Source organism: Telopea speciosissima, chromosome 8, assembly GCF_018873765.1.
Source record: "Telopea speciosissima isolate NSW1024214 ecotype Mountain lineage chromosome 8, Tspe_v1, whole genome shotgun sequence".
Classification (NCBI taxonomy): Eukaryota; Viridiplantae; Streptophyta; class Magnoliopsida; order Proteales; family Proteaceae; genus Telopea; species Telopea speciosissima.
Genome location: NC_057923.1, coordinates 3,136,488 through 3,259,828, shown reverse-complemented (window position 1 = coordinate 3,259,828; position 123,341 = coordinate 3,136,488). Strand labels below are relative to the sequence as shown.

At 38.7% G+C, this 123,341-nt stretch overlaps 7 protein-coding genes across 9 annotated transcripts; 4 read left to right on the top strand and 3 right to left on the bottom strand.

Annotated features, from left to right (window-relative positions):
- The first annotated feature begins 7,087 nt into the window (after window positions 1–7,087).
- On the top strand, window positions 7,088–7,717 carry LOC122671135. Its single transcript, XM_043868233.1, has one exon. The coding sequence runs from the start codon at window positions 7,088–7,090 to the stop codon at window positions 7,715–7,717; it is 630 nt and encodes a 209-aa protein (XP_043724168.1).
- Window positions 7,718–17,371: 9,654 nt separating this feature from the next.
- LOC122638238 (RNA pseudouridine synthase 7-like) lies at window positions 17,372–45,415 on the top strand. 2 transcript variants are annotated; one of them, XM_043831105.1, is made up of 14 exons: window positions 17,372–17,454; window positions 17,564–17,607; window positions 17,732–17,809; window positions 17,946–18,046; window positions 18,227–18,314; window positions 18,860–18,938; window positions 19,122–19,204; window positions 25,597–25,662; window positions 27,849–27,905; window positions 29,946–30,071; window positions 30,378–30,622; window positions 32,782–32,897; window positions 42,517–42,519; window positions 45,406–45,415. In XM_043831105.1, exons 1-12 carry the CDS (start codon window positions 17,391–17,393, stop codon window positions 32,882–32,884), a joined length of 1,134 nt encoding a protein of 377 aa, XP_043687040.1. In that variant the 5' UTR covers window positions 17,372–17,390; the 3' UTR covers window positions 32,885–32,897; window positions 42,517–42,519; window positions 45,406–45,415. The 2 variants fall into 2 exon arrangements, with proteins under 2 accessions (XP_043687040.1, XP_043687041.1); XM_043831106.1 differs by lacking the exons at window positions 27,849–27,905; window positions 42,517–42,519; window positions 45,406–45,415 and having other exon boundaries at window positions 32,782–33,080.
- On the bottom strand, window positions 38,019–38,463 carry LOC122638240 (glutaredoxin-C5-like). The gene has a single exon (XM_043831107.1). The coding sequence runs from the start codon at window positions 38,390–38,392 to the stop codon at window positions 38,021–38,023; it is 372 nt and encodes a 123-aa protein (XP_043687042.1). The 5' UTR covers window positions 38,393–38,463; the 3' UTR covers window positions 38,019–38,020.
- Window positions 45,416–48,002: 2,587 nt separating the features above from the next.
- On the bottom strand, window positions 48,003–74,365 carry LOC122671767 (actin cytoskeleton-regulatory complex protein PAN1). 2 transcript variants are annotated; one of them, XM_043869193.1, is made up of 9 exons: window positions 74,150–74,365; window positions 72,811–72,856; window positions 72,441–72,528; window positions 68,114–68,361; window positions 63,801–63,920; window positions 63,532–63,688; window positions 60,340–60,479; window positions 60,191–60,226; window positions 48,003–49,024 (listed from the first exon to the last, which is right to left on the bottom strand). In XM_043869193.1, coding segments are annotated over exons 1-9 (1,683 nt in total). In that variant the 5' UTR covers window positions 74,152–74,365; the 3' UTR covers window positions 48,003–48,178. The 2 variants fall into 2 exon arrangements, with proteins under 2 accessions (XP_043725128.1, XP_043725129.1); XM_043869194.1 differs by having other exon boundaries at window positions 63,532–63,682.
- A 6,105-nt stretch (window positions 74,366–80,470) lies between these two features.
- On the top strand, window positions 80,471–90,435 carry LOC122672936. The gene is made up of 7 exons (XM_043870445.1): window positions 80,471–80,849; window positions 88,102–88,264; window positions 88,650–88,850; window positions 88,932–89,177; window positions 89,397–89,547; window positions 89,701–89,938; window positions 90,020–90,435. The coding sequence occupies exons 1-7, from the start codon at window positions 80,531–80,533 to the stop codon at window positions 90,379–90,381; spliced, it is 1,680 nt and encodes a 559-aa protein (XP_043726380.1). The 5' UTR covers window positions 80,471–80,530; the 3' UTR covers window positions 90,382–90,435.
- A 10,152-nt stretch (window positions 90,436–100,587) lies between these two features.
- On the top strand, window positions 100,588–110,553 carry LOC122672762 (serine/threonine-protein kinase PBS1-like). Its single transcript, XM_043870246.1, has 5 exons — window positions 100,588–101,040; window positions 101,725–101,930; window positions 102,203–102,392; window positions 108,061–108,452; window positions 109,770–110,553. Exons 1-5 carry the CDS (start codon window positions 100,920–100,922, stop codon window positions 110,226–110,228), a joined length of 1,368 nt encoding a protein of 455 aa, XP_043726181.1. The 5' UTR covers window positions 100,588–100,919; the 3' UTR covers window positions 110,229–110,553.
- Window positions 110,554–113,092: 2,539 nt separating this feature from the next.
- Window positions 113,093–115,058, bottom strand: LOC122671131 (bidirectional sugar transporter SWEET14-like). The gene is made up of 7 exons (XM_043868229.1): window positions 114,943–115,058; window positions 114,640–114,676; window positions 114,339–114,549; window positions 114,045–114,206; window positions 113,685–113,804; window positions 113,380–113,574; window positions 113,093–113,107 (listed from the first exon to the last, which is right to left on the bottom strand). Exons 1-7 carry the CDS (start codon window positions 114,986–114,988, stop codon window positions 113,093–113,095), a joined length of 786 nt encoding a protein of 261 aa, XP_043724164.1. The 5' UTR covers window positions 114,989–115,058.
- Window positions 115,059–123,341: the final 8,283 nt, after the last annotated feature.

Here is a 123,341-nt window from a genome sequence, read left to right as displayed (position 1 = left end):
AGTGTAGTCATCCACAAGTGTCACGTAAATGGAATCATCAACAGTCTGTAGGTAACCTATCCTAGGATATAAACTAGGGTTACCAATCGATCCAGTCCGTGAAGAAGATGATCCACTGTGATATGATGTTGGCGCCGCAGCAAGAGGCGATGGCATTGGCGCATGTATGGTGGTGAGGTTGGTAGCTAGGTCCGCTAGGGTATGCAAAGATGTTATCTACAAAAGATGATCCAGATGTCCCTGGGGACTGGCGTAGTCATAGTCCCCTACCCCACTAAACGCCCATATGATGATGATCCATATCCATATCCACCGTAAGGTTGTGATGCACCATAATCCGATGCCAATGGAGTGGCATGTGCGTCAAAAGATGGGGCACGCCAATGTCCAGTCGGTCCTCCCTCCCTATCACCCATACTCAAACCACCAACAGAGCTAGATAGGTTATCAATGTCCATGTGATCGAGGTTGCAAGCGTGTTTGTCGACCCCTACGCTTCTGTTGTATGTATGTAGGGGGCCTCTCGAGGGTGGGGGTGCGGGGGCACGTGCTCCGTGGTCCGTATCTTGTGTGGCATGATCAAACTGTGTCTCTCCAGTGAATCGGAGTGGGTCTACAGGTGCCGAATCCTGGGCCTCCTGGCCTACCACATAACGCTCTCGCATGCCGTCATATTCTTCACCAGCATCACCACCACCAGCATCACCACCACCAGCATCACCATCACCACCACCAGCATCACCATCATCACCATCATCATCATTTGAGGACTTAGACCAGTCTTCATCATCGCAACATTGCCACCGTGATGAATGGTATGGGTGAGGCTTCCTTGCATGTATCTGACCCTCGTCAGCCATATACTCGTCCACATCAGCACCAATCTCAGAAGCTATCATGGGGTCGGGCCTACCTCCCTCCTCATCCAACACTGGCTCACCTCTATCCCTCACCCAATCCACAATAGGGTCCTCATCGTCTGAGTCAACTTGAAAGATGTCAGCTAGATCAATGGTGCCCCTCTGTCCCTCATGTCCCATGCGTATGTGTTGCAATTTCAGCCTCAAGTTGTAGTGCACATACACCATGTCAGATAAACGTTGAGACCCCAATCTGTTGCGCCTCTTGGAGTGGATGAGTGCAAAGGTACTCCAGTTCCTCTCACAACCAGATGCAGAACATGTTTGGGCAAGGACTTTAATTGCTATTCTTCTTAAGTTTTCAGCCGATTCCCCATACAACACCCACCATTCAGCTGCATTACAAGTTTACAACAAAAAAGACATGTGTCAAATGTTGTTTCAACTTTCAACTTTCAAATTTCAATACATATGTAATTTAAAACTTAAAAGAATTACCAAGATCACCACGTGCTCTGCCTTATATCGCACCTCGGTTCCAAAACTTCCCAATGCATCCCTAAATACCTTGATCTATACCCATGTGGAAAATTAGTAAGTACTTCTTCACTACTTATTTGAAAGCATCAATAAGTTGAGTTTCCAAATGAACTCACTTCATTGTTGCAAATTGCTTGTAGTGCACCATCGGCTCCAACTTCTTCACTACTTGTTTCACAAGCATCAATAAGTTGAGTTTCCAACCCAAGCCTATTGTTATATTGATACTTAGGGTTGAAGTAGTATCTTGAAATATGACATATAGAATAGAGGTATTGTCAAATGCATAGGTAATTAGTAAATAATAATACTATGAATTAGTAAACATAAAACAAATTTACTCACCAGCCTTATGCAGTGGATGCATAAGTTGATTCTCCCAGCGAGCATTTATGATATCTAAGAAGTGTTTGCTACTGCGAGGACCCACACTATAGACACTATCTTTCATCAAGTCTATTGCGCATATAGGATGGCATGGTTGGGCCCTTCGAGCGGAGTCGCAAACATGTAGAACTTGAATTACGGCTCTAAAACTTTCACCACTTTGCTTAGTTTGGTCCAGAAGTCCTCGGATGACATCGTTGTTTGTGCTTCCCTCCCATTTGCGATCTTGGAACCCTTCCATTGAAACCACTCCTCGAAGCAAACATGCTTCTCGGCTCGCCTTCTTTGTCTCAATGCTTTTGAGGGCAATGTAGTTGGTGGCAAATCTTGTGATGCCAGGCCTAACCAAGTCACCCCCACATTTTTCCCTCAATAGATTGAGTGCATAGGAGTGGTTGTATACAAAGTTGGTGACTTGTCTTGCACTTTCAACCACAGTCTTCACCAACTTTAACTTTCCCATATCTTTTAGCATTAAGTCAATGCAATGGGCTGCACAAGGAGTCCAGAAGAGCCGGTACTTATTATTGTTCATCATCTTCTCACCGGCCAGCTTGAAGTTACTTCCATTGTCCGTTACAATCTGGACAACATTCTCAATACCCACATCTTTTTCCACTACTTCCTTTAACAATCTGTAAATATATTTTGCATCCTTTATCTCTTTGGATGCATCCACAGATTTGAGGAACACTGTCCTCCCATCACAATAAATCATGAAATTGATGATGGACTTTCTTGTAGGCCCAGTCCATCCATCTGCCATTATAGTCACCCCATATGTCTCCCACATATTCTTCATCTCACTAATGTACTCATCAATCTCACTCTTTTGTTGAGGTAGATAAACATTCATTACCTCATATGGGGTGGGGCCCTTGAATCCTGGGCCACCTCTGCAATGGTATCTATCATGGTATCATAATGGGGGCCTTGTGCGATGTTCTTTGGATGGTATGGTATAGCATCCACTTAGCTATTGATTCTTTAACCAATCCCTTCATCCCCTTCCATGCTCCTTTGATTCGGTTGATTGCTTCCTTTCTTCTTATGCAATTTAGGATCGGATGTTGATGGTGGTACTGATCTTGGTAGAGGTGTTGGGGTTGCCCTCACACTTTGTGATCTTTTAAAAGGATTCAAAGTTTTAGGACCTCCGAATGCTGCACTCCTCCACTACCCCTACTCTTTGTCTCTGCGATCATCTTGAAAACTTCCTCTACTCCTTGAAACAGTCCGCCTAAAATCCCTAGCCTCCTCTGCTTTGTTTGTATGTCATCGAGTCTGCAATGTCATCATCGAGAGGAGGAGGAGGAGTCATCATCATCATTGTATCGTCTTCCTCCTCCTATCGAACTCCTCACCGTATCCTCAAGTTGTTCTCTTATCCTTTGCTTGTCAGCCTTCCTCTTCTTTCTTCCCCTCAAACTATCACCAATCTCCCTGGCTACTTCAGTAGGGACCATATGACAACCTACAACATCTTTAGATCCTCCAGTCAGATGTTGTTTAAGTCTACTGGACCCACCTCCCATAAATTGCATGTGACAATAATTACATATAGATTTTCTCTTATCCCCATCAATGGGAGTACCATGTAACCATGCAATGTCACCCCTATCTTTGGTGGTTGGTCTCTCTTGTTCCCTCTGTTCTCTTTGTTCCGTCCGCCCCTTTGTTGACTACTTTCCCCACCTTTTGCTTGCCCCTCGCACGTTGTCTATCACGATCCGCCATAATGATACTTGTTTACTGCAATGTAAGTAACACAAATAATTAAAAAACTTAATGTAGATGCACTTCAATTGACACTTTTAGATTACTAATACACTTGTATAGTTATTTAATATTTTTCCCCTAACCCTTATATTTTTCACAAAATTAAAACCAATTTTTTATATATAATGTTAATATAAGTATTGACCTAACACAACAAAACTATGAATTAGTAAACATAATATACATGTAATGCATCTCAAAACATATAGAAATAACTTTCATATTTTTTCATTATTTTTTAAACTTAAAACTCATTTTTTCCTTATTTATTTCTGTTTTTTTAATTTTTTATATATTTTTCTTAATTTTCGAAAATTAAAAGAATTATTTAAGAGCAGAAAAATAAATCCGACACTGTGAAGCCGTAGATCGGCCATTGGTGTCTAACATATATTTAATTCATTACCATCTAAGTCATATTACCCCTAATTATTTCCTATTTTAGTTGTAGGAAAATGAATTTTTAAAACCAGAAAAAAATAAAAAAATACATATGGGAAAAAATTTCGACACCGTGAGGTCAGATCGGCCTCTGTCTAACATATATTAATATCATCAACATCCAACAACATTTGTACAAAGTTTTTTAAAAAAATAGTTTTAGAGAAATATAATTTACCTTAAATAATGAAAATAGGCTTGGATGATGAGCTTAGATGACCCTCCGACGTCTTCCCGGCGACAAGGAGCTTCAATGAGGCTTGGAAGGGAGGAAGAAGAGAGAAAATTTCATTTTCAGCAGCTCTCGGTCGAAATATCGACCAAGAGCTGCGAAATATGAAATTTATAAGGATTTTGAATGTGACACTATTGTCACTTTACAATATCTCGCGATATATCGTGATATCTCGCGATATATCGTGAGTTCCACGATATATCGTCGAAATATCTCGATATATCGACGAGTTATTGTACTTTTTTATTTCGACATTGTTTCGTATCTCGGTCATGTCGAGATTCACGAAATATCGCGATATATCGCCGATATTTCGCGAGATTTTATACCATGGTTACACTAGCCTCAAACCAGCTACACTAGCAATTGTCCTCTTTTATTTTTCTTTTGTTATTCGTCTTTAAATGCATTTAAGAATAAAATGTTTACGAAAGCTAAAAAATTGATGTTTCATAGTTTTAAAATGAAAAATACACATGAATTAACCAATGGGCAATGGCTACTTTGGTTTCTACAGAAATAGCTAGAAGAAGACTCACTGGTCATAACTTCACAATTGCCACCATCTCATATAAAAAGTCATAATGCAAATTTAATAGGTTTTTTGATTGGGTAACTTGATGGTTCTTTGACCGGCATACCAGAATTTGATTGGAAGTTGGATGACACAACAATCATTAGTACAACTTCGAAGATTTCATGCGCATGAGAGAATAATTATGTTATTTATTCAGTGTAATATGTCTGGACCACCACATTCTCTTTAGAGACATAACTTTTCTCCATGAAATGAACTCTTTTCCCTTTATTTATGAAATAATTTCGTCATCCATTATTGGTGTGTTGTTCCCTATGTCACTAGTTAACCTTCTCCTATATATAATTAAGGGATAGGATTATCTAAGGAAACAGGTATAGGGGAGTGCACCAATGAGGTGCAACAAAACAATATCATGCATTGGAGGCAACGGGGTCATTTCATGTGAAGATGAGAGAGATACAAATATTAATGCTTTTGCCCTGAAATCCATTGGGTTTTTTAGCCTCACTGACCATATGAGTTGTTCATGTCATGCTGTGTATTATTATGGTTATAACATGTCCAATAATTTAGGAGCACGGTAGTAATTCTCACGTGCCAATAAGTTATGCTCAATTATTAAATATATAATTATTCATGATTCCATTGTGATCAATTGTTTAACAAGTGCTTTTCTTTTGGGCCTAACAAAATTGATATACTTTTGCAAGTGTCGTATTAGTGGGGGACGTTAAAATTTGTGCTCCTACAGATATTGATGTTAGAGTGCGTATGGTGCTAGCATCTTGAGTAAGTAATTATTGTTAACTAGTACAGTAAAGGCACGTGTACACACGCACACACACACACATACATATAAATAGAGAGAGAGACGGTTGAAATGTATTATCAATTGATCATATATTTATTTTTTAGGACCGAGTTTTACTTAAATCATGGTGAATGGGATTCATTCAATGCAAAGCTTCAGATGCGCATGGCAAGGTATTATGGGGAACATATTTAAACCCTATAAAGGTTTATGAACCCTAGGATGGTGTGTTGAACCTTCACTGAGCAGTAAGGAAAAACTTTCTCATATTATTTATTTGTTTATTTTGACAAATTTTGTATGCCATTTGGTGAATGGGAGTGAAGTATGCCTTCCATAACACAATTAAAAAGGGGTGATGCAAGTGTATGCGAAATAGAGAAAATGATAAATATATACATTAAATGTGGGCTCTTACAATTACTACTACATAAGTGGCAGTTTGCATGTGGCTGGGTTTAAGTGGGCCGAAATTTATGTGATGGTATCTTTTGATCAACCTAACCATGTGTTATGTTAAAGTCCAAATAAATTATATATCTTAATTAAAAAAAAGAAGTAAATATATAATTAAAAAACACCATATTTTTAATATTGTTAGATTAATAAAAAAGATAATGTAAAAACAAGTGCAACATCTAGTATGATGTTTTTTTAGTTGGCAATATGAAAAGCAAGCTTGTAGTTAGCTTTTTATTATTCACAGTGAACAATTCACAAGTGCAAACTTTTTTTAAATATATACTCCAAATTACTTACCTTTGATCTCAAACATACAATGAAAAAAAGAAAAGAAACATTGCAGTCGATAAAAGCCATATTATTTCTTAATGAATGACTTACAAGAGGATAGATGAAGGAAATGGATGGAGTTCAAAAACATTACACATCAAAGCAATATTATTCGCCAAATTTAGTAGAAATTCTGTTGGAATTTTTAAAATATTGATGTGGATTTTTAGTCCCACATCGGCTATGAAAGGAAAGCACATTGGGTTTATATGTGTTAGTAGTTATTATTATCACATGTTATGCTATAAGAGATTGTATAGTGCACTTGCGAGCGAGGACGGTAACCGTTCGAGGGCGTACGCATATGCATGCGAGCGCGTGCGCGTGCGTGAGGCCCACTTTGCACTTCGCACATGCGCATCGTCGCAGTATGTCGCCTTAATCTTTTCGGGAGGTCAAGCCATATGAGCCAATGGGTGTGACTCATCCGAACAGGCCTTGTGGGCCTATAAATGGGCCATGAATTCTCTCAGTCCACATATCAAAAAATCTCTGATAGCTTCACAGTGTTACTGTCTCTGCAACCAGTAACAGTCCGCCTGATTTATCTTGGGAGGCAGGTTTGCTGCAACCCTTTGCAGGATTAGGAGGGTGCAAATACTATCTTAAGGACAGAACGATTTCGTTCGACTCAGGCCATCTTTCTGTCCTCTCCTTTTTTTTGTTCAGATTTCTAACAATCTTAAGACAGTATTTGTTCAATGGAGGAGACTGCAATCATGAAGATACCTGGGAACGAGATAAGCAAACTTGAGAAGTTTGATGGGTCATTTTTCAAACGTTGGAAAGGGAAGATGTATTTCTTCCTCACTGCTTTGAAACTTGCTCATGTCCTGAACGAAGAGAAGTCAGTAGCACTGACACCGACAGATACCACTACAGAAGCTTCAAGTGGAGAGACACCGGTGCAGAAACAACAGCGCCAGAAGTGGGAGCAAGATGACTTCATGTGCAAGGGCTACATCCTCAATGGGTTATCAAACACACTTTATGATGTGTATGAGCCCAAATTTGCAGACAGCACGTCGAGAGAACTATGGGATGAGCTCGACAAAAAGTACAAAATTGAGGATGCTGGCAACAAGAAGTTTATTATAAGTAAGTTGTTTGGTTACAGGATGGTAGGAGATAAGTGTATTATCTCACAAACCTATGAGTTGCAAGGTCTCATGAATCAAATCATCTATGAGGGCCATTATCTTGACGAATCTTTTCAAGTGTCATCTATTATTTCAAAATTACCTTTTGCTTGGAAAGATTGTCGGAAAGAGTTGAAACAGAAGAAGGATGCAATGACTATGCAAGAGTTGATTAAGTATATCCAAGTTTAAGAGAATTCTCGCAAACTGGATAAACTTGGATTGGAGGAAAAATCTCCAAAGACTCATGTCATAGAAAATGCATCTTATAAGGGCAAGAAGAGAAAGTATGATGGGAAAAGGCACTGTTTTTTAGAAGAATAAGGGTACATTTATTAACCCCAAAGCGGCTTACTAGAAATGCGAAAAAGCCGGTCATTTTAAGAAACAGTGTAGAGTTTATATCAAGGAGAAGCAACAAAAGGACCAAGCCAACATGGTTGACAATGATGACTGGCCTGCTATGATATCTGAGGTATATGCAGTGGGCGATGATGAGGAATGGTGGATCGATTCCGGTGCAACCAAACATGTTGCCAAGAATTAAAATTTGTTCAAAGTTTATGAACATATAGCAAATGGACAAGATCTCTTTATGGGAAATTCTTCAACTGCTAAGGTCATAGGTAAAGGCACAGTGGTTCTGAATCTCACATCCGAGAAAAAGCTTACTTTGAATGATGTACTTCATGTTCCTGATATTAGGAAGAACTTAATGTCTGTAAGCTTGCTTGACAAACATGGATTTAAAATCCTGTTTGAGTCAGGGAACATCATAGTGTCCAAAGGGGGAGTTTATGTTGGAAAATGATATGCATCGAACGGGATGTATAAATTTAATATGATTAATGAAAATTCATCTTCTGCTCACATTGTTTTTACTTTTAATACATGATATTCCAGACTTGGGCATGTTAATTATAAGTGCATGAGAAATATGGTTAAATTAGGTTTATTACCAGAATGCACATCTTCTAGTCATGACAAATGTTCTGTATGCATCAAGTCTAAAATTGCTAGAAAATCTTTTAAGAAAGTAAAAAGGAATACACAATTCTTAGAATTAGTACATTCTGATTTGTGTGAGTTAGAAGGTATTATAACTAGAGGTTGTAAAAGATATTTCATCACTTTATAGATGACTGTTCAAAATACACATATGTATATCTATTAAGCACTAAAGATGAGGCTTTGGAGAAATTCAAAATCTACAAAGCCGAAGTGGAAAATCAATTGGATCGTAAGATTTTACTCCACTGATGATTTTTGTGAAGTTTATGGAATTATCCATCAAACAACGGCACCCTATAGTCCTCAACAGAATGGAGTAGCAGAAAGGAAAAATAGAACTCTAACAGAAATGGTGAATACACTTTTACTTACTTCTGACTTACCAAAGAATTTATGGGGGAAAGCATTAATGACTGCTTGTCATATACTTAACCGTATACCTCATAAAAAGATTAATATCACTCCCTATGAATATTGGATGAAGAGAAAACCTTCTCTTGGATATTTCAAAATATGGGGATGTAGAGCATTGGTAAGATTAACTGATCCTAAAAGACCTAAATTATGTGAAAAGACAATTGAATGTATTTTCATTGGCTATGCCCAACATAGCAAGGTCTATAGATTTCTAACGATAGAATCTACAGAGACCGTTAGCCAAAATACAATTTTGGAATCTAGAGATGTTGAGTTCTTTGAGGATTCATTCTCTAGGAAACGGAAGAATGAAAATACAAACAAGGAGGGTCAAGATATTGTTCAATCAAATTCTGAGAATAATGAGAGTGTTGAACTTAGAAGAAGTAAAAGAGTTAGAGTGGAAAAATCCTTTAGTCCAGATTTCTATCAATTCTTGGTAGAAGGAAACAGAAATGAAGTTACATATTATTGTGTGTATAATGTTGAACATGATCCATTGACTTTTCGAGAAGCCATTAATTCTCAAGATTCTATTTTTTTGGCAAGAAGCTATAAATGATGAAATGGATTCTCTCATGGGTAATAAAACATGGGTTTTAACAGATTTACCTCATGGATTTAAACCTATTGGTTGTAAGTGGATTTTTAAGCGAAAGCTTAAAGCTGATGGAACCATTGATAAGTTTAAAGCTAGGCTTGTAGCCAAGGGTTTTAAGCAAAAATAAGGTAGTGATTATTTCGATACATACGCTCCTATTGCTAGAATTAGTACAATTACATTGTTAATTGCTTTAGCATCGCTTAATAAACTTGTTATACACTAAATTGATGTTAAAACTGCTTTTCTAAATGGAGATTTAGAAGAAGAAGTTAACATGGAACAACCTGAAGGGTTTGTTTTGAAAGGCCAGGAAAGTAAGGTTTGTAAACTAGTCAAATTTTATATGGTCTAAAACAAGCTCCTAAGCAATGACATGATAAATTTGACCAAAAGATTGTAGCAAATGGATTTAGAATAAATGAATCTGATAAATGTGTTTATTCTAAATTCAATAATGGACATGGTGTTATAATATGTTTATATGTTGATGATATGTTAATCTTTGATACTAATACAAGCACTGTTTTGGAGACAAATGCTTTCCTATCTCCGTGTTTTGATATAAAAGATATGGATGAAGCAAATGTAATTTTGGGAATCAAAATTGTTAGGTCCTCTGGTTGTATTTCTTTAATACAGTCTCATTACATAAAGAAAATATTAAAGAAATTCAATCATGAGGACTGTAAACCAGTTGTTACCCCGTATGATCATTCTATTAGATTAACTTCTAATGAAGGGAATTGTATATCTCAATTGGAATACGCTAGTATCATTGGCAGCTTAATGTATGCCATGCAGTGCACTCGTCCTGATATAGCTTTTGTAGTTGGTGTTTTGAGTAGGTTTACTCATAACCCTAGACAAATCCATTGGAATGCAGTTTCTAGAGTACTTAAGTACTTAAAGGGCACAATGAATTATGCATTAAGTTATAAGGATGTTCTCGCAATACTAGAAGGATACACAGATGCTAATTGGATCACAGGATCCGATGAATCAAAATCCACAAGTGGTTGGATATTTACCTTGGGTGGAGGATCAATTTCTTGGGGATCCAAGAAACAGACTGTAGTTTCACACTCCACTATGGAGTCTGAATTTATCGTTTTAGCAATGGCAGTAAAGGAAGCAGAATGACTTAGGGACCTCTTAACAGATATTCCTCTATGACCTAAGCCAATGCTTGCTATATCAATATCTTGTGATAATGAAGCAACATTATCAAGGGCATATAATAAAGTATACAATGGAAAGTCAAAGCATATCAGTTTAAGACATAACTATGTAAGAGAACAACTCATCAAAGGAGTTGTGACTATTAGTTATGTAAAGTCAAAGGGAAATTTGGCTGATCCCTTTACAAAAGGCCTGGGTAGGGATGTGGTATGGAAGACTTCCAGGGATATGGGTTTAAAGCTTTTAAATGAGAGGTAACCTGTAAGTGGAAACCAACTAGACACTAGACCAACATCTAGTCAACTAGTTCAATGAAAAAACACTTGTAGTAATAACCGGTTATGCACTCAACTAGTAGAGATAAGATCTCTTGACATCTCAAGGTAGTGCATGTTTGTATGGAGAAACCAACAGAGGGTAGGATCAATCATTCAATGAGTCTATGCCTTATAGGAAATGCAAGTCATACTGTTATACCCGCACCCCGGGAGTATAATTAATTATTAATTCTTCCCCGTGACGTGTAGTTATCACTACCACGTATGCCGGTGAGTTGTTCTCACTGGTGGTCAAACCCAGCTATATTGACCATAGTACGAGGTTGCCTGTGGAAACTAGTCGGGACCATGGAGGTTGCACCTTGACGTGTCAGGGGTAAGTAGTTGACCAAATTTTGTTGTGTGCTTACTGCCCTCTCAAAGCCCTCGAAGTGTGGTCCAAAGGCCCTGACCTCTTATGGTGGGAACCACCTTCCTACTCGCATCGGAGGCAAGGTTACTGGCTGCCTCCGACCCTGCATCCAATGCTGCTAACAAGGACCCTTGTGGGTGAGACCCTGTGGCTAAGGTGCTATTGGTGCCCTGCCATGTTTGACCCTACCCAAATAGACCCTAGGTTACACTTATGAGGCCTTATCCAAATAGGCCAATAAATGTGAATTCTATATGAGAGAGAGGGGTAAGACTATTCCTTAGTCTTTCTTTTTTCTTTCTCTTTCCTAACCTAATCGTGAAAGGAGAGGAGAGCTTTGAAGAGAGGAGGCGGCAAGGAGGAGAAGGAGGAGAAGGAAGGGAAGAAGAAGAAGGAAACGGCTGCTGGGTTTGGAGCTTTAAAGAGGGCACCTCGTGTGTACCTCAAACCAGGTAAGCCAAGTGCCCTTTTCCCCCATTTTTCTCTCTTCCCCCTTGCTCGTTTGAGCTTGGGTGGTTCGTTGGTTGCAGCCCCAAGATGGGGATTTCTTTTTTGGAAACCCAAAGGGTTAGCTCGAGCCATGTGTAGTTTCCCCTTGTAGGATGCTATCCCATTTTCATTACAATCCTATAAAGACCTCTATTTTGACCTCTTGCTGAATCTATTTGATTCTAAAGCTTCAACCACCAAAGAAAACCCCAAATCTGGATTTTTGAGCTTTTGATCCTTTAAACCCCCTTAAATCTTTGAATGTTGGGTGTTTCTAAGACCCAAATAGACTCTAAGACACCCCTCCCTAGTCCCTTGAGGCTTAGAGAACCAAATGGGACAACCCTGGGCTTTTAAAGACCTTGAAATCACACTTGGGTTGCATCGGAGGCAAGATGCGTGAGTCCGATGTTTGCCTCCGATGTGTCCCGAGCCTCAGGGAAGGTTGGAGGCAAGGTCGAGGCAGCTCGCTGAGTCCGACGTTGCCTCCGATGCGCTTTTAAGGCTTATAACTTATGTAAACGGTGGGGTTTCTCTATGAGGCCTCCCCTACACTCTCTCACACTCTTATTCACTTCCATAGGCGCCAACATATGTGCAATGGGGTGATTTTGAGCGGGAATCGTTGCGCTTATACAAACTCCATTTGAAGTAATTGGTGAGTGGGTTTGGGTGACTGTTTGAGCTTGTTTACTATTGCTTATTCATGCATTTATGAATTATATTGTGACATTATCATTCAAGCATGATTGCATATTTGCATTTATTCTTATTCGATGATGATGATTTGGATGATATGGATTTGTGTTGGGTTACGGTGCGGAAGATCGCACCGAACCCCGAATACGTGGAATTGTATATTGCATCTCATTCTTGTCGTATGCGCCGTGTTGTCTTGTACCGGTGTTAGATGGAATGGGACGTTGACACACCGGATGTACCTCTCAACACGATAGGATTCATGTAGTATATCTGTGGTTAGGCTCAGTTCCCTATGCTACGACCCTTACCAACAGGGGTTTAGGTGTTGGGTAGCCAGAGCACCTGCTGCCTGTGGAGAGTTAGAGAGGCCAGGCCAGGGGTAGTAATGGTTATCGGGGTCTGCCTCTGGGTGGTGATGACTACGACCGGCGCGGGCTCCATAGTAATAATTGAGGTTGCATTGTGGTGAGAATGGAAGGATCCACAATGTCTTCCCGAGTTATTGCAGTAGCATATACCCATTGACTTAGCATTGTGTGTTAGGTGGTAAATGGCTCAGTTCCCTATGCTACGACCCTTACCAACAGGGGTTTAGGTGTTGGGTAGCCAGAGCACCTGCTGCCTGTGGAGAGTTAGAGAGGCCAGGCCAGGGGTAGTAATGGTTATCGGGGTCTGCCTCTGGGTGGTGATGACTACGACCGGCGCGGGCTCCATAGTAATAATTGAGGTTGCATTGTGGTGAGAATGGAAGGATCCACAATGTCTTCCCGAGTTATTGCAGTAGCATATACCCATTGACTTAGCATTGTGTGTTAGGTGGTAAATAAATTAATAATAGCATGCACCATGGACTATTTGTGATTGTGTAATTGTGCATCCCCTTTTCTCTCTCACTAGCTCGGTGGAGCTAACCCCCGTGTACACATTCTTTTTAGATTTTGATGCAGATGATTACTGTGGAGCCAGAGACCGTGACTGAGGATCATGGCGATGGTTGCCCATGATGATTGTGCCTACGGGTTGTACTGTTACTTGGGATCGTTCCCGTTTTATTATTATTTTAGAGCATTGTGCTTTGTATAAACTTTTATGTTTTACCTTTTTGGTAGCTACTTGATGGTCATAGGAATTTTGTAACTATGTTACTTATTATCATTAGCCAATGAACATCTTATAATCATTTCATTTACGCTTTCGCAAACTCTGACCTGTCTTGGAATGTAATATTCCTTTGTCTTTCGTACTCTGATATTATTGTATTTTAATATTGGTTTATGACTGTGAGTTGGCCACTGCATCGAGATCCTGGCGGTGAGGTGGGATGACGCGTGTCACCCCAATCATACCCTGATTTTGTATTCTATCCCTTGTTGGGATAGGGGTGTGACACATACAATTGTATTTTATTAGATTCACCTATATAAGTGTAGGAAGTGGGGCCGCTTCTGCGAGATTCAAAGCTTGTCTCTAAGGCACTTATGAAAACCTAAGATGAAAGCACAAGGCCATAAATGTGCAGGTGTTATTTAAACTATGTTCAAGTAAGTCATATGTCTAGTATATTAGATTTGTCGCTATAAAATTCTAAGTTCAAGGCTACGGCTACTTCGTTTTTTACAAGTACTAATGTATTTTGACAACATAAAGGTTCAAGTCGAAAGACACCTTTATGTAAGTATAATTTAGAAGTACAGAGAGTTTATTGACTGAGGCTCAATTATTTCAAAAATTAGGGGAAATTGTTGGAATTTTTAAAATATTGATGTGGATTTTTAGTCCCAAATCGGTTATGAAAGGAAAGCACATTGGGTTTATATGTGTTAGTAGTTATTATTATCACATCTTATGCTATAAGAGATTGTACGGTGCACTTGCGAGCGAGGACGGTAACCTTTCGAGCACGTACGCATGTGCGTGCACGTGTGTGCGCCTGCGTGAGGCGCAATGTGGCGCTTTGATGGCACACTTTACACTTCGCACGTGCGCATCATCGCAGTATGTCACCTTAATCTTTTCGGGATTGATGGTGTTTGATCAAAGGGTGCTTAGGATCGATCCGACCGTTGGATCGGTGGCTGATCAAAGAGGGAGTGCAACCCTTGGTTTAACATTGACCCCAAGAGTTGCAGCCCACACGAACAGTCAAGGGAGCCCAACCCAATAGTCATGACCTGTCAGGTCATGCCATATGAGCTAATGGGTGTGACTCATCCGAACAGGCCTTGTGGGCCTATAAATGGGCCATGAATTCTCTCAGTCCACATATAAAAAAATCTCTGATAGCTTCACAGTGTTACTGTCTCTGCAACCAGTAACAGTCCGCCTGATTTATCTTGGGAGGCAGGTTTGCTGCAACACTTTGCAGGATTAGGAGGATGCAAATACTGTCTTAAGGACAAAACGATTTCGTTCGACTCAGGCCATCTTTCTGTCCTCTCCTTTTTTTGTTCAGATTTCTAACAAATTCTTTGGGTGCTTGTCGTTTTTCATTTTTATAATTTTTTTTTAAAGATATATCTCCTAATGATCTTAGTAGAATACACATTAATGTATAGACTATTGTTCTTCCCTATACTTAAACTTACTAGCCAAGGAAAACCTTGCTTTTGTTATCTGCGTAGTTAAACTATGACGATGATTTATTAGTGGTGTGGAGGTATCAAATTTCAGCCTAAAATCTTAATCATAATCTTATTTGAAACCAATAAAACAAATGGATTGATCGAAATTGGAAATTAGACCAAACCCGATACAAAAAAGCAATAAACAGTCGCACCTAACCAGATCGAGTCCAATAGAAAACCAATAAAAGAGAACCAAAAGTGGAACCAAACTCGAATGAAATCGAACCAACTGCAATTGAGTATCCTCTTATCAGACCGACTTCAGTTTGGACCAGTCTAGCACAAGACCGGTTCAGCCCAACGGACCAATTGACACCCTTAAAATTTAGGGTTAATTCCAAATGCCCCCCTGTAAATGGCCAAATGTACGGTTGCCCCCCTGAACTTTCACTAATGTAATGTGCCCCCTTGCTTTCCAAACTAAATACCAATATAGTCCCTCCCGTTAGTCAGAGATGTTATATTATAACGGATCCTAGTTTTTGAAAATTTATGGACCATTCTGCCCCTTGATAGGGTAAAATGACCAAAATAACCTTACTTGAAAAAAAAAACAAAAAAACCTGCAACTCATCTTCCCCAAATCGTTTAGGGTTTGGGGAAGATGAGTTCTTGAATCAGAAATCAAGAATGGAAGTCTGCAAAGTTAAACCACTTCCCCAAATCGTTTATTTACATTGAAGTAAGGTTATTCTCCCCATTCGTTCTTGATTCGAGCGCTTGAGCGATTTCTGCAAACGCTTTCTCCTTCCTATCCATATCAACGAACGACAATCCTATCCATCGAATCTTCTGTAAGTAGTTAGTTTCTCTATCAAGTTCCTTGAAACTAAATCGACCGTTTTCTTCTGCTCTGTTGTTCTAGTGAATGGTATGTCGATTTGAATGGGTTAGAAGATTCTTTTCCTTTTCTAATTTTCAATATTTGATGGTTGCTGTTAGGGATATTAGGATTTTTTTTGGGGCGGGGTGGTGGTGGTGCAAGGCATTTAGATGTTGGATCAGTTGTGTGGTTTTCAAGATTTGGTTTGTGATGATGGCAGAAAGTTTTGGAGATCTTATTGGACTGTGGTTAGAGTTTTCTATAATTCGTATTTTGAAGGTTTTGTGTTTAAGTTATAGATTTATCATTTCTGTTTTATGTCCGGACGGAAAATTAGCATGGAATTTTCAGGGTTAAATTTTTTGGGTTATTATGCTAATCTACATAGAAGTCTATATCTTGCTTCAATACCTGTATCAAATCATCATCCAACATTGTGGGTTGACCATCCAGTGGAGCCTGCTGCAGGAATTAGGATTTCCAGCTCATAAAATCACTTTGTCTTTTGTTGTTAGCACTTGGCCTCTCTTTTTGGTATATTTATTTACCCTTCTGCAGAGTTCAATAACTGCAAAAGATGGTGAATGGATGTCAGTTACAGAACTGAAATCTTTTAAGAGGAGAGTTCTTTATCAGGAAGAAGTTCATGTGTGTTATGGTTGGAGGGATAGAGTTCAGCAGGTGCTTTTACGTGTTCTGGTTGAAGCTTTTATCCTTCGATGTAACAGAATTAGGGAATTTTGTTACGAGTTATGGGATTTTTTTCTTTGGCCTGCTTTAAAACAGGGTGTCTTTGAGTGTTGAAGACATGAGGCCAGCTTTAGTTGCATTTTATAGTTACAGGATTCATGATTTTGATTCGAATACAGGATGCCTTAGAATGATTTCAGCATTGAAGTAAGGTTATTCTCCCCGCGAAATTAAACCACTTCCCCAAAAATTGACTGGGGAATTTGGCTCGCTCTCGTTATCGTGGACTTCCATTGTTGATTTCTGATTCAAGAACTCATCTTCCCCAAAGATTATCTTTGGGGAAGATGAGTTGCAGTTTTTTTTTTTTTTTTTCCAAGTAAGGTTATTTTGATCATTTTACCCTATCAAGGGGCAGAATGGTCCATAAATTTTCAAAAACTAGGATGCGTTATAACATAACGTATCTGACTAACGGGAGGGACTATATTGATACTTAGTTTGGAAAATAGGGGGGCATGTTACATTAGTGAAAGTTTAGGGGTGCAACCGTACGTTTGGCCTTTTTCAGGGGGGCATTTGGAATTAACCCTAAAATTTATACTGTCCTCGAGACAGAGAGAGAGAGAGAGAGAGATGGAGATCGTATGGCAAACTCCCGCAAACCCTCCGGAGCGCCAAGATTACATATTCAGCAACGGTGAGCATTCAAACGAACAAAAATAATTAAAATGCTTTTATCTTCTCGCCCTATGTTTGCATCCCCTTTCCCGATTTAAAGAATTTAAATGTTGGCGGGAGTCCTGCAGGGAGGCGCCATGTCAGGCCCTACTACTTCGAGTTTATCTCTCATGTAAGTTTACAATTCCATAGTTTTGATGTTCAGATCGACATCAAGAAATGAAACAAAAGAAGAAGAAGATCTAGTTAATCACAGTTAAGCATTAAAGGTTGTATCTGTGATTGTTTCTGTGTAGGTTAAGAAACGATGGGCCGGGAAAACCATTGTGGACCTGTTCGCTGAAGAGTTCAAAGGAAGGCCCTACGATTATTACGTATGTATATATTTCCTGAAAATCTGTTCATTTCTTTATATTTCCTGAAAAATCTTTTTGTCTGCATCAGTAATTTACTTCTTTTTATAAGGGTGTCTGATATCTGAATAGATATTTTTTGTGTTGAATACTGTAGGTTAGTGCTGTAAAGTCTGGGAGGATCCAAGTTGATGGACAAATTGTGTCAGTTTCATATATAGTTCAATCATCACAAAAGATAAGCCACTTCTTACACAGGTTTGTTGGGCCTCATAGAATTTCCATTTTGACATCCTTAATATTGATTTTAATATTTCGACTAAGTGGTCTTGTCATTTTTTCCCTTTTTTTTTTTCTTCCTTCAATAACTTTGGAACTACTACCACCAAATTATTCAAACTGAAAATGGAAATGGTTAATACTGAGCCAGTGGTGTAGGCATGAACCACCAGTGTTGGCCCGGGATGTGTCAATTCTACAGAAAGAACCTGATGTTCTGACAGTCTATAAGCCTGCATCTGTTCCGGTTAGTCACCAATACTTGATGACTGTTATGATTCTTAAGCTGTTATCCCGTTTACATGGTAGCTTGGGTGTTCCGGTTTTACTTTTACACATGATGCTCTTGCATTTCCATGTGGCAAAGGTTTTGTTTAATTCAAATTAGGAAGCTTACAATTGTTTTCATAGAATTCATATGTACTTTACTCATCGAGATATAAACATTTGTATTGCTGCACATTGTTGTCTAATTTATTCACTTGCAAGCGAACCTTCCAAGTTCCAAGAAAAGGAAAAAGAAAAGGGCCTGCTGTGGATATTATCTACATTGCTTATATTTGGACGCCGTATTCATGCATAGAAGGATAACCAAGGAAATAGATGGGAAGGTGATCAAGATGATGCCTTAGGGTTCATATATTTTCACTTCTACCATAGGGCTTACTGTGATTCTGCCATAGGGCGACCCATGCAAGGGAGATGACTTATTCTTGTTTTGACATTCTAACTAAAGTATTATCCTTTCAAATACACATAACCATGAGTAACTCTATTTTTATTTTTATGCAGGTGCATCCATGTGGTCAGTATCGTAAAAACACAGTTGTTGGCATCCTTCAGGCAGAACATGGCTTGTTTCCTCTGTTTCGTATCCAAATAGTTTGACTTGGAATTGTTGTAAATCTACACATATAGTTATGGAAATGATTTCCATCTTTGATTAGGTCAACTTATGATTAATTGTTTCATTTTAATATATTATTTCAGTCTTTTTCTTTGGAAATGTGGCTATTTGGCTTCCCGGCTTTTCCTTTAGCTATTCTTTTATCAGCTGTACATCGACTAGATCGCCTGGTCTCTGGACTTCTTATCTTAGCCAGAACTGCAGCTAAAGCAGACGTATTTAGGCAACAGGTCAGTTTGCTTCCTGCTACACAGGTCCTTCTAGAATTTTTTGCTGTACAGAAAAAATCTTTTCAATTGGATTTATACTATAGAAAAATAAAGATGAGTAGCGCATAAATATGCGACTGCTATGTCTATACAATATGTGCAAGTAGATATGATCTACATGTATTACATGATTCGCTTGTCTGTGTACTCGATAATTGGTTGTCCGGGTGGGACTTCTTGTATGGTCAAGAATCTGTTTTGGTTTATGTTTTACGAATGCATCATCCTGTTAGCCTTCTAGGATGTGGTAAAGAGCATCACACCATGGAGACTTTGATTTGATTGATCATCAGTCAGTAGCAAAATAAGATTTCTTTTGTTTATTCTGAAAGAATCAAAACTTTATTTAAGATTCTCCATACTACGGAGCTCTGTCTCTGTTGCCAACTGAAAAGGTTAAATACCAAAATAACCTTGGTTTCTCAGACCTTTAGAATGAATAATTTAAGATGTATGAACCCCTTAGCTAGAAGCCTCATTGGCCCATCTTTTCTATCCACACTCTTTACAGTTTGCTTTGTTTGATGTCATGTGGTCCATGATCTCATGCTTTTTATAAAATTTAAATACTGGGCCCGTCACTTTTGAGTTTTATTTGGGTTTCACTTCTTTGGACATCTGCATTGCTTTTACTGGTCCCTATTGGCAGGCCTACCAAATATTCAAAGTGTCCTTACGCCCTCAACTGTGAAGCAAGAAAATGTACTGCCCCTAAACATGTTTTTTTTTTTTTTATTGCTTTTCTCCTCCCCACCCCAAAATAATAGTTCCAGCCTAGGAATACATCTAAAATAAAGGAATTGGTGACTGCAATATCCGAAAAGGTAAAGCAGTTGACCAGTTTATATTAGAATATAATTTATGACATCTATATTAATTGACAAAAAAAAAAGGGCTTCAAATGATACCCATTCAACATATCTTTGGCATCCCAAACGTCAGCAATAGCTACTTTAAAATGGAACCAAAATATTATGTTTTGCAATGAATATGTATCGAATATATATACTTACTGTTTATTACTAGACTATAGAAACTTTCCAGAAAATAGTTAATAAAGGAAGTAACTAGTGAATTTCACATCACGAGACTCGGATCAAATGTCTTCCGGCAGGGGATAAAATGAACCATCTTTGAAAATCTGTCCACTACTACAAGTATAGAATCATGGTGCTCCAGTGTAGATGGTAAACCCAGAACAAAGTCCATACTGATATGCAGCCAGGGTGCATGTGGAACTGGTAAAGGTGTATAGAGGCCTGTATTATGTTTATCGCCCTTAGCAAGCTGGCAAGCACGACAACATTGGATAACCTGTTGTACATCGCGTTGTAGATGTGGCCAATAATATAAATCAGCAACCGCAACATATGTATTGCGAACTCCAAAATGTCCTCCCATACCACCACCATGTAGTTCTCTAATGAGGTGCTGCCGAAGGGAACTGTTAGGGATACATAATCGTGTCCCTAAGAAGATGGGTACTCATCTGTACTGTGTTCAATGCTGGCACAGTGAGTAGTGGAGGTGGACATGGTGAGTACTTTGCAGCTTAGTGCATCAGTGATCCACTGACCTGTTTCTCTTTGCCTGCTTTGTACTTTAGAGCAAAGTGGAACCCTTGTAGGTAAGCAATCCATTTAGCATGCCAGTTGCTTATGGATCGCTGTGAATGTAAATACTTGAGGGCTTCATGATCAGAGTATAGAATAAATTCCTTGCTCACAAGGTAGTGTCTCCAATGATTCAGGATCTGGATCACTGCATATAATTCCAGATCATAGGTAGAGTAACGACGCTTGGCTTTGTTTAGCTTTTCACTATAGAAGGCAATGGGGTGACTTGATTGCGTAAGAACTCCACCAATTCCGACGTGGGATGCATCTGTCACCACCTCAAATATGATATCAAAGTTGAGTAGCCGTAAAACTGGTGCCTCAGTCATCTTTTGCTTGATCAATGCAAAAGCTTTGGTGGCAATCAGTGTCCAAGAGAATTTATCTTTGCCTTCCTTCATGCATTCAGTAATGGGTGTCATGATGCTACTGAAATTTCAAATGAAACGCCGATAGAACGATGCTAGGTCATGGAAACTCCTCACCTCTGTTAAGGATTGTGGTGCCGGCCAATCAACTATGCTTTGTACCGTTGCCGGATCAGCTTCAACCTCTTTGGAGATATAATAAATCCAAGGAAGACAACCTTAGGTAACATAAATGAACACTTCTTGAGGTTGATGAAGAGTTTCTCTGTATGTAACACTCTCATCACATGCTTCAGGTGGTCAAGGTGCTCTTAAGTGGTGTGACTGTAGATAAGAATGTCATCAAAGTAGACTACTAGAAACTTGCCGATGAATGGACGAAATACCTGTATCATCACACGTATGAAAGTGCTTGGTGCATTTGTAAGGCCGAAGGGCATCACTTTCCACTCATATAGTCCATTTTTTTTTTCTTGAATGCAGTCTTCCATTCATCTCCTGGACGGATCCTTAGTTGATGGTATCCACTCTTCAAGTCAATCTTCGAGAAGATAGAAGCACTAGTAAGCATGTCTAACATATCGTCAAGGCGTGGGATAGGAAACTTGTACTTGACGGTGATCTTGTTGATTGCCGTACTATCAATACACTTAAGCCATTTGCCATATTTCTTTGGAGTAAGTACTGTTGGGATAACACATAGGCTCATGCTCTCAACAATAAATCCTTTGAGTTCGGCATGCTCAGAGGGGCTGAGGCGATAAGTGGGCGGATTAGGTAATACTGATCCTGGCACTAGATCAATGGCATGCTAAATATCTCTCATCAGTGGCAGCTCGTTAGGAAGATCGTCTGGTACTAGGTCTGAGAAGTTTTAAGTAGCTCTTTTATAGCTTTGGGATGAGTAACAGTAGGGGCTGCCAACACTTCTTTCATGACCAAAGCTAATATCAACCCTGTTTCTTCACTGGTGGTAAGGAATTCCCGCTGGGGTAATGCAAGAAGTCGCGACTCCATGAGTTTTTTTGCCTTACTAGTACCTGTATTAGCATGTTGTACTTTGCTGTTTGCTCCTTTTACTGGCTGCTTTTTATCAATAGTCTTCAAAATCTGTTGTTGCTTCAGCTGGGGCAGCTCTAAGCCTTGGTTTCATCATTGGTATGTTGAGTGGATTGAGGACCAGTGGGTTCTCATTGAAATCGAAGAAACACTGATTTTTTGTACCTTCCACCAAGACATTGTTATCATGCAACCATGGACTCCCAAGTAACCCATCAGTCAAAATCATGGGAATTACATCACTTTAGACATTTTCTTCATAACCAGAAATCTTAAGGGGTACTGAGCATCGCTAATTAACCTCTAAAGTATCGCTATTGAGTAAAGATACCTTGTATGATTGCGGATGAGGTTCAACTTTAAGCTTTCATTCAATGACAAAGGCCTAAGAAACCACATTGACACGACTTCCACTATCCACGATCACTTGTGCTGTTGATGAGCCACTATCCATCAATGTATAAAAGATACAATGTCGTTGCCAATCCTCCCCCTTAGATTCAGAAACCAGAATGCATGTCACCACATTCACCTCATAAGTATCATCTTCAAAGGTATCAGCATAATCTTCTCCCTCAAGGGTGGTATTAACAGCCCAATTGTCATTAACCTGTGGCTCACATACTTGGACATCTGGACTAGCTTCCATGGCTGCGATCACTGAGTTGGACTTTCTCCTTTGCGGGCAGAATTTTGCATAATGACCCTCTTGTTGGCAATGGAAACATTTGTTGGTTGATTGATTAATCATGGGTGCCTTACCTCTATCCTCTGTAGTTGGTGGAACTCGGTTAGGAAACCCACTTGGTCTATTAGAAGTAAAAGTCCTCCTAACATTACTGGATTGTGGATTGATCCTTCGTGGGGCCGCCTTGATTAAATCTTCAGCATCCATGGCTTTCTCAAAACAGTGATTCAAATTGTGTATCTCAACCACTCTCATCTTATCCCTGACATCAGCTCTCATTCCCAACTTGAAACGAGATGTAAGCTGATCATCATTCTCATCTATGCCTGTGCGTGAAAGTAAATCATTAAATTAATCAATATATTCCTCAACAGTTAAAGTACCTTGCCGTATAGTATTGAGCTGATCATGCAGGCGCCTCTGAGGAGGCAGGCACTTCTCTTTGAGAATTTCCTTCATAGCTGCCCAAGTAACTGGTTCCATGTGACGACGGATCAATCTGTCTTCATGTGTATGCCACCAATCTCTAGCTCCTCCAGTTAGCTTGGTACTGGCTAGTTTCATCTTTCGGTCCTCAAACAACCGAAACCACTTGAAGTGGTCATCTAAAGCACTCAACCAATCATGGAATGCAATAGGGTCATGTTTTCTATTATACTCTTTAAGATCCAGCTTCACCTTATGCTTTTCATCACGGTAGTACTGATGTCCATCATAGTTTTCATCTTCTTCAAAAGCATTGTGAATGGTCCTATGAGTCTGCTGTGTTGGAACTCTCTGAGGTAACCTTTGTGGATACCGATTGTCAGTGTGAGAAGCAACAACTTCAATTTGTGACATCTGAAGTGGAGGTGCAGTAGGGCCTTGTTGTAATAGATGTTTTATGTTCTTCACTTCTTCAGTCAACCCTTTTACTGCCTTCATATTTTCAGACAATCCTCTTACTATTTCAGCTAGTTGTTGAAGGGTGATTCGATCACTTGTATTTGGAGAACCCATAGCTCTGATACCAAATAATGTAATTCTAGATGGCAAGGATACCAACTAGAACCAATAACCAGGATCTGCTAAGGGTTGGAGGAATCGGCTAGGTTAAAATGGATGAAATTCTGAAATCAGGGTTAGGGTTATATGGGATCCAGGGTTTGATGGTAGGGTTAGGTTAAGTTGGTGAAGGGAAGTCTTCTAGTGAAGGTCCTGAGATGTTTTATGGAGGTTGAGTATGTAAACAAAGATGAATATTAAATTAGGGTTTGGGTTTCTGGGTTTTGGGAAAGTGGAATGAAGGAGAATCTAGGGTTTAAAGTGGTCACCTAGGTCTGGGACCAGAATCAAGTTTCCCTTATGGTGAGAGGGAAAGATCGAATCTAGAAAGGTGGGATTTTGAAGAGTGGATTGGTCTGGACAGGATTTAGGGTATGGGGAATGAAGTTCGGGTGTGGGGGAATGTTAGGGTTAGGTTTAGAGGATTAGAAGAAGGGTTTGGGGTTGGAGTGTTGTACTTACTTGTTGATTGAACTGATCTTGAGTCCAGTAGCCGAAATCCCAGAAGTTGAATTGAATCTTTGAGCTATCGGCTAGGGCAGAATTGAAGTAACTTAAACACTTGAATGCAGATCGATGGAGAGAGAGACAGTGAAGGCTATCGCAGCCTGGGTATCTCACCCTCACAGCCTATCTCAGGACAGTGACAATTTGCAAAGCGAAATTCTTATTCACTAAATCGTGGGAGGCTCTCAAGAGCTCTTACACATATATAGCCTTATGGCTGGACAAAAATCAAACTCTAACTATGACTCAAAACTGAACTAGGAATACTAACTAGGATTTCTAACTAGGATTCAAACTTGCATTAGGAATCCCAATTAGAATTACAATTCAATAAAGGACTGTCTAAAAAAATAAAAAATTAAAATACTAACTTCAACCCACGATTTTAGCTTCTTGTGTAGGTATTCCCCTACACTACCCGATGGCTACTCATGCTGGTGTAGGGAAGAATCCCTACACCAGTGGCTGGTTTTAGACAGCCAATTTACATCAGGAAGAAGAACTAAACTGTGATACCAAGTATCTAGAGAAATTAAAAAAAAAAGGGGAAGAATAAAACAATGTTTGGCAGAGGATTTCCAGGGCAGAGATACTTATGAAAAAAAAAAAAGAAGAAAAAGTAGGAGAAAAACATATGAGACAAATCCTTTATGATGTTGGGCAGCTTGAGGCAAGTGCCATATGTATGTATAGATTCTCTCTCAAATCCTGGTACTGGCCAACAGGGCACATAGTGACATGAAGTCTCCAAAAATGGGATTCAGGACATGTTATGTTTTCAGCGGTCCGTAAATTTGACGGTGATTCTAACCTCTCCGCGAACTCCTCTAAGATAATGCTGTTCTGTTGGTGATTTTCCAAGTTTATACAACTTCTGTACAGGCACAGTAAAAATCTTGAATTAAAACGTGTCTAGGTAAAACTATCAAGGTAAATCTTGGTTTTCTGTCATGGAATCCAATTTGTTTTGCTTGTTGGAGTTGATTTCGTGCTAAAAATGATTTGTAACAGTTATATCAAGGAGAAGTTGCCTCTTTCTCATTGTCTTAAGGTCAGTTGCATGTATTGCAGATTGAGGCTGGGAGGGTGCATAAACAGTATATTGCAAAGGTTATTGGGGTATTCCCAGAGGAAGAGGTATTCTTTTACTGTTTAATGTGTGACTCTTTTATGGAAAAAGTTGATTACCTTTTATTTCATATTTTTACTCAGCAGCTATATCGTCATGTAACCGGATATTGCTCCTTGGGAATAGTTACACTTTTACACTATATATGGGGTAACATTTGAAGGATGTACATCAGTTTATGCAATGCCCGCCTTGTAGTTTCTGCTAATGCTGTGTTTTGAGCACAATCAAGATGGGGAGAGGGAATTTGTAATTACATTCCAAACTTTTATTCTTAATACACTATGTGGAGGCTTTACATGTAATGGAGATAACTGAAGAGACACTATATCGTTTTTCTAAAGAGTACTAGTTATGATTAATTGATATATAACATTTTGTTACACTTTTACACTATTTTGGGGTAACATTTTTCTAAAGAGTACTAGTTATTCTTAATACACTATGTGGAGGCTATGGTTATGTACTCATATGTGTAATTTGATTAACCAATTGAATACTCATTTGATAATTTGATCTATCGAAACGTAAGGGGTAGCCTACAAAAAAGGCTGTGTCAACTTACGACGTGAAAATCTTCCAACGTCTTTGTCAGCCAATGATGCTAGATCTTGGTGGGACTCCTTAAGCACCATTTGTATTTGTAGGTTCCTTGCCTGAGCAAGAATATTTCAATTTGGAACTGCATTGTCTACCAATTCATGTGATCGTTTTGTTTTTCAGACATGAAAAATCTCCTGGTTTCTTTATGAGTCAATGATGCTTGATCTTGTTGGGGTTTCTCAAGCTGCATTTGTCTTTGTAGATTCCTTGACTGCTCAAAGATATTTCAATTTGCAACTTCATTCTCCTCCAGTTCATCTGTCAGTGGCAAGCTTAGTGGCTAGCTCCTCTCAATCCACCCTTTGTACCACCGACATCCCTTTAAAATAGTCCCATCTGTATTCATTTTTCAATCGATTAGGGACCCTATCAGGAAATTGACTTTATATAGACATTCTTATCCGATCTATCATCTCCTTATTACTCTGGTCCAAATTGATCAACCATTCAGTAGCTCTTGGAATGCATCAAATGCCTTATTACACCATAAGTGTTGTGCCAGTGTATACTCATTGTATCCACACCCTTGTGGTTTCTCCTGCTTTGCTGGGCCTTCTGAAGCATAGTTGTCATGGTGTCTAGGCGACCCAAGGTGTTGGAGAGGGTCCAAAATCAAGGCAACACCAACTAGGCGACCAAGGAGCCTGGACGCCTAGGCGACGCCTGGACAACTATTTATCTGACGAATGGGTTCCATCAATCAATCTTGAGCTGGGCTAAGGCTTCCTTTTATGAAGTAGAAGGCATATGGACCACCTTCATGCTGGCTGAGTAACACCTTATCCTCTAATCTCCACATTTCTTCTTACCTATTCTCCTTTTTCTGATTCCTCAGGCTCACCTTCTGTGGCCGAGGTTCTTAGCAAGTTCATTCAGTTTTATATTATCTTTCACCTAGGTTCTAACTATTGGCTCACCATCTATGCAAATCACCACTTTTGGCCAGAAATCCTCCCTCTGAATTAATTTTTTTACCAATTAGATATTTCATTGATTCTGCTTGTATCTTTTACTCATTCGCTGTTAAGTTGTTGTCCTCACTGATCCGTCCCATTGTTTGTGATGAAGGGTGGAGGCTAATCACAGATTTGCCCTGATGGTTTGCCAAAGTTTGATTGGTCTACATGATTGTGTAAACCTTTACCTCTAATTCTGTGAGCAACATCTTTCTTCACCTTCTGTCATAGAAATTGTACTTGAGATTACAGACTGGTCGTCTGGTCCTTAGGGGTGCATCTTGATTGATGCCTTATCTCTTCTCATTATTTTACTGAAGCTTCACTCCATATATTTTAATTGATACTAGAAAGGTTTCTGCACCACTGATGCACATATTCAGTATCTATTAAGATCTGGTTAAGGGATTGGTTCCTTTCATATGTTCCTCATATTTACTGTGCCTGTTTATCTTACGACACCCACAATTCTATACCTTTAAAGGTTTAATAAAGAAAATTGTTGTCAGTTGTCACTTTGATCACTTTGAAGTTTTATTTCTAAGATTACGGTCTTTTAGTTTTATAATGTTCTCTTTTCCTAGTAAACAACAAAGAATTCCCTGTTTGACGTTTGGACAGAATTTTGTTTCCAGCAAGTTGTCAACGTCAATGTCAATTATAATGCAAGAGAAGGGAGGAGTTCAGTTGAGGTAAAGGTTCCTATTCATCCTGTTTCCATTTATTGGCTATGCTTAGTAACTGGGAGAAAAAAATGGAAATCTGAAACATACAAATATGGTTGGAAATCAGCTAATTCAAGTCTAGTGTTTGTTCATTGTCCATAGCACGTCAAAAAGGTGACATGAATGGTGAGATTGATGGTGGTTTTCGATTAATGCATATGGGTGCTTTATCCCACAATTTTACCAATACACTTATCTTTGCTTTCTTAACCAATGGTAGATTATGGATGAAAGATGAATGCAAGCCACATGGACTGGCTGATCCAAACTCCTTGCAACAGTATGTAGCATGTCATGGTGTTTTTTCCATGATATGAGCTCACATACTAGAACATTGCTTCCCCCCCTCTTTCTGTTTTTAATAAAATGAAGAACTTGCAATACTGAAGACAAATCATGTTCTTTAGTCATAGGATCCTGGGTTTCTATGAATTTTAAGTCATCCTCAAGTCTATAATGTTTAAATGTTTTAAGAATTTAAGGACCTTTTATATTGGATAAATTTTCCAGGAGCAGTATGGTGCATGATTCATTATGCGGAGGGAGGCACAATGGGGGTCATGGATCCGTTCATTTTAGGCTCCTGAAATCTTGGCCTTTCATTATGAAGTCTCATGCTTATCCATGGCAGCTTGCTTCCCAATCTATGCACCATCTCATGCCAGAAAACTCAGAGGATGGGAAGTCACCAGTAATGATTGAAGAAAGTTGCTGGAAACCACCATTGCACAAACCTTTGAATGGAAAAGTTGCTGGAAACCACCATTAATCAAAGCTTAATTGAGGAAACCATAAACTGTAAAACCTTAATCTGTGGTCCGTAAACTATGAAATTGCTAAAAACCAATCTGAATCCCCCCCCGGGGGATGAAGATGAACTCGTGCCATAAAAACACCATTATCCTGAGAACCATGAACTGTGAAACCTTAAATCTAGGAATTTTGTACATAAGATTGAAACCATGAATAAGATCACCAAAGAAGTCTCTGTGGAGAGTTGGTTATGGTGTAGAGAGATCAGTTGCTTGAATCAGGGGGTAACATAGTGAAGGAGAGCAAATGTCCATATCTTGATCGGATTACAAATGTCATCGGGGTTGGTGATCCAATTCATCGAGAGAGATATATGGGGGGGGGGGGGGATGGAAGTTGGAGGTGGAGAGATTTCAGGAAATAGGGGGAAATGCAGTTTTGCTGCCTGTTGAATCTGTAACAATAACAGAATCTGAATCAGTACCTGGTCATAAAAAAGAGAGGACAAAAATCGAAGAGAAGATGAGAGAAGGGACGAGAACACAGTCATGGTCCCAGATAATCGATGTGGGATTATATCTCTATCACTCCCCCCTCAACAGTTCTACATCATGATTGGGATGGGATTGGAATTTGGAAAATCAAGGTTTGGTGGGGTTAAAGGTTGGGTTATGGGTTGATGAGTTAATCCCGGTGTAAACAAAAAGAAGGAAAAGGATAGTTTCTAATTGCACGATAACATCATCAGCTGTAGAAAGCGCCACACTTCCAGGGAGTATTTGATGAAGCACCAAATTTATTAATTAATTATTGATGTTAATTTTTAAATTTAGGATTCCTATACCAAAGAATACCCTAGGACAAGTTAATTTTTTGCTTGAATACATTGATGGGTAGGAACTTGTGCCATAAACAAAATTAAAACTGATGATACTTGAATCTGAAGCAAAATCTAAAAAAGAGAAAAGGTTAAGCCAAAAGTTCCAAAAGGATCCACCTTATGTTTTGAAATTCATCGATGGTAGAAGTGGTCAGATGTTGTGGAATCTTTTTTCTTATCAAATGTATAACTCATGAAATAATCACTATATTTTAGGCATTTATTCTCTTAAAAAAGCCTATTTATAGAAGTGGCTTTTATGTTTGCAATTTCCATTTGTCATTTGTTGATTGTTCATTACTCAAGTGTTTATGGAGGGAATTATTGTCCAAAACCTTGAGTCTTCAGTCTAAAAAGAAGTTTCTCCTTTCCAGGAGGGAGACAGTTTTGGTGGGACAGCCTTGAAGGGAAAGGTTGCAAGTACAAAGTTTACAAGGATTGGTACCAATGGAACTCATAGTATTGTCTTATGTGAACCAATCACTGGCCGGACTCATCAGGTAAGAGAATATATAATTTAGAAACGACTTAGGTGATTTGAATTAGTTCTGCCAACACTATTTACCCATGACAGCTTCTTTCACTTATCAAAAGATCTGCTGTAAGTTTTGCATTTCATTTACTAATAATTCTGCAAACTCTCCATCTTTATGAAGGACTCGATGTGCTTGCAATAATATTCTGCTACTTCTGTGATTGAATTCTTATTACATGTCAATAAGCAAAAAATGAATTCTTATAACATTTTGATTAATTTATGCTTAAAGTACAGCCTGAGTAATCTTGATGATCCTGGTTGCACATAGATCCGTGTTCACTTGCAATATACGGGCCACCCCGTAGCGAATGATGTACTGTACCTCTCCAAAACTGTTGTGGATCGTTCTACTGAAGGAACAACAGCTGACAGAGCGGCAGCAGTTAACTCGGACCATTCCCTGACATCTGTTTTTTCTTGTACTGCTGATTTTGATGAATATGAAGAGAATTCCTGTGAGGGTTTCAGCATTGATCCTATGTGTACTAATTGTCCAAATTTGACTCCTAAAGGGTAAGAAGTTTTACTGTGATTTGATTTTAGAGCATTGTTAACATGAACTGTCCGAGTTGGACTATGATGTGGACTGTGTCTACTTTATTGTGGTTACTTCTAAAGTTTTAGTTTTCCATGACTTAGGAAATAATGCAGATAGTTTTGGTCACTATCTTGTATGAAATTTACATACTCTGCAATCTTTCTAGGAAGGTGTGATGCATTTGTACTCAGTTTGGAAGCCAATCTGTGACGAGCCACAATAAAGTGAAATCCCAACACTGACATGTATAGACTTCCAAACGGCCTTGTTTGTATACTGGAACAGCTACAACTTCCTTAACAGCAGTAACTTACTTTCTCTATTCTCTACAACAACTCAGCCTTATCCCAACTAAATGGGGTCGGCTACATGGATCCTTGCCCTTCAATGGGCTGTGGCATCGATACACAATATAAAACTTAAGCAACATTATGAATTACACCTTCAACACAACAACCTCCTTACCCAACTACATGGGGGTTCGGCTACATGGATCCTAGCCCTCCAATCGTCCCTATTCGAGGTCATGCTGGAAACAAGGCCTAAACTATGCATGTCTTTCTTGCTTTTGTCTATTCTCTACCATAGGAAATCTCATGAAAGAGAATAGCTCTGTGATAGAAAAGTGCTAAGAATAATGTCTGAAAGCAGAAAACCAAGTGAGGCATACCAAGATAAAAGGCAGAGCAGACTAGGAAGGCTAGCTACTAAAGCAGTTAAATCAGGCTAACTAGTCTAGTAAGGTCAAATATGGCAGTATTAGCTGAGAAAAGAGAAGATGATAGAAAGGAATATAACCAGCTAGTGTAGTATAAAGAAGAGAGGTATTCCTCTATCACTTGAGAATTGATTATAATTTATAGGGAGAGGGTTTCATACGATGCTAGAGTGCAGTTTTGCACCAATAGGGGGAAGGGTGACGAATCGTCCAATAGGTGGTGCATTTATTGAGGAGAGAGTGTGTGCAGTCCATGGGTGGTTTGTGAGAGGGCGTGCACAAGAATCTACACATTGGCTTCATGTGCTTTTCCCTAATTTATAAGTCATGTTGCTGGGTTTTTTCTGGTCGAAGTCTATCTTGTCTTTACCATACGAGCATTCACTTTCTAGCTCTTCCTTTTGCACATAGTTGTCACGGCGTCTAGGCGACCCAAGGCGTTGGAGTGGGGGCCTGGACACAAGGTGCCACCAACAAGGCGCCTGGAGGCCAAGGTGATGCATGAACTCAGTACAACTTACCATTCTTCTTTGCTTAAATGTTGACTAATTTTCCAGCTCAGCCTTTCTTAATCTATTGTCCCTAGTGAAATATCACAGTATCCACTTCCAAGAGCACACTGAATGATGTTAGACTAACAATTGGATGGGGAAATCATATAAACCTTTATATTCTGTATTAAAGGAGCATGGATCCTCTGTGATGTGTCTTTTAGTGGTAGCCTTGCATGGCACATTTGAGTCGAAGGGAAAAACATTTGAGGTTATTGTGGAGAAAAAACCCACCTGATTATGGTCACCCATATCTTTAGTTGATGAGTTGGTTAAGTCAGGAGTTATTAGGGATGTTTTGTATGTGGGATCATTTGTCTATCATGTGGCCCTCTTTGACGTCTCCCGACCTTTTTTGGGTTGGCATGTGTTGTTGTACTTTAGCCATGTATTTTTCTTTCTTTTTCAATAGAATTGAGTCACTTAACCGGGGGAAAAAAATTGTAAGGCATTTTCATGGGAAAATTGTTCAAATGCTTTTTCCTGACTTCTCATATCAAGATATCCGTGCCACTAACACAAGGTCGGGTCCATTCTAATTTGGTTCTGCAGAAAGTTAGCAAACCCAGAATAAGATTTTCAATTCAATGCTGATGATTGTCTGATATTTTTTATTGCTCTGTATAACCATCAAATGCTGATGATTGTCTGATATTTTTTTAATGCTGTGTAACCATCAAATGTTCACGTAGTACCGAACCCATCTATGCAAATTTATTTGGTGATCTGACTGGAATAATAATACTAGATTGGAAAGTGGTGCTTAAAGTCTTCCATCTCATGGTCATATGCATTTTGATAATTGTCAATGTTATCTGTGCCACAGCCCATTATGTTTTGGTAAATCTTTTCTTATTTGTTGCAGATATGGTGGACATGAAGAGGGTTTGTGGCTTCATTGTTTGAAGTACTTGGGGCCTGGGTGGATTTATGAATGCCCACATCCAAGTTGGGCATCTCTTAGTTAATCTCTCTCTCTCTGTGCCTCCCAGTTTTATGAAGGTTGGTCGCAAGGGTGAAGATATGTCAAGTGAAAAATCACTTACAGAAAAGATGCCAAGAATCATGTATCAGTATTTTAAGCATAAATCTATCCTAAATGTCAGTTGCAGAGAAATCTTGAGCACAGAGGCACTAATGAGAGGTGAAAGCATATGTTTTGGACTATATCTGGCGCCATATACCTGAACCTGTGTGTGTGACAAAAAAGGATGAGATGAACAATTGGTACTTCTCACTTAAGCTTTTCGTATCAAGTTGCATTAGATTAGAGATTCCGAAGACAGATATTTATTTGGTAATACTAGTGCGATTAAATTAAACTGGTATTGCCCTTCAATGGACCGTTTACTCTGCTGGCTGCGCAGGCTGAAGTGGCAAATTTGGTCTCCAAGGTCAGATCAATGGTTGTTACTTTCAGGTTAAGTCTCGACTGACTGTTAAGCTTTGTGTCTACTGCATTATTATATTCATGTTGGCAATTTTTGCCTTTATGCGGTCCATTGTAGAGATGCTTCTCTCCATGGGACCCTTATTCTGCCATGTCATAGGACGACGTGGCAATTTTCAGTACAAATAGGACCAGATTTCGATAATATCCTAGCGACAAAAACATGTAATAATTTAATTGGGTGGGTTTCAGGCTGGTTTGGGCTAGGAGTCTGGGACTAAGGGGTGAGCTAGCTCTTGTGGTGGCCTGCCTGAGCCCGGACTATTTGGTATTCATTAACGGTGTCATCGGATGTTCGTGTCTCCCCCCCCCCCCCTTCCCACCACAAAGCCCCCCCCAAAAATGTTATTACTTATATTTAGTAATCATGGGTGGGTTCATATTATAGAGGATCATAAGCTCATTTTGTTGGTGAATTTTCTGCCCCAAACAAATGGAGAAGTGCTTGAAAATAGAGTTTACGTAAGTGACAGTTTATTCTATTATAGTGAAGAGGTATTCTCATAATTTTACAAATCAGTAAACACATTTTAACTACTACTTGTGCTTGTTTTTTAGTTAAATTTAGTAAAAAGGTGTTCTAAGCAAGCAGGATAGGGGAGCGTACTAATGAGATGCAATAAAATGGTGTAGCACATAGGAGGCCAGTTCATGTGAGGATGAAAGAGATAAGACATAGGTGCTAGCATACCCTGCCCCAATTACGGGTCAGAGAACCTTTTTCCATGACATCATTCTTGTATGCCACATGGCAAGTGGTGACAAAAATGTTGATTTGCCCTTTTATTAAATTGCCCACAAGGGCAAAACCCACAATAACAACCAGGTTATAAATGGGCCCAGGTTCAGTAGTATCTTCTCTTAGTAGAGAATGAGAACCAGAGGGTAAATTGTTTGCGTTAAGTATCCCTGTTAGTGAGAATCTGTAAATGCCCTAATCACATTTCCTTGGCTGTTTTAAACTAACTCATTATACTCCTAGAATACAGGATCACAGTGGTGAAGCAATGGACTGGGAAGGGCTGGGGTCTAATGCCATAACCTCTTGTTTCTATTCACATACTCAACTATAGTCACATGCATGATCATGTACTCTGGAGTACCTGTTTTGCCGCATAGAAAGCGATGAGGCTGAGGCTTGAAAACTTGAATAGGGGACCTTGGGATTGTCTACAAATTTCCAATTCCATCATGTGTACGGTCAATTAGCATAATCAGAGTCAGCGAGAAGAGAAAGACATAGAAGTGCTGGCATACCCTATTCTAATGGCTTAGAGAACCTTTTCCCAATAAAATGTGATACTTGGAATAATCTATCTTTTTTTTTTTTTTTGGAGAGTATGGAGTAATTATATTAATAAGAATAGAAGAATTTACAATCTAAAGAGGAATTTCCCTCTGGCATCATCTTGCACAAGGGGAATCAGACCTGCTGGAAGGTCATCAGCACAAAAATGGAGCTCATTGTAGGAGTCAAGAAGGCTGGCGAGGAAATCAGCACAAGCGTTTACTTCTTGCACATGGTGGATGAAAGAGCAGCACTGAAGACTATCGCTAAGGTCATGAATCTCCTCAACAATTCCTATAGCATACCAAGGGATCTTATAGGTGCCCAGAATCACTTGAATTGCAACGAGAGAGTCAGATCGGACTTGGATTCGAGTGTAGGCGATGGATTTGGCCTTAAGCCCACTTTTGATCGCATAGAGGTCCATCCTTAGGATATTGTTGTCTTCGGTTGCACCAACCAAGGCAAATAGAACGTTCCCTCCATCACGCCCGATAGAGCCATACCCACCTCGATTCTCTTTAATCGACCCATCACAGTTCACAGCGACCCAACCCTGGGGGGCCGAGGCCAGGTTAACGGCCAGGGGCCAAAGAGCGTGTAGTAGGTAGAAATCTGCCATCTAGCGCAGAAATCCCTGTTGGAGCTGGAATCAGGGATAGGGGTAGCTGAGTTCGAGAACTTGGCTCTGGTATCCTGGACAATATGAGCCAACACGGAGTTTGGATTACAAGTGAGCTGTTTGAAGGCGACCTCATTCCTCGTCAGCCAGATTCTATAGATTGTGGCCACCATACTGAACTTGCAAACTTGACTGCAAACCGAATTATCGGCAAAATGGTGGAGGGCCCAGGTGATTTCTTCTGTCCAAGATCCAAGCGGGTCTCTGTTATACCCATTCAACTTCAAGATACCTTTCCAAACAGTAGCAGAGAAACGGCATTGAAAGAAGAGGTGGTCGAAGGATTCGGGGTTCTCTTTGCAAAGGCAGCAAGTAGTGTCCTGAATGTCTGTCCAAGTAGCCAGCCGAGTGAGGGTGGGGAGCCGTTGACGGAGAGCGAGCCGAGCAATAAAAGAGAATCGAGGCTGGGCATTCGGGAACCAGATGAGATTGTGCCAAGCAACCTTAATCCCCGGTTGTCTGAAAGCCTCGCAAGCAGTTCTAAGAGAGAAGCGACCATCAGTGGTGGCTTTCCAAATGGCAGTGTCTTCGTGGAGTCTGGGAATAAGTTTGGTTTGAAGAATATCTGTAGTCTTGTGAGCAATATCTGTGTCTTGGAAAGGACTAGCCCAATCAGCACCCCCACCTTCCCTGTGGAGAGTGCTCATAGTATCGAAGGGGTTGCGGCCCAGAGCTTCCGCAATGAGAACTCTTGGCCTGACGAGGGGACCATCTGGGAGCCAAGGGTCGAACCATAGTAGAATATTCGTGCCATCCTTCAGGAGGTAGTGAATACAGGAGGAGGCAATAGGCCGAGTCTTTAGAATGGATTTGAGAGTAGCAGAGCACTTAGAGGGGATAGGAAGAGACCATGTGACAATCTTTGCAAGCTGTCTAGGACTGCAAAAATATTCCAGATCAGTGGTTTATGATTGGTGTATATGATTTTAGGGTTTTTTTTTTTTTTTTTTGGTAAGTATGATTTTAGGTTCTAAGCTTATAGTGTATAGAGCCTTAGAGCCTGGATTTCAAAAAAAAAACCGCGATTGGATTGGTCGATTTGGATGGAATCGGCCGAGGCGGTTGATCCTGATTTTGCCGTATTACGCAGAGTCATTCCTATACGAAACTAGGGTTAAGGCATTTTTAGGCTGATGCTGACTGATTTCTCACCAATCTGGAACGATTCCAAATCATGAGATTGATTTGGATCCTGATTTCAGGTTTGTAAACCCTAAATAGAGGGGTTCCACTAAAAATCAGATCGGGTAGACTGATTCGGTCTGTTCTAGATTTCAATAGGTAGAGGCCGATCCCAATTCCGGCTGATGTGGGTCAAACCAACCCCGTATGGAAATTAGGTTTTAGGTTTTTTTGGGGGCCAATTTCTTACACCGATTCTGGTCGAATTAGCCGAAACGATTCGGATCCCAAATCCTGTAAAGATCGTTGATCACGCTACACGCATCGCCTGATCGTTTAATACATGCTCTTCGTCAAACTTTTAAATCGAATCTGGATTCTAGGTCCTAGAAGAGAAAGACGAGAGAGAGAGAGAGAGAGAGAGAGAGAGATTCTCCCATAATGCACAAGCTTCTCTTCTCATCTTTCTCATGCTTAAAAGCCGCTTGATCTGTGTTGCATTTAACGGACATTTAACACTACTAAGGTCGTCACAGTCGCAGGAGCAGTGGAGGAAGACGGATTTGGATCTTGTGCAGCTGTGGCGGGAGCTGCACTGTGCAGCTCGAAAACAACCCCAAACACGGGTGGTCATTTCACATGTGGGGTTCAGGTGAGATCCACCGATAAAATAACCACCTTACTCCTGTTTTTATTGTCGGTTTAACGGTGCTGCACAGGTGCAGCTCCCGCCACGGCTGCATAAGCTCCTTTTCCGGAGGAAAACCGCCTTTCTTTTAAAACCACCCCCCACCCACCAAAAAAAATAACCGCCTTTCTTGAACCTCGTGATCCGCGTGCACCGATTGAATGGCAGAGCGTGCTTGTGCAGCTGAGTGCCGAGGGATCAGAGATAAGAGTCTAAGACGCGTGGCGGCGTTCACGCTTGTGATCGAGTGATAGGCGAGAGATGAAGGGCAAAAGTGAAGGACCTCACTCGTCAGAGACTCTGTCCACTGACCAGTGCCAACTCAGCCGAGTCACCGACCTATGGTTTCTCCTTATCCTCCGTGGCAGTTTTCCTATCTACCATCCGTCACTTCATGCCATGTCGTCATACCTTATGCCACGTGGTTCAACCAAGAAGAAGAAGAAGAATTATTGCAGTGTTGTTGCAGCAAACCCAGAAAAAAAAACAAAGAGAGAGCAGTTTAAGTTAACGATGAATCAATTACAGTTCTCTCCAACTTTTCTTTTTTTCTTTCTATACAGAGGAGGGATCAATTACAGTTCTATCTGCAATCTGCAACATCCATTACAAGAAGATACTCAAGAAAAAAAGATCCCATTACCCATAGGAAGAGAATTAGGAAAAATGCCTAAGAATAGCAAAGAAAAGAAAAGAGAAAAGCATTAGTCATTACTCATCACTAATTTATCCAAATGTCAAAATGGAGGAGAACCAAACGAACCCACTTCATCCTCTCCTTTTTTCAGGTCCTCTCATCATCAACTCTTCTTCTATGTTGCCTTCGGGGGGGGGGGGGGAGGAAATGAAACCTTCAGAGTTCAGAGTTCAGAGTTCAGAGCCAGAGAGCTCCAGCCTCCTTGAGGAGCGGGACCAAAGTTCCATTAATGTGAGAAGCCATAACTCTGTCCATGGACCCAACGAGCTTCCCACCGATGAAGACGACGGGTACAGCAGAAGAAGTACCGAGCAGCCTCATGAGAGCTTTCTCCATCTCTTTCCCTCTGGGGTCCTCGTCAAGCTCGTGCACAGCAGGGTTAACACCCATCCCACAGAAGAGCCTCTTGATGGCATGACACATACAACAACTGCTGATGCTGAAGATCACAACCGCGTTCTCTGAGGCAAGTCTCTCCACTCGCTCCAATGGGTCACTCACGCTTCTTGACGACATATATGATCCCCACGACCCCATCTGACAGTGCATTGCCTCTGCAGATAAGTTAAGAAGAAGAAGAAGAAACAGTGAGGAATGACGAATGGGTTAAGTGGGTATTTATAAAGTGAGGTAAGGCCTAAGGGCTAAGGGAGGGAGTGTGGCTGGCTGGGGCTTTCTTTTTTTCTCTAAATTCTTCTTTTCGTCAGCGCATGCAGGAGAAGAAGAAAGAGATTGGATTATTACGTTATGTTAAGGGCTTAAGGCCTTATTTAACAAGTGGGATTAAGAAGAACTGAAGTACTGAGCAGACCAACGTAATGGTTTTGTCACCTTCTTAGGATTAAAGCTCAGAGAAGGCAAAAAAGTAGAAATTAAAGAAGAGGGAAAGGACGAAAGAGGACTAGAGGAGAAGAGACAAAATGAAATAAATGGATAATTTATCCATTTTTTGACTCAATTTTACATTTTTCCATCCAATGGAAGAATGGAGAGGAGGAGTAGTGTGCGTTGTTGTTGGGGTTGGGACATGAGACAGACTTTTGCAGTAGGGTTTGTTGGTTATTAGACGGCTGTGCCCGTCTTTGTTGTCGGCTACACTTGAAAAGGTGGAGGTGGAGTGGCCTGTGGCCATCACGATCTATTAAGCCTTGGCCTCTGTGTGTGTGTGTTTTTTGTTTTTTTTTTTTTATTTTAAAAACTTCTTAAAGTGATCCTCTCTCAACCTTTGAGCCTCACCCTACCCCACGCGCATGTTTAGTTTTAATCAGGGTTTCAAGTAAGGTTATGAAAATCGAACCCGGAGATCAATTGGTCTGTGCCGATTCGAGTGATCCAATTTCCAATTTTTGAAACAGTGGTTTCAAGAACCGCAGATGAATCAGCTGATATGGATCAAAATCGGTTGAGATCGATCTTGCTCGGCTGATCCTTGTATGGATTCTAGGGTTAGGGCATGTTTGGATATGAGTTGATTCCAATTCGATTACATAGCAGAATTGGCCGGGACCAAACCGGATCCGGATTCCATGTCCCGGGATTTTAAACCATATTCAGGAATATTGAAGCTCATAGTCCCATTTCCTTCCTTCCTCTCTCCCTTTTCTGTAGTTCGAACTAGACTTACTCATAGGCAGTAGTAGCGATCTAGTGTGGTCTTCTTATCTTTTATATATGATAGGTTACTATTTCCATACAAAACGTTTGATCCCATGACATTTGAATTACTACTTATTATATGTTTGCTAGCTAGCTAGGGACCTCCCTAACATAGATGGATGGATGTAGTCCTATGGAGTTTTATTATTTTGATATATTTCCCATAATCCCATTCCTTATTGGGATTTGAACTTCTTTATCTTTGTATATGTGATCATGGTTAAACAAGTTTGCAAGATTTATCTAAACTATAAAGGAAATATAATCTGGGTTAGTCATCAATAGATCAGAAACATGATTATCAAGTTGGGGAAGAAAGAAAGGATGCGAATTTTAGTTTACGTGATGGCTTTAATTTTTTCTTTCTAGTTTCTATTAAGTTTGTGATTTTTATGTTTGTAATTGCTCTTTCTAGTTTCTACTGAGTTTGTGATTTTATATTTTATCCAGTTTGAATCCCCTAAACTAAGAGAGAAGAGGTATATGATTCTGATTTTATAGGATGTTGGGGTCGTTAAAGTTTGATATGCTTTTATGTAATATACGCAAGGCACTGAGGTGAGGTATGTACTAAGTACTGAGAGAAAAGCAGAGAGGGTAGAGAGAAATCTAAAGAGCACAGGGAAGAAGATTGGAGAAAGGAGACTGGAGAGGGCAGGTGTTGTCGTGGTGTGGGAAACTGGGGAATCAATAATAAAAGATAAACAACTGAACCCATACTCGTAAATAATGAATGAAGGATATGGTAATAGTACCAAAAAAATTAAAAGAAACTCGTAAACCACAGAAGTGAACAGTAAATGAGGAGATGCCCATCAGCTTTTTCTCAGTATGAGATGAAAGTGGATATAATTCTAGAGATATCTATCTAGTATATAGGTCTTGATTTGGGAACCCAGGGGTTGGTTATATATTTTCCCATGCTCCTTTCTATATTCTCAGGTTTTTGAACTTTACAGAGAAATAGCAGAACAGAGCAGGCTATAAAGGCTAAAGCAAGAAATAAATAAACCTTCCGGCAAAGCTTATACACCAAATGACAATTGACCATTCTAACTTGAGAGTCTCATGACCTCTTGTCATTTAAGAATTATGTGATGCTTAGAATCCTTAATCCCCCACCAAAAAGCTCTGCAAATGTTACCAATGGATGCATATATATATATATATATCTCCATCCCTGCAATTTATTTCTAACCTTGTCCAAATCAAAGAAGAAGAAGAAGAGCATTGACACTAAAAAGTGAATATTTAAGACCGAGGTCTCATAAATAAAAAAAAAAAAAATGTGAATAGAGAAGAGTGAGTTTGGATCACCTACCTGTACCTGTAGTTGTACGCTTCACATGTGATTAAGTGATGATATGTATTCTTTTGTTACCATAAATACCCTTCCATATTACTATTTCAAGTGTATAAGAGAGCATATCGTATTGCTTGCTCCCGACCCCAATTAACCCTCACCCCAACTACCTCTCATGAATTGATAGAACCTCCTTAAATTTTGAAGAAACTCAATCTCCATTGCCTCAGTAAATTTTTTTAAAAGGTCATATCAGTAAACATGAAATGTGAAATCCTTGACTATTGTAAAAAGATGGGCATGCGATTGCGGTTTACGCAGTCCTTCACAAGATTTTTTCTTTTCCTCCTTTAATGAGGTAGATCCCTTATGTACGAATCCATATCTGTTGAAATTCCACTTCCTTTTTTAGACATGTATGTACCAATGTAATGAGACTGTATCACAATCCCTCTCCCTACGAACAATTAGTTAGAGATATAACAGGATTTGAAAAAAAAAACGTGAGTCATAAATCACACAGCTCATGATAACATCCATAGTAACAATAGGAAATCTAAAATAGCACATAAATTAATGAATGTAGAAATCAACATGATCATAGATACGACTTTGCCATCTATACCAATTAAGAGTCTAAGACTAGTTGTAAATTTGTGATTGATTTGTTAAAATCTTGTAGGACTAGGAAGCACTTCAACTACCAAGGGGGAGCATGGAGTGGGGGAGAAATGGTACATGCCTTAATATGACACAAATGTGTTCAGGGGAATCAAACCCATGACCTCCTAAGGGGGGTGGGGAAGCAATTCAACGGGCAAACCTCCAACCAATCGAGCTAGTGGTTATTCACGAAAATGCTGCTCGATGCTGGATGCCCTATGTAATCAGTGACATGGAGTTTAACCCTCCAATTATTCCCATTTCATTTCATCACGTAATAAAAGCTCTTCCTCTAGGATTAGCTGACAGCAATATGAAGCATCCGTATCAGGTTGAATTGGATGGTTTTGCTTTTAGTTTCAATTAAAAATTAATTTTAATTAGATTTACCCCCAATTAAAATGAGAACAACTACCTAGCACAATTGATAGAGTGTGGAGTCCTGGAGTGCAAAAGCCCACCCTACTACAAGGTGTCAGGTTTAAGCTTCATGAATCTCATCTTGATCGTAACCTTCAATTAGTGGTTTGAAAATATCAACCGGCATATACATAAAATCGATTTACGCCTATCTAAGCCAGAATGAACCGGTCATGTAAATTTTTGGGGGCTTATCATTTTGTTTCTTCTGTCTTTATCTAATAATGGGGAAAGTTTTCATACATAGGCTGTATAAGTCGTGTATGGGAGAGGGTGGGAGTTTCTTCAAGACATTAATTAATGGGTGGGGGCATGTACTTTTTCAACTCTTTGGGAGAGAAGACATGATCATGCATGCTTACATTGCCGGATATGAAAATTTTCCCCAAATTTAAAAAAAGAAAAATTATCCCTATAAAAAAGTTAGATGATATTCACAAGACAAAATTCAGCAGGGAAAGTTTTGATGTACCTTCTACCGTGTCCGTCAGCTAAGTGTGTCAACCTAAACCAATATGAATAGGCCGATACGATTGAGTGATGATCGATACAAAACCGACACCTAAAACCTTGAGGAGAGAATAGAGAGAAATAGAGGAGGAAGACACTTTCTAGGTCGGCTTGTTAGCAGGGGGTGTGCTGTCTCTCTGTCGGTCAGTTTCTCTCTCTCTCTGAGGACCAAAGTGAGCATGTCACAATGCATACATATCCAATGTTTGCTGGAGCATGAAGATTAGTTGCAGGTAGGGCCACCACCAGGCCCCAATCTTCTCTTGATCTCTTCCCCTACCCTTTTCTCAGTTTTGTCTTATTCTATCATCTTTCTTACAACAGAACCTGACGCTCCAATACTATCTTTCTTCAACCCCAAACAGACAAATTCCTAATCACAATATAACACCTCATCTCCTCTCAAAGGACTCAAAACCCTCAAACTACTCATATGGCCTTTAAATTTTTCCGGGTAAGCCGTTGAAGTGAACGACAAAGGCGGCTTTTTGTTTTTTTATTGTAAGTCCCGGTGTTCGCTCTCACAGGCGGCGAACGGCTGACGTTGCCGTCCGTTGACTGCCTTCTTGTTTTTTTGTTTCCTTTCAATTTGTTTTTCATTTTTTTCTGTTTAATAGTTTAGTATCGCTTTGTCGCTTTCGAATCCCTAAAAGTGCTAGGTGGGGATGTAGATATTCGGCACCTGGACATCCAACTATGGACCTCAATGAACTCAAACCATTGGATGTCCGAGCCATTAGGTGTCAACATCTCCATAGAATGTTAGGGTTTTGAGTTTAAGCATTAAGTTGCTTAAAGCAATACATCATGCATATCAAGTTTGGATAAATAGATTGCAGTCTCCTGCTAGTATTTATAGAAAAAATTAGGGTTTTAAGTTAGACGGACTCTTATCTAGTGGGATCTACCACAACCTGATTCCTTATTCAAGTAAACTTATATTAGAATATATTTTAAGATAAAAAAACATAACCAACATAGAGCACTGCTACACTGCACACTTTTAGGAATTGAAAAGGATTAGTTTTTCGTCTGTCTTAGTTTGATCTGGGCAAGGCTTCTCTCCAGTCACTTGACTGGTCTAACAAAATATGAGCCACCATTAGTTTCAATTGACTAGAGAGGATCTGCGAGCAGCATTTGGTGCTTCTGGCCTTTTATGCAAGAAGATTTCCCGTCTATCCCATGCATCAGTTCTGGTAGCTAACGGTGCTTTTGTCAAGTACCAGAAGGTAAAGCTGCCAGGTGGCCCCTAATGCGATGAGATTTTTTTTCTTCCGATAATTAAAATGGGGGAGGGTTCAATCCTTAATGCATTAATTGGAGATAGCTTAGCTTCTCGACCATATGTAAATGGGTTAAAATTTTATTGCAAATTGAGAAGCAGTAATTTTGTTATGGGAAATTTACACATACCCCCCTGAGGTTTAACGAAAGAATATTTTCAACCTCCAAGTTTGGAAAATTCTGCATACCCCCCTGAGGTTTGCAAACGGTAATAGATAGGTCCATTCCGTCAGTTCATGACTAACATTGTTAAAAAATAGACTTGAACTGACGGAATTGCCCTTACACAAAAATTAAAAAGAAAAAAAAAAAACACCTGCAACTCATCTTCCCCAATCGATTTTGGGGAAGATGAGCTACAGAAATGGGAACACCATGGAAACCGATACAGTGGCACGGCGAGCGAAGGTTATATGTAATCCAATCTCGACCTCCTCTATTCCAGAACGAACACATAAGGGTTCTGCATTTCCCAAAGTTCAAAATCGAATCAAGGATCAAATTTCAATTATCACGATAAACCCTAAAACAAGGGAAGTCTCCACAGGGAAGCTCTTTTGGCTAACAAAAAAAAGTTAGGGGAATTTTTGCGGAATTCCTATTTTGGTGGTTCTGGTGGTTCCTCTGCAACTAGTCATGAAAACTATTCTCTTCTTTCTATGTGGTGAAGGAGAAAAAGAAGGTGGGTGGAGTTTGTAGCAGAAAGGACTAAGGAGTGTGGCGAAGTATTGCGATAAACACAATGTTGTCGAGGGTTGGGTGCTCATAGTACAGGAAAAAATCTCCAGTACATCTCGCCCAATGAACTTATGACCTGTAATTTTATCCCTATTGCTCTGAATCCATTTTTGGTAAATGACGGCGCATCTTCATCTTCTCAATCGCTCTGTTACTAATCACAATTCACTGCTTTTCTCTCCTCAACCTCCTAACTTTCTCACTTCATAATCTACTACCCCGAATTCAAAATCTTCTGTTGTTTTAAAAAATTCTCTTGTTTTCTTAATCTTCTGAGAGCTCTAAGAAAGGCAAATTCAGAGAAATTAATTGTCCAGCAAAGAAGAAAAAGAAGAAACAATGAGGAAGAGAGGACAACCCTCAATTTTAGGTAAAAGAAAAAGAGGACAGAAATGGCAAGGCAGTGTAGATCAATGATGAAAACTAGAAAGATAATCTAGGGAGATTTCCACAGGTTTCTTGAATTCTTTTCCTGTGAGTCACAAGGACCAAAAGTCAAGGGAGCTCTGGAATCTGGGAAAAGCAAAACCTGAAAGGCTGAAATCATAACTGAAACTGATAAAACTGAATTAAAAGTTTGATAAAGGAAAAGGATCTTCTGGGTACTACCCAGAAAGATGGTGATCGTTTCCAAGGTTTATGTATTTGTAAGTTGTTCTCTTTTCCAATTTTAATTGACCGAAAAATATTCAAAATGTTCACCTCATTTCTCCTCTTCTGAAACGGATTCAAAGAAAAATAAAAAGAAATTGGACACAGGATGAGGATTTAGTACTAAAAACTGAGGAAGAACAAGAAGAAGAACCCTTAGGGTACTTCTGAAACTGATTTGAGTTTGTTGGAATTCTCTTATGCCAATCAGTTTGACCTGGTACTTCATGAAACAGATCGCCTCCGTAGGGCAACTCAAACTCCAAGTTCTTGCCCCCATTAGCTTCTCCTATCATCATAATCGAGCCCTAAAATGTGCTCGAGTTACCGCCAGTCCCGGATTTCAGAACTAACCATTCGATTGCTTGCTGGTTTCTAGGATCCTTTCTTGCTGGATTCAAAAAGGGAAAAAAAGAACCCATTAAAACTTGACAAGAGAGAGAAAGAAAGGTATACCTGCAACTCATCTTCCCCAATCATTTTGGGGAAGATGAGTTGCAGGTGTTTTTTATTTTATTTTCATTTTTGTGTAAGGGCAATTCTGTCAGTTCAAATCTACTTTTTAATAGTGTTAGTCATGAATTGACGGAATGGACCTATCTGTTACCGTTTGCAAACCTCAGGGGGTACACAGAATTTTCCAAACCTGGGGGTTGAAAATATCCTTTCGTTAAACCTCAGGGGGGAATGTGTAAATTTCCCTTTTGTATTATCAGTACATGATTCAATCATAGTTACTTTCCTCCAATACACGTGGCCTCACGCCAATCTACACATCATATCACGTGGTTCTTTCGTTAGCTAAGATCCACACCCCTTCTTAATCTTTTCCCTCACTGTTTAATTGATAATTGATGTTTTTTTTGAAAGAGGGATAGATACATTGCCCCCTATCACGCTTAGGGAGAGAAGAGTTTTGATAGGTATCGATTTGTATATAAATGACTCATATCATTAAACAATGGGAGAGGAAAAAGAGTCTGTGAGAGAAGCATGCATTTCATGGTCAATTTGCTTGATCATAGTTTTGTTTTTGGATTGTGGATCTGAGGAATTAGTTTTTGGAGTTCGCTGTTATTCTGTCACCGTTAAGCTATTCTTTTGATCCTTTCCAGGGTTTTTTGCTAAATGCAAAATAACCCAATTAAACACGACAAAGATTCATAGTGAGTGTCCAAAACACGAAGCGAGTGCGGGAGCGAAAGCTTATAGTAACAGCCTCAAAAGTAAGTGTGATCTTTGGTCAAGAGCTGCTTTAGAGCATGTTATGTCCACATAAATGTATATATACATGGGCCTTGAAGCTTCATTGAATTGAAAAAAATATATATGGTGAACAACAGAAGTACCTTCAATGTTTGATTCGATAAGAATTTAAAATTCAGAATTAGTCAATTAAGTCAAAATTTCATTTTGTTTTTTCGGTAATTGGAAATCTATTGATGAAAGGAATGCCTTAGAAACTAAGGCTTCATTTACACACAAATCATGAAGTCAAAGAGTGGAACTAGACTAAACCGTCATACGCACTAATGATAAGGTCTTCTTGACAAGGGAATGAACTATACCATTTGCTTCCATTGAAAGAAAAGAAAAATTACAATCATTAAAGACGAAAGAAAGATATTAAAGTCAAATTTTCATTTTACTCCAAGCATACTCTTAACTCTTAAGCAATGGAGTGTTTTACACAAAGCTGTGCAAGGATTGAGCATATGTTCTCACTTGGTAAACATGAATTGGAGGATTGAGAACGAAAGCACACAATGCCTTCCCACAGAATTTATCTAAAGTAACAGAAGTTAAAAAAAAATTACTGCTTAGAAATGTTATCAAACAGATTTGATCCCACAACTTCTCTCACGTAGAAGAATATGCAAGTCAACGATTGGGAGGCCTATGAAGAGTTAGATTCACTAAGAGCTGGTGCTGAAACTCAAAGCCTTAGCTGTGTGTGTACTGCAGCTCGATTCCCCAAGAAGTTTATCCCAATGGTCCAGCTGCCCAGCCTCAGCCGGATCAGGATCGTCTCTAGGGAGCCCAGCGCCCAGGGTGCTGCCAGGGGCATCCAGCGGCTGAGCTGTGCCACACATATCTCGGTGCATGCCTAGGGATCTGTGTAGTACAGCCCTACGGCTGGCAGCACCCTGGGCGTACTGGACTCCCTGGAGACGAGCTAAATTCACCTCAGCCTCCGCCTCAGCCTCAGCCTTGGGAGAGGCTACTGCCCACATCATGGATATATAGCATAGTGCGGTACCCATATCTGTATCAGTTGATACCAATACAGGTTGAGTGTATCGGGCCAATGGGATCTCAAAAAGTCACTTTTTTGGGTGTTCCACTGACTGTCTCCTATCAGTAATGGCCGATATGCCTAATACAATACCATGTTTTAGAACCACGGTTGCAGCATGGCTGGCTGATTGCTCTTGGTGCCATATCGACCAGAACCAACGTATGGAGTTCAATCAGTCTCAGGCCACTGATCTATCCCTCGCTTCCTCTACGGGCTTACCTCAATTTATTCACCCATATATAGAAACTGCAACTTCTGGTGTTCCCACTCTTCCTCTTAACAACAATTGCAACAGCTTCAATACTTTCAATGTGCTCGTGGACAGTTTCCCCAACACTCAGGATGAAATGAAGAGAACTCTATACTACACATACACACCCCTTCAAAGCAGGGCCACAATATTCTCCTTCCATTCCCTGTACTCACTTCTGCAACTTTTCGATGCCGAGTTATTCTGACAATTTCTCATAATTTCACCAAATTCACCTTGAAGGTCTATGGCAGTACAAGCACCTGATTTTCAAAACAGTCATTGACATTTCAAGCACTGCGAGGAACCGCAAGATTTAAATGGAACTCCTCTAACTACCTCTGTGAACATCATAATACCCATTATGAAAAGGATCCTCAAGTTAGAAGAGGTTGATATATCATAATTCAATTAATATACAACTATGTACTAATGTTATAAGGTCAAGCGAAATCCCAGTCCCCCATATTGGGATAGGATTCATGTACCTTTGGGGGGAGGGGGTGAGTAGTTTCAATACATAATTTTTTATCATACAACCACAAAGACCTAGGACAACTACTGCCGAGAAATTGGTGGTGTTGCTGGCAAGGGTGGCTGGCCATAGAACCCTCCTTCAGACCCCTGAAAATTCTGATGAGGACTTGGACTAGGATAGGAAGGCACACCTGTAACCGAGGACCCAACCATTGGATAACCAGGTAATGGTGGTGGCCGCTGCAGAGCTGTACCATAGTTGTAGGGTACACTTGTCATAGAACCAGCTATCTGCATGAATTGGGCTGCTGCTGGTGGTGGGGGCAGTGGAGGGAGTGGTGGTAGTGGTGGTGGTGGCATGGCAGGAGGACCTGGATGAGACATAGGAGATGACGCTGGAGATGCCGGTTGATGTGCCAACTGTTGGGACGTTGCTGTGACATTGTGCTGGAGCGATTCAGGATGTGGAAGAAGAGGTGGTGATGGCTGAGGATGCTGAGGTGCTATGTAGGAAGATGGTCCATTCTCAAGTTTGGGCCTCTTTTCAGAAGGATAATCACAGGAAGACTCACTCAACGGGTTGCCAATGACGCCCTCGGATGCCAACGATGACAGCACATAGGTGAGCATCTGAGCAGAGGAAGTCGAAGCAGCAAGTTTAGCAGCCATAGCAGCAGCTGCCGATTTGCGGGGATCTTCTTCAATGTGGCCAGCATTCTCAGTGAAAGGTCCCTGCCGTGTATACATGACTGGAGCTGATTGCTCTTTGCCAGTGCTGATGGCTGGAGTTTCCTGAAGGAAACTGGAAGGTGCATCAGTTGAGGTGTTTGTTTCCTTCAACCTTGGCTCAACAAGCGACTGTCCATTGCTGCAGTTTAGCACTTGTTGGCAGATGTGGCCCGCCTGTTCATATCGAGACTGCGCAAGCTGAAAAATAGTACATACATGAGAAACCACATTTATATACTTTGTAAAAACCAGATACTAACCATTCTGACATGAGTTTGCAGCCTATTTTGATCAAAATACAAAGTCTACTATCTAGATGGTATAACTATCAATTTTTTGGCTTCAGGCAAATGGACAGTCCAGATTGTTCAATGTGTGCATGTCTGAACCAGGGGCCATCATGACTTAAGGAGTACACAGTTATCCAAATACCTCTAATAAATAAGAATATCAATAACATACACTGCAAAAAAAATAATTAATTATTATTATTAGTATTATTAATTTGGGTGGGGGGGGGGGGGGGAGGAGGGGTTGATTAATGGGATACCCTCAATTCTTAAAATCAGTGCAATCTGGTCAAATCCATATTATATACTCCAATAAAATTGTTACTCATCCCCCCTCCCACGCCCACCCCCACCCCCACCCCACAAAAAGAAGAAGCATTTCTCCTCTGAAGGGAAATCATGGATCTCGAATTCAAGTGTTATATAAATTATAAAATAGTCATTGAGGCACCATTAACAGCTTACATGCCAATGCTAAGCCAGCCAAATAAAAGCAAAAGTGAAGATGTAAAGTAACTGAGATTAAGCAGCTTGTCAGTGCCACCGGAGGTCCCTTATTTCAGTCTAGTAATTTAGTGTTGTTATCTCAGTCAAGTTACAAGTAAATGAGAAGGCAAACAAAATAATGGGTTTTTTGTTGTTGTGCAATACAAACTCTTCTAAGCACTGCAAGGGTATTTGGGATTTTTTAAATTTGGATTGAGACAGTCCTTTTAGTAATGTGGGTATTTTGCACAATTTAGGCTGTATACATGCAAGATGAACATTCCTTTGAAATCTTTTTTGAATACACATCTTAATAGGAGTAAATCAATGGGAAAACTACAGCCGTCAATACAATTTTTTACAATTAATAAAACATGGAAATCAAAATTTTTGGCAGACGTTTGTTATGTGAAGCAAAGTATAGTTCCACTTAGTCCCTTTCTTAAAATATAATTGATTCTCTTCTCGTTCCATCTCCATTACTCTCTGTTGCACTTGCTGTCTGTATGAAATAATTTGAAACAATAACCATCTTTCACCTCAACCTATTTCAAAAACCTTGCAAGAACTTGTCAAAAAACTGTGAGAATCCCACAACCTCCCTGTAAAAAACCAACTGCGATCCTATTCTCAATTAACAAAGATGCTATGGCAACAAAAATAGCTTATGTTGATAAAAAATCTAACCCTAGCGCTAATCAACATAGATAGCACTATTGCCAAGAGGGTGACTATCATTATAGGAACACACTAACACAGATAATCCTACTCAGTCCGTCTATGAAACATCATTCATGACATTGTTGGTATTAAGAGTTAGTAAACATTGTTTATGCAGAGGCACTCGAATGGTTGGACCAGCATGAACAGGTTTCAAATCCCAAGCCCAGATGGAACCGACCAAAACTTGGGCTTTTGGTCTAATAAGGGCTGGTAGTAGTTATTTACTATTTGGGTTATTTCCTTTTGTTTATGTTTCGTAGGAGACAGGCTAGTTAGTTTTGAAATCTATGTAAGTTTTAGAGTTGGAATAGGAGTTTTTGTTTGCTTTGTTTCCTTATCTTTATATATCTACTTGTAATCGTCAAAAAAGATCGGAAAGAAAATAGAGATTGAGTTATACATTACTGGGTGTGGTGTGACCTGCTGGTCATCGTGTTCTCCCTCTTCTTCCTTCTCTTTCCCCCATTAATCCTGTCCCCTTCCTTCCATGTGAACTACCCTAGTTGTTCTCTTCCCTTGTTCTTTCTTTTTCCATCTTCCCTATCTTGTTCTTTTCCCCATCAATCCCGTCTCCTTCCTTACATGTGAGCTACCTTTCCCTCTCAGATTTTGGGGGTTAAGGCCTTACCTTAGGGCGATCCATCTTGCCAAACCTGAGCTCCAAAGCTTGTTGGAATAGTGGATTTCAGAGTCACATTCAGATCTGCTTCTAAGCCTACCGCTAGAACCAGTTTTGAGTCATATCTCTTTTGAATAAAACTATATTTCTGGTCTATGTGTTGCACATCCAGTCTGCTTCAAAGCCCGATTTTCAATCTTCAAAGTCTGATTTTTAGTCTTCAAAGTCCTCTTTTTTTATGTTAAAAAAAATCTTCAAAGGTAAAGGTTGTTTTCTGGTCCAGGAAAAGCAGATAGGGTAGTTCAGCATCAAGGCAAGATTTTTCCCAAAATCTTAGATTGAACAAAAACCTAGAAAGTGAGTTTTATCAACTGCATCAAAAGAGGGTTGCCGCTGGCCTATGTTTCGGGAGGTAGAAGACAACCTCTTGTGGTTGCTTTTAATCCCCTTTATTCCCTGATTTCCCAGATTGCCTCTCCCTATTTCTTCATTCTTCAAACCCCTTTCGTCCTTATTTTATCCCCTATTCCTTGTTTGCCCCTTGTCATTAATTAAAATCTTTTACTTATCCTTCCTTTTTTGTCTACCTAAATACCCTTTTAAGATTCCATCTATTTACCAAGTTGCCATTCTCTTATAAACTTCAGAATAGTTACTGTTTTGCAACTAAGCTCTTGATTTGAGTCTTATATTACTTGGATGGGCCCATAGCGAACCCAAATAGGGTTTTGAAACCCCGGTACTGCATCAATTTGGGATCAAAGTCAAAATTCTTCCATATCTTAACCATGGTGCCCAATAGTGAGGTTCTCCAACAGCTCAACTCCTACAAAGAGGAAACACGAGCCAATATTGCTACCCTCACAGATAATGTTGATACCCTCAACACAGCTATCAGTTCCATCCAGACTATGATGGCATCCACGCAAGCTTAGTTGGATGGCCTCAATTTTTATGGGGATAACAGCTCAAAGTAGTATCTTGACTGGGTTCACAATTTGAATATATTTTCTCAGATGGTACGGGTTGATTGAGGCCAGAAAGATTTTATTTGCAAAGGCTAAGCTAAAGGGCAAGGTTGGAGTCTAGTGGATTAAACACCAACAAGAGAATCGGACTCAAAGCACCAGGTTAGTCACTACTTGGTCTGAGATGAGTGAAGCCATGAACCGGATATTTCTGCCTACCAACTACAAGCAGTGCATGCACGTCAAGTTTGCACAGCTGAGACGGGAAATCATGATAGCTGAGGAATATGTCGCCAGATTTTATTATTTAGCCACTCGATTTTATTCTGAGTGGGATGAGGATGGTGACACAGTTCCGCAATAGATTGCACCCTTAGATACTTTCCCTAAGGGTGACAGTTCCAATCAGTAGTATTCTTCTCCCCAGGTAAAGTCATTCAGCATGCCAAAGACTTATGGTTCATCTATGACATCTTCTAGGCCAAACCTGCATTACTCTCCACCTTGAGGTCGTGGTTCTGAGTTCTGACAAATCTCTTGTGATGCCAAAGACTGCCATTTAGTGCTTCACATGCAAGGGGTACGGGCATGTCTTTACAGGTGTCCCAACCGCTTGGTAGCTTATATTGACAAGGAATCTTCCATACCTCTTTCTCGGAGCAGCAACGGACTGTCGAGATGGTTTATTGGAGGTAAAACGTGAGCCTGGTGAAGTTAATTATGATGACAATGATGGGGAGCAGCATCCTTGTTATGTTCTTCGTCCTTGACAACTCATAAGGTCTCTAATAATGGAGATTGACACTACAGCAGTAGCTTCCAGACCCAAGTGAAGTGCAACGTCCAATTATGTAGCATGGTGATTGAGGGAAGCTATTACGTGCCTAAATAGCTAACATACATGGACATTGGAGAGTAGTTACGTAAGGATAATATGGGGTTAGTTACGTAAAAATGTATGAATTATGGTTTCAGTTAAGTCGAGTCATAGTAGAGGAGGTGGGTGTTGAGCTTAGTAGTTATCACCAGTTATTGTCAATTATTATTAGTTACTTCGGGAGAAGAATACTGCTTCAGACTTTCTTCTACCTGATATGCCGGGGAAAAGAATACTGCTTCAGACTTTCTTCTACCTAATATGCCACCTATACAACATCCTCCATCATGCCACCAATTACTTTTCATCCCACTCAAAATCAGATCGAGTGGCTAAGTAATAAAATCTGACCACATACTCCTCAACAGTCACATTGTTCTATCTCAGATTTGTGAACTTGAGGTGCAAGCGCTACTTGTAGTCGGTCAACAGGAATTTTGATTCATGTCTTCGCTCATCTCAGCCCAAGTAGTAACTATCAAAATGCCTCAAGTTTGATTCTACTACTGGTACCTGATCGACTAGACTCGTCAATTTAGCCTATGCAAAAAAAATCTTTCTGGCCTCAATCAACCTATACCATTGTAAGAATGTCTCTAGGCTATGGACACAGTCAAGGTACTGCTCTTGGTTTTTATCCCCATAGAAATTGAGGACACCCAGCTTCACTGTCCTTTCGGCTCCACAAAGATGATCATCATTCCAAACAGCTTCATATGGTGGTGGTGGTGGTGGTGTAAAATGTGGTCATGGGGGTGGTGGCGAAATGTGAGATGAGCCCCCTTGAAGAGAACCCACGTTGGCAGAGGGTTGGGGAATGAAGTTGGAAGAATCTCTAACCAGAAGTTAACACTTTCCCTTATCAGAAGCTGCTAACATGTCAATAGAAGTGTGCAAGGATGCCATCATAGTCTTATGGGGAACTGATAGTGGTGTTGAGGGTGGCAACACAATCTGAAATTGTAGCAATATCTGCTCTGGTCTCCTCCTTATAGGAGTCAAGCTGTTGAATAACCTCATTGTCAGCCATCATGATTCAGGGTATGGAGAAGGATATTTGGCTCTGATACCACATATGCAATCCCAAGTACGAAAAACCCTGTTTGCGATTGCTATGGGCCCACCCAAGTGTCTAAGCAAGCCAATGTGTAATGGTAGTGGCAATTTAGTAATTAACCATAATTTTCTATGGGAATGTTGGGTAGATAAATATGCTATGAAACTTAAAACATATGCAAATAAAAAGACAAATGACTGAATTTCAAAAGACTTGACTAGTCACTCTCCCTCATATTCTAAGACCATCAGACTTCCAGTAGTCTCTGACTTGGTCTTCGAATCGTAATACTGTCTCAGCCCGTAAGAAGGGATAAGATAGCAACTACAAATTAAAGAGGAGGGACAAACTTGGAATGAAATTAAATTGGGGATAAGTGGAGATAAAGGCAAAGGAGAGGGGTATTAATGAAAATTGAAAGAATAAAATAAAGAAACAAACATATAGTAGGAAGGAGGGAGGGGTTGTCTTCAACCTCCTGAACCAGGTATTCCAGCAGCAACTTCTTTTGATTCCGATGGATGGAGCACACTTGATAGGAGCCCAACCTAGCTGAAATTTTGAGAGTAAGTTGGTATTTCAATATCCTACTGAAAGGAAGCAATACCAAACAAAGTCGATTGATGAGCCGAATCTCTAGCAGTTGGGGAAACCAAACAGAGTCGATTGATGAGCAGGTGGTACTCTCCAGATGCTTTGAATATGGCCCCAATAGGTTCAATAGCTGAAGTGATCTGAAGCCTTGAAGTTGTAGCAAAATCAGCAGAAAAACAGAGCCGCAGGGTGCAACAGTCTTTCACTTGATTGTGTAAACAGCAGCAGCAATACTTGGGGTTGATGGAGGAATAGCTTCAGGTCTTCAAGGACTTTCCAGCAGCAATAGTTGCAGACACAAGAGACAGCAGCAAGCACACTCGATTGGGAGCAAAGGAATAATAATAGAAGAGAAAATAGAATAAGAGGGAAGGATAAGGAGATTCGGCTCTCACCAGCCAGGCTCTCTCAGCCCTAGGGTTTTGGCTCTCTCAGCCAGGCCTCCCAGCCCTTCATGTCACAGCCATTGGACAAGAGAATCTTTTGCTTCAAAGCAATTTTTTTTTCATTCAATTATTCAAATAGTTGGGGAATGTCTACAACAGCCTTACAATCAATAGAGGGCTATGCTTGCATAGAAACTACTAAAAATAGAAACCTAATGAAAATAGAAACTAGGCTTTATAGTTCAGCCAACATGCAAGGAACAAAATTAGAAACTAAAAAATAGCAACTAAATCTAAATCTAAAATTAGAAACTAAACTAAACTTCTAAATCCCCACTCAAACAAAATTGACCCTTCTAAAAAGTCTTCACATGATCTGGTCTTGGGCCCCAGAGGATCTAATAATAATATTCGACCAAGGCAAAATAAGGGGCTGTAGCACTGTGCATGTGAACAGTAACGTGAACAGTGTTTTGGCCTCTTTTTCTTCATGTTTTGTGCTACATCAAAAGCTTCTAGAGAAACCTTGTAAATAGTTAAGGAGGAGATTTCTAGAGTTCTCCTAGTAGCTAGAATCCTCCACAAAGGAGGTGTGAAGGTTCTAGTCCCTTAGGCTAGAAATCTCCTAACCATTGGATAGATGACACATGCAAAGATCTTAGGCATTCTTTGGGCTCTTAGCTGCCTATAAATAAAGGTGGCCTCATTTGGCCAAGGCACCAAGCAAGTGAGCATTCAAGAATTGTACTCAAAGCTCTCTAGTGCAATTCAAGTTCCATTCATTCAAACTCTCAAGTGCTCTTTAAGTTCTCTTCCCAGGTCCCTTGCTAGAGTTGTGAAAGGCTGATTTAGTGCTAGTGTAAGTGCTAAGTGTCGGCGCGGTTGCTTAGAAAGGTTTAAGGCTGTGACACGCAAGTGTCCTTGAGCCTCTTTCGATTGTTTTGCAACAGCAGCAGTGTTACGCCCGTGCCCGAACCCTGACCCGAACTCTGAATGTAGGTCCGGAACCCGATGGAGCTTGGGTCTTAACCACTAGTAACCTGTGGTGCACCGACTTGGTGCTCATTTTTTTTAGGGAAATCTCCAGTAATATCATACCTATCGATCCGGAGGCAACTACTAGACCTATGTTGCTATTCCATACACCAGTTGATGAGTAACCTTGGTACATACCTGCTTCACCGAAACAGGAATAAACTCAAATTTAAATGTTTAAATAGGGTTTAATGACCACAAATTATACAAGGACAATGACCTAGGCATGGCACAGGCCTCAGTGGGACCCAAATGCAAAAACAGTAGGATTTTACCTACTAGTCCATCCATACTGGTCGATCTGGATCAACTAGTCCAATGGACCAGTGCTGCTGTACCGCACAAAATTCACCTCAGATGCGTGGGACCCACTATCTCGCACCCCGGGTCACCTCTCCGTACTCAGAATGACCCATGGAAATATTGCCCTAACAATGTGACCCTATGGGGCCCACTTGGGAGCCATTTTCATTTAAGAATGAGTTCTTAAAATGCATTCTCACTAAAAATCAGATTCAGCCAAACAGGCCTTAGTGGCTGGGCTTATATAAAGCAGCCTTCAGCCCAAAAACCCTCCTATTTCTTTCGTTGGAGAGAAGGAACAGAGAAAGAGAAAGAAGAAGAGGAAGAGGAAGGAGAAGGCTTGGAAATCCCCCTTGTGCTTGGATTCAACAAGGTAACCTTGAACTCAGTAGTTCTATGCTGATTTCTAGCCATTATCATGGTTGTATCCATGATCAATCTCTGGTTCATACTAATTAACCATGCGTTCTCATGTTTCCTACTACAAAAACTATGTATTGCAAGCTTAGGGGCTAGGAACCTTACATGCATGTGTAGATCTGCCATGTTGGGCTTAGTATCTACCCTTTTTCTTGATGAATATATGTTGTACCTGCAAATCTCAGATTTAGTTGATCATTTGTCATGCCATATGACATGCCTAGATCATGAAATTAAGTGTAGGGCATGCTTATTTTAAATGCATGCTAGATGCTAGGCACTATTCTCTGAAACATAACCATTTTAGCATAGTTACAATCTGCTCATTTAGGATTTCTGCAGTTGTTCTTGCATACAAGGCATGCATGTTGTCCATATCAGCCCAACAACCCAAATCCTTATGCATGTAGAAATTTTCTTTGAAATCATGTTAAATACCCTTACTGCAACCTACTGGTACCTCCTAATCATCCATGCATGCTTCCAATCTGTAGATCTAAGCCAAAACAGATTTATCTTTTAAATTTTCGGGCTGCTCATGTACTGGTCAATTGCAGTGGTCGATTGGATCAACCACTGTGAATCAACCAGTGCACGAAATTGGAACCTGTGTTACCCCTAGCCTGTCTATGGGTCTGTGATGCCCTGTATAGGGCCCTGCATGAAACCCAGCTAAAAATAATGCCCTGCAACCCTGCTTAGAGCCAATCTGACACCCCGGGATGGGTTTCGGGCAACCAAACTTGTATTTGACATGGAACCATGACCCCAATCAATGATGGAAGTACCGTTGTGCCATCTAAAGCCATTGGTGGGAAACCTCTCCAAATCTGTGACTGTAACCCCTACTGGCCCATTGCTATTGGTCCATTGGATGGACCAGTACCAATCAACCACTGCAGGAAATCATAGCCTGTGCTGACCCTGACCTAACCCAAGGTCTGAAACACCCTTTCCTAGGCCTTTGGTGTAAATCCTAGCCTAAACCGCATTAACTCAACCCTGTGCCTACACTTGGAGCAATGGGTTGATTGCCACTGGTCCATTGGATAGACCAGTTCAATCAACCAGTATTAACCATTGATGAATAACATGACCCTAGCCTTTGTATTTACTTAGAATAGTACTTGGGCACCCTTTTGGGTCTAAAACCATAAACCCCTTTTGATTTTGGACCACAGCAGCCTACTGGTCCATTGCCACTGGTCCATTGGATAGACCAGTGCCAATCGACCACTGCTGCTGCCATGGCAGTTTTGAGTCCTGCTTTGGTCTGGATGATTGACCAAGGTCATCCCTAGTTTCGTAGGGCAATTTAGTATGCATTGATGTAATTTTCTAATTTAATTATTTAGGCTTTGATTGTCCGTCTGGCGACGCGTGTCCGAGCACCTTTGTGGACCGGCAGTCTTTGGAACCAACAGAGTATAGACAAGGTGAGTAGATATTGGATCATCCTTGTAGGTGTAACCTTGTGAACATTCCAAAGATAACAAAATTACTTTTCATTATTTATATCTGTGTTACATTATTATTTATTTGCTTTTAGACTTTAAAATTTCAGATGTAACTGTGGATTGTGATTATGAGCATGTTGATAAAATAATTAATGACTAAAATGCATACTATGTGAACTGTTAGATGCCGTAATAGACGGCTTGGAAATGAAAGGCATGGTGAGCCATAGTATGGACTGCGGGAGCACCGTGCATTTCATACTGGATATGAGGTTTGTGGTAGCCTGTAGAATGGGATACGGTTGGCACCATTCAACTCATACTTATCATGTAGATCATTGGGCTAGGTGAACATACCCTTATGCTACAGCCCTTCCCAACAGGGGTGTAGGTGTTGGGTGATCATGGCATCCTGAATGCCGAGTATAGCAGAATCCGGGTCAGTTTGCTATGGTTAACTAGGGGTCCGCCAAGGGAGGAGTTGGTGCTCACTACCCAATGCGGGTTCTACCCGCAGTGATTGCGGTGGCAACCGAAGACGGAGGAGAAGCGATGGAGGTTGTTGCCCGAGTCATTGCAAGTAGCATATACCTAGCGACTTAGTTGTGATGTTAGGTGGACTAGAGTAATAAAATTGAACCCAGCATGTAGATTGATGATGATGATGGTTGTACCTGCTTGTATGATTTATTATTCATTCGTTGGGCTCGGTGGAGCTCATCCCTCGTGGATTGTTTCTTTTAGATGATTTTACAGGTACCAATTCATTTACCAAAGTGTGACGAAGCTGTTGATGAAGTTGTAGAACGTCCGTACTTTGCTGTCCCGTGAAGATCTTATAGTTTTGTTGCTTCCATCCTTTCGAAAGCGTAATTTTCTTGTGTACTGTACTTACAAACATAAAGGATACATATATGATATAACATAGGTACTTGAGATTTTACTGTAATAAATATAACCTACCTTTTGGGTAGTTTTTCTTTTATCTTCCGTGGTACTCTGATATTTATTTATTATCTTTTACCCTCATTGTGTGGTTTGTGAAATGTAAATACTGTTTCTGGATCCTTGGGGTTTGGCGGATGTGGTTCGACATCCGGGTCACCTGCCCAATCCTCCCAGGGGGTGGTTTGGGGTGTGACAAGCAGCCTTTGCAAAATTGGAGATTGATTAAAGCCTTCAAGAGTCTTCACAGCACTTACAGTAGTCTCAGGGAAGCAGCAGGCTAAGGGAATCGAGTGGGGTAAGAAGAGAAGATAGGAGAAGAAGGGGAAAGGGATAAGGAGATCGGCTCTCACCAGCCAGGCTCTCTCAGCCCTTCATGGGTTTCGGCTTTCACCAGCCAGGCTCCCTGCCCTTCATCCTCACAATGGGACAAGAAACTTGCTCAAAGCAATACTCAATCATTCACTAAATCGTGGGGAGCCTCTATGCCTATGGGCAGTTACATATAAATAGATTCAAGGCGATTAGTCAAAAATAGAACCAAATCAAATAGCAGTCTCTTATATGACTGAGACTTGCTTTACAAGTATTAAACTGAATTAGAAAATACTGAAATAGAAAGCCTACTTGACTAAGTTACAAAAACAGAAAATAGAAACTAAACTAACTCCTAAATCCCCACGCATAGACAAAATTGCCCCTTTTAAAAAAATCCACACGATCTGGTCTTGGGGCCCACAGGATCTTCTAGTAGCATTCACACCAAGGCAATATAGGGGCTGTGACACTGTTCACGTGAACAGTAACGTGAACAGTGTTTTGGCCTCTTTTTCTTCATGTTTTGTCCTACATCATAAGTATCAGGAAACTCCAATAGACAGAACCTCTACAGAAACAGACTGTTATCCTATTCATGCAAAAGTGATCTTGACATAGTTTTAAAACAGAAAAGTGCCACAATCCAGACCTATCAAATAACTGAGTCGGGTAACTTTCTCAAGCATACCAACAAAACCAGAACTTCAAAAAAATGCAGCCATTAAACCCACTCCACACAAGGGCACAAACTAATACCCTCAAATTTCCAGGGTCAGAGTTCAATTATGGACTTCATCTTGAGATTTCAACATCACAAACAGAAAGTTCTTGAAAGGTACAATCATTTTCCTAGCAAGTTAGGCCACTCTAAGCAATACGGAATTACCTTAAGTTGATTACGAACTTGGTCCAGCTTAAATTCCTGAAAACAAATCAGTTCTCTTTCAGAAAAATGTAAATATTAATAAAATGGAACAAGATTTCATCAACTCAAACTAAAATTTCACAAAGTTCCAATCTGCTAGCCAAAATCACCTGCTCCTGAAGAGCTTCTCTTAAGTGAGATACGAGACTTGATCTTGATGATTCAACCAATCTCAGCTGCTCAATACATTCTCTGAGTCTACTATGCTGGCTCCGCAACTCATCCACAAATCCAGACCCATTGAGCTGCCCTGTTCATTAAAGAATCCAGATCCAGTGAGGAGTTAAAATTATTTGCATTACAACTTTTTTTCTATCTCAACATGAAGATCACCATTAAAGCAGCATTGGCTTCTTACCTAAAATAAACAAGGTAAGTGAATAACAGTAACCTTGAGAACTGGATGTCAACACTTCTAAATGTATTACTGCCACTTAAATACTAAAACAACCAGGTTTAACCAGTTTTCCAAATGCTCTAGACAGGGGACAGTAACCAGGAGGAAAACACAGAAGTTGATACAACTAGCACCCTTCCAATGGAGTTAGCCTCAACAACAATAGTCAGTATTCACATGATGCAATTAAAGATTGTGCAATTGGCTCTAGAAAGAATTTTTTTTTTTTAACCAGAACTCTAGAAAGACTTTATTTTGGCCCATAGATGGGTTTTATGGGTCTTGGACTTCTATTTTTTGGATTTATTGATGTAATGGGATCTTTTACAAGCCCATATTTGGGGTCTAAATTCTGGACACGGAATTAAGTATATGGATAAGAATATGTGGGGTGCATTAGTTATTAGCAAGTAGATATTTTATTTTAAATTTTTTTAGATAGTTATCATTAGAAGTGGGACCCAGTTATCACTTCAGACTGTGGGTAATATATAATCTATTACTAATTTTATTGTAAGTGGAGCTGGGTTAGGATACTATAAATGGGTTAGTATTTGCTTTATTAATTAAGTTGTTAAGATAGATTAGGATGCTCCAAGTCAGCCAATGAGCAGAGGAGTTTTCATTTTGGCTTATTTCTTTTGTTACAAGTCAAGTAGGGACTCTCCAACAACAGCCGAATATTGGAGAGTTTGAGGCAGTTTAGAATTCTGTTTTATTTCCTTTTTTCCGTTCAGTTTTATAAATACATGTAATGGCGAACAGCCTCATACGATTTGATGAATAAAAATGAGTAGTTTAATTTGATAGTGGGGTTGTTGATTCTTTCTCTCTCCCCTCTCGCAGGATTTGAGATTTTCCTATTCTCTCTCTTCTCCTCCTCATTATCTCTCTCTCTTTCCATCATAAGCAGATCCATATTTTCGATCTGCATTAAGTGGAAATAGAGCTAAATCTGCTTGTAGATATCATGGATCCATACAAGGAATGTCTTTTCTTTCAAGAACCTCAAGTCAATCAAGAACGAATATTTAGTGAGCATTTTGAGAACCGACGACGGAAATCGCTGCCCATGCTCAAATGACAGGATGCTTCCTTCAACAAGCTGATCTCAGTCGTTGAATAGTTGGAATAAGGGCAAGAAGATGATCCAGTGGTTGAAAATCAACTTGAAGAAATAAACAACGCTCCGATCGAGATTGATGAGATTAAAGAAAAGATTGCAATAGAGACACTCGATTTGGCATTGTTTCTAAGGATATTGCAACTGTTGAATTTTTTCTTCCTCCACAAATCGCCATCAAGTCAAAGCAAGTGTTAGATGAAGCCGATCAAGTAGGGACGATCCTCCTGTTCTACAAAACTCGAGGGCGAGTTTTTTCAAACAAGGGGGCAGTTTATGCAGTTAAGATAGTGCCAATGGGCCTAGAAAGACTTTATTTTGGCCCATGGATGGGTTTATGGGCCTTGGGCTACTTATTTTTGGTTTATTAATGTAATGGACATCTTTTATCATCCCATATTTGGGTTCTTAATCCTGTACACGGGATTAAGTATATGGATAAGATTGTGGGATCCATTAGTTATTTGTTAGTAGATTATTTTATTTTAAAATTGTTTTAAATATCTATCATTAGAAGTGGAACCCAGTTTGAAGACTTCTAAAAGGGCTTGAGGATTCTAGAATTCCAAAACTTCTGGAATCTTATCATTTCAGGTCATGGGGTAGTTTATAACAACCTATTTTTATTGTAATAGTGGGGATGGGTTAGGACACAATAAGTGGGTTAGTTTTTGCTTTATTAATGAAGTTGTCAAGATAGATTAGGACACTCCAAGTCAGCAAAGGACTAGAGAAGTTTTCCTTTTGGTTTATTTCTTTTGTTATTTGAGTCAACAACCAGAGGGTAAGGCTGCATACATTATAACCCTCCCCAGACTCCGCAGTAGCGGGAGCCTCATGCACTGGGTATGCCCTTTTAAGGTACTCTCCAACAGCAGCCCACGATTGAAGAGTTCAAGGCAGTTTAAAATTCTGCTTTTATTTCCTTTTTCTGTTCAGCTTTATAAATACATGTAATGGCTAACACCCTCATACAAATTGATGATTGAAATTAATTAGTTTTATTTGATAGTGAGGTTGTTGCTTCTTTGTCATTTGCGTTACAATTTTTTTTCTACAAATAATCTTAACATCGATAACACTATTAAAGTAGTCATTACTCATTAGCTTCTTTCTTATCTAAAACAAACAAGGTAAGTGAATGACAGTAACCTTGAGAACTGCATGAGGACCTCAACACTTTTAAATGTATTCTTGCCACTTAAATACTTAAACAACCAGGTTTAACCAATTTTTCAAATGCTCCAGATAGGGGTCAGTAACCAGGAGGAAAACGCAAAAGTTATTGATGCAACTAGCCTCAACAGCAATAGTCAGTATGCACAAGAAGCATGTAGCATTCTCATGGGAGTGTCATTAGTATTTAGGCAAACCATAGCTCATTGCAATGTTAAAACGATACATAAGAGATGTGTACTTGGATAATAAAAAATTGGAATACAGAGCAAATCTTAAATGTAATGCAACGAGGAGCATACACGAGCAGCTTCTGTAACACCTTTAACGATACAGCTCAAAAGGACTTAAAATGGACAAGTTTTCAAGCTCTTATGTTTTGATAATTCCAAGTTTAATGTGCAACAATTTTTCAAAACACCTATAATTCCAAGTTTAATGTTGGGTTCTCATTCATTACATGAGGTAGCTACTCATCATATTACATCCAGCATAAGTAAGTTTGCAAGAGCAGAATTGAATTTTTGAAAGGTAATAATGACAACAGAAAATGCAAAGGTCCAAGCTCAAAAATGTGACTAAAATACAACGCAATTTAAGCAATACCTGAGTTATTACTGCCACCAATTTCCTTTTCTGCTTTTTCAACACCACTAGCAGCAGTCCTGCATCTGCTCAGTAAAGCTTCTTCATCCATAGAACCATCATAAATAACTTCGTAACTTGAAATGATCTTTTCCAGTGTATCTCCGACAGACTGTTTCTGCTTAAGAAGAACAATGATGAGCACAAAACAAGACCCCTTTTTAATAAAATCCTTTAAAAAGAGCAGCAAATGAGCACATAAAATACAAAATCTGCGTACAGGGATTTACCAGTTTGAAATCTGAACTTTTTCCATTTCTGTTACTGTTCTCCAGGTTCCTCCCAACAAGCTCTTCCTTAAGAATTTGCCCCCGAGAACCAAAAACTTTTCTCTCTTCCCATATATCAATCTGGGCAAGAAAAGAAGAAAATGTGACCAAAAAGAGTTTAAGTACTTACTATTTGCTTTATACCCACACCTGCATAGTTGCCAGGGAGCCAAGGTGAACCACAGCAGCGGTCAGCCACCTTGATGCCTAGGTAATGCCTTGGCAATCTTTTTTTTTTGATGTCTATGCCTTGGCAATCTTGCCAAGGCGCCCAAAGTGAATACTATATGTTATATCCCAGGTCCATATTTTCTGAGTATTTTATATCTTAATAGATGTAACTATAGTTACTATATATATAATTTTGGGTTATAAAGGTCAAATTATAAAAATAAGTCGCGTAAGAGAAACATTATACTATTATAGAAAAATATTAGGCAAGAAATTGAGAAATGATTAAAAATCTATAAAATGTGCAGGGAAAGATCTGGGTTCCTTGGCACATAAGGTGACCAATCACTTTGACTTAAATAGGTTCCTTGTCACCTAGGCATCAACCTGGCGTTATCTTGACAACTATGTATAATAATACAATATCGATTCTTATAATTACATTACCTCATCTAAGATAGTCCTTATGCAGTTAAATTTTTTATTTTGTCACATGAATCAATTCAAATAAAAATGTGAAATAATCATCGAAGTCAATAGAGCATGCTTAAAAAGAGCTGAAAACCTTTTCTCTTAATTTTCTCTAAAAGATTATTAATACTAATGTATTTATGTAAGTAAAAAAACCCAAAGATGAAAATATTATACAAAACCTATCCACGATGCACGCACTAAACAGAAGCATCACAATTATACATCCAGAAAGGGGAAGGGGGTGAACCCATGAGGTAGCATATCACATACCATGTACAAATGAACACCCTTGGAACTTTTCCGGGTTGGAACTGTTCCACTAACCGTCTAAACCCCACCCCCCAAAAAAAAAAAGACAAACTAAAGGCCCTATACAAACTTTAAATTTTGCCTTTGTTTTGCAATAGACAAGAAATCCATTCCTTCTAAAAGAGGAAACAATGTTCCAATTGAAGGCCAAGGGAAACCCAACCCCCACCCCCAAAAAAAGAGCCTACAACTGAAAATATCCAACAGAACTCTCTTCAAGACTGAGCAGACACCAAAAGGCAAATATAACCACCAATAAAATCGTCCATATTATAAATGAGGGTGGTTCACTAACTGACCATCTGCAAAGCATAACAATAGGGACGCAGTAGCAATATCATGGTCGGACCAGCATGACCCGATCTGGAAATCCAGACCGAGACGAACCAGTCCCAGAACGGGTTTTTTTTTTTTTGGGCCCAGCGGGGGTTGGTAGGGTTTATTTAGTTATTTGGAATATTTGTGTAATTGCATTTTATTTTATATTGTTGAGATAGCTATATAGGTGTAGAGGGCAGGCCTCGGCACAACAGAAAGGTTGCTCCATTGCGACCTAGGGGTCATGGGTTCAAGTCAGGAAACAGCCCCTCCGCGAAGGAGTCCGGATCTGCTCCCCACTTGGGGACGGTGGGGACAGATCTGAACCCTCCATGGGGCGTGGGTCCCACACCCCAAAGGTGGGCCCCACAGCCCATGGAGGGTTGGGATCTGTCCCCACTGCTCCCCATGTGGGTAGCTGATCCCAACTATCCGTGAAGAGGGGTTAAGGCTGTGTGCATAAGACCCTCTCCAGCACGCCCTTTTAGATAGCTATATAGTTTTGCTTAAGTTAGTAGTCTCCTATTTTGTTTTAATTTCCTAGTTAAGTAGGTTTCTATTTTGAGTTGGATTCCTTCTTATTTATGCTATGTAACCCAACAATGGAATATAATTGAATGAATGCATGAATTAGATGTTGAGTTGCGTAGAGTTACCATAGCGTGCTACGGCATGTGCCTGTTGGCTGTCGGTTCTCTTCCTTCTTTTCTCGATACGATTCCTCTCTCTATTGTCTATTCCTCTTCAGTTATTCTTAGTCTTCCTTGTTTTATTCCTTTCATGTTCTTCCTTTTGTTTTTTACTTCTTGTTCCGGTTCATGCGGTTAACGATGTTGACAGACACCCACGTGGTTCATTCAAACTCCTTTAAACCTTTCCCTTTCCCTCTTAGATTTCGGGAGATCATCCTTTACCCTAGGGCAACCAGGTCTGAACCCTTGTGTGAAATCATACCGGAATCAAGAGTTTCAAACTGAAACTCAGGTTCTGTTCTGAGTTCTTCCACGAGTTCCGTCTCAGTCTATTTCATAAATCATTACTTGAAATCTGGGACTGCCATTGGTTGATTCTAAGAGGGTTGGAGAATTAAAACTCAACCTTAAAACCTCATTCGATTTTGGGGGCCTAAGGGTAGAAATTGAATGAGTTTTCTCATTCTGGTTTCTGCATACAGGGGGGTATCATGAGGTTGAAGACGACCTTTGTGTCGTTATCATATTTATCACCATATTCCCTTCTTTCCCAAAATACCCCACTCCCTTCTTTCCCGAATACCCCTCCCCTGCATCCACCTTCCTACTTCTGTTTTTATTTTATGTTAACGCCAAGATTACCTGATGTAGACCACAAGTCCATATGAACCTGCAAGAAACAAGCCCCAAAACCAGCCCAGCAAGGTTGTGGATCCGACTTCTGTGAGAGGCAGCCTGGTCTGATGATGTGGCAAGTTTCTGTTGGTTCGATGGAGCATCACCTAAGGCAGTCTCAGCCCAGAGATAGCATGAAGAAAAAATGAGACCAAGACAGATTATTTTTTTTTTAAAAGGAAATTACTGTTCACGTGAACAGTACCCGGGTTACTGTTTAAGTGAACAGTAATTTGAGGGCGGATATGGACAGCTGGTGTGAAGATTAACTGTTGGATGTTGGTGGAATATTCTATTAGAAGCTGCTATTAACTTAGTTTCTTAGTTATCAAGTCTAGGTATCGACTAGTTTCTAATTTTGTTTCTTTCTTTTTAGTAGTTACTATACTTACTAGTTTCTAATTTTGTACCTCGCATGTTGGCTGAACTATAAAGCCTAGTTTCCATTTTCATTAGATATTGGGTTTCTATTTTTAGAAGTTGTTATTTCTTAAGTTTCTAATTTTGTAAACTGACCTATTCCATTAAATAGCCAGCCCCTCTTGTAATAGAAACAGAATTGGAGAATAGACTTTGTGGCCAAGCTTGCCATCGGTTATGGGAGAAATTCCATGTTTCAACAGCTGGGATAGCAGTGGGTGAGAGACCCAGGCTGAGAGAACCATTCCCCTCCCCCCCCCCCCTGTCTTCTCTTCTATCTTCTCTTCTTTAACTTCGTCTCCTTTCTTCTTATCCTTTATGTTCTCCATTCATATGTAATAGAAAACAGCAATAAAGAGAGAGAGAGAGAGACAGTTTTAGTTATTTAATTTGTTTCTTATCGTGTTGATCCTGGCTGCAATCGATCTCCCGCTGGTTTCCCTGGATCGAGGTCGACTTTTGCATTACTACCCTTAACCTTTAATTCCCAAGTCCTACCTTATCCCTTCCTTATTCATATACCTAAGTACACCTCTAATGTTCTGTTTATTTACAAATCAGACTCTCCCCTCTAATACTTGGATTTTGTTGATTGGGTGGACCCATAAGCAATCTCCCAGATTGCATCAAACAAATGTTGCCAATCACCTCCTCCAGATAATAATTCAAATTACTGTGCAAGGCCATCCAGAAATGCAAGCCACTTTGATCAAATGAACGAACCCCAAACTAACTCTGCTGGCAAAGAAGAAGAACCTATCCAAAAGGCTCCTTCTTCATCAGGCTTCCAGAAGCATTTATCATCTAATGATTTCAGAACAGCTCCTATTCCACCCAACAGATTAGCCACAGAACCCAACCCCATTATAGACTACAAGTGTAAGTGTACATAATGAATCTAAGATTTCAATAACACCCTTCCCAAATGATGAACCATCATAATTTAATACTGTTCCAAATAATAGCCTTGACAATTATACGAATAAAGCTTTTTGGATTCAAATTTAAACAAATTAAGTGTACATAACACCATTCCCAATGATAAACCATCATAATTTAATAATGTTCCAAATAATAGCCTTGACAATTAGATGAATAAAGCTTTTTGGATTCAAATCTAAATCTAAACAAATTAAGTGTACATAATGAATCTAAGGTTTCAATAACACAATTCCCAAACGATAAACCATCATAATCTAAGTTGAATTCACATACCAGTCGGAGTGCAGCATTTCTTCCAAATTCATCCCCATTCTCAATCACATCATTAAGAGCATGTGCAAGAACCTTCCAAAATTCACCAACAAACTCCGAACCCTTTCGCCGACTATTCTGCAAAATATCATTTGCAAGATATAGAAAAGACACTCTCTGCTCCCGTGGAGAGCAATGGAACTGTCTATCCCATGTTTCAACAACTTGTTTTGCTTTCCTCCGATGGAAGATACACCAGTGTGATAAAGCTTGTTTTGGTTAAGTATTGCACTCTCATCAACATTAAGGCGTAATATAAATACAGAACACTGAAACAGGGAAAGATATGTAGATAAAAACATTGAAAAGCCAGAACTCAAGTAGCAGAGAAAATTTATTAGAAGCATGGTACTAAATCTCGTTTCGTTTCGGTATTTCGGTCTGACCGAAATTTCGTCGAAATCTCGGTTGAAATATGGTATTTTTCTGTGGGTGTAAAATGCCAAAAATGTCCGAGATTTCCGAAATTTTCGAAACGAGATGACCGAGATTTCCGAAATTTCCGAAACAAGATGACCAAAATTTCCGAAATTTCATCGAAATATTCGAAATATTGCATTTTTTCATTTCGGACTTGCGTTTCGTTTCGGACAGGTCGAGATACTCGAAATATTCGATATCTCGACCGAAATTTCGCGCGTTTTAGTACTATGATTAGAAGTATAAGGATTCAGGTAATTGACATATATACAAGGTGATGGGAAGCAATACAGATCACTCATGCTAGTGGGCCCTTGTCCAACATACCAACTAATAACTGAATCAGACTACACCATCATATTTCAACCAACTATATCCGGCTAAGATACACCAAAATTGACCACTAAATGTGGCTTGAATACATTATTATAAACTACAATAAAAAATGTTGACACAGCTGAAATGAATATGCCAGGCAACAAATATAGTAGGATAAGGGAAAATAATCGCACTTTTCTTTTTTCTATCCTCTTATTTAACTCTATCTTTCTTCTATTCTAGAGTAACCTTCTACAGTAACAACATAGAAGGTGCCAACAATAGTGTGGCAATGATGTAACAAAAGGTGTGGCTAAGCCTCTCTTCAGTAGACAGCAAGGCTGCAAGGAAAAACAAATGTATGACAACAAGGATGGTGGTGGGATGATGACCTGCCACACCAACTATCCCATTTACTAACCAAATTCCTTTCTGTCATTTTTCCTCATATTTAATCTTTCAAAATCTAAACAGCATTTTCACCACATCAAGCTGTACAGTTCATCCAGGTCAAACAAACCGAGCCAATTCAATAGGGCTTCAGGTTTTTGAAGGTACCTTAGGTCAGGCCGAACTGAACCAGCAGGAAGGTTCTGTTCTTTAACTAACCAACTAGATAGGTATGCATTCGGATATATGTTTACACACGCATTAATGCAGTCTGAAAATTCAAATTATGGATCTCAAATGCAAGCAGGCCCAAAGATCAAACTGTAATCAGTCTAAGATAAAGGAAACAACTGTGTTGTTAAGGGAAGAAATCAGATTGATGGAAGGGGAGAGAAAAGAAATGAGATCGATCTTTCTACGGAGGAAGAAAAGAGGAGAGAAGAAGAAATCAGGTATGGAATACCAATCCCATATGCACTGCTCAACAGCATCAAAACTCTTAATCTAAACTAATATTCTTTGCTCCAATCATTTCTAATTGAGGGTGCATTACATATATAAATACCTTCTATGTTCTAAAATACCTAATTCGACTTATAAGAGGATTCCTAATACTTTAACGTACTCAATAAAGTAAATAAACTCAAAACAGAACTCTATCTAGCTATTAGGTGTTCTAATCTAACTCAATCCCCTATTGTTCCCCCTGGGGTGGGCCCTCCTATGGTCCCTACTCCTTTGGCCATTCCTTCTCTGGCCCAGCCCACCCACTTCCCTTTGGCAGATCCTACTGGTCTTAATCAGCCAGCTCCTTCTAGCCATTCGACCCATTGCTCTAACCCATCCGTCCCGGCTCACCCACGTTTGGGCCTAAACTCCAACATTGGTTTTACCCCCTTTGCGCCCCAATCTATTGCCCCCACCCCGTCACTTCACGTTTTTTGCCGCCGTAACCCTAGCTCCCCTCCTTTGCCTAAGAATCGTCCCTACATTGCCAATTCCTTGCCCTGCCCAGAGAGGATTTTGCCTCTAAGCTCGGATATCAGAGGTCATGCTCTCTGTCGTGAGACAATGGACCCTGGATAGTTTGCTTCACAATGGATGGCTTTGGTTGCTTTAAGTTCAGGCATCTCCCCTTTCTTTAGTGCTCTGTTTTTGTTGAGGCTCTTCCCTTTTTTTTTGTAAGTTCCTTGCCCTGATTAGGCAGGGCTTTGTTATTGGCTTGTGCTAGTATTTCCCTCTCCCCCCCCCCCCCTTTCTTTTCTTTGGTTAATGAATTTGTTACTCATCCAAAAACAAAATCTAACTCAAACACTCAATTTAACTACTAATCCCATGTACTAACTTTATTCCCACTTTATGGGCTTATAAATTGGGCCGTAACCCATAACAATGAAACTCAAGAAAACACAAGGCCCAACCTATAATATAACCACCCAAAGGTCAATTTCAGCCCTTTGGACTGCCACCAGCACCTTATGGCTTATGGGTCTCCCAAACTTGCACATAGGCCTCCATACGGGATTAATGTCTAATCCAACTGCACCACACATACACCCCACCTACCCTAGCAAACAAAACCATTAATACAGATGGACAACTTAAAACCAATTGAAAGGATAATGAACAGGTTCGGGCTTCAAGCACAGTACACCCACTGATGTTTAATTTGCAATAATTTTTGTTCAAACAGGGCATGGGAGATTGAGAAACAGTCTCCCTCCCGAGTGCAGGACTAACCCTCTTTCTTTTTTGATTTTTCTCAAAATTTACTTATCAGTCATAAAAGTACCTCCTCTCACTCTCCCCCCCCCCCTCTTCCCTTCCTCCTTACCTCCCTCTCTAACATCCTTACACGCATGCACACAACCATAGAGAATGACATAGAACCCACCCCTCAGGCCTCAACCCAACCCCTCTTTATCTTCCTTGAACAAATAACTACTTACCAATCATAGTCGTCAAGGCAACGCCAAGGCGTCTAGGCGCCTTGGTCGCCTAGTTGGTGCCGCCTTGATTTTGGACCCTCTCCAACACCTTGGGTTGCCTAGATGCCGTGACAACTATGGTACCAATAAATAAAATATTCATGCTAATAACACATCCTAATACACAAACAAGGGGCACCTTATTGCCGAGATGATGCCAAATGCCTTGATAACTATGATCCCATCCATCCACCCAATCGCAAAATTTCTGAATCGGGAATTTTTTTTTATTCAGGCCACCAGTATCAATACCATTAGCTGCTAGATCCAGCTTGATAAGACCTTGGAACACTTTTTAGCCAGACCTTCACTGCACTTATCCAAACATCCTTACCACCCCCTCGCTTTTTGTTCTTTGGGGGGGGGGGATGGGGAGAGAATCAAGCCAACCCAAACAAATTCTAGAGTAATCCTGATTCAACATCTTGGGTGGTCAACTAGTGCCCACAGGCTGGGGAAAGTCTCTGTAGCATTTTTCTTGTTTTTAATAAATTAGTCAGCTAATTAAATTTTGAGATTAGTTTATACTCATTTTGACTTCACTGCTCTTTATAAATATTGAACATAATAAAGAAGGTGGAGACTCCTTGTCTCAGAATAAGCTACAGAATTTAGTCTCACTTGACCGCTTGATACATACAGCTGATTCTTGTGTAGTCTACAAGATGCAATAGGATGTAGTTTGCATTTAGTTCATTTCATTATTTAAAGAGCAGTTTTCCAAGTGGAAGCACTAATTAAAAGTTTAACAGCAGACAATTTCAGATGTGCACCAAATCAGCATCTACATTTTTTGAGCAAATTTCTATTCAGTGGATACCTCCAACCAAGTGTACACTCTTATTGGATATGTTAAACAAAAATATCACCGAAACTCTAGTGTTAGCAATTTCATACTGTCAACCCACAGTTAAGCCTTTTGTTTCTATTTCCTCCCATGGTAATTACAAACACGCCAAACAAATAAAGTAAAACTAAGCACCAAGAATCAGGGTGTTTTGTCCCCCTTGATTATACACTCCAAAGGAAGTAGGCTGATTTCTTTCAGTAAAACCAACTAGCCTTCCCTCGGACAAACTGTGTTCAACCAACAACTGCAACCAGAATAAAATTTAAAAAGAAAAAGCTAGAGAAAAATCATATACTATTCTTAAACACAGTCAAAAGGATACTCTCTATACTTTGCTGTGAATTGTTAAGCTTGGCAAGCTTTTCCACCAAAATCTGTCCATTGAATGTTCCATTCATTGCTTCTACTTTCTGTCCATCGTATAAGAGGAAAAGAAAATGATATAAAAGTTAAGCTGCATTCATCACACCAAAATACAACACAAAACATAAAGCCAATCTCCAAATCATTTCATAACGATCAAGCATCCATCCAATGTTTAAGTGTGTTGTGTGTGTGTGTGATAGAGAAAGAGGGGGGGAAAAAACTCCGACAGTTCTGCTTAAACTAAACAAGTTCACATTTATGATTTTGGCACAGATTTATGCAGGGGGGGGGGGGGAGGGAATTATACATACTTCACCATATATTACCTCCAAAAAAATAGGTTTCCTTGGTGTATATGCTTCGGGAGATGTCCTATACATAAGCACAAGGTCAAACATCAACAGTCAGAGAATTTTTTGCAATATAGTAAATTAACGCAATGCTGTCACAAATTCTATGATATCAAAATAAGAAAGAATAGAGTATCAAGCAGCCAATATGAAATGCTTCTGAGTAGCAATATCAGAAAAAAATTGTCCAATTTCAGAATTGGCTTAACAAAAAAATGCCTATATTGAAATGCTATGAGACATGACAAAAAGGGTTTATCATACACATCTCTTTCTATACTGAACAATTAGTCAGATTACCAAATAAATTAAGTTAAAAAAGAGTCAACAGACATAGTTAATTTCATAAAGACCTAAACAAGAAACTCCAAATCAAGACCTCACACCTCTCCATTAATTAATGTAAATAAAAAGGCTCAAATTGCACACAATAAGATAGAACATCTAAACTCCTTAGCACGATGAAGAACCTAAAGCCCAGAACATGTCCTGTCAAACAAAAAACTGCGCGTTAAGGTTGGGGGGGGGAATCCCAGAGCCAACACTTCCCACTAATCCCACAAATACCTCTTCAAGACATCCCAATAGCTCAACAAAGCCAAATAAAATTTTTCCAAAATCTATCAACAAACCCTTTCTACCCACAATCCCGCACAGGAGTGCTTTTGGTGTGGCCACATTTAGGTCAATTAGGTGTCTCAAGTCCATGGAACACGCTCCACTTCTTAGCGTTACCATCTAGGATTCAAAGCACAATTTCCAACAACTTTCTGAATTCTGCTTAACGGTAAGATGCTCTAAAATTTTCTGCTTTTCCAAAACAAGCTCAGTGAGCATAGATATCTATGGTCAAGAAGTATAAAGTCTATTAGCGAAGCATACCAGATGCCCGTTAAAGCTTGCAGACAATTACAACAGGAACGAGAAATCTACATTTTTTTACAGGAAAAAAAAAAAGTAGCTGAGAGCTGGGAAGCGGTCAAGTCACCGAATTTTACAACTAATATATTAATTTAGCAAGTGTGCGCACTGCGTGTATAAAAGAAAACTATGCAAAATATTCAAACAACCTTCATCATGTAACATGCAGGAAAATATGAAAACCAAACGAAACTAAAAGTAAATTAAAAGAACAACATTAGCAAAAACTGGTGAATTCCATAGATATGAAACCCTAAGGCAGCTTAATAAGGTATTATAATCCAGCAAAGACAACAACATCACCAACCATTAATTGAAAGTAGAACCCTATCGAACGGAAACACGGAAACATTCAAATAAGCATCAAATTTAAATCGAGAAGCAGGAATCTAACATGTTAAGGAAAATGCAGCTGAAGAATATGACAATCAAGGACAAGTAGAGATAATCCTCAATGCTCTCATCAGTGCCTGCTGGTCTTTCTGGTAGGTGGCTGAAATAAATTAGGGTTCTGACGGGGTTTTGGTGGGAGCGTGTGTAGTCAGATTCAGTGAGCGTCGGAGGGAGGGAAAAAGTCTCGGTTTTTTTTCTTTTTTTCTTTTTTTAAGGTGATGTGTTCTTGTTTAAGGGAGATGGCGGCAGTCAGAAGGGGAGAGTTGTGGATTCCGCAGTCGACATCGTTAATCAGTTCTTCGGGAGAGGTCGACAATGGAGAGAAAGAATCTATTCCCGTTCACGTTGTTTGCTTGCCGTACTAAACCCTTCAAGTACTAATGCAGTGGCGAACGTGTGAAGCCAAAGTTGTGTTTGGAATGGAACAATCCACCCCCCCCCCCGGCCTCAAAAAAAAAAAAAAAAACATAAATCCCATAATTACCCTCGTGCTTTCAATGGTCGGATGATCTTAAATCATAGGTTTTTTGTCAAATGCCCCCTGAAAATGCCAATTTGTCCAAATGCATCCTTATAATTTTACAAATTGCAAACTCCCTTTACTTTTAAAACATTATAACACTTTGGTCCAGTCCGTTAGTCTAGGATGTCAGTTTCAGGAATCTAATTACCAAAATGTCCTTATGATAAACCTGGAACTCATCTTCCATTTCCTTTCCCACTTTGACCCTTTGTTTTGCTCCACCATTAATGGCGTCTGCAACTCATAAAGATGGTTTTCAGCCTAAGCAATAGCAGAGAACGTGAAAACTCCTTCTAGTACTAGATTTACCTTCATTATTGGCATCTGCCAATAACACTGTAATGAAAACCTTGTCCAGCCTCTGTGCCCACTTCACCTCATGATGAAGACTACCCAAAAGAAAAAACGTACAATCTTTTAGCATTGAGGTCAGTCAAAACATAAAAACACAAAAATCATAGTTGTGACGATGAATCTGATATTACATAAAAATGCCACAAATCAACTAGTTGAAATCCACAACACGAATATAGCCATCTTAGTGACTAAGTGACAGTTCACTCAAAAACTGAAAAGGGGATGAGGGTTACTACAGACTCAATATTTAATAGCCATGAAAGAACTAGAATCACAATTAATGCAATGCAGACCCTTTTACCTAAATGAAATGCCTGGTCCTAATTAACCAAATGAAGAATGGCAATCAATTGCAATCCTATGTCAAGTGCAGGTTTTTTAATTCTGCAACAGACACTAGTAGCTTTACAGGGTTGGATGAGAACCTCTCAAATCCATTTGCAGTGACAATTACCATTTCAGTTCGCTCAGTACCTAAATACATTCTATAGATTAGAAACAATAACCCACCCAAGTGGCCAAGTGGCTCTTTCCCCTTCTTTCTTTCATAGTATTTCAAACTAAAACAGGAAACCCTAAACGTAATTGATTTCGTCGATGTAAGACAGAGAACAACTCGCTATATCTAATATTGATCACAGTTGAACCGTCAGTAATCAAATCAAGTGTCTCAAATAGAAGCTAATGAAGAACACAATAATTAACAACTAATGATCGAAGCGAATAAAGCAGATCTAAGAATGCAATGCAGACATTAGATGAGTTGCAGGTTTTTTTTTTTTTTGCAAACAATGGCATTGGGGGAAGATGAGTTATAGGTTTATCATAAGGGCATTTTGGTCATTAGATTCCCTAAAACTAACGTCTAGCATCCCAGACTAACGGACTACACCAAAGTGTTATAGTATTTTGAAAGTAAGGGGGAGTTTACAATTTGTAAAGTTGTAGGGGTGCATTTGGACAAATGGGCATTTTTAGGGGGCATTTGACAAAAACCCTAAATTCTAATGACATTTTTTGTTTTTCTAGGTAAACAAAATAGTTTTTTTTTTTATGCAAAGAAAATCTATTGCTTAAAAATAGATATTTACAAGGTGAAAAAGAGGTGGGAGTAAAATTGTCTGAAATGGCCTTAAGGGCTATTTGTTCTTACAACTGTTGCAATTGATTATTTATACATAATTTAAATATTGATGAAGAGAAGTTAGAAGTTTCGATAAAAAAAAAAGGTGAAGTTAGAAGTTAATTATGTTAGTTCTAAAAAGGATAGATGATAGTTGGAAAGCCAAGTTTTCCTATTCGTCTTTTATGAAGAAAAAAAAAACTTATGACTAGGCCTTGCCAAACACTCAAACTTGGTTAAAGTGAGTCACTTAAAAAAAAAAATCAAATATATATAGAAATTACTAAAAAAAATATGAGACAAGCATGAAAAAAAAACAAGAAGAAGGAATCACATATCAATGCATTTTGAGTTTATATAATAAAACAAGAGAAGGGAGTCAATCATTTGAGGGTTTTCTTATTGTTTTAGAATACGAATTTACTATTTTACCCAACTCAATTTCCAAATGAACATGCTTTGAGGTTTTTAAAAAAATGATTAAACTCGCTGAGTTTGTCGTCATGACTCCGGTAAATATATAGAGTCTTATTTGACTTGGACAATTTATGATCCAGTCTTGTCAGTTTTTATCCTAGCCTAGTGTACACGATTCTTGACCAGGTTTTCTAAAATTTTGACTCAACTTGGGTGCTCATCCTACTCAAAGCCCGATGTTCCAACTATTTAACAAATAGGTATTACTTGGGAAATTCTTTTGTAATCAAGGCTATTGAAAATATGTTGGTACTCCCCCCCCTTTTTGGCCTTTTTAGTATAATATACTTGATTTTTTAACTGAGGGTCAAATTTTTTATTTCACGTAAATAATGTAATTCTTGAAATGACATAACAATAAGACACTTTCAAATTATTTGAAAATTCTTTTTTAATGTTGACTTAAATAACTTTTAGAAAAAAGCCAAAACGTCATTCAAAAGAAGGTTACGATTTCTCACTTCGCTGTCTTAGTGACAATAAGATGCACCCATTACTTGTTACAAACAAAAATAAATAATAGAATAAACCTAGTATATATTATGATACTTTTAATCATCAAAATGTACATCATTAAAAGATATAAATAAACAAGGGACTCTTTAAATAACGCATCTATAGGAGTATTCAGTAGACGTAATCTTCTTTTAATTGTCCATTGTCTTATTCTTATAATTTCTTTAAGTTGGCAATTGAAAAAAAAATATCAAAATAAACATGATACTTGATCACTAATTATGACTTGCATTCGAATATAACTCAAGGAATATACAAACCATCAATCATAAATAAGTTCTCATAAACAAGCAGCAAAGTCTTGTTGTAAAATCGTCACAAATGAATCCGTTTACCAAATTTATCCCAACTAACAATAGCAACACTAGCAAAGTCAAAATTCATCAAAATAAAAAAATAAAATAAAATAAAACAAAGCCAAACGATAACTAGCTCTAATGATTACATTTAAAACAATTTGGAGATGGAGGAGACCATGAGAGGGATGAGCTAATTATATAAACTATCCTGAATAAATAAATTGATCAAGGTTAACATACAAAACTAGAAGATATCTGTAATGATTGGAAATGTAAATATAAAACACATATGGAAGTATACAACATTGAGAACATAAATCTGCTATACATGAACTCCTTTTTTTTTTTTTTTTCCATACAAGACAATACATTTTATGGTTTGTACTGTCCATCACCTGCTGCTCACAACCAACGTGTTATGACATTGTGTTGTTATTGAAAAATCCATAATGAACATTGTATGATTTTTTCTTTCAATTCATAATGTATTCAAATATAGGTAAAATAATAACTTATTCTCATACCTAATGAATTACCATAAATACTATTAGCATCCCGAAACAAGGGAGGTATATGGCAATTACGCCTGCCTATACCTTTTGTTTAGCAAAATAGAGTTTCATTAAAGTGCAATATTTTCCACATACTGTCAATGGTGTATTTTGCACATTTTAAATGATGAGGTTTTTCATTCCCTCAAGAATCTTGCTAATAGTGTAATAAAGTTTATCTAATTATTTAGCAACTCACCAACATTAGGATTAGGTTCAACTATATATATCTATGTCAAATTAGAATCCTACATTGCCATTTTTGTTAGGGTATGATACACCCGTATCAAGTTAGGGTTGAGCATAGGCTTTGAACAAACTCTTAGAGGGCCCATCTAGCCTCATATCTGTCAAATTAACCGAAAATTGTCTTATCCACATGTTTCATCAATCATTGATTTTTTAATTTTTTTTCAACTATATACAAAATTGTTGTCTTATCTCTTTACCGATATCAAGTATGACCTTTAATAGAATTGGTTGGAGGGACAATGATCCATGTAGCCGACCCCATTTATTTAGGATAAGGATGGGGAGTTGTTGTTGGATTTCTTAATCCAATTGGGGGTTCAATTATACCTATCATTATCATCTCATGTTCAACCATATTTGAATGTCTTATATCAAAATTTTATTTATTTTAACCTCAATTAATTGTTTATATTTGATATTGATATTCATTTTGAATAACATGATTTATCTTGTCTTTAGTCTTTTTATGTTTTTTAGTCGAATTACACTTGCATCATAGATACACTACAATTAGAAGAAACATCCATCAACTTGTAAGTTTTTTTCAGGATCTTATCACATAAATAAGGGTTTCTAAAATTGCCTTGTTATCTTTCTTTCCTTTCTCAAATTGCCAAATTCAAACACCAAAATGGTAGAAGTTGCAACCCATTGAAACAAAATTGCAACATAGGAGGGGGGGGGGGGGGTGACTTAAATAAATCACAATCTATGATCGCCACTTCAAAACTTATTTTTTTATGAGATGTCGATCATTTTAAAACCTTGGCAATTTGCTTTAGTATCACATGGTAGTTCTATATACGAAACTTGTTTTTTTTTTTGCAAAACAACACCTAATTAGTTAAATAGGTTTGATATTAGGTATTTTTAAGATTCTTGCATCTAGTTTACGATTTATTGGTTTGTGAAAACTAATGAATTATTTAATCCATCAACATAGGTCATCAAGTGGAGAGGCCCAACTGATATTTAGAGTTATCCAAGGTCCCAACAATTGATGTGAAATTATTCTTAAAATAGGCCATATAACATTATTTGGTCCATGCAAAAATTTATATCACGTGGTAGTTTTTTTTTTTGGTAAGATATCATGCGGTAGCTTAGGTGACTCTGAAATTATGTTGACAAATATATTCAAAGAGCCACTCCCATATCAAGTTTCAGCCTAAATAGAATTTTTAAATTGACAAAAATTAAACATTGAAAGAATACAATACTACAAAGAAAGATGCAAAGCCTACCAAATATGGGAAGAGTATATAGTTAAAGTCAATGCTTTAATTAGAAGTGTGACTAATCTAATGTAATTTTTTAAATATCCAATAGCAAAAATTGTTATATCACCACTTCGCATCATGGATCTAAAGGGACCATTTGATATGAAATTAATTCAATTCGATTTTATGAGAATTTTGGGGGTGATCTCCTAGATTTAAGAAAGAATTACAAAAGGAATAGATTTACAAGAAAAGACAAAGTAAGTGTAAAACAAAATTTGTAATTTTTTTAAAAAAATCTCAAATATCTAGTCAAAATTTTCATTTTTGTCAACAAAAAAAGGTAGTTTAATCTCAAATTAGTTCGATAATGCTTGATATGACTCAATTCATAATAGTAGTATAAGAATTAATATCATGGTTTATGTGCATGGTATTAGATCGAGTATTGATAATCTTCAAAACCAATATGATGATACCCATGTTTTTTATTTTTAAAAAAAATTATTTTTTTGACTATTTTATCCTTTTCTGTACTGTTTCACTGGTATAGATTGACCAGGTATCAATATCAATTACCTTGAAAAACGTGTAATATCAATAGTATCGGACCATTCGATACTAATACCTCAAACCATGATAAATCGGTATCGACATCGGCCACGACAGTGGTTTGAATCCATGCTTCACGTGGCACAACTGGATGCTCTGATCAGGTGAATAGGGAAATGTCTATATAAGCCATCTTGAGGGAAAGGAAAAAAGGCCACCCGACGGGAAGAGGGGAAGAGGGGAGAGCGGAACGTTTCATTTCATAAAAATCTGTTCACTAGTCTCACTAAAGCCTGAAAGCGAGTAGCATAGCTGCGTAGGAGCAGTGCGTAGCTAAAGTCTAAAAGCCTTCCTCTGAGATTGAGTCTGCCAACTAAAACCTGCTTTGACGGTAATCACTGCATACGTATCTTGATTCTCGACCTTCGTTATGGTCTGTACATTTCCATTCGACTTAGCTTTCTCCAGTGAGCTCATTCGTTATTAGGGGGAGGAAAAAAAGGATCCAAGAGATGAGGTATACAGCATCGCGAAAAAGGCGTCTTTCTGCCATGGCATTTCTTCTCACATGCGCTATCTTCACTGGTTTTGGCCTCTTAATGCTCGCTCTCAAGTCCCTCGATCCTTCAGCCGCAATTGCTTTCGCAGCTGATGGCGTCGAAGATAAGAACGAGCTCGAACAAGTTCCAGAAATGGAGTCAAGTGATCCAAGCGACAATGGATCATCATCGTGCGCAACGGTCGAAAAGATGGGCGAGGATTTCGGCCAAGGGTTTGCGGAGGCAAGTCTAAGGATAAGAAGTATAATTCGGAACCACTTTGCATTGCAAGGTATGGCTTGATTCCTTTGGTAATGGTTGACCCTTCCTTTTTTTTCCCCTTCTGCATTTTGATTTATTTTTTCTTCTTAATTCAACTGGATCTGCATGCCGACGATTTCCATTTTGTGCTTTGGCGACTGTTGAGTAATATTGCCTTATTCACATTATTCTTCATGTTCACTTATTAAACCATGGGATTTGCTCACTGCATTTATTGTTTTTTTTTCTTTTAATCTTTTTGAGTACTAATAATAGATCTTTACCTCTTATTGTTTTTCTTCTTATTCTTTTGGATAAGGGAATTTATAGAAGTGAATTCTTAAGTTGGGAATATTTGAGGGAATTATTTCATTGTTTTGTGGAGTCCTACTGTTTGTACGCATTGGTTAATTCTGCATTCTTAATATTTTTAAAACTTATCCTTGAGAACAGCATTTTAAAAAAAAAACTTATAGCATTTACTAATGCTTTAAACATCTTAGGTACAGAATGAACATCTGTTGTGACGAGACTTTGGCATTTCTATAGTCTATTTGCCATGGCTATGATAAACTTAATTACACTTTAAATAAGTGCTTACATACATTAACTCAAGTTGCTAATTATGACTCAACTCAACTATCCCATTTCAACTTAAATGACATAGGTCTAATTTTTTTATATGGAGGAGTTCTCTCTAGTCCCTCCCCACCTGACCGGGGGTGGGGGGGAAGGGAGAGTAAGCACTAAATATTTTCAAAAAACCAATATCGATTAATAAATATAGTTGGTTTGCAGGCCTTTGAATTAACAATCTCCCATCTTAAATGACAAAATGCTCCCAAAAGATTAGCATCAGTACAACAACAACAAACTCAGCCTTATCCCAACTTAATGGGGTCAGCTACGTGGATCCAAACAGAACAAAGTAGGGAAAACTGCGGTGTAAACAAGAAAAAAAAAAAAAGGGAATGAAGAGATGGGGAATGAGATGAGAAATAAAAAAATGGAAAATGACACATGAAAGATAGAAAATAAACAAAAACATGAAAGATGAAAGATGAGAGTAAGAGGAAAAAGGCACAGCCCAACAAGTTGAGAATCTCAGCTAAATGGGGTCTGCTACATGGATCCTTGCCCTCCAATAGGCTCTATCCGAGGTTAAACTTGGTACAAGGCCTAAACTACATTGTGGGGTTTCATGTCTACATCTACTGAAGCTTAATTGATGTAGATTTTGTCTTATTATAGAATGAGATAATCTTTGAAGTGCGAAGAAACCTCTTACACCTAACAACATGACTAAGGACAGGATTCAGAAACCTTGTAATCCTAGTCGCTGGAGGATTGGGGGTTATTAATAAGCTTACCAAAAAGGTACCTTGGTTTTGAATAAATGCAAGGGAGAGGAAGAAATACATTGGATTCTACATTGCGAAGAAAAAGGTGAGGAAAATACATATGTCTAGAAGGAGAAAATTACGAAAACTAAGCAAATATAACCGGATTTGAAAGAAAATGCAAAGCAATATATCCTATGGCTAGTGTGGAGAAGCTTATATGCATCATACAGTTTCCCAGCAAGTCTAATTGGTCAGATCACAACATGTTCTCGAATATTAAACCCAAACCACCAGCAACTAAAAGCACTCAGTTAAATAATAGTTTCATGAAAATTTTGAAAATACTAAGTAGGATAGAAGAACAGTGCAAGAAATAATTGAAGGAAGAAGGTTGTTTGAAATAAAGATTTGAAGAATAACTTAAAAAACTCACAACTTTCCGCCCCCCCCCCCACCAAAAAAAAAAAAAAAAGAAGGGAAAATTGTTGTTTTTTGTCCTCGAGACTTCTTATGCATTATATATGTTGTCATCTATGGTTATCATTCTCCACTGTTGTCATCTTCCGTATTTTGATTGTGGTGAATGACAATATATACTGCATAGAAATCTGATCAAGGGTACGAATGAGAAGTTCATACATAGCTAATAAATCAAGTTTGGATCAGAATTTTTTTGAAATAAGCCCATATTAAACCTGTTTACAGTGTATCTTGAGAACCAGTGACGGATAAAAAAATAAAAAGAAATTCAAGAACAACATTAAGAATCAGGGCCATAACCTGGTGCAAGTCCTGCTTTTGCAGGCCCTGGGTAAGGTTGGTTGGGGTTAGTCCAACCTTATGCTTTTCTTGCACAAAGTGGCTGCTCTCAGACTTGAACAACAGCCACTATAGTACATATTACAGAATACTCTAGACATGGTTAACCCAAGGGGGAAACCTTCATTCAAACTAAAAAATTTCAGTAATCAATCCCTGTTGTAACCCCCATGATCAGTTTTTGAACACCCCCAAAGGGGGAAAAATTCATATGCTTATCCTTTAAAACATAGAAAACTTAAGGTAGAGAAGAAAGAGTGGTCCACTTGTGGGACCAGACTTATACCTTATCTCAATGACTTAATGACTAAGCTTGGACCACCGCCACCACGACTTAACTGAAAGATCCCCACTTAAAAAGCCACTAAAAGGCCGTACCCAGTGCACAAGGCTCCCACGTTTAGCAGGGTCTGGGGAGGGTCAAATTTACGCAGCCTTACCTCTGTTTCCAGGACTTAAACCTGTGACCAAGTGTTCAACAAGTGAGTACTTGACCAACGTGCCAAGCACTTAAAAAGCCACTGATAGGCCCAAAATTTTGCTTTTTAGAGAATAACCAAAAAACTTAATAGCTAATAATTAAATAAAGAATGGATGACTTTATTATCTAATCAACTACATTATCATTCTACTGCAGCATCCTCCTATGTTGAATGGTCTCACAGTGCTTGGTAATAGTTAAGTGACTTCGATGGGGTGGAGTGTATTCCCAGAATCTTTTCTAGCTCTGTGATTAAACCTGTAGGACTCCGACCTCCACCTAACTAAATCATCCAATTGATTGTTGAAGGCAAATATCCCTCCCCACACCTGCTAATTGCAATCATCTTGAAGTGGCGGAAGCTTCCACTCAAATATAAGGGCTTTCAACTCCACTGTTGCAATTTTGTGATGGCCATGGGACTTGAAGGTACAAAGCAGTGTTAGTATCTTATTCCCTGAAGGCCCCTCCAAAGTTTTGAAAGTATGCGTTACCAATTTTTTGTCAGTATGCAATGTTTGTATCTTATTCCCTGAAGGTCGTGCTTGGCGCGTTGGTCAAGTGCTCACTTGCTGAACGCTTGGTCACAGGTTCAAGTCCTGGAAACAGCTTCTCTGGAAACAGGGGTAAGGCTGCGTACATTTAACCCTCCCCAGACCCTGCTAAACGCGGGAGCCTTGTGCACTGGGTACGACCTTTTTATGCGTTACCAAAAGAACTTCCATCAATATTAAGCTTCAAAGCTTGGGGGAGAGAACAGGTCCATATTTGCCACAGAATAGGGGAGAAAGGGGAGGATCCACCCATTCTCATAATATAGTAATCAAATGAAATACCCAGGTATACTTAAAACTAGCCTTCATAATGTTCTCAATGATTTCCTGAGCAGGCCTAAGGTAAATTCTAAATATTTGTGTCCTTGTTTTGCCTAAGACAAGGTAACAAAATTGTGACCCAATAGTGGTAAGATCCTCGTGCACTGATTACGCCTTTTTTTTCTTGGTTCTCCCTAAGACATTCCAAATGCTCTCCAGTAAGTAACCATAAGAGTTTACCTCTTCTACCGAAAGAAATGGGCTGCCAAAATTACAAGAAGTTAAAAATTGTGAGAGGTTCAAATCTTCCAATATGACAAATAAAAGGGGTCCGAATCAGCATCATGAAACCATAATGGGTGATGTAATGGTTCTCCTCTTATTGCAACATGTCACAAATGCTTACTCTTTTATGACTGAAGCTCCTGCAGTGGTGCTGATATAGGATGTTAAGGAAATGGTCCATACAGATAGGGATTTGAGATACCAAAAGGAGAATCTGATAAAAGGGATAAATGTGGTTTTATAATTGGTAGAAACAAACTTGGTATCTTGATCTTGGGAATTTGGCTGGGTTAGGTTTAAACATGGCATCAATGGGTGTAATCTTAGGTTCTCATAGTAGGAGAGTAGTGGTTCTCAATTGGGTTATAGTCTTATAGAGTGATAGTATGAAAATTTTCATAAAATGGCTTAAAAGGATTGTAAGGAACTCAAAAATAACGGGCCTGTCAGATAAAGTGATTCCACTGCTGATTTGATAGGTGGTGGGGATTTTCTTGTATGGCAAAACAAGTTGCAGGGTGTGGGTGATAGTTTATGGAATTTATGGAATAAGATGTAGGGTTAGCTTAAGGGTTAGAGGAAGGTTTAGTGTATTATTTGAAGGATTTAAGGAGAAAAGATAAGTAGCTGTATGGTTTCATATTCTCAAAGATTGTAGTTGTAGGATTGTAAATTGAAGCAGAGAAATAAGAAATAGAAAAATGAGACAAGAGAGAAAACCTAAGAATCACCCTTTGGTTTGCAGGCTTAACGTGTGCCGAACATTAGTTACAGTGAAATATCAGAAAATTCTATAACCTTGTAAAAACCCATCCCATGGTTAATGTGTTTACCATTGCTTTCACATAATAGCGAAATGGCGTTCAAGACACCACATATGTCGTGTGTCCTGGCTGGATGTCCTCCAAAATGATTGCTGCTCCCTTTGCTAAAAGCAAAGGGAATTTGTTGATGGAATGCCCAGTCATCCTTTCCGAAATGTTAGGTTGGCTTGAATGGCTATGAAACCTCTGGAGAGCCTCACATTAAAAAAAAATATAAATTGTGATAAATTTTAACTCCCCTGAAATTTGGGTGAAATGAAATCCCCATTTCTTCATTTCATTTTGTCTCTTTTTTCGTGGAGCTGCCACTGGTGCATTTGCCGCTAGAGTCGGAGCCATCAATAGTAAAAGTGATCTCTGTGTGTGTGCGTGCATGTGCATGCCTGTGTATCTTGTCGCTCCACATCTGTTTATCTTCGGTTTGAATCTCTCTGATGCTGCTGGCTTTGTGGGTACTCAAGCAGTTGTTCTGGGCTTCTCAATTTTTTGTTTCTTTTTTTCCCCCTCTTTCTTTTTCTTATTTTGGTTTCGAGAAGTAATCACTGCCCCGACCCCGACATGAGTGATGGAGAGACAAGGTGGGGTGCCGTTTTCTGGTATCTCCGACTCCATTATGAGTGATGGACATTGGAGTCCTGGAGATGGTGACTATTTACATTTATTCTAAATTTTCATTATTTTAAATTCATTTATTAAATAGTTGTCCTCAAACAATTGAAGCTACTTTTGGAACATTGAATCATCAAAAGAAGCCCCAACTATTTGAGGAACTGTTCCCTTTTTAGCAACACTAATATTCTCTCTACTTGGATTCCCGAAACTGGATGCTGTGACCTGGAAAGATTCTCCTACACTGAACCAAACTATTTGAACAAACTCATGGAGAAATAAATTCAACTAGATCAACCTAGAAATAGAATTAAATCAGACTTGACCTAGAATAGGCCAAGATAACCCTAAGTAACACTGACCTGCTGCAAACAAATTAAGATTTCTACCTTAAAATAACTTCCCCTTATGAGATCGAGTATGCAGAACCAAAACATGACATTCCAATGCACAGGCTGGGTCCACATATGCATTGTGTAAAAATCAAGATCCTTGGCTCGAAATTTTGGGAACTTTCAGCAGTTCCCTTTGCCATTTAGGTTTGATTTCTTTCTGCTTGAAAACAATGTAAAAGCAAAATTTTCAGAATAAACTCTTATTTCTTTTCCCAGATATTTACCTGGAAATTTTCCTTTTGCATGGCTTTTTCCTAGAAACAAATAGGGCCTAAATAAAACCTTCTGTAAATAAAGTATAGAAAAACATGAGGTTTTTATAACTTTCGTTTACTGTTACTATATATTATTCGCTCTCTCTCTCTCGGGCACACGTAAACAACAACTACACATAAAATGAGTCATAAAGTTGTATGAGCCAAGCACATGCCGCATGCCTCATGCCTCATGCCTCATGCCTCATGCCCTTTGTAATTTCTACGAGGTATGTGCCTAGGCCTAGGCACAAAAGCATGTGCCTAAGAGAAAAAGATGTTGGTGCTTCTAGCTTGCTTTCGTGCCTAGACACATGACTCATGCCTTCTGATGACATTGTTCCCTTTTAGATTTAGTGTATTGATGCTTCTCTTCATTTTCTCTGCCAGCACCATCCTCTTAATCATCAGGGTTCCTTTTTTCAAGTCTTTCAAGCGAATTTTACTTCTCACCTAGCTTCTTTAACTAAATGGGCTATGTTATTGCCTGCCTCTCTCCACAACCAAGTATGGATGCACCATCTCGTTTCTTGGGGACAATCTAAGCAGCTTTTTGTCTTATTTCCCTTCCCTTCCCCTCCCCCCACCCCTCCAAAAAAAAAATGGCATAGCTCTTAGTCCTTTTAATAGTTAATGTGCTGGTGCTTTGAGATTTAAAAATTTCTTGTTGTAATTGGGTCCAATTTAAGTCAGTGTTAAAAGTGTCCTAATGTCTCTTATGTTACAAGGTTTCAGTGTAAAGCATTTTAGAAGTTCTGCTGGCTTGTTTTGATCAGATGTACAACTCTGGTTATGCACTTGTTTTCTCTTTTTATCCTTCCTCTGCCTATTTCTTCATATTTTGGGGACTCAAATTATTTTAATTCCTTTTGATATCTATTACCACATTTCTTTTGCTTCTTGCTATGTTGGTTGTCAACTTGCCAAATTCTTGCTGCATCTCATTGATGGTTCAGCGCATTGCTTCCAGGAATGCCTAGTATTAGATTGAAACAACGATTTATCAAGTTTCACTTTTAGTGCTTGAGGTTTGAATACTCTGGCAACCTGATGCGAACCCTCCCCCCCCCCCCCAAAAAAAAAAAAAAAAAAAAAAATTCTTTTTCTGATACTGGGGCTCTCTGTGTAAGCTGAGTTGTTCAATCTATAGCTTCAGCTCAAGGCCTCAAACTTCTTACATTATTTCATCCATTTCAAACTCCCCAATGTCTATTATTTAATTCATTGCTTGCAAGTGCATGCTTTTCTAATTTTTTATTTTCTACCTGTGAATTCACTTCTGGTTGGAAATTATCGTCTTTATGTACTAATAAAACCCTGGAACTCTTCTACTGTTAATTGAAGTCACACTCAATACTCCTGTGAATAGTTATGCAGAATATCATACTTTCAATGAAAAGCCATTAGTCCTGACCAACAGGTTGAGTCAGATGTTTACATGTTTAATTCACTTGTCAGGAGCTTCGAGAATCCGAGGACTACCTCCAGAGCAGTTCTGCAGACAAGGTTTTGTTCTAGGGAAAGCATCAGAAGCAGGTTTTGGCAATGAAATGTACAAGATATTAACTGCTGCAGCACTGAGTATTATGTTAAACCGGTCCCTGATCATTGGGCAAACCAGGCATATTGGTTCTCCCTCAAGCCTTTGTGTTTTACATCTATAAATGGTTTTGATTTCAAATTTGACTAATAAAGAAGAAAAATATAAAGCTTTGTGGCATTTTGCTGCTTCCTATGATATGTGTTTCTGTTTAAAATATATTTTTGGTGGAAGACATATTCTTTTGATTTTCAGATTACTATCTAGAACATGGAATTGCTTACACTAATGATTCCTCAACATATCACACAACTGCGAGCTTCTTTAGCATAATTCTATATTTTGTCTAGTCTTTCTCATTTTATCTAATGAAGTAGTTACATAATAAGGTCTTATGTGGGTATTAGTTGAGGAATGTTCTTTGAACACTATTTAATTTTTTGTGAATATTGGCACTAATTTACAGGGGTCAATTTCCATTTGGTGATTACATTTCTTATACCGACACTGCACTCACTTTGAAAGAAGTGAAGCATCTATGGAGACAGAATGATTGCCTGGGCAAGTATGGGAGGCGTTTGATTATGAGAACTGATGATTTCGAGAAGCCTGCTGAAACAAATGTTCTATGTAGCAATTGGAGAAAATGGAAACAACCCATCATATGGTAATGAGAACATAGTGGACGGTCAGGTGCAATTCGTTAAGTCAGGTTGTGTCAGATTATTATTAATACTCTATGTGACAGGTTCCAAGGTACAACTAATGCAGTGGCTGTTCAGTTTTTCTTGAAAAATATACACCCTGAGATGAGGATTGCAGCTTCTGAAATATTTGGGCAGCCTGAATTTCTTCATTCTAAGCCAAATGTGTTTGGGGAGCTAATTAAAATTATAATATATCCTTCAAGGGATGTTGAAGAAGCTGTGAAGTGGGTTCTCAATGGTGGTGGGGATCCAGATATAGTATTGCATATGCGAATGCTTATGAACAGGTAGTGCAACTTCAAGTTAAGTTTCATTGAACAAGTATGAACTGGTCAAGAATGCTAGATGAATGGAGTTGTAGTGAGGGTAAAATTATAAATGCTTGAAGTGAAACATGGTCATCACTAAAGCAGCCACTTGTAGTTAATTGTATCCACTTATATGTACAAAACTGGCAGATGTAGATGTGGCTTTTATCAGCAAAATTTCTGATTTTGTTGTTCCAGGTCTGTAAGAGCAGTACAAGCTGCGTTAAAATGCATAAAAAAGGCCCTTGGAAGTTATCCGTCACAGGTGGCAAGACCTCGAGTGGTTTTGGTTTCCGATACGCCTTCTCTTATCAAAGATATTAAACCATACCTGCAGAAATTTGCAGAGGTAAGTGACATGGTTTAACAATTCTTATGCTACCTTGTCTGTCTCTAGACATGATAACATACCCGAGTTGGGCTCATTTGCCGAGTCCCAAGACATCATGATCGGATGCCTGCTAATGTTAGTCATTGTATAATATTCATTTTTATTTTTCAGGTTCTCCATTTTGATTATGAGTTATTCAAAGGAAACATTTCTGGTGTGTCCCCAACAAGTAGAGGACATCGATTGGATTTTAGAGTTAAGGACTGGGGCCCAGCCCCAAGATGGGTCGCATTCGTGGATTTTTTCCTTGCATCACGTGCAAAACATGCTGTCATTTCAGGTGCCCATAGGCGTGTTGGAACCACCTATGCCCAGCTTATTGCGGCATTGGCAGCAGCACATAGACTTGGTACGTTTACCCCCTTATCTTATCTGCACTCAAAGATGCCTGAACTTTTATCAATCAGTTTTCCTGCCATTCTTTTTTCAGGTGAGAATTCTACTGTCTCAAGTTTTGCATTCTTCAGTAGTTTCCAAAGTAATTTGTTGTCAGAAGGCTTGCGGAACCAAATTGGGTGGGGACATGTCTGGAACAGATTTGCAGGTCCACTGAGTTGCCATAGGCAGTCCAACCAATGTGCTTTCACTCCGCTTCTTCCACCTGGGTGGTGGGATGGAACTTGGCAATCTCCTATTTCACGAGATGTTCGTAAGATGGAGGCCTATGGAATCGAACTCATGGATTTTGGCCAAGTCAATAAAAGCCATCTTCAGTCTTTCTGTAAGTCTAGGAAAAATATTGTGAAAACTGCCCCAGTGTTCCGCACTTGTTATAATACACATTGTTCTTGATTAAATCTTTATCATATTGTACGGCTTTGTGTTTATGAAAGTGAGAATCTCATATTTCTTTGTGTACTTATTTGGTGAAAATTTTCTCTGTTTATTTGACTTGTGGTTTTAAGCCCCAAAATCTTGAAACCCATGACCCCCCCCCCCTAAAAAAATAATCTGAATTTTGTAGTCTCTTTGATTTTTACAAACTTTGAGGCAGGTCTCTTTTGCCGTTTCACTGTGTTTAGTTTGGTAGTGTTTCAGAGTATATCATGTGATATCATTGGGGATGACAATAAATTCGAGCCTTAGGTTCTTCAATGGTGTTCTGGAAAGGAAATATATGGCTTGTCAAAGGGTGTGATCATGTGATTAGAAACTTGGAGTCTTGTAGATAGTATGAATACATCTGTGGTTACAAATAAATAGTTTCATGAAATCATAAGATCCAAGTGCAGAGCAGCATTAGGCCCAAAAAAAAAAAAAAAAAAAAAGACCCACGTTGACTAGTTGAACCGGTTGAAACTGGAAACACCCTTTAGGTTATAGGTTTTTGGTTCCATTCTTGGTTTTATAAAAACCATGCAGCTGAACAACAATATGAAGTGGTTTCTTCTCCAGGTGGCTATTTGTCTCAGTCGATACTGATCTGGATCGGACAGATTTACTCTAGTTTCCTGAAAGGGTGGGTGGTAGCAACACGTCGAAAAAACTTATTTTCACGTTTTTTGACGTTAACCGTACATTTGGCATGAAGCAATCTAAGCCATCAATTGATTTTCTTCTTGTCACCGGTTCTAAGTTTTTACGGTGACAGTTTTATAGCCATTATCGTTGCGCGCCCTCGGCCTTTCCCCCGCCTCTGTCTCTCGCTCTCTCTCCTCCGTCGTTGCAAACCCACAGCACCTTGTTCTGTCTCGCCAATTTCCCATTCTCTATTAAAGTACGGAAAATTATTTTAATGAGGTTCTTATATGCAGCGAGCCAGAGGGATACTTTTTTGGGCTTATGCATTGGGGGAATTTCTCCCTATATTTTGCAAGCTCCGACACATACTTGGTTCCTCTTAGTTTCCATAAGATTTTGAACAAGTTGAAGGTCGTCACCAGGGCTTAAACATCAGCCCTTAAGCCATTCTGTGGGCTCACTTCTGCAAGTGAAGAGCTGATAACGTTGATTCATTTTGATCTTCCATCAATCCAACCCACCCTACATTTGCGCGTCCAGACTATACTCCTCATCAACACCAAGATCGAAAGAGTTTGGCAGCAAATTTGCTATGTTGTCGTCATCATTATCAATGCAGTTCGCTGATGAAGCTCGCCTCTTCCTGATGTTGGTAAAGCTAGTAGTCATCGAACCATGTAGAGGTCTTCACCAACTCCCACCACTTTGCAGAAAAAAGCCTCTACTTGGCAGAAGGCTGTTGGAGGCATTGGAACGAAGAAAGAGGCATCTGGGTTTAGCGTTAATGTTCATCCAGAAGCTAACTGATCAAATTACCATTATCACAGAGACTACACGTTGGTTCAGTAAGAATCTCACGAAATTAGGCTTCGAAAAAATAACCATCAATAATTTTCGAATACTACCTATTCCATCTGCAGTCATCTCCTAAAGACCCAAGCATATATCAAAAAGCTTGCAGCTCTCACTAAGAAATCACAGTCCTTCATACTCCAAAAACGAATAGAATAAGAGAATCAAAATCAAGGAAGAAAACCATATCGACAAGAAGCAAAAAAATGAAGTATAAATCTAATCAAAAGTGATGACATTAGGGAAAAAAAAACTCGATTGATGATGAAGGCAAAAGGAGAGAGAGAGACAGGGTGGGGGAAGGGGCTGCCGGGTTTGCAATGGAGAGGAGAGAACAGAGAAGAGAGGGCAGGGCAGGGCGGGAGATGGAGAGGCACGGAGAGTGGAGAAAGATCACTGCCGCAGCCGGTTTTAGGTAAATAGTACAACAGCTGAGATTTGAAGAGGCTAAATCAACAGTTATCAATTGAAAAACGTCCTGTCAAGCTATTATTACGTACGTACCGCCACCTTTTAGCCTTCCTAAAACCACGAAATTTTTGTACATTTTTACCCTACTGTTCCAATTCACTGATATGGGATCGGTCAGGAATCGATTGATCCGATACCTACTCCTCAAATCGTGCCCATGATAGAGATAAAGATACAATTAAGGTTTTTTGTTCACATGGTAAGTTTCAGTACTAAAGTTAATTATTAAACTCGAAGAATTGGGTTCAGCCGATTTTGACTCAGTTAAGATTGGTTGAGAATCAGCTGGAATCGGTCTAAGTTCTAGACAACCCAGCATGGATCAATTGCTTCCGCTTGGCTGGAATCAGGTTTGGGCTAGGCCGATTTCCATTTGTATCGCCAGTTTGACCAAACCGATTCCTATTTCTTGAAACCCTGTTCAGCACAATCTGGGTGATTGATGGGTACAAAGGAAGATGCTAACACATGAAAGAATTATATAAAATAATTCAAATTTGAATTTAGGCTAGATAATCGACGGTCATAATCGGTCTGTGGTAAAACTAGGTACCTGTTTGGAAAATCAGAAAAGCTGTTGCCAGCACCTAAGCCCCGCGTTGTAGGCGAAGTTGCAATCCAGATTAACAACGGATGGATTTGGAATTTTTAATGGAACATCCAAACCGAACCTTGGCAATTTAGAGTCAAAGATTGGGGGCCTAATTATCATGTGTGAAATGGGATAGGAGTGGTGGGAATGTAATACAACGTGTTTGACTTTGACCCATTAGACGAAGCAAAAGGTTCAACCCCAACACTCGCACTCTCACACACACGGTTTTAAAAAATAGGAATTTGGATTCGGATCGGTCTGATCCGAATTGAATTGGAATCGGCCAGAATTAGTCCGGAATCGACGGAAATCGGTGAAAAAACTCCATAAACCCTAGTACTTCCTACTTCCTATAGCTTGGATTTGGAATTCGGGCCTCCATTGAACAGAGAGGATTATCGAGCCCAGCCCATTGGCGTACAGCTGTGGGAGTACAAAGTGACAAATAAGTACCCATTCTCTCTCCACAGCTCTCCACTTTCAAATCTCAATTTGACCGATTCGCTACGCGCTCCTTCCCTAGATTGGTGGATGACCAGAGACTCCACAGTCCAGAGTTTCCAGACTTGAGAGAGAGAGAGAGAGAGAGAGAGAGCATCAGGACTGAGTGCATGACTGTATCAGCAATTGCCGCATGTGCGCTCGCTCGGAGTTTTGTCGGCCGCAAATTGTGAACAATGTGAATGTATGACGCAGGCGAGATTGAGAAAGCTTCAGAACCTAATTATGTTCGTGTTTTTAACTGTATATAAGTTTGACTTTTTTCCCCTCAAGGTGAAGAGAGTCTAATAGATGATTATAATTATGGGGCGATGTTATTGGGAGTGCACACGGCACAGACTATGTTCAGAATACATGGATGGTCATTTCAATAGGGATGTAAATGAATAATTGAAATTTGTTTCAGTATCAGTGTGTTTGTATTCATTTAGCACTATTCGAATCCATTCGAAAGTTAAACGGATGTAGATACGGATATACTATAGTTATCTAAAAAACTATATTTATATGTAAATGGATAAAATATTCGATCCGTATCCGTTTAGCACTATTCAAATCCGTTCGAAAACTAATCAGATGCGGGTGGAGATGCGGATGCGAATATAACACTATTCGAGTCGAATCCGATCCGTTTACATCTCCACATTTCAGACATTCAAGGGTTAGGACGATCATTTCATTTCCATTTGTCCAATACATCCTCTGCCCCAGGACAGAGAACATTTGGTCTCAATTTTTTTTTTAAATATGAAATGCCTGAAATGCTCTTAATATGAAAAATCTCACGACTGGAAATTTAAGGAATAGAATTAATATGCCAAATTCAACCATTTACCCTCCATTTGATATCATGCCCTTTTGTGTATGTACTTAGACCTCACCTTCCTCTACTATAGTACTCCTCTACACCCTCTTGGCCGGTTATCCCAAATTTATCAATTTGCCACTTGAAAACTTTTATTAATTTGAGATTCGGCATGTGAGTAGGTGACATTAATTTAGATGTATTTATCCATAAAATTTTAGCCTTATGTGACTTGCCATGTGACAAATCTAGATATCAAAAAATATTCGGCATTTGAGCTAGGTGTACTCTTTAAGAAATCCCTTTCCTAAATGGTCCTGTGGGAAAGTTTTTCAATTTAGTTTTTGGGGAGAGGATTTGTGATGGTTGTGCGCATGCCCACAACCACTGGATGAGGGTGAGGGAGTTGGAGGTGTACTGTAGACCCTCATCTCCATTCAATGGTTATATGCATGACAGTGTATCATACACACCTATGTACAAAACCTTGTGTTTTCACTTTTTTTAAGGAATACTATAAGGTCTCGTTTATCTAGAGGAGACATAGGTGGGGTGGGGAAATATTGATGTGACACTTTAAAATACCACCCCAACTTTGTTTGGTTAATTTGGGGTGGTGAACTTATAAAAGCTAATGAGACATCATTAATTGCTTTGTCTACTAATGGGACACTTCAAAATCCCACCACATTGGTTACTGTTCATGGGAAAAATAATTTTACTTCAACATTTTCAACCTAACAAAACCCCCATTAACATGTGTGTCCCATCTTCCCAACATGGGACCCACATATTGGTGGAGTTTTGTTGGGATGGAAATATTGAGGTTAAGTTGAGATAAAGTTATGTTTTCCATGAATAATAACCAAATGATAGAATTTTGAAGAGCCACATTAGAAGATAAAGCAATTAATGATGTCCAAAGCTTTTGTAAGTTCACCACCCTGAATTAACCAAATAAGATTAGAATGAGATTTTGAAGTGCCACATCACCATTTTCCCACCCTATCTGTTTGAACTTGAAGAATGATAAGAGAGAACGAAAAAGAAGACAATAACGTTTTTAATGTGGTTCGATTTCACTGGAAACCTACGTCCACAGATCTTATATTTCCACAGTCTCTTAGCCTTCATCTATCCTCTCTTTATATAGCTGTTTAGAGATAGGTATGATGAGGTTACAAGGATTGACACTGTGAGATGGATAAGTACAATGAGTTTTACAGTTTGAATGTACTTGCTCACGATCCTAGAGCTTGGAAGAGTTTGATTGCAATTACATTACTGCAGTAGCCTTCTGCGTTGGTTTAGAGATAACCACTGTGGTGCCCTCATCATCTGAGCTGTTGATCTCCTCACGGTTGATTGTTGAAGAAAAGAAAAAAAAATTCCTCCATCCTGTTGCCAAGCTTGGCAAAATGCGTAAGCTGAGAAGATTACTAGTTTAGTAACTTCGTGGATTTCTAGAAAATAGACAATTTGTGTTAGAAGATTACTAGACAAAACATTCGTCTTCCTATATATTTTTTGGGCGAAATAACGCTACATGGGTGTGTGCGGTGTATTGCATAAAGCCCAAACACAAGTGTGTGCGAAATGACCGCCATACCTCATGAAAATGTGGAATTTCTTAGGGATGCGGCGATCATTTAGCATGATACTGTGTTTGAGTGCAGGGGCAACATACCGCACCACACACCCAAGTATTATTCTCTTTTCACTTATTTGAACCATGCCTTCTAGTTCCCTCCAACCAAACTAGATCAAGGTTATAGGTATCAATATCTCGGATGCAATATCAATCTCCAGTGATATCGATATTGATACGTTCGTGAATCATGAACCGGATCTTAATTATTTAACTTCATTCCATCTTGCCCTTTAGGTCCATAGTTCATTTCACCCATATCTACGTGGAAAAATAACTGAAAATACCTCCACTTTTTCATGCAAGTTGCAACCAAGGATGGTGCTTTCTTCGTTGGATCACATGGGATGGCATATAGTTTAGTATGGTTGCGTTTGATTGACGAGAGATATGGGGAGAGAAATAAACCCCAACGCGTAACTTGGGGAGGGACTGAGGGAACCATTAATAATTCTTTTCTAATTGATTTTTCTTTTTTAATGAAACTTTTCTAATTGATTATATCTTCTTAATGACACTGTAGAATAATACAGTGTATTTTTTTTTTTCCTTTCAAGAGTTGTCTTTCTTTTCCCTGTCCTTCTTTCATCCCAATTTAATTCCACAAAGCGACAATAACGAGCAAATAAATAGCGGTATCAGATCTGTATTGGTCTCGAATGATACTGATACTTTATATAGATACATATCAAGCAGTGTTAGATAGTTTTGCCTTCAATTTTAATAAAAAAAAATTCATTTTTTAGATAGATTTGCCTCTACTAAAAATCTACCAATACAAGATCGTGCAAGTATCAATGTCAGGTACAAGTTGTATGATCGATATCGTGGTGCGTGTTGTTCTGCACTCAAATATAGAGGTATGTAAAATGACTGTCATGCCCCCATGGAAAGACGGAGTTTCCCAAGGATAGAGTGGTTATTTTACATATCCCTGTATGCGCAAGGACAGCGCATCGCATGCGCCACTTAGTGTTCTTTTTTCTAAATTATATTTATCATATTAAAAGTTTTTTTTCTTCTAATTCTATGATTTAAAAAAGATATAAACATAATGACTTTGAAATGTAAGGGGAGAGGTATTTTAAAACCTTCATCCAATAAAGGAAAGTATTAATACTTTCTCGTCCATAGACCAAAAAAACTTTTGCCTTGTAATATATATTTTTTTTCTCTCTCTCTCTTTCTCATTTTCTTTTTGTAAGTCCATACATGACAAAGAAGCATATTTGGACAACGTTGATTTGTTCAAAAGGAATTATTAAACCATATGATGGGTATAATAGTCCTTCACTAAAAGGTGTTTCTCTATTGATAACAAAAAAAAAAAAAAAACTAATACCATCAATCAAGAAGTGAAAAATCAATTTATATCGTTCATTTTAGAAATATCGGTATAAAATCTCATAGTTGTATTATAATGTAATTTTTTATTTTCATTTGTTAAAAAATTCAAAATAAATGTGTATAGTTTTTTTATAGTCTAACTTAACCTAATGATTCAACCATTTGGGTCGACAATCTCTGAAAAATAGAATTGTCCAGATGAACAACTGATTCTCATTCTTTTGTGTTTGAATTTTTTTTGGTAAAAGTTTTGTATTTGAAAAATATGGTTTTGTTATTTATCAAATATTAGATTACCGATGAGATTTCAAACCTACTATGTTTGCCGAGAATCATTCTTTCTCTAGCTCCACTTACATTTCTTTCATGAAATTGTATAGTTTAATAAGATTTTAAGGCAGGGGTATTGGATATTTTGAATTAGATTAAATTGATTAATTACAATTTTTATTATATGTTTGTTATAATTATTCTTTTATGTACGATTGCTTATTTTTACCATTATTTGTTCTCAACTAGGAATAGATTTAGGTACTTTGTTCTAAGGTTGCTGTATTGAAAATTTCCCCAATGAGGATTGATATGAAAATATACAGGTACATTATTGTGTTGAACATTGATCCATAGAAAATTTGAATGGTTTTCCCCTAATTGTGTTTGGCAACAAGAACTTCTGGTAGTATTTTTAAAATTTTTTTTTTGTACTTGAGAGACACTTAATGTTGCATTTGTGTTTTGTCTGTGTAGTGGTGTACCAATGGTTGATGTACCGGTCACTCGACAAACACGATATAAATGGTAATGGGGTTGATACTTAATAATGTTTCCACTGTCCGTTTAGGAAAAACATCCAAGTGAGAGAGTTGTCGAGTTGTGACTGGTTAAAATATGGGGACCGGTAATTGTTTTTTGTAAAGTGTTTGCAAAAAATATTTTATTTATTATTGTTAAATAATATTAGGGAAAAAGAACTATGTTCGATAATTTAAGTATTGCGCCTAGACACAGAGAGGGCGAAATGACCACCTTACCTCCCATGAAAGGTGGAAATGCTGCCCCTCTTGATGCTTCCGTGCATGCTCCCATTGGCCCCACGTGTGTGTGTAGGGTCCATGATCCTAGACAACAAACACTTCCCCATAACATTATTGAAAAATGTTTTGAATGTGTTTTGGTCCATTCACTGGTCTTGACACTCCTATATTGATCTACAATAGATTAGGTTTCATAGTCATGATTTTATTCCATGCTTGCAAGATACATTGTGGATGTTAATAATGTGGGGGAAAAAGTGTAATAAAAGTTTCTATTGGGGGTAAGATGTCTTGTGGGTTGATTTTGAAGAGCCGTTAAGAAACCAAAGATTTCGTTGAAGAATTTTTTTTAAGGACTATATGGGTATTTAAGTAAAATTCCTGTATAGGGTGGTTTCATTATAAATATGTAGAGAGAGTTCTTGAAATTTGAAAGAGGTGTGAGGAAGAGAGGCTGTAACCCTATTCTCCATTGATAGTGAAATAGATCTCATCTCACCGTGGATGTAGGCAATCTTGCCAAACCACGTAAATCCTTGCGTTCAGTGTGTGATTTCTATTCTTTTCTACATCATGTTAGGATTCGTTTTCAACAAGTTTTTACCACTGAGGGTTTTCAGGTTACGTCTTTTGTTGTATCGTCCTTTAATGCAATTAAATATAACTTAAAGGCTACATACCATTTAGGATTACACCACTTGGCATGGTCTTATCGGTTAAATTGTAATCTCCAAACTTACAATCTTCATACTTAGCTTATATATACAAGAAAAGTTATGATTGAAACCCTAGTTGCACAATACAAATTAGAGAAAAGAATTGAAGAGAGAAAAAGAGAGTCTTCTTCTTCTTCAAGCTTGAGATTCAGCCATTGGAGAGGGTCTATTTGATGGAGTTCGTGTTTGAGTAATGCATTCCCTTAGGAACACGCCATCAGTGTGTTTTAGGTAACCACGAATCTCCATTGTTAGATTTACTGGATTGGTTCATCGAGATCCTTGTCTGTAAAATTTTTGAGATGTATATTATATTGAATTGCTTTCGTTGCCACCTTCAAAGGATTCTTTGAGCTGCTGAGGTACCCTATATCTCTTCCTAGTGATTTTTAATATTTATTATTTTCTAGTATAAAAACTCAGAGATACAAATAACTTTATAAAACTTCCAAAGAAATAACTCTTTCAGAATTTATGAGATGCACACCAATTGAATTTTTGTCTTCCCTTCTCCCACTTTTTAAATTTTTTTTTCACGTGCCTTAACCAAGAAGCTTTCTGAAATTTGTGTGACAAAAGTTTTATACTAACAAAACCCAAATGATAATGCTCCACTATATATAACCCATTCATTTCACGTATTTTAGTTAAGAACTATATGCAACTATTAAAGGGTATTATATTGGTATCATCAGCACATTTGAGTTGCGTTTGATATGCAATCTTGGAATGCATTCTAGTGTTAGTAATCGTCGATGATTGAGACATGCTTACATATTCATACTTTTTAATTTTGGAAATTTTTTTTTATTGAAACCTCTTAAGGTGTCATTCAACTGTTTTTTTTTTCTATCCAAAAATTATAAAAAAAAGTCATTCAACTGTTTTTTGTTCGAATGAAGGTAAATGCGATAACTTTACATGTGCAATCGAAAAAAACATGCAAGACAATAACACATTGATATATCACTTATATATTATTTAATATTCTTAACTTTAACTTAAAGAACTTCGGAGGATAAAACACAACAAAATTAAAAAGACGTGTCAAATTCTAATAGAAAGTATATGCGATCTTAGCTTCATGAAGAGTCAGATCCCATTAATTACAAACAAAGCCATCCTCATCTCTCAAATCATGTTCTTGCCTTCTACCACCAACAAGTCCACAAATGTCCACCATCCACTTCTTTTAGTTCTTAGAAGGTCTAATTGTCAAGGTGAAATGTCTAATTTACTCCGCCATTCCAAGTTACAATTCACTAGTGTTTGTCAAAATGTCACTTTCCCTCCGGGATTTAGGTCCGATTGAGTTGAAGCAAAGAAGAGAAAATAAAAGCACATCACTGGAAAAAATCTTCCTGAGTGATTCTAGCTTTGCTCGGCAGCTGACACGTTTTGCTGGCTTATGGCCTGATACTGACTTAGTAGGGAATCAGATTTTGTATATATTGTGGCGCGTTATACATTTGTTCCCATTAAATAATGAAGAAATAAATGAAGGAGAGAGATTGTATTGGAAGCATGTAAAAGATACGTCTTTGTCTGCAATTTTATAATACAACACACAGACACAGTAAAGGAAGCAGAGGAGAAGCAGTACATGATGACTACATGAGGCCGAAATCTTAGTGGGTTCTGTTATGCTGAGCATCTCTCTCAAGGAACCGAAACCTAAGTGTTGTCTTTTTTTATTGTTTGTTTCTAATTGTTGAAATTTGACTTGATTGTTTGTGATTTCCAAGTGGAAGGAACCCAGAAAGGCCTGATTTTGATTTGATATCTCCCTTGTTCCATGTGAGATTCTAAGTTTGTAAATGTTAAATATGAGGGATTGAACGGATTGGTTCGAATTTCGAAATAACTGTAGTGGTGTTTTACTTGGTAGAGAAATAAGAGAATGGGTTGTTTCTCGTGCTTCGATTCCAAGGAGGAGGAAGAGCTGAATCCGAGAAAGGAGGGTGATGATAAACAGGAATCCCAGGCTACAGTGAACTCCAATGTTTCTCGATTGTCTTCTGGTGAGATTTTAATTCCGACTAGTTGATCCGATCTGAGGTTTCTTTTTATTTTTTCTGATAGATTTAGAAACCCCCCCCCCCCGGTTTTCCCCCTTTAGTCATCCATCTAGATTTTCTTCGCTGGAAATTTCGTTGCTTTTTTCGGTTGGAAGTTAAAGTATTTTTGATTCGTTCAAATTTATTTAAACCCCATCACACTTATGAAGAATCATTCATTTGCTTTAACAAATTATCAATACGATTTGGGGTTCAATTCTGTCTGTCTGGTGATTCATTCCCATCTTTGAATTTCGACAGTTCTGTTGATTCACGTTACTGTAGGAAATGGGTATTTCTGATTTTAGTTCATCTACTTAACACTGTAGCTTAATTGAGATCGATTAATTTTTGATCGACTATATCCTCAGTGGAACCGTTTTCATTTCCTCATAGATTTCTATTTCCATTATATATGTATTCAATTGGATTTTTTTTCCTCAAAAAACTCAATCTTGAAAGTGTGAAATTGTTGCTAAAGATTCAATCCTAAAATGGTGAAATTGCGCCTACCAAAAAAAAAATGGTGAAATTGCTATTTTTGGTTTGTATCGTGAATTTCAGTTCTCAAAACCTAACCTTGCATTCAAGTATATTTTGGCATCCTTCCTTACATGCGTTTGTGCTTGTTTGTCGTGAACTTTGCAGGAGCGGACCGACTAAAATCAAGAAACAATACAGAGTTAAGAAGGGAATCATCAGGTCTAAAGGATGGGCCTGATGTTCCTATTGGTGCTCATACATTCTCCTTTCGAGAGCTGGCAGCTGTGACAAAGAACTTCAGGCCAGAGTCCCTCTTAGGGGAGGGGGGATTTGGGAGAGTTTACAAAGGGCGCCTTGAGAGCACGGGTCAGGTAAATTAATTACCACTTCTTTGGTACTGCATTTTCTGCTTATTGCTGTAAGCTTGTAATTAATCAACTCCTATGATTTTTTACTAGAAAAAGAAAAAAAAAATTCTGACAAGTGTTGCAGTTCCAATATCAGTCTGCAAACTTTCAACAATTTATGTTGCTTCTCATTTCTTGATACTGAATGGCTTCATGATGCCTGGATGTGATCCAGTAGTTAAGAATCAGGCCATTTTTGAATTTAGATTGATGAATACTGTGCTTGTTGTTGGCAGGTTGTGGCTGTGAAACAGCTGGACAGAAATGGTCTGCAGGGGAACAGAGAATTTCTGGTAGAGGTTCTTATGCTTAGCCTTCTACACCATCCTAACTTGGTCAATTTAATAGGTTACTGTGCGGATGGGGAACAGAGGCTTCTTGTCTATGAGTTCATGCCACTGGGTTCATTGGAAGATCATCTCCATGGTAAAATTGCTAGTCCCCATTTCCATGTTTATTTGTTCGTCCAAGCCACAAATTTGCACCCTTTTTTGCTTATTTGGATATTTTTTATGCCCTTTTTTTGGGGGGGTGGGGGTTATGAATTTGTGTCCTTGCTTCTATTACATAAAATTCCAGGGTTTTATGCATATGTAAAATATGAGTATTGTGGCTTGTAGATTGACATAAGCTACTACGCTACCAGTTGGTCATGAAGTTCTTCAGGACAAGATAGAGTTTAGTTATTGTTAGAGAAATACATATCTCATTTCTGCAACTATTGCAGGCTGCAAAAGTATTTAATGCATGACATTAAGGACGTAAATATTTTTATTTTTTGGGTAAATTACAAAACACCCCCTGAAACCGGAACGAATCTCAATTCACCCCCTCTTATCTGAAAATACTTAGAACACCCCCTGCTTTAGAGCCCTATATTACAGATTAGTCCCTACCGTTAGTTTTATGCTGTTAACTTATGAAGTCAGCTGGTTAAATTTTTAAAAAACCCTAAACTACCCTTGACCAGTGTATAGTTACTATTTTGCCCTTGAAATCTAAAAACTCCCAAATTGATCTTCTTCCTCATATGACCTGCAACTCAATGGAAGACTGCATCTCAGTTGAAGCTTCTCGAGAAGACTTACGGTGAAGGAGACGAGTTGTGGAGAGGCGAAATCATCAATAGAGCTCAGATCTCTCGCAGATCATATACGAGAAACATCTGTTGGATTTTGACTCCAACCATTTGTTCAGCAGAAATTAACTATGGAATCCCAAACATCTTATGCCATCAACAAACACCAGACTCAGTGATTCTAAGTTTTTATTCAAATGATATAAAAAAAATGGGAAAAGGTAGCAGAGACAAGAACCAAGTTGGATGCAACTTCACCCATGAATTTCGTTCGGGAATTTTATCTTCGAAGCATCAAATCGCGTTTTCTGCTCAGTAGCTCAGAGTTCCAATAGCTTAGGTTCCAACAGCTGCTCGGGCCGAAGAACGTCGAAAATAGCAGGGGATCGACACACAGATCATAGAGGAAAAATGTCACAGAGCAAGTGGAGGTTCGATGGGGAGAGGCAGTTGCAGATGTGGTTCTATCACCGGAGGGTGAAGGATTGGAAGCCTCCGCCGATGAAGTGGCAGAGGAAGGATGCTCCGGTGGTGGCGGGAGACGAAATGATGACTGCTGACCTGTGGAATGAGCCTGAGTTTGGAACTGGGTCGGGGTCGATTCCGTTTGGACAGACTGAGGTTGGCAAGGTTGTTGCCCAAGCACCACCACCACCACCGCCGCTGCCGTCTCCAAGAGTTACAAAAGAGAGAGAGAGAGAGAGTTGGGTTTGAAACCATAGTTAGGGTTGGGTTGGGTTACAAAAGGATGGGTTAAGGTTAAATATGACATTTCACTTTTTGGTTTGACTTAAGATAACACCGTTAGTGTAGAGGGGGACGGATGAGTATTTTCAGATAAGAGAGGGTGACTTGAGATTCGTTCCAGTTTCAGGGGTTGTTTCGTAATTTACCCTTATTTTTAACTTTTTGAAGGAATGTTAACCATATTTTCTTCCCTTTTTTGTTCTTATATATGTCTTGGTTTATTTAAGGAGTGTGATCTTGGCTATATTTTATGTTAAGTCTGTTTTTTTTCTCCGGTTCTTTGTACTTATTAAAGACATATTGATCATCTTTTCTCCTCTCCTTTCTATCTTTCTTGTCTTGGTGAGTTTTTTTTTTTATGGGGGTGGGGGAGGGGGAGTATTTCTTTTGCTATATTTATCTTCACTGTCGAATTCTTATTGAAGTAAACTATAACTGGATTGTAAATTTGGTTTGGATATTGTTATCTTTTGATATTCTTAAATACAGGTTGTTGTTCATAGACATTATAGAATCTAAAATCTTGAATACAACTATAATCAAGCTTCTTCCATGTGAGTCTTAAACATCTTGCTTGCATAGTGATTATTTTGCAAACTTGCCTCTTTGTTCCTCCTATCGCCAGCCCTTTAATGACTAACAACATTGAGGGATAAAAAATTTATTTGAGAAACATATCCAACTGATATTTAGTTTCTTATACATTTTGTTGTATTATAAAGAAGGGATTTTCTTATTGATACCCCCTTAAGGTGTCAATAATTTGTAACCTTATTTTTTTGCCCTCTCAGTCCCCATATCATAATGTGACAATGATCGTCACCTGGTCCCCAAAGTGGATCTTCTTATGTGGTAAGGATTTCGCTGCTCCTGCATCTACTAAAAATTATACCTCATTAAATATTAATCGTTAGAGGTTTACCTATACTTCAGTAAATATAAAATAGAAGCAGCCTTTTTTGGAGCTCTTCAAGTTTATAAATAGAAGGAATTGGTCTTTTATGTGCTTGAAAATTGAAATAGACCTGTGTGAAAGTGGAAGGAGCAGCAGGCTTGTTTTTTATGAAAGAACAGATGTCTTCTGGGATTTGGCCTGGGGGATCGATACCTCAACCCCAGTTTTCTTTCCTAAGTGACATGCCTTGATTTAATGGTTTTTGGTGGTGGATCTGCAACCAGTTGAAAACTGATGGTCTGGTCCTCAGAATGTGTCAAGGGCTAGTCTGGGTGTTGGAACACTGAAATTTTCGAGGAACTGGTTGCCAATTTTATTTGGGCAGTAAAAATTCTGGTCCTTTCCTTTTCCCTTTAAATCCTAAATTTATTTGTTTCTTTCCTTCATCATTTATCAACATTTATGGTTCATGGACATATTCCTGCTCTAGGTTCGTTTTTTTTTCTTCCAGTCTGCTATTCTCATAAGAGGATTCTGGGAAATTCCTTCAGGTAGATGAAAATTAAGGGGAGTGAATTAGAACTTTAATAGCGGGACATTGTTTCAAATCAAGGTGACAAGTTACTCAAAACTCAAAGGCTTATTCTTACTACCTGGGGTTCAACTGAACACCATAAGACAGTTTATTATGTATCTATTTCTCTGCTGTGGCTGTGAAATGCTCACCCTTTTTCCTTCGGTCTAGATCCTTGATTATTTTGATTCTTTCCTTCATCATTTGTCACCATATTTTATTGTTAATGGCATATTCCTGTGCCATGTTGGTTGTTCTCTCTTTTTTACTTTTTGGTTCTTTTTTCTTCCTTCCAGTCTGTAATCTTCATATGAGGATTCTGGAAGTTCCTTTATGTTTTCCTAGGAGGCCACGGAGGGGAAGTAAATAAGAACTTTGAATAGCAGGGGTATTGTGTTGAGTGTTAGTGACAGATGTTCAACTCAAAACTGATGCAGCTCAAAAAAAAAGGAAAATACTAATATGATAGAAAATGGAGAAAAAATATACGATAACAAGGGTCAGAGATGACCACTTAACTCTGGTTCTCTTGGGGACTTGCTCAACCCAAGTGTGGGACTCCCTCACCACTAGAGGATCTCAAACTCACAATGGGGGCTCACCATGGCATACCCACAAGTTCCAAAAATTCATATTATCAACTTCATCTCTTCAAGCTAAAAGATATATATATATATATATATAGATAGAGAGAGAGAGAGAGAGAGAGAGAGAGAGAGAGAGAGAGAGAGAGAGAGAGAGAGAGAGAGAGAGAGAGAGATGCCTTGTAAAGAGTGACCATTGCTTGAGCAATGTAATAGGGAGAGAGAGATGCCTTGTAAAGAGTGACCATTGCTTGAGCAATGTAATAGGGAGAGAAAGTGGAGTTGGCATTCAATTTTCATCAGCATGACTAAATCATTCTCCCCCACTTTGAAAGAACTCGTCCTTGAGTTTGAAAGGGCGACCGGAGCGGCGATTTGATTGTTGGCCATATTCTTCATTGTCGAGTGTGCTTCTTGATTTCGGATTGACAATGTAGACTTGCTCGCCACTAGAATCGGAACTTGCTTTGATACCAAATTGATGTAGCTCAAAAAAAGAAAAATGCTAATAAGATAGAAAATGAAGAAAAATACAGGATAATAAGGATCTGTGAAGACTACTTAACCCTGGGTCTCTTGGGGACTCACTCACCACTTGAGGACCTCAAATACACAATGGGGGCTTACCATGGTAAACCCACAAGTTCCAAAAATACATATTCAAGCCAATAGATACATGTATAAAATAGCCGTTGGAAAAGAACCTTAGAATATAGCCGTTGAAATATAGCCATTAAAGATGCCTTGGAAGGAGTGCATTTAAAAAAAAAACCATTGCTTGAGAAAGATGTTGGAAGAGAGGGAGAAAGTGGAGGGGGCATTAATGCTCATCATCATGACTATATCAAAGCCTTTGCTACACTACTTGGGGTTGGCTAATTTTAGATTAGGTTTTAACTATCTGAATGCATGCTATGAAACTGTTTATCTGTTTTTAAGTGGGAAATCAAATATTTCTTTGCAAGAAGTAGCTATTATCACTGAATGATATCAAAAGATTCAGTTGTGCCCGCACTGACACAACAGGATATGAGTAGTAAATGCTTAAGAAATAAAAAAGCTTAAAACATGTAATTGTTTTCATTCCTTTCCTAAAATATCTCCTAATCCACTACATAAAGTGCGTGTGTTTATTGTGTTCTTCAGTTACACAACACACACACAAAAAAAAAGGGGGGATTATTACAGAGTATTCTGGTTTAGTTGGATCTAATTGCAGTTATCGCAGATACACCAAGTCAAAAAAGATTTGTCTGAGTTTTACAATTTTCTTTTTCCATTTATCTCACCTTTGCTTGTTTTGTTTCAAAGTAGTTATTAACTTATAGTCATTGATGAAGCACTGTGGAAAATATCTACTCGGGATGCTACATTGATTGATTGGTAGTCCATGGTAGGCATACTTTAAGTACTTGCATTATTTGTCCTTGATTTGTAAGTCAAAATATAACAATGACATATCTTTCTTTATGTGTTATTTGTTAAAGGACTGGCGGTTTGCTGAGAGTTTTATAGGGGTAGCTTAAACTTTTTAGGTAGCCAAATGTATGCAAAGTACATATCATAAACTTTATGGGTATCCAATCTGGTATTTGTAGATGCAAGGGTTTTCTATGACAGCTCGGACTTGCTCCTTTTTGTGAGAAATCAGTGTGTGGGTAGGGAGAACTTAAGCTTGACCACTGCAGCCTCGCTTTGTGAACTGGGTATTGAGATGAAAAGTCAGATTCGTTTTCTCGAATACTTCACTTAATAACTTTAGGAATTGGAAAACAGATAGCTTCCTGAGAAGAGTAGCTTCCGTATCTGATCATTTAATTTTCTGTTCCAATTATACTATGTACAGATATAAGTTTTACATTTTTATTCTTTTTAGGCAAAAGGTTTTGTGCATGGCCATGTATGTACACGGTCGTCGCTTCAGCCGTTGGATGGGGGAGAAAGGGAGGGTGTGTAATATCATTTATGCCCCCTACTGGACAAAGGGCCGAAACGCCGTACACAACCCTGCACAAAAACCTGAACCTTTTTTTATTTGTTGCTTTTTTCCCCACCTTTTACTTGAACTGGTAAAATATGTTCTTTTTCTTTTGTATCACGGTTTGAAAGGTATTCTCTCTACCATGTTAGATGTCTCAGTTTCTTTCTTTTTCTTTTGTGGCAAGATGATAATTTCTTATGGTCTAATAGTTAATGATCAAATGGTCTTTGTGCAGATCTTCCACCTGATAAAGAACCACTTGACTGGAACACGAGAATGAAGATTGCAGCTGGAGCAGCAAAAGGGTTGGAATACCTGCATGATAAAGCAAATCCTCCTGTTATCTACAGGGACTTCAAATCATCCAATATATTATTGGATGAAGGGTTCCACCCGAAGCTGTCTGATTTTGGGCTTGCAAAGCTTGGTCCTGTCGGGGATAAGTCACATGTCTCCACCAGGGTCATGGGCACTTATGGTTATTGTGCTCCTGAGTATGCCATGACTGGACAACTGACTGTGAAGTCTGATGTCTACAGTTTTGGGGTAGTCTTCTTGGAGTTAATTACTGGACGTAAATCAATTGATAGTACCCGAGCTCCTGGAGAACAGAACCTTATTGCATGGGTAAGTCACTGATAATAGTATTATGGAATTGCCTAAACTTGGGTTCTATTTTTCCCTGGTTTGATCCTGAACTGATATCTGATTTTAGTATTTACAAAGGAATAGCTACAGGTGAGACTCATTAAGGCTGTCTGCCTACTGGAAACAACAAAATTGAATGTGCAATTGTGGCTAAGAGTAGGGTCTATACATTAGATGGTTGCAATTTTCTTACTGGGTTGACTAGTGACAGACCATCCTGTGTCCTGTATGTCGTGCTCTAAGTATCTATTCCCACCCTCCCTGCACTTATAGAGTTAGCAGTCAATTCGGCCTTGTTCTATTGGAAGAAAGGAATACTGAAATACATGGATTTGATTTTGGCTCCTAAGCTGGGACATCAGTTGATCAGTCTCTTTCTTTATAAAGGAAGAAAATTTGTAGCTGGTTTAATGGTTGGGTGTTCCTATTCTTTTGACATCCTTAGTTAGCATCTGCAAATATTGGCATTATATCTCATACAGCATGTGATGTTAAAATGGGCTAAAACTTGCTTAGTTTCATTCTGGGTGATATTCCTCCAAAGACTACTCGCTCTCCTAGAAGTAAATTTTCTGTTTTTTCTTCATTAGTTACAGAAAGCTTTTACTGTACCTACCAGGAAAAAGTCTCCACTCATTAAGCTGGCTTCTGCTGCAGATGTCCTATCCCTCTTACTCAACATGTGGACTGATTGCTGATACAATGATTTTTATGCTCTTCAATTAATCCATTGATAACAATCTTTGCTATGGTGGTACAACTCATATAGTTATTTGCTTTAATTATCTTCTTAAATTGTATGCATTTCTTTTGTGAGTGGAAAGCATGGCACAATTGGCCTTGTGAACATTCCACCTATTGTGGTATGCATAGTGCATACACAGTGTGAAAACCATGCTTTTGATGCTATCCTCCTTTGTAGAACTAAACTTACTCGCCAAAAGTAAGCTCGTGCAACTGAGTAGGCATCCTTTTCTACTGCATTATTTTGTATGGGCAGAGTTAAATTAGTACTGAAGGACCCCCGATCCTCTGCACTTTTGATGAATGTTCCTTCTATTTGTTGGTAGACCTGGTAAACTCTTCACTGAACATTACCTCAAGACATTATTGTTGATGAAATATTTGAGATATATTAGATGAATTTAACTGCTTGAGGTCCTAGATTTTGAAGGGGTGATATCTCTGCTCCCTCTTCTGAATTTGAGCCTCAGTTGGTAGATATAAAAGCTCTTTTTGTTGTCCCACCCCAGTTTAGTGCTACCAAGCACATTGACAGGGTTTTTGTCCTTGCAGGCACGCCCCTTGTTCAATGACCGCCGGAAATTATCAAAACTGGCAGATCCTCAGTTACAAGGTCGATATCCAATGCGTGGGCTTTACCAGGCACTTGCTGTGGCATCCATGTGTATCCAAGAACAGGCTGCTACCCGCCCACTCATTGGTGATGTGGTGACCGCCCTGTCCTACTTGGCATCCCACACATACGACCCCAATGCACCTTCTTCTCGAGGTGGTGGAGATCAGAGAACTAACAGAGGTGGAGTAGACAGGGATGAGAGAGGAGGTGGAAGAGTTGCCAAGAGTGATGATGGGGGATCAGAGAAGGATGATTCACCAAGGGAAACAGCAAGAATGTTGAACAGAGATTTGGAAAGAGAGAGAGCAGTTGCAGAGGCCAAAATGTGGGGAGAGAACTGGCGAGAAAAAAGGAGGCAAAGCACACAAGGTAGTTTGGATAGTGCCAATGGGTAGAGTCCAGATGATATAACTGCAACTCCCAACTCCCACCGAGGGTCTGTCCATGCTTTCTTATCAGAGAGAGCCAGAAAGCTTGTGAGAGTTTTCTCAAAGGACTTCTTCAACCACAAAAAGCTTTTCTTAGCTTTTTCACCCCTTCTCATTACACCCAAACCAAACGACAGGAAAAGAGACGAACACCATTGAGAATAGTGTATATTTATCAGAGGATTTAAAAAAAAAAAGAAGTCTTGTGTAACCTTTCAACGTTGGAATTTTAGATGGCCTAAACCATCAAATTCTCAATTGTTGTGAAAGATTGAAGGAATTTTGTGATTAATCACCAGTGCTTCTATGTATGTGTATGTTGATTGATACCCTGTATATGAAAGCATTTAGGTTTCCTTCATATTTTGGACAAAAAGACTGAATTAGGCCAAAATCCCCACAACAACAAAGGCATACCCAATGTACGAGGCTCCCACCATTGTGGGGTTTGGGGAGGGTCAGAATGTACACAGCCTTACCACTGTTTGTGCAGAGAGGTTATTTCCAGACTTGAATCCATGACCACTTGGTTACAATGGAGCAACCTTTACCGTTGCACCAGGGCCTGAAATGGGCCAAAATACCCAAAAGGCCAAACTAGGTCGAAAGAGGTTTGGTAACATAAGAGAAATACTTTTTAGGTGGAATTCAATGAATTCTACAGCTAAAGGATTTAGATCCTCTACTGCCGAGCTGCTTGGCAGGATCGTGCTGCCCAAGTGCCTTGCCCGAGTGGGGGCAAGGCGGTCATTGCACGCAGCACCGTGTCTGGGCAGCACGGTCCTGCCAGGCAGTTCAACAGTAGAGGATCCAAATTGTTAAATGAGCAAGTCAAATTTTTAACTGGCAAGAGAAATTAAGTAGGAGGATTCTTGTGCCTTGGGAAGCCAATTACTTGTATTGGTAGAACTAAGGTTGTCAAAACCCAGCCCGAACCGTTAAGAATGATCGGAACCGACCGGAAAAACCTGGACCGAACCGAACCGAATCGATCCTTATTGGTTTGGTTTTGTGCTGGGGTATTGCAAGACCGGCTGAAAATCGGATTGCACCAGACCGATCGATAACAAACCGAAAACTGAACCGAATGAAACCGATAAAAAAACATAGAGTATAAGGTAATGAATAGGTGGATTGATTACCCATTGATTTCAATATTAGTGAACAATTTTTTTGTTGCAAGGGGAATTGTTACAAATCAATGAGCATGAGGTTGAAAAAAAGGAAATTGATTTGTAACCATGCTTCTTCCATTGATCTTCTTGTTTATTATACAAAATTAGTTGGTTATTCAAAATGATTTGATAGTAGGATTTTTTTTGTGATTTCAATATTAATTATCTTCTCAGTGATTATTCATTGATTTCAATTTTAATTACCTTCTCCTTACAATCAATGATAAATAACTATATGAATTATAACAATGATTTCGCTACAAACTCTATTTATCCATTGATTTGAATATTAATTATCTTCTATTCTTCTTTGTTTGAATTACAACATGAACTGATGAACATGTCAAACCATTTTTCTTATTTTTGGTTGTATACCTTTTTTTTTTTACTTGGGAAGGTGAATTGAAGTGTTTTTATTGAATCTTTCCTCACTACAAATTATGAATTTAAGATTTCATTGTGGCTCAAACCCGAAAGCAAACCGATCTAAACCAGATATTGAAAACCTGAAATAAACCGAAATCACACCGGGCCGAAATCGAAACCGACCGAAAACCGAAGTTTCTTAACGGTTTGGTTTTGGTCTCACCATTCTGAGACCAAAACCCAATTCGGCCCGACCGAAACCGAGCCGAACCGACCATTTGACACCCCTAGGTAGACCTCTCATTAAAAACTAGTCTAAGCGAACTTGAGCTTACGCACAATTAAGGCTTCAATTTGACCCAGGGCCTGCTGGGCTAGGCCTGTGCATAGGTTTGCAGATTGGTTTTAGATCAGTTTTGGGCCGCGGAGATCTCTCTGAAGTTGGTCTAACCTGCCCAACTTTGGCCACTCTTTCAGCCCAAGCTCATAAAAGCTAAAGATTAGTGGTCACTGGGAGAACTTGATAGGGCCGATACATTCATGGTTTTAGGTATCGATATCGGATTAGCCATATATCGTCCATTCATATCGGTATTGGTCACGGACGAATATCGATACTCTGGGTACGGGCAGAAACCGATTGTACTAACAATACAGTGCACTAAAGTCTAAAAACCAGAATACGATGGAGTTGGTTTTTCTTCGCTTGGTGGGAATATTGCTAGTTTGGGTCCCGGCTGATTCCGATCCACCGGAATCAACCAAATTATGCCTTAATAAACGTAGAAATGCGGCCTTGCCCCGAAACCGATCCGAATCGATCGATCAAAACCCTAGTTTTAAAATTCTGACCTAAAAAAGAAAGTAGTTGGTGTTTCTGAAGTACAAGATGTGAAGGATGCGAATCTTTGTTCCCTCCAATTCCTCACATGGGGGCATAAATGACCACCCTACCCCTTACCCAAAAACACTGCCCAAGGTGGGGTCCACTCCCCCCTATTAGAGAAATTGGAGGTGCCCGAGAATTGGGGCCCAAAAGGATTCTGTCCAACACCCTGCCCGGGTTGCATGTGCAATGTCGGACATGGTGAGGTGTGAAAAGACCGCCTCACCCCTGCTCAGGCAAGGAGCTTGGACAGGAGTGAGGCGGTCTTTTCACGCCTCACTGTGTGTCCGGTACTGCACATGCAGCCCGGGCAGGATGCTGGACAGGAGCCGAGTCCAGAATTGGAGGTGATAATTATTCCCCACCTCATAATAAAACCTTAAAACTATAAAGAATACCTTAACTTAACGGCACAATCGCTATAGAAACCAATAACATGAGTCAGAATTAAATATTAAATGAGACAAAAACTAAAGATTGTATTAGAGAGAGAGAGAGAGAGAGAGAGAGAGAGAGAGAGAGAGAGAGAGCGAGAGAGAGAGAGAGAGTACAAATGCAGTGATCAAATCAAACTTGAAATTGGATTAGTTGGAGTTCCATGGGAGTTGCGAAGTGAGTTTTACAGCTTTTTCACTCCTAACAGTTAAACTGATGATCATCCACTCGCTTTTTGATCACTTTTATTATTCACCTCATCATCAACATGTGTGGGCTTCACATCGATCTCAATCTGATTGACCTCGGAGCATACTATTGTGGTTAGCTTAATAACATCACTAATCTGATTCTGCTGCTTCTGCTCCTCTTTAATCTTGTTGGAGTCCTTGTACATGGCATATAGAACCATCTGAATCACTCCCATGATGAAACCCAGTATGTTCGGGAGCTATATATGTAACGATCCAATTAATGTCCATTATTAATCATCCATAAACAACAATTAGGGAGAAAAAAAGGGTTTCTTCATAGAACTTAAAAAAATATTGATTTACTTACAGCAACGTGCAAGTCCTTCAGTAGAACACCATAGAAGAACCACATTATTGCGCTTAGAGTGAGAAACAGTGATAAATAGAACGGCATGAACTGGACACTCTTGGTTTTTATAACCAGTTTCTGTTTAGATTTAAAAAATCAAGAAAAACCAATTAATGTTGGGACTTGGGTATGTAGAACTCATCTTTAAAAACTAGCTTAAAAAGCAGAGTGTGTCCAAGTCATTATAAGCCTGGCTTTCACACCAGCTGGTTATTTATTTACATCCGATGTGAGATTATTGCTTTCGCGGCGTGTGTGGAACCCCAACAATTAATTCAAAAAGATAGAAGCATATATAGAAATAGAAGGATTCCTCACCACAACACTTAAAGGGGCTACGAAGACACCCACAGAGAAGACATCACAAGCCCATCCAAGAAATTGGACACGGTTTGAGCCTTTCAATAAAAGGAAGGTTAGAAGAAAGAGCAAACCATAGAAGCCAAAATTCAACAACATCAGCAGCTTGGCAGTCCTAATCTGCAAAATTTAGCATCTTTGTTTGTTAGTGGTATTAACTTTACCAATTAACGACGGAAAGGGTGAAAGGGTAATTAAGATGGAAGAAGAAAATAAATAAGAAGGTGATGAGGAGGGAGGGAGGGAGGGTACCCTCTGTTTCTTGGATGCATAAACCAAGAAAGTGATAAGATAGAGAGTTTCTAAGGTGCACCCAATTGCGTTGATAGTGATGAGAAAGTAAGCATTGGGCTTCAAAAGTGCGTAATATATCCATAGCATTGCACTTAATAGTGCAACCACATAGGGCACTGATTGATACTCCTCTGTTGATTTCTTCTTGTAAATTCCATAGAATGTTGGCCTGCAACCAACCCCAAAATAAATTATCATCTTTGTTCAACCATGTTGTGTGTGTGTGTGTGAGAGAGAGAGAGAGAGAGAGAAAACTCACAAGGGTGCAAGAAACACCATGAAGGAGATGATGTTACCTGCAGGCACGTCAATAAGGAAAAGATGACATATAATCAGTAACAGTTCCATGCAAATCCATATAAGAAAGGCTAATTAAGAAAAACACATAATTAATTAAGGCCTGTTTGGCTGACAAAAAAATGACTTCATGTTGTATTTGAATCATTTGTTTACTATTCTAGATACACTGTTAACTTGCATGGTCATCAGGTATATATCGAAAAAGAAGTGGAAAGAGGAGGAAGAAGAAGAAGAAGAAGAAGAAGACGGTGTAGTGCTTGACCTAGGAGTCCAAAGACAAAAGCCAAGGGATGGTGAATGGTGAACATGGCTGGTGATCAGTACTTCAGCTACCAACCCTCTCTCTCTCTCTCTCTCTCTCTCTCTGAAATGGGTTTTGGGTGTTGTGGAGGCCGGATATTCTATGTTCTACTCATGCATGTAGTACTCTCCTCCCAGTGTGTGAATGAGTAGTACTCAGTCATGATGATGGCTGTGGTGTAGTACTGGTGAGACGAGACAGACTGTGATGGAGGGAGACTCTCCAGGGCTGGAATTTATAAAGACTCGCGATTTGAGAGAGAGAGAGAGGGGGATGGTTCTGGGTTGGCGGTCGTCGATCTTGACTCTTGAGAGACTTGAGGTGGCAATATCACATTGCCCCAATTTTCTTAATCCTACACGAATTATAGATCCAAACAGCGGCCAAACCTTTTGTCACCCACTAAAAGCCACTCCACTTACAATTTGAGACTTTTACCCGATAATTTTATCAAAAAAAAAAAACTTTTACCCGAAAAAAACCAAATCAAACTTACACGTGGAAGCTCTTAAAAGGCCACAAAGTCATCATCACAAATGAGGTGGTGTCAGGCCACAAACTCACTCTTCTCTTTCTTTCTATAAACTAAAACTAAAACTAAACTACTTCTAATGCCAAATCCTTAGGTTTCTAACGTTTGATTATCGAACCGCACTAACATCCCAATGACTCAATTACTTTTGTTTTAAGTAGTTATTACCAGAATTTTTTTTTCTTTCTTTTAAGATTTGTTTCTCTCCCAATATAAAGCGTTGCAGCAATACTCCTATCCTTTTCTCTATTACTTCTTTCTATATGTATATTGTGCCATTGAGATTGTGGAGTATGCATATTAAGAGTGTCAGAAAGGAGAGAATATTAAAGATTATATTACCAGCTGTGTGTAGGACAAAATAACTCTTGCAAGACGACAACATTCTTCTCACCGCTTATTGTTACAGTATTTTGTAGAATATTTAGGTGAGTTTTTGGGATTGGACGTTCCTGCGACATGCTTTCAACCCAAGGCTGCTTGTTCTCAAGTCCATTGCGGGGGCCAAAGAAATTGTCAATCATTTCCAATTCAATAGGAGAAGTATGAGGAGACTGGTCAAGTGGGTGCCTCCTCCATCTCAGTTTGTGAAGTTTAACGTTAACGGTTCTAGCCGGGGAAATCCGGGATTGGCTGGTATTGGCGGGGTGTGTTGTAAGTCGGATTCTTCTTTGGTTTGTGGCTTCGCTTATGGTGTAGGGTGGAATTATGTTCTTGCCATTGAAGCGCTTGCAACCAGCTCAGCCTTGCAAACTGCAATAGCTCTAAACCTCAAAAAGGTCGTCATCGAAAGCGATAATCTTCTTCTTGTGCGCCTCTTCAATGGTACTTCCAATGCTATTCCATGGAGGATTGCCCCCATTTTGAATGACTGCTTTAAGGTGCTTCATCTGTTTGAGGATATTAAATTCCAGCATGTCCTTAGAGAAGGTAACGCAGTGGCTGACTACCTTGCATCGCTGGCAGCGTCTTCTCAAACATCTAATTGCTGGTTTACTCTCCCCACCCTTCTATTTCCCCTCTTTTGTATGCTGACTCTATTGGAACCTTGTTCCTTCGTCAATAAATTTCTTTTTATAAAAAAAAGAAATGTATGTCATTTTTTTTTAAAGATTTTACTAATGATTTTTCTTTCATTTACTTAATTTATCCTCTAGAAGAGTAGCAGTGACGTAAAAAAAGGCTTTGAAGTGCTGGGCTATGATCCATTTACCCTACAATCGGGCTGATCAATTGATCTTGGTTGCATGAAATATGGGCTAAATTAACTTAAAAGGCATTGGGCCATTCAATAACAACCAATGAAGAGTAAGTAAAAATATGAGAAAATGATGTACGAACACAGGTGAATGTACATGTGAGAGCCAACCAATTGTTTTATTTTTGTCATTTACAAGGGGAGGGGGGGGGGGGGGTTGAGGAGTTTTTATGAAAACAAAATTAAAATGTGATTGACTCTAAGATATACATTCACCTATTGGTACGTGCAGATGATCCATTCTTGCAGTAAGAATGTATTGGACTACTAATAATAGAATGCTGATGACTTTGAATTATTCTCCTTAACGTACAGCTTAAAGGAGAAAAAGAAGGATAAAAATGCCCAAGTATTCCACAATCAATCTGTAATACATGCAAGCCATAAGGGGTTCTTTCTTTTCGGAGAAGGAAAGCCATTTGGTAATGGTCTATTTTTCGTTTTTCTTGGTTGGGGGACGTTCAAATAATGGATGATACTACTGGACACCACCCTCGAGGTGGGAAGTCTCAAATCTCAAGACACCGTTTACATGGAGAACGGATCATCTTCATGTACGAGCGCAGGTGAATGTACATCAGTACATGTTAGAGGTAATCACTTTTCCTTGTTGTTTCCGTTAATACCCCTCCTCCTTTTGAAATTGGCAAATTGGAACAGGTGGTCACATACGTGCAGAGGAATTGGAGTCGTTTAAACGTTTCTAACATGTTTCTACCAAAAAAATAAATAAATTTATGGCATGTTTAAAACAATTCAAAATATAAATATGATAGTAAAAAAATTTATGGCATGTTTAAAACAATTCAAAATAATGTAATAGTAAAAATTACAATACGGTCAAACATTTTGAAAATGATAAAAAAAAAAAAAACTATACACATAAATTATGGGACCAACACCAACTCATGTATTATTAATTAAATATTAATACTTAGATATATGAGCCATAAATTTATATTATATTAAATTATTTTTTAAAATAACATTTTCACTTGAAATAAAATAAAATAAAGACAAACACATTTTTCTAAATGCATTTAAAAATTTTGTTGTATTTTGAGGCATTTTTAAAAGATAAATTCTGAAACTTAAAAAATAAAAAAATCTGGTATTTAAAACCCATTTTAACGAACTAAAATTATGATTCATAACTAGCTACTAATTATTATCTGCCAGCTCAAACCCCAATAATCTACAACAACAACAACAACAAGAAGCTCAGCCTTATCCCAACTTAATGGGGTTGGCTACATGAATCCAAACAAAAGCCTATGCTACGTAATGTAACATTATGGGCGCTTATTGCTGTGGTGGTGGTGGTGATAGTGGTGATGGCGGCGGTGGTGCCATTTGGATTTGGAGGATGTTAGGAAGCTTCCCATACCCATGGTCATGGGTCCTTATCTAGAGTTCAAAATTAAATCATAATTAATACCTAATAAGTTCATTTTCCACCAAACAGATGTTGATGATGCATACTACCTGATAAAACATTAATTTCAATCTCTAGGTTGAATGCAACAGTACTAGATGGTTATACAGTCATCTTTCTTTGTGCTTTTCCACCAAAAAAATAAAAATAAAAATCTTTCTTTGTGCTTTTTGATGTGTCACCCACCAATTGATGTGCAAACTAGCTTTGCACATTTTTAAGTTTATTACCTTAACCTCATGGTAAATTAGATTCCTCAGTTCTTTCCCTTTTTGTTTTCCTTTCCATGTTCCTATCATACACCATCTCACAAATGGCAGGAAAAAAAGAATAATTTCAGAGAATCTATTTATTTTGCTATGATTCCCTGTATATATTTTTTTAAAATACCCCATGTATGTTGGGGATAAATGAGGGAACAAATGGAAGGAAATGGAGGATCCATTCCTCATTGATGATCTGCCCTACTTATATTCCCATTCAGAATCTTTCACTTTTTATTATTCTTTCCTTCCTCATTTAACTGCTAGATTTTCTAATGTAAATTTAATTTTCCTTTTTTCTATTAACTTTAGAAAGGTAAAAGTAGAAAAAAAATGGTTCCTCCATACTCGTGGTAGGAACCTTAACTATAATCCAATTTAGATATTGCCACATAGACATACTTTGGTAGAATTGCTTTTTACCAAAAAAAGATACATAAGTTATGGTTTGGAAGGTGCACCAACCCATCTTAGGGTTCACAAACTCTTATAGGGTTTTAGTATAATTTCCAAAATATCTTTTCAATACTCAGTTGCGCCCATCCTTCAACGGCGAATAGGTTCTCATTCACCGTAACTTAAGGAAAACTTTGTCATCATTTGTCAAAATTTAAAGTCTAATTCAATATCTTCCCATGTATTGACATGCATCTCCATATATGTCCATACATATTTACGATTTGTCACATGGAAATATGTTAGAACAAACATCCAACAAAACACGAACAAAAACAAAAACAGAGCAAGATGACACAGAGATTTAACGTGGTTAATTCACACACCAATATGGTGTGCTATGTTCACGGACGAAGTTGAAGATGTTTCACTATGTAAATCAGAGAAAGTTATAATGGAGATCTTTCAAGAACACCCAAAAATGGTGGTGCTGCTCTTTCCCAAAAACCCTAAATTGAAAAACTCTCACTCACTTTACAACAAAACGGGTAAAGAATATAAATATTCCTCCATCGGGCCTATTGGCCCAAGCTCTCCGCTATCCACAGATCTGAAAAAAAATTCCATTTGGATTACCACAAAAAATGTCGAAGCGGATCATTCTTCAAGTCGGATACAAGAATTCGACACATACATAACAAAAGAGAATATTGCAAGTCTAAGTTACATGGGAAATGATATTGATGGGCGACATTTTAGATTTCAAGTTCAAATTCAATCACAAACCTTTTCATGTATTGATATTTTCCTTGCATTTTTAGCCATCTACTTTTTTTGTTTTAATCAATCAAGTTCTTGAAGTTTTATCTTTCCAATACTTTTAATGAGAGAGAGAGAGAGAGAGAGAGAGAGAGAGAGAGAGAGAGGCTTTTCTTTCTTTCTTTTCTTTTCTTGTTAACATTATCTTTTGTCAAGACTCAGTCAGGAGTGCTATGGTTTCTATATATTATTTGTCGTTGTCATTGTCGCAGCTGTACTCATAAGTGTAACGTATTAACAGTAATTGGCTACTAATCCCCCAATCATTTGTATTAGTTTTTGCCTTCAATGGGTGGGTATAAAGCTGTGGTGTTAGGCATGCAACCTAGATTTCCAAAAAAACAAAAAAAAAACAGATCCTCATGTGTGTGCTTTACTGCATAACCCTTTCCTTCTAAGTGGAAAGGCTTTCCATCAACTCAAATTAATTTTTTCCTCTTCCACTTTAGCTAGCTAGCTAGCCGAGTAGAGGAGTCAATTTCTTCCTTAATCCTTCTTTTATTCTTCCATGGAGCTTCAAACACACACCCACACCCACACCCACATATTGGCACCTGGCCAGGAGAAAAAAAGGTGCCCTTCAAGTATAGGGTTTGGCCGTATTTTCCGTACACTTTTGTTCATCGATCACCAACCAGAGTGATTATTCAATAATTTAATTAAGTGGTTTTTCTGATTCACCATATAATATAGACAAAGTTCTTCCCACTTACTCCAGTATATATTAGTATTAAAACTTATCATGATTCACTTCGTTTCATTTTACATATATAAAAGTCTTTAAGTATCTTTCCTAAAGATAAGGAGAATTGAAGAACCAAAAGATAAAAGGGTTTAACTTGTTATCGTTTGTTTGGTGACATTTGATTTTTGTAGTTTTATGTATTATTTCTGTCATGTACGTGGCAACTCAAATAAGATTGAAATTTTGTGGATGAAAAGACCCTATAAAGGGTGTATCCAGTGCATGAGACTCCCGTCACTGTGGGGTTTAGGGAGAATCATAGTGTATGCAGTCTTATATATCCTCGCTTTACAGAGAGGCTATTTCCAAAGACTTGAACCCGTGACCATTTAATCATAATGGAGCAACCTCATCGTTGCACCAAGGTCCACCCTCGATGAGAAGACCTTATGATTCCTATATATTCATGTGTCAAGTTTCAATTTAATTGGAGTTGTCTAAGCATCGGCATACATGGGAGAAAATTCTATTGGATGGAAGAGGGAATGATAAAATTCTTGAGTTGTTTTTTTTACTAAAAATGCCAAGAGAGGCCTTTGGCTCGATGATCAAGTTCTAGAGGCAATTGAAACTTAAAAGTGTTTGGGACTTGATTACTCATCTTTAAAAACTAGTCGATAAAAAGAGAGTGCCCAAATACCTATAAACCCCCTATTTTTTTCATGCATATCCGATATGAGATTATTTTTTCTACCTTTCGTGTGAAACCTCAACAGAAAACAATGTCAGAAATCTTTATCTTCCTATTGGGTTCTTCAATGTCACCTAGAGTAGTGTCTTCCTACATTGCGAAAAAGAAATAGATAGAGGGAAAGCCTGACATTAAAGTCTGGGCTATACATTTTTTTAATCATCAACCTGAAAATTTTATTAAAAGAAATCAATAGAAGAAAACCTTCGATTGTGAGAAACATTTACAAGGAAAAAGGGTGGACAAAACCAACAAACATGGGAAACTAAAATATACAAGAAGTAGAGGCCAAAACACAAGCCTCAAAAAAACAGAATCACGCGAAACATGGAAAAAGCAAATAGAAGAAAAGCAATTAGAAAATGAAACTTATGTCAGACTTTAGTATAATATATGAAAGAATAATAATACAAGGTTACAATGCAAAGAGATTGCTTTTTGGCATTAGTTTTCCTAAAAGGTTTGAGCAAAGGGAGAGGGAATCTATTTGGAATCTTGGCATGAAGACGAAACGATTGCACAATGCACGGTTTAACTCTAATTGGATATGCAAACTTTTCTCCAATCATTCTAAGGGAGGGAGGGAGAATTACGGACCTCCTTAAACTTGGGAATTAAAGGGAAGAAAGGACAGGATTAGATGAATTTTTCAATATCTATTTACATCTCTAGTTGAGACTTGAGATTGGTCCTTGGAATTTAGAGTTTGGAAAGAACGACGTTGCGGTTTCAGTATCTAGGGCTGCAACAGGGTTAAAAAGCCCAGCCCAACCCTGAGTCTCCTGAGCTGGGCCCAGACCCGCCCTGATCCTAACTCAGGGCCTAAAATCCTTAACCCTAACAACCCAAGCCTAGTCCAAGCCTGCCTTGATTGGACCGGGCTTGGCCTATTGGCCCTAATCCTGACCCTGACCTTGACCTTGACCTTGTTGCAATAAGTAAATTAAAATAACTGAATGTTTATATAGCAACACAATAAAGGGACGGATTCACATTAATCTGATTATTTTATTATATTTCTTTTCCATGATACAATGGTTAGGCCCCATTTTAAATAATTATATTCCTTGATCACATGTATCATAACATCTATTTTTTTTGATAAATAAAGAATTTTCTTCACAGAGTACAACCTAGAAATGATGCTTCAGTGAACCATAGAGCACATAATAAAATACTAACACAATAAACAAATAAAGTACAAAATCAGGGTAAAAAAGATCAAGATAAAAAATTAGGGCCAAAATCAGGGTTGGGCTGAGCCCGAGGTGTCAACCCTGATCTACCCGACCCTGACTTAGGGCCAGGAATGGCACTAACCCGCCCTCAGGACCAAAAATCTTTAGCCCAGGCCCTGACTTAGGGATGATTCAGGCCGATAGGGCCAAACTTGCAGCCCTATCAATATCTACATTGAGAGACGGAGAGCTAGAGATAACAAAAATTTTGAAAAGATGACAAAGAAATGTCATATTAGAAATTACATAAATGTCCTCATGAATATATTTTTTTCCTTTCAAACTCTAGTTTAATTACTTGTAATTTGCCATGAATTAACGATTAGGTTATTCTAGCAGTCCAAAGTATTTATTATAAATTATTATTTCATAAGACCAAAATAGATGGGATAATATCCGTTCTGGAATTGAAATATCTGTACAATCCACATCTAATTAGCTTTCGAATTGATTAGAATAATTTTTGAAAACTGATTTTTCTAACACAGATTCCTTTAAATGGATATGTACATGAATCGAATACGGATTTTTCGATTATCCATTTACATCCCTAAAACACACTAATGAGGTGCGACAAAATAGTATTATAAATAGGAAGACTGTTAAGTGATTTCATTTGAGGGGGAGAGGAATAAACATAAAGGTGTTAGTGTACCTGATTTGTTAAGAGGGAGATGATACTATTGGTATTGCACAAAGATGTAATCCAATTGAAATTCCAGCAGCTCACCCAATATTATATTTTCACATAGATTTTATATAAAAAAAAATTCCATTTTATGTGATTTTCACAAGACTGTTTTTATTTTCCAAAGCAGTCAAGTTAATGGTTGTTAGACCAAAACATAAACATAGGTGTCACTTGATGTTGATGTGTTTCTACCTTTTTATTTGGAAAAGAGAATGAATGCAATTTATTTATTTGGTTTGTCTATCCTCAAATCCTACCGATTATCTCATAAACTGGTAAGATTTCGGAAGAT

Coding starts and splice junctions, on each gene's coding strand:
- LOC122638238 (XM_043831105.1), top strand. CDS start 17,391: ATGGAGATCGTATGGCAAACTCCCGCAAACCCTCCGGAGCGCCAAGAT. Junction 18,047..18,226: donor ATAAGCCACTTCTTACACAG/GTTTGTTGGGCC, acceptor CCAGTGGTGTAG/GCATGAACCACCAGTGTTGG. Junction 18,315..18,859: donor ATAAGCCTGCATCTGTTCCG/GTTAGTCACCAA, acceptor ATTTTTATGCAG/GTGCATCCATGTGGTCAGTA.
- LOC122671135 (XM_043868233.1), top strand. CDS start 7,088: ATGGAGGAGACTGCAATCATGAAGATACCTGGGAACGAGATAAGCAAA.
- LOC122671767 (XM_043869193.1), bottom strand. Junction 68,362..72,440: donor TTCACAGCAAAGTATAGAGA/GTATCCTTTTGA, acceptor AACCAAAACAAG/CTTTATCACACTGGTGTATC. Junction 49,025..60,190: donor AAGTTCGTAATCAACTTAAG/GTAATTCCGTAT, acceptor ACTATTTTTCAG/CTTGCGCAGTCTCGATATGA.
- LOC122672762 (XM_043870246.1), top strand. CDS start 100,920: ATGGGTTGTTTCTCGTGCTTCGATTCCAAGGAGGAGGAAGAGCTGAAT. Junction 101,931..102,202: donor GCCTTGAGAGCACGGGTCAG/GTAAATTAATTA, acceptor TGTTGTTGGCAG/GTTGTGGCTGTGAAACAGCT. Junction 102,393..108,060: donor ATTGGAAGATCATCTCCATG/GTAAAATTGCTA, acceptor GTCTTTGTGCAG/ATCTTCCACCTGATAAAGAA.
- LOC122672936 (XM_043870445.1), top strand. CDS start 80,531: ATGAGGTATACAGCATCGCGAAAAAGGCGTCTTTCTGCCATGGCATTT. Junction 80,850..88,101: donor GAACCACTTTGCATTGCAAG/GTATGGCTTGAT, acceptor TTCACTTGTCAG/GAGCTTCGAGAATCCGAGGA. Junction 88,265..88,649: donor CTGATCATTGGGCAAACCAG/GCATATTGGTTC, acceptor ACTAATTTACAG/GGGTCAATTTCCATTTGGTG.
- LOC122671131 (XM_043868229.1), bottom strand. CDS start 114,988: ATGTTCACCATTCACCATCCCTTGGCTTTTGTCTTTGGACTCCTAG. Junction 114,207..114,338: donor ATGCATCCAAGAAACAGAGG/GTACCCTCCCTC, acceptor TAAATTTTGCAG/ATTAGGACTGCCAAGCTGCT. Junction 113,575..113,684: donor TGAAGGACTTGCACGTTGCT/GTAAGTAAATCA, acceptor TTACATATATAG/CTCCCGAACATACTGGGTTT.
- LOC122638240 (XM_043831107.1), bottom strand. CDS start 38,392: ATGCACTGTCAGATGGGGTCGTGGGGATCATATATGTCGTCAAGAAGC.